The sequence below is a fragment of the Lemur catta genome, chromosome 16 (genome assembly GCF_020740605.2).
Source record: "Lemur catta isolate mLemCat1 chromosome 16, mLemCat1.pri, whole genome shotgun sequence".
Classification (NCBI taxonomy): domain Eukaryota; kingdom Metazoa; phylum Chordata; class Mammalia; order Primates; family Lemuridae; genus Lemur; species Lemur catta.
Genome location: NC_059143.1, coordinates 23,043,934 through 23,188,112, shown reverse-complemented (window position 1 = coordinate 23,188,112; position 144,179 = coordinate 23,043,934). Strand labels below are relative to the sequence as shown.

Sequence of the window (144,179 nt, the reverse complement as noted above, 5' to 3'; positions counted from 1 at the left end):
CATCTTGAGCAATCTTCCCACCTCGGCCTCCCAGGGTGCTAGGATTACAGGCATGAGCCACCAAACCTGGCCTACCAAAAATTTTTTAAATTAGCTGGGTGTGGTGGTGCCTGCCTGTAGTCCCAGCTGCTCCAGACACTGATGTGGGAGGATCTCTTGAATCCAGGAGTTCAAGGTTACGGTGAGCTATGATCACTTCACTCCACTCCACTCTGGGAAACAGAGAAATACAGAAACCCTATCTCTTTTTATTTTATTTTTTTCCTTTTCTTTTTCTTTTCTTTTCTTTTCTCTTTTTTTTGAGACAGAGTCTCACTCTGTTGCCCAGGCTAGAGTGCCATGGCATCAGCCTATCTTGCAAGAACCTCAAACTTCTGGGCTCAAGCAATCCTACTGCCTCAGCCTCCCAAGTAGCTGGGACTACAGGCATGTGCCACCATGCCTGGCTAATTTTTTCTATATATTTCAGTTGCCCAGCTAATTTTTTTCTATTTTTTTTTAACTATATAATTATTTTTATTTCTAATGTCCAGAGTGTGTAATATAAGGGCCAGAACTTCCTCCCAGACTCAATTTTATAAATTCTCGATTGGCTGGTGGGGCCAGTAGGGATACTTCTCCTTGTCTAATTTGGTTTCTGGGAAGGCTTCATTCAAGTCCTCAATGGTCATCTGATCAAATGGAATTATGCTCCTCATCTTCTCCAGCTGTTTCTCATATTCCTCAATCCTGGCCTTTGACAGGGACACAAACTCAGCACAAGTTTTCACATCCTCCTTTTCTTCAGCATCCACTTGGGCAGTGTATTTATCCTCTGGGACAGGAATCTTCAGGGCATTAAACTTCTTCTCAAAGTCATCCACCAAGCCTGCCTTGGCCACATTGGCCTTATAGTAAGCCCAGTCAATAGTTGGTGGATTCTCAGGTAGAACAGCCAACCTGGAAGTGAGGGTCTCATTCCAAGATTTCAGGGAATTAGCAATAGCCTTTTGGTTTCGAGGTATGATCTCTCCAAAAGCTACCCAGTCAATGGCTTTTAAAGCAAGTTTTCGCCCAGCCATCTTGGGATCCTTCACCGACCCCCAATTTTTTTCTATTTTTAGTAGAGACGTGTCTTGCTCTTGCTCAGGCTGGTCCCAAACTCCTGACTTCAAGCAATCCTCCCACCTTGGCCTCCCAGGGTGCTAGGATTACAGGCATGAGCTTTAAAAGAAACAATTTTTATGTTAGGGTAACATAAAATTAACTATGGATTAATTCCACCCTAAACATAAAACTTACAGGAATAAAGATCAAACAAAAATTTTAAACTGAGCCACAGGGCTCCTGGTACATAAAAGGCCCAACTCAGAAATAATGGCTTTTTTCTGAGGTGGGGAGGAGGAGGGGATGGGCGAAAACCTACCTAACAGGTACAATGAACACTGTCTGGGTGACTGGCACACTTAGAACCATGACTCAAGCTTTATAAAAGCGATCCATGTAACCAAAAATATTTGTATCCCTGTAATACTTTGAAATAAAAAAAAAAGAAAGAAGTAATGGCTTTTCATATGGCATAGCAGTGCGCTTTTTCTAGCTTTCTCTGTGTTATCAAAGTGAATATAAGAAAAATCAGGTGATTCTAAGTCAGCAGTTGCAGAGGTAAGAGAAGAATCATTGTTTCCTTCGCTTTACAGCTCTGAAGAGTCCTCCCTCAGGAAGTACAGTGGAAAAATCAATGCCAGATGGCTCTCAAGGAGATGCTGCTAATGGTTCTGCTATTGTTAAATCCCCTGTGGAGAAAATTCCTTCACAGTTAATCAATACAGCAGTGCAGCTCTGCAGACTTTCTATCTCAGCAGCCACTGACCTCCACCACGGGAAACCACCCGACCGGCTCACCCCAAGGCCCGGGCAAAGAACCATTTATGACTTGGTTCAGACATAGCAGCAGAAGTTTCCCCGCTTTTTCACTTTTTATTTGTTGTTAATGTGGCATTTTAAACAATTAAGGAAAATTCATAAATAATATCAGCTACTATTTATAAGGCCATTACTATGAACCAATACTGTACTAAGTGTATTCCATAGGTTAACTCGTTGCATCCTTAATTTCCAAACAGGTATTAATCATCCACATTTGAAGCTAAATAACTGGCACAAGACTATGTAGCTTGTAAACAGTGCCGCTGGGATGTGTGACACCAAAGTTTCAGTTTTTTGTTTTGTTTTTTTGTTTTTTTTTAGACAGAATCTTGCTCTGTTGCTCAGGCTAGAGTGCAGTGGCATCAGCCTAGCTCACAGCAACCTCAAACTCCTGGGCTCAAGCGATCCTCCTGCCTCAGCCTCCCCAGTAGTTGGGACTACAGGTGCGTACCACCATGCCTGGCTAATATTTTTTTCTATATTTAGTTGCCCAGCTAACTTTTTTCTATTTTTAGTATAGACAAGATCTCGCTCTTGCTCAGGCTGGTCTTGAACTCCTGACCTCAAGCAAATCCTCCCTCCCACCTTGGCCTCCCAGAGTGTTGGGATTGTAGACATGAGCCACTGTGCCCAGCCCAAAGTTTCAAGTTTTCACTGCTACATTATACTTTCTGTTCTAAAATACAAAATTTAGAAGAATAATGTCATAAATGATCCCATAACTTTAATAAGTGCTTTCATTTTCTCATATTCCCTTTATTGTTGTTCATCTGAATGTTGCTAGGAACTTCTTTTCTGTTTATTGTTCTCCTAACCCACTCTATTCTTTCCATTCAGGAGTAGTAACTGCTTTGCTAGAAGTGGCCTTGAACCCAACACCCCTCCCCCAGCCACCAGCCACTGTTTATTAAAGAGTGGCTACAATTAGGTCCGGGGGAGACACATGAAGCCTCATGTGTAGCAAAATGCTGTTTATTTGAGCATCTGGGTGCAGATGGGTGGAGGCAAAAAAGAGCATCCACCCTGAGGGAGAGGAGAGCCTTGGGTTTTATAGAGGGTTTTTCTTGCGCGGAGTGAGCAACTGGGTCAGAACAGCCACTATAATAAATTTTTTTTTTTTTTTTTTTTTTCAAAAAAAAAGGGATAAGCCTGGTCCTTATCAGGAGGGAGAAGGAAAGTAAGTTACTCTCTTGCATTCCATTTCTTTATCTCCCTAGGGGTCTGGCAAAGGCTAGGTACCTAGCACACCCCTAGGAAGGGGAGAGCGGTGGGTTTTATAGGAGGTTTGGATGGAAGTTTGGGGACGGTGAATGCTTTAAGCCTAACAGCTACCTGATCCTAAGTGTCTTCTGTAGGAATTTTGAAATTCGGGCAGAGAGATTTCAAAAGATAGAGAAGGAAGGAGAGAAAATAAATCAATTTCTTTCTGCATTAGTTATAACATATAAAATTCAGAAGCTATGTGTAGTCTTGTTCCTCGTTGTAGACTAAAGAATAGAGAAAGCCTTTTTTGGCAGTGAGAAAAAGGCAGAAGCACCGGAGAAAGCTGGAGAAAGAGGACCCTTGAATTCCCTCCTTTCAGGCTTTGGCTTTTTCCTGAGGCCCAGCTGTGACTCTGTCCTTGGATTCTGTGAAATGTCCCAATTTTCCAAAAATTTCTTTCTTTTGCTTAAGATAGCTACATTTGGCTCTTGTTACTTACAACCACAAGATTAATACTTAAAAAATAAATGCCCTAAGCATTTCCCCAATTGTCTGTCTCTTAATATTGTTGATATGTCTGGAGGCGGAGAGGGTTTGAGTGAAGTCTGGAGTTGCTCCTGCTCTCAGCTGCAAGAGACAGTGATTATTCCTCGCTGGCTTAAATGGTAAGGAGGTTTACTGGCTCAGGAAGCCACTAGTCCAGAGGAAGTGCAGGCTGCTGTGCTGACTTAAGCCAGGGGCTCCGGCACCATTTCCCTGCTGTTCTTTTGACTTGCTTCCTCCTGAGGCAAGTGGTGAGATAACTACTGCCTATGAGTGCAAGAAAACTCTCCTAATGTTCCCCAATGCATTTTCACTGGACCTAATTCTTGTTACAATTCCTGTGGCCAGAGCACAGACATGTGCTGAGGTTAGGCCCGAGTTCCTGAACCAACATCTGGAAAGCAAGACAGAGATTCATCAGGGTCATGTTCCCAAAAAGCATGGCTGCTACTGTAGGGCAGGGACAGAATAGATGATGGAAATTCCACCAGAAGGTCCGCACCACACCAGGCTCACCCCTTAGGCTTGCTAGCATCCTTACACGTGCCCCTTCCTCTTCCTTTCTGAGAAGCAATACATACGGTATGAATAGCACTGGCTGCAGAGCCAGACCGCCTGAGATTTTTTAGATTCTTGGCTTTCCTCTGAGTCTTTTTCCTGTCCTCAGTGGCAGCTGCCCCGTCACATTCTTTGCTTACAGGAGGTACTGGAGTCTTTGGTCTGTGTTGAGCAGCCTTTGCTCCCCAGCGACCTCTTCATGGCCGATGACAGCACAGGAAGCTAGGGATGAGCCAGGGAGTTCCTAGAGTTGGTGATCCTCTTGGCCACATGCAAGCTGAGCCACTGCTATGCTGGATCTTGGCTGCACCTGCTTTTTGCTGCAACTTGGTATTTTTCGTGGCCCTGAATTTCTCAGCAGTGGCGCTGGATGTAGAGGTGGTTGGCATGTAGTAAGTACTATCTCACCGTCTGAGAGACGGTAAGGAACACAGGACTCTGCAAACAGAATGTCTTGCCTTGGATCCCAGCTTTGATGCTCATCAGCTGTGTGAGCTTGGACAGCTGACTTAACCTCTCTGTGCCTCATTCTCATCATCTGTAAAACAGGATTAGTTATGGTACCTACCACATAGGATTGGGAGAATTAAGTGAGCTAATACATGTAAAGCCCTTTGAAGAATGGCTGGCTCACAATAATCCCTAAGTGTTTCCTAATATTATTATTATTATTATTTATTGTCTTAGGTTGGATTCCCAGGAAATAGACTCTGAGAGGAATCTGGGTACAGGAAAGTTATTGGGTGGTACTTTTGGGATCCATCAATCACTTGAGTGAGAGAAGGAAGCAGGTTTTGGCAGAGGGAGAAGCTAAACTGTGATGCAGTTGTTACAGAGGACTCAGCCTATCCCATGGGGGAAAGTAGAGGCGGAGCAGGGATGACCCTATAGAGCTGTCTTTCATTGAGGCCTTGGTACCACTCCTCACTCCACACCCCTGCCCCCAATGTTGGATGCAGACTGCCCCTGAGGAAGGGGAAAGGGTAGGACAATTCCTAGAGTGGGATGTGGCTGTGGGCCATTAGTGGGCTTCACTCCTGGCAGCTGGCAAGAATGAGTGCCTTGGTCATGACCCCACTCATATGAGATGCATTCACCTAGGAGTCAACCCAAAGACTCATCCCACTGTGGTATCAACATCAAGTTCAGCAATCTGGGCATTGTGTTGTCATGTTTTTATCAGTTCTGGCTATAGCTTCTCAGAATGATAAATCACCTCCCAACACCCCAGTATTCAAAGAGCAAGATATCTGATTAAAAAATTGGAAAATAGGAGACTGGGCAGCAACACACAGTGTTCACGGTTCCAAACCACATATCATATCCTGTTGGACAGGAAGAGCAAGAGCTCTCATGCAGAGGGGTGAGGCCCTTGGGTTACTACACTGCCACTGAGGATGTGCCCCTGAGAAGATTGCCCTTTCCATTCCCCTTATTGGGCCCTAGTTCTGTCTTCTGGGAAGATCTCCTTTATCCAATGTCCTCCCTGGCCATGTCTGGGGTGAGTGTCAGTTTTTAGTCCTCTTCTAAGGGCTACATCTATTAAGCAACCTATTTCCTGATGATAGACTTCCCAGGTCATGGGAATTGAATGGTACTAAGATATTCAAAGTGAGGACATTTTCAAAAAATCCTCAACAAACTTACTCATTCACAAAATAAGAATGGTCTAAATAACTTAGGCCTTGGGATCCTAAAGTAATAACTGGAGAATGGGATGGGTTTATCAGATTGGGTCATACCCCTACAGCTGGGACCAGTTTCTCAACCATGTGGCTAAACCGATAATAAATGGAGGAATGGATGTTTGGGAGTGACCTGTGCATTGCTCTGTTAGTAATTCAACTGGCTTGACTGGTTTTATGGGCAAGATACATAAAGCACTCATGAATTTGGAAAATTTTGTAGTATGATTTCCTCCGATCATACTCAAGAATCCCAAGTTATCCTTTTGACCTAAAGAATCACTTAAAAGAGATTGTCTATTCTAGAATATAGTTTAGAGGTGAAGGTTTAACAGAGATTTATGTCAGCAGCAAAGAAGAACAATTAGCAATTTAATTTATTTGGCCTTACTTATATTACTATTATAATGGTAGCTGATTGTTCATTTGCATTATATGCTCTGATTTTGAAATCATTAATGTCAAGGGTTAAATCACTGCACACTCCAACCCCCACCTCCATATACACACAAACAAATCCAAAGTTACTAAACCACTGACAATTTGCCAAGTGGTCTAACCTTTGACAGTATCTTTACCTTGGTAGGTGTAAAAGAACTTTCAGATGTGATGCAATTGCAGATTATTAGCACATTTTTTCCTTGGGGCCATGGTGTTTTATTATGAAAATAGAATAAAGACTTCAAAAACCTAATTTAATGAAAAATCTGTTATTTTTTTACTGTTTTCTGTGAGTGAGTTATATGCAACCTGAGAAATAGTTCACATGGGTCTCAAGGTAAAGAGACGCATGAACTACATAAGCTTCACGAGGCTCCAGGCTCAAAACTAGCATGAGTTAAATACAACTCACACGACAGTTAATGCATTAAGCAAAAATGCAATAAAAATGCATAATGACAAGGGTTAAGTAAAAATGGGGAGTTATGTCTGTCTCCCAGATTAGGGGCCTTATCTCATTCAACTTTACAAAGCTAAGATTCTAGCACAAGGTCTTAAACATGGTAAAAACATGGTAAAAGTTTGTTAAATGGTAAGTGGAAGTTCCTTGTAACTGATTACTCACAATTACTCCGCATTTACTATTATTTTTAAAATGAGCTCTGCTTGGAATGAAATTTTTACTTTGCTCATCTATCTATATACCTAGCATAAATGGCAGAATTCTAGTGAGTTCTTGAGCAATTGAAGTTTTAATATTAATGTCAACATCACCTTATAAGCAAATGAAGTCTTCTAAATTAGGTGAAAGTGGTTGAAAACAACTTGCTTTCCTAAGGTGTGAAAAAATATATCATCTGTATTTATGTAGTGAAAACTGTTCTTTATGGGAAAAGCAAAAATTAGCAAGTTTTCCAAGGCCTTATCCCTCTATAGAACACATGAACACATATTAATAATCACCATGCAAATTTCACTGATTCTCAGCCCCACAGTGACTGATACAGGATCTCTTCCACCCTCTTCCTGTTTACCCGTAAGTATTTCTGGCAGTTATCATGAGATATCCTACCTAAGCTTGCAAAAGAGTCTATTTGTATTGGGTACTATCATTGCGTCATAGTAACTCCTTTATCAGACTATCCCCCACCTTGCTGAGTGCTACTACATACCCTTGCAGGGCTGCCCCACGTCTCTAACACAGGGCTGTCTGCCTGGTAATTCTACAATTTTGATAGTCCCCACTGTCTCTGTTCGTTACTGATAAGAGTATCTTTCCACACTAGTAAATATGATTATATAAAATATTTTTATTGGCTCATAGCATTGTTTATTTGGAAATATCAGAATTTATAGAATTTTATCATATATTAATATTTTAGTGGCATTTTTTGCATATGTCATAATTGTTGTAACCAATCCCCCATTATTGGACATTTGGTTATTTTGTTTTTTGCTGTTATAAATAATGCTGTGATGAACATCCTTATAGTCAAACCTTACACATTTCCTTAATTTTTGCTTTAGGATCATAATTGCTAATATAATCTGTTTTACATGATTCTTAATAACAAGGAAATGATTTCATAAGCATTCAAGGCCTGAATAGTTTTCAGAATTTAGAAGAGCAATTTTCTATAAAAATAGAAAACACTAATGATCATACCATGTATACCAACTTAATTACCAGCTACAACAATTCAAGGAAGACCTGTCCAGTGGCCTGGACAACTATCTTCCTGGCTACATTGGTTTTGTTTAAAAACTGCTCACCATCAGGTAAACAATATGGTTTTGTAACTATTTTCAGATGTTCTTATTGCTTTGCCTTAAATATATAATTAACCATTTGAATCTTTTAAAAACACTGAATAAGAACTAAATGATCCTCGTTAGTATAGTGGCCATAGTTATCTCAAAAAAAATAGAAAAAAATTTTAAACAATAAATAAGAAAAAAGTTTTAAAAAGAACTAAATGAGCTCTTTTAATTTTACCATTTTTCACCTGTTTATATGATGCAAACATTTAAACAGCAGAAGTAAATTTTGTATAAGAGTACATTCTAGGGAAACTAATAATGGGAGCTCTAATGAGGGCAAAGAACGGACTTAAGGAAGTTTCTAAAGCAGAGCTGCTGTTTGATTTATTCGCTTCTAGCTGAAAACTGGAAATTAGGAAGGAGACTACAGTTCTCAACATTTATGTCAGTTCTGTTTTGTTTCTTCTACTGTTAACCAGAATCTAAATCTAGTCTGCTAGGGACAAATCTCAGGCCAATTCTCTACCTCTTATCCCAGCCTTCTTTCTTTTTCAGAGACAAGTGCTGTTCAACATAACCCTATTTATCAGATAGAAAATTTCTGGTAAATAGCTTTCCCAGTCATGATCACTACACTGAGTGACTTACAAATTAGCCACTTGCCTAAAATAATAATAGGTATAATTTATATGTACTATGCACTGGACTAAAGTCTTTAATTATTTGGATATAACGCTAGGTTGCTATCATCCGTAAACAACAGAAAACTGACTAAAGCTTGCTTAAGCAATAAGAAATTATACTGGCTCAAATAACAGCAAATGTAATAGTATTATTGGCTTCAGGCCTGGTTTGATCAGGGCGCTGTCTCCATTTCTTTGCAATTCTGTCCAGTTTTATATAGCATCTTTGCTCTGAAGCTGATTTCTTTGGTGGTGTGGAATGAGTGCTGGTGGCATTTGGGACTACTTATGTGTTTTTGATGTATGGAATGAGAAAGAGACGTTTTGTGATTGCCCTCAATAGAGTAAGGAAAAAATTTCCCAGAAGCCTCCATTAAGCAATTTGTATGGCTGGGCTGCCATAACAAAATACCATAGACTGGATGGTTTAAGCAACAGAAATCAATTTTCTCACCGTTCTGGAGGCTGGAAGTTTAAGAGCAGAGTGCCACCATGGTAGGGTGAGGTGAGGGCTCTCTTCCTGGCTTGCCAATGGCTGTCTTTTCACTCCGTCCTCACATGGCAGAGAGTGAGCAAGTTCTCTGGTATCGCTTCTTAGGAGGACACCAACCCCATTATGAGGGCCTCACCCTCATGACCTCATCCAAACCTAATTACCTCCCAAAGGCCCTATTTTCAAATACCATCAAACTGGGAGTTAGGGCTTCAACATATGAATTTTGGGAGGACACAACTCAGTCCACAGCATCCTTGTTCATATTTCACTGGCCATCTTTGGACTAATCATTAGCAAGGAAAATGGGATTATAATGACTGGTTTAGATGGATTGACTGAGGTGGAAGGATTTTGAGGCGTCAAGCACAAAGTCTAACACAAAGTAGGTATATTCCACAAATGAGGAAACTGGATCTGAGAGATGTTAAGAATCCAGTGGGATGTCATACACATATGTGGGAAAGCCAAGGGTTAAACTCAACTGACTCTAAACCTCTTGTGCTTTGTACACCAGCATTGCTTATTTTCTTTTCTACTTTGCAGTTTATCTGTACCTTCTAGTTTTAGGCTGTTTTCTCTTTTGTCAGTGGATGACCTTCCCCTTGCCCTTGCAACCTGAGTGGGTACAGCACACGGCCCTGAGCTTTCTGCCCCATCTTTGACACTAGGCGTGGAGGGCCAGGCCCAAATATAAACAACTCTGCTGTTCGCACTGCTGTTCAAGGCCTTTCACAGACTACTTCTCACTTAACTATTTCAGTGGAATGCTACCCTTTCACTCTCCTGAAATCTCTACTCTTGCCACATAGGGCTGCTTACTGAACTCCAAACACACTTTGCATTGTTAGGCTTTGCTAAACTTGTTCACACTCTTCAACCCGACTGGAGGCCTCTGATTGTTTTTGTTTTTCTTTTTGACCACCTTGGAAAAAATAGAAACTTTAAGATACATACGGGTCTGCTCTTTACTAGCTAGTGAGTTACAAAAAGTTGCTTAAATCCTCTGAGCCTCAGTTTCCTCCTTTGCAGACTATGGATACTAATACTTACTCCATAGGGTTGTTCTGAGAAACAAGAATCCAGGCCAAGTGTCGTGGCTCACACCTGTAATCCTAGCACTCTGGGAGGCTGGGGCGGGAGGATCACCCGAGGTCAGGAGTTCAAGACCAGCCTGAACAAAAGCGAGACCCCTTCTCTACTCAAAATAGAAAAATTATCCAGGCATGGTGGTACGCGTCTATAGTCCCAGCTTCTCGGGAGGCTGAGGCAGAAGGATTGCTTAAGTCCAGGAGTTTAAGGTTGCTGTGAGCTAGGCTGATGCCATGGAACTCTACTTAGGGCAACAGAGCAAGACTCTGTCTTAAAAAAAAAACAAAAAAAAAAACAAAAAAAGAAAGAAGGAAATAAGAATCCATATGTGAAAATTCCTAACAAGCAGTAAGTACTTAATAGATGAGAAATCCTTCAAGACCTAAAGTCCCACTTCCTTCATAAATTTTCTTTGATCTTCCTAACCTGAAGTGATTACTCTTTCTTTTTGAACTCTCATAAAAAATTACAGCTAACGCAATTGGTTTGACTATTAACTAGGCACTATTTTTTGATAACTCTTCTCTTGCTGTCTTGGACTACTATTTAAAACTTTTATAACTATTTAACTTTCCAATTAGATTATAAGCAACTTGTACCCTCTGCATTATGTAGCACAGTGTCTTGTCCAAATGTTTGGAAAGAATACCTTGGGTAAAACTTTCTCTTCTTCAGGGACAATTAACAGTATTTTCAATGTTAAGTAAATAGCAGTCATTGTCAACTATGAGGCTGAGAATAGAAACACTGATATGGGAAGACTATGTCCCCCTGCATTTTGGAGGATTGCAGGCATCACTGTGAATAAGCACAAAGAGCCTCAATGCTATTCTGCATGGGATGTGGCTAATACTGTCTCCGAGATTCTTACTAATTGCAAAGGCAGGCTGCTTACCCCACCCAGTGGTGTTGGGCCATAATTATCCCATATATATATGTATATGTATATATATATATATATATTTTTTTTTTGGAGACAGAGTCTTGCTCTGTTGCCCAGGCTAGAGTGCCATGGTGTCAGCCTAGCTCACAGCAACCTCAAACTCCTGAGCTCAAGCAATCCTCCTGCCTCAGTCTCCCGAGTACTTGGGACTACAGGCACGTGCCACCATGCCCGGCTAATTTTTCTTTTTTTTTTTTTTTTTGAGACAGAGTCTCACTTTGTTGCCCAGGTGCCGTGGCGTCAGCCTAGCTCACAGCAACCTCACACTCCTGGGCTTAAGCGATCCTACTGCCTCAGCCTCCCGAGTAGCTGGGACTACAGGCATGTGCCACCATGCCCGGCTAATTTTTTTTTTTGCTATATATATTTTTAGTTGGCCAGATAATTTCTTTCTATTTTTAGTAGAGACGGGGTCTCACTCAGGCTGGTCTCGAACTCCTGACCTCGAGTGATCCACCCGCCTCGGCCTCCCAGAGTGCTAGGATTACAGGCGTGAGCCACCGCGCCTGGCCAATTTTTCTAATTTTAGTAGAGACAGGGTCTCGCTTTTGTTCAGGCTGGTCTTGAACTCCTGACCTAAAGTGATCATCCGCCTCCGCCTCCCAGAATGCTAGGATTACAGGCGTGAGCCACCTCACCCAGCCAGTTATCCCACCTTCATCCCTTCTTGCCCCAGTTTATAAAGCTGGCCTTTGCCTTGCTTCCTGTTGCAAAAGTTATTTTTCTGGTATCCTTCCAAGTATTCCATGCCAAAACTGACATATAATTTATTATCCTAAGCAGGACCATGTTGAGGATAAGAAGGGATGTTATTTATAACTATATCAAGACAACAGCATATAGTAGTGTCTCAGGCCAACTATCCATACTTCTGGTACAAGAGCTTTGCCTTGCATTTGACTGTTCTTTCCTTGGGGACAAAGATCCTGTCCCCAAAACCCAGGCTGGTTAGTGAGCAGAGGTCACAACCAAGCAACAGACCTCCCAGACACTGATTGCCTCACTTGAGGACACTATTCTTTGCCCTCCTGGCTGGACTTCTGTTGTCAGCTGAGTCAAACTCTCCTGCCTCCTTTCTACGTGAGTCCAGGGCTAAGTCCCAAGATTAGCGCCTGTTTTATTCTAAGAAAACAGTTGTGCTTCCTGCAATAGGGCAAGTGCTGCTGTTAATCCAATCATCTGGTTAAAGTACAAGTAGTCCCCAAATAAGAGCACAGAGTCACAGGGTGCTTTGCACTTAGAGGGCTCTGCCAATTATACATCCCCAGTATAATCTACAGCACTCCCAGCCTTGCACGAAGTAGGTCATTGGGTCAGAATGCTTTAGTGAGTTCCAGCAAATTGCAGTGTTGTCTTGGCTGTCACTCCCAACAGCTTCCTTCCCACCCTGGCTTTTCTCCTGGGGACCTTTTGCTCTCTTGGCCAAGTTGTGAACTTGGGTTTCTCTGACTCTACTTTTAGACACTTGCCACCAAAATACTTTCCAAAGCATCTCTGCCTATCATTATAATGGCTCCTTTATTAAAAACACTTTCCCTAGAAGGCCATGTTTAAAATGCACATTAACTTGAAGCGAAAGGATGCCAATTATGACAGATAGGATGCCACTGCTTTCAGATTATAAGAATATTGATACTTTAAATGGCAGAGCTTTTAGGGTGGCGATTGGTGGGTGGGGGATCCCTAGACAGCATTTGCCAAAGGGTTATCAGTATAATTTCATCTCCTCGAGGGCATTTCTGGTAAGTAGGAGGACAAGATTAGAAAAGTTCAGTTAAAAATCTTCCTTACAGTAAATTTTGTAAACAAAAAGTTCTCTGAAAAGGAAGTTGGAGGAAAGAGACTTTATTCCAGTGAACATTTTGCAACCTGGGGAGACAGCCTTTGGCTTAAAAGGTACATTCCAGAGAACAAAGGGAAGCCTGGGGTTTTATGGTAAAAGTTCCTGCCCAAGATTTCCAATCAGGTCATTTTTTTTTGCAAATGAAGAATTGAAACTTAGTTCTGAGTTCGATTAGTTGATACCATGGATCCCTGACTGGTTAATACAGCTGAGCTATGATTGATTGATGCAGCTGAACCCTGATTGGTTGAGGCAGGTGAGCTCTGATTGTTTGGTTTAGGTGAATTTTGAAAGTCCCAAAGATGAAAAGGTGTGAGTTTGCAGGGAACTCAGAGTGTGTGTATGACTTCTAGTCAGCAAATAGCCCCTTGGCTCTATTTTGGATTCCGACCCAGTTAGCCACTCAGGATCCATCTTGAAGGATTGGCTTTAAGGTTCACATTTCTTCACAATTCAATCCCCTTTTCCCGGTATGTACCTTCCTCTGGTGATCTCTTCATTTGAAACTCAAATAAATTCACTTTAACAAGCATTTATTGGCTGGGAGTGGTGACTCACGCCTGTAATCCTAGCACTTTGGGAGGCCGAGGCGGGAGGATCACTCGAGGTCAGGAGTTCGAGACTCAGTCTCTACTAAAAATAGAAAGAAATCGTCTAGACAACTAAAAATATATAGAAAAAATTAGCCGGGCATGGTGGCGCATGCCTGTAGTCCCAGCTACTTAGGAGGCTGAGGCAGAAGGATCACTTAAGCCCAGGAGTTTGAGGTTGCCGTGAGCTAAGCTAACGCCACGGCACTCTAGCCTGGGCAACAGAGTGAGACTCTGTCTCCAAAAAAAAAAACCACAAGCGTTTATTGAGGCCAACTTTGTGCAAAGTATTATTCTAGGTGCTGATGATACCAAGAAGAATAAGACATAGTTCTGGCCTTCGAGCTACTCAAAACCTTGTGGGCCACTCAAGGAAGAATTATGCATTCCACAGAACATATTATCTGCCCCCACTCAGTCAAAATATCATTCCCCAGGGTGTTTTCAATTTATTTGAAATTACATACACACACAATTTTATTAGAAAAGCAAAAGAATCACAGTAAAAATGATCCACCATTCAAGTATATCTACTGAGAAAGAATAAATTATACATGGTTCTTTCAAGGAAAATTTCCCAGTAGGTTGTAAGTGTATTCTAATTCTCTGTCTTCTAGACACTTTTATGGTTGTTGAGTCTCTATATATGTGTACAGTAGCTTAAATACAATCACATTCACATTTATTGTAAATCCCGTGTCTAATTCACTCCCATCCCTGTGCATACTGTACATATACATAATTCCCTCCTATCTCTTTCAGGAGCCAGAGAAGAGAAGAGAGTAGGACTGGGTATCACAGCTGTCTTCATATAGCTGAAAGGTTGACACTTGCATGAAAGATGCATTCATTCTGCTTTTCTCCAAAAGCATGTGGATCTAGGTAAGCATTAATAAGCATATTTAGAAGAAACATAAGCAAAGCCGTCTAATTATTAAGATTTTCCTAAAAAGAGGATGGGATGTCTTGAAAGGTATTGAATTCTTCTTCATTAACTTTAAACAAAGCAAAGGCTAGACAACCTCTTGAAAGGGGTGCTATAAAGATGAAGATGCTTCTGTATTTTTACAACGCATCAATGGCCTGCACTTAGGAAAGGGTGGGACCCCAGAAAAAGGCTGAGCCAGTATGAACAGCACTGAACCTTTTCGAGCACCCCCCCTTTTTTTGCTGTTCCCTAAAACCCCAAATATGAAATATTTATTGAATAATCTTCCTTCTTTTGGGAGTGGAGGGAACTTGATAAAACACCATGTTATCAATGGGAGCGCCCAGGTTTGGAAATTCTCAAGGAGGTATTACCACTAGGATTGCTGATTGTGTGTGCAGCCTCTGCCAGCTTAGAAACTCACATCTGTTGGAGGAGTGACTCACTGTAGGCTAAAAGGCTAAAGTGTTGCTTTAAAAAAGAGACACAATCTGGGCCATTATTCAAGCATTTAGAACAAAGTTTAAACCCAAACTGGGATCAGTGCCTGGGTATTCATCAACTTTGCAAATGAAAACAAAATAAACTTGAAAACAATCTGTTGAGATACAGTAGAGAAAAGAGTCATAGGTAAATTCATATGTGTTTGTGAAGACGCATTTTGAGTAATGTCGTTCATCACGTGCTTAAGTTTTAAACAAATTGAACATTTTCTTCACAACTGTCTTAAACAGGACCGTATCATTAATTTCAAAAACTGTTTGGATACTGTCTGGCCTCTTAAGTGTTTACTTGGCTCATTGTCTGGAAAATTAGCGTTTTCAGATCTAGAACTCTAAGTTATAAAGAATTATTTCTCATAATGGGAGATCTCGCAATCTCTGCCATCCCTGCACTGTTGTTTTATGTATCCCGAAGAAAAAAAATCAAAGCTGGGTGCAGTGGCGCAGGTCTGTAATCCCAGCTACTCTGGAGGCTAAGGTGGGAGGACTGCTTGAGCCCAACAGTTCGAGACCAACCTGGGACACAGCGTGGCACTATGTCAAAAAAACAACAGCAACAAAACAATCTTTTGAAGGATAGCTTCACTGGAAAAATTGATTGAAAAAAATTAAAATAGGCTGGGTATAGTGGCTCATGCCTGTAATTCCAGAACTCTGGGAGGCCGAGGCAGGATTGCTTGAGGTCAGGAGTTCGAGACTAGCCTGAGCAAGAGCGAGACCCTGTCTCTACTAAAAATAGAAAAATTAGCCAGGGGTGGTGGTGCACACTTATAGTTCCAGCTACTAGGTAGGCTGAGACAGAAGGATCGCTTGAGCCCAGGAGTTTGAGGTTGCAGTGAGCTACAATGACACCACTGCACTGTAACCAGGGCAACAGGGAGACTCTCTCTCTGTTTAAAAAAAATTAAAATTAATTTAAAAAAATTTTCTTTAATTATAATAGCTTATACCTACTGAACCATCATTCTGCTTGGCATTATTCTTTATGTGTATTAACTCACTTAAGAAAATCTACTTTATTTCAGTGTACACATTAACATGTCAGGTGCAAAAAAAATTTAAAAAAGGAAAAAAAAGAATCTACTTTATAGGTTAAAATCTTAAGGAGAACAGACCTTTTTTCTATCAAAGCAGTCCTTGTGTCGGTGATCTGAATAGCAGAAATGAGCCTTGTTTTTGGTTTTTGTTTTGTCCTGGTTTTTTGTGTGTGTTTGTTCTTGTGAGGATTGCCACACTTCACGTATTTGAGTCTTCCTCCAGAAGCGTCAAAAAATAAAATTTATCTCCTCTAAGTCCACTAATAGCAAACCTCAGACCCACTGAATCAGAATCTCTAGGGGCAGGACCCAGGAAGCTAATTTTTAACAAGCACCCTCAGTGAATGTTACGAATATCAAAGTTTGAAAACTACTGCTGCTCTTCCTCTTGGCATAGTCAAAGTTCCCGCAGCTCCTGTTTTTGTTTCCCCTTTGGTAGCCCTCCCCCTGAGAGTGTTCCTCCTCTGCGATTTCCCCTTTTTTCTCTACTGCAGGTAAAATGGAAAACCTACATTATCCTAAAAAAACATATTTGGAGCTCTCTTTCTGAAATTTTTCATAAAATGCCATATATTGGAGGAGAAGTGGAACAGAGAATGCCTGTGCTAGACAGAGGTGGTTCTTGTTAATAAGGTGGAGAATCCAGTGAAAGACACCAAATGCTTAACAATCACATATCTACATCTTCAAGATTTGAACCCATAAATTTCTCTGTTATTTCCCATGTTATCACTTACAGTGGCTTACCAAACCAAGTGCTAGAAGTTTCTGTTTTTCAGGTTCTCCCATCTCTCACTATCTAGGCTTATTTAATCATCTATTGGCGTGTAATTATTTTTGAAAAGTAATACATGTCTATTATGAAAAATTAAAACAGTAGAAAAGGATACACAGTGAAAAGTAAGTGCCTGTTTCATAGTTGGTGAGATGGCTCTGGTGGCGAGTTCATGGGGTGTTCTCCAGAGATATTCTGTGCATATCAATAACCCTTCTTTTGGTATATATAACCAAATGTACACAAATGGGAGCTCACTGTATACAACATGCTACGTCTTGCTTTATTCATTGAACAATAAATCTTACTGATTGTAAATCAGTAACTCATTCTTGTTAAGAGTGTGTCGACTATGTTAGAATATTCTAATGTAGTTGTGGTCCCCCTTCTTTAACTTCATGGCTCCTAAAGTGTCTTGCCAACACACTGAAATCTCTTTAACTACTGTGCTCACTCTGTCTCCAGGCTCTCTTTACTGTGCTTCCTTATGGTTTGCTTCAATATAACCCTAATGAAGTAGCCAACGATTATGTAACCCCATTCTCTTATTCACACTTATCCTAGGTAGATCTTAGGTTCAGCCAATAACATTGTACAGCTCACAGGTAAAAGGAAGGTTAAAGGGATATAGAGGAGGAGAAGTCTCTGAATCATACACAAATATTTGCCGAAATAGTGTTTTTCAACTCCAGGTCATGACCCATTTATAGGTTGTGAAATCAACCTAGTGAGTTTACTAATTCAGCATATGTTAGAAAGAAAGATAAAGGAAAGTAAAACAGAAAAGTTGTGCAACACATATAGAAAAGGTAAGTATTGCTTATGAAACCTTTGTCTCTGTTGAAGTCACAGGAAAAAAAAATAAATTAATAAATAAAGGAAAAACCATTGTTCCAAGTATATCCCCTGTGAAAACATATTATTTGTATCAAAGTAAGGGGTTTATGGGCAAAATAAGTTTGGAAAGCCTGAGAACCAATTTGCTTTTGGACATTCAAAACTCATATTAGCATATTAAAAGCCCTGTATAGTCTTTCAGTGAAGAAATCTGTTTAACTACACATTTTCCAAAGATTGGCTACAGAACTTTTTCTATATTCTGGGGATAACATCTACTAACAACCCCAGTACTGACATGGAGGGAAGGCACTCATCTGTGCTGTCACAGCCTCTGAATTCTACTGGGAAATTAATCTCCGAGAATGCTAACTCTTGCTGTCCTTCAGATTTAGGGGATTTCTTTAATTTTTTTTTTTGTTGTTGTTAGAGACAGGGTCTTGCTATATTACCCAGGCTTATCTCAAATTCCTGGCCTCAAGCAATCCTCCCACCTTGGCCTTCCAAAGTGCTGGGATTACAGGCATGAGCCACCATGCCCAGCCTGTCCCTGAGTTTGATCTACTGCAGTCTAACCTGATTATTACTAGGAGGGCATGATGGCGTGTGTGTGTGTGTGTGTGTGTGTGTGTGTGTGTACATAGCCAAGTACAGGCCACTGATAGTAAGGAAATAGCAGCACATGTAAATTTGCTCAGTCTTAGTCTGATATTTAGGATTAACTGGCCTCACCATTTCTTGCTTTTGATCACTCATTTAAGTCCCAGGGCTTCTTCCAGGTCTGTAGCTAAGACCTCTTCTCAAGCCTCCTCCAATCTGGGCATGCTAAACTAATCTGATGCCAAAGTTTGAGATCCCAGGTCCTTCTACAGCTCCACTAGTGTTATATAAAGAGGACTGGAATCAAAGTCCTAACATCTAGGAATGATGCAGTAACTATCCAGACTGAGATGTTGTAACCCTGGAAATTTAATTTACTCCTCTGTGTCTCCAATTACCATATGTAAAATAAAGAAATTGGACATTGATCTTGGAGATCCCCTCCTGCACCAATATTTGGGTTTTTATCCAGTGTTCTTGAAACTTCTTCCCTCATTCTCTGCAGTCCTTCTTCTCTTCTTCCTTTCTTTATTTACTTTCGAAAGTTTTTTTGAGGATCTGCTCCTTGCCAAGCATTGTATCAACTGCTGGAGATCAGATGGTGAGCAATAATCTTTACATCCTGTTCCCAGTAATCACCTGCTTGGACAAAGTGGTGACTCCTAGCTCTGTCCAATGTCAGCCCAAGTACATTTAGATCAAGTCATTATTTTACAAGATCACTATTATTACCATGGACAACATTTCTTCATTTCACAGAAACATCTATTCTGTTAAAAAAATTATATATATTTATTCTTTACATTAGAAAACAGACCATGCCCGTTTCCTGTTTGGGATGCTTCCCCAGATAACAGCGCCATTGCTCCCTTGGAGAAAAACCTAATGTCATTAAGTGCTGCCAAGGTTCAACATTATATTCATACAACAGCTGGCCAAGGTTCACATTATATTCATACAACAGCTGGCCAAGGTTCACATTATATTCATGCTTGAGATAAGTCCCATCCAATAGAATTCTGTTTACGCAAGAACCACTTCTGAGCTCTAGCTAGAAGAAATTTAAAATTTTAAAAAATTAAAAAATTAAAAATTTTCTATTTGTTAAATGACATTAAAAGATGTATACTCTCCAGATGGTAGGAGATAATAGTTACAATGTACTTTGTACTGGTCACATCTAGAACACTATGTCCAAGTCTAAGCATTACATTTTTAGGGCAACAGAGGCAAATAAAAGAATTCTTAGAGAAGACAGGGAATTTAAAACTACATAGAAAGGGAACTGCTAAAGAAGGTGTGTATTTTTAGGCTAGAGAAGGGCAGATTATAAGGGCACACAATAACTGTCTAGCTCTCTTGAAATATATCCAAAGAGGCAGCATCCTTATTATATATTCCTATGGAAAGTAAAATCCAGATAAAAGTTGAAGCCATAAGGAGACATGAAGCTCAATCGAAGATCTAGATTAGGTCTTTGCTTACGTACTTAGTGACTTCATTTTTTTTTTTTTTGAGACCTTTTTTTTTTTTGAGTCTTGCTTTGTCTGGGCTGGAGTGCTGTGGCATCAGCCTAGCTCACATCAACCTCAAACTCCTGGGCTTCAGTGACTCTCTTGCCTCACTCTCCCGAGTAGCTGAGATTACAGGCACGTGCCACCATGCCTGGGTAATTTTTCTATTTTTAGTAGAAACAGGGTCTCGCTCTTGCTCAGGCTGGTCTCGAACTCCTGACCTCAAGTGATCCTCCAGCCTCGGCCTCCCAGAGTGCTAGGATTACAGGCGTGAGCCACTGCTCCCAGCCCTCAGTGACTTCTTGATCAGCAGAGGTAACCAAATTTAGGCTTTACTATCATTCTGCTGGAATATTGTAACTTTTAATTCTATTTTAGATATTAGATTTTATGTTCCTTCTTGATCTTTGGTCAATATGAAATGCAGACTCTCATGAAGGAATTAGCCCACATTTTACAATCTACAACAAATTTGAAAAGCTTTAGGTTATACAATTTGATATAGAACCTAGGTCTTTTTTTGAAACCCTGTTACAGCTCTAAACTAACTGCAAAGTTGTGCTTCATCTCATTCATATTTCTGGTGTATATTTCTAGGGATAAATAGTATAAAATATCTCATGACCTCAAGGACATAGTGTGAAGATATGGATTACTTGCAGAGCCAGAAATGTAGCTTTTCAGCTTTTTAAAAATTGAAACTTCAAGAGTATTTTCTTAAAATAGATTGAGTTCAACTTGCCCTGCAATTGTCTGGAAGAAAATCTGCTATCAATTTTCAGAGAATCATCCTGGGAAGTGCTGTCTGCCTTTTAGAAGTAGGATGAAATTGCCTCCCATGTCTGTCACATTCCGTGGGTGGGCAGAGTGCCTCTAAGAAGTATTACTAGGGATGCACTGGTGTGAGTGAGGGATGAGAGCGAAGGGAACAGGCCAGAAGCAACGAATGCATGGGGTGGGGTGGGGAGAAGTAGAAGGGTGGAGATCTGCAGATGGGGAGAGGGAGGACAGGCAGGTGCCACAGCAGGCAGTGGTTAGGCTAGTCAGCACAGCAGCTGAGTGTGTGCACAGACACATGCAAGGGGACCGTGGAAAGAGTAGGAGTCTCCTTCCCTTTCCAGAAGGGCATTTAGATGGATTATAGGAGAACTATATCCTCTCAGATTTCAATCCATTAGTGTTGAAAATAGAGAAGCTTATAGATTCTGATGCTGGTAATACTACTGCTTTATATTTCAGTGCTATCTTGTATTATTCAAAGTTCTTTCACATTTTATGGGACCAACTATAACATTTTAGAAACTTTAAAATTTTCTTGAAATTTTTGGAGCCGCAAACCTGTTTACTGACTGCTGAATTCAGAGTATCAAATGTCTTGGTAAGGTCAGTGAATTTAGCGGGTGGCTGTGATGATCTGTGCATTTGATTGTTGCAGTAACTAACACAAAGATCATGTCCCCAGCTTGACTTCACTTTCTGGCGCACTGTGTAGTTTGGAATGTTAGAGTTAGTTCTGTGGTGTAGAATATCGTCCAAAGGGTGTTTGGCCAGGACATTGACTCAAATGCTTATAAGTGTGAAAGGCAGATCCAGGATGCAGTTTATAAATTTATTCTAATAAACCTTATGTTCATATAGTTTTAGGGCTTGTGCCAGTGATTCCTTAAACTAAAGAATAAATGTTGAGTATTATTTTTCAGATTAACATTCTTTGTACCTTGCAGTCTTTCTCAGAAAATGCCAACCCTATTTTAATTTCTCAAATAACATTAAGAATTCTGTTCAGGTCCATTTAGCAAGTATTTATTAAGGATATAGTCAAAATACAAATTATGACATTTAGAAGCATCACGGCAACAGAAGGGAGATAGTATATAATGGATGCGAGTATGGGGTCACAGCTGCGGTGGTTCATACCTGTAATCCCAGTACATTGGGAGGCTGAGGAGGGAGGATCACCTGGAACCTAGGAGCTCAAGACCAGCCTGGGCAATGTAGTGAGACCCCGTTTCCACAAAAAAATAAAAATTAGCCAGGCGTGGTAGCATACACCTGTAGTCCCAGCTATTCGGAGGCTGAGGCAGGAGGACCACTTCAGCCAAGGAATTTGAGGTTGCAGTGAGCTGTGATGGCTCCACTGCACTGTAGCGGGGGGACAGAGTGAGACTCTGTCTCAAAATAAATAAATTTAAAAAATAAAAATGTCAAAATGCCATATTTGGGGGTAAAGTATTTCTAATTGCCTTCAGTATAAAGCTACGGTATTCACGTATCTGGGACTACAGGCACGCACTGCATGCCTGGCTAATTTTTCCATTTTTAATAGAGATGGAGTCTAGCTTTTGCTCAGGCTGGTCTGGAACTCCTGAGCTCAAGTGATCTTCCTGCCTTGGCCCCCTAGAGTGTTAGGATTACAGGCATGAGCCACCGCACCTGACTAAATAAACCTACATTGATGACATTTTTGCTGCAGTAATTTACTTGCATTGACATGTGTATACGTGGGGAGAATCACAGAGTGATTACTCACTGCTCACAGGTTATGGGAAGGGGGCAAAGAGAAATTCTACTGAGGGGCAATAATATATTACCAGGGAGAATGGATGGACTTGGAAACCGAGATTACCTTGTAAATAAATGTACATACATATTTTTAGAGACAAGTTCTCACTCTGTTGTCCAGGCCAAAACAGGTGCATGCCACCACACCCAGCTAATTTTTAAATTATTCTGTAGAGAAATGGTCTCCCTATGTTGCCAAGCTGTAACAGAGGGAATGGCCTGGAAAAAATGGCAAAAATATTTTCTGTCTCCTTAAAACATCCTCCTTTTTGAGAACTAAAGCCTGCATCCCTGCCTCAGGCCAGTGGTTGGGAGGACCAGGGTAAGTCTTTTGTTTCCTTATGCAGCAGGAGATGGCCCAGCCTGACCTGGTAAAGGGAGATCCTGGGCGGTGGTCACAAGAGAGATTGTCTTCACTGGAGATGGGATGATCAGAATCATCAACTGTAGTTGAACAGTAATTGCCTGAAGCTGAGAACCCAGCCTTTAAAAGCTCTAGATTTCTGCGAATGTTCCAGAAATTTGGATTTTTGAGATGAGGAGGTCTACCATTTTTCCTCTTTTGCCAGCAAAGTAAACTCTTTCCTTCCTCCTCAAACTGCTTGTCCTCGTTCTTCTGATTCGGCCTCCTGGACAAGTGGCTGAGTTTTCGGTAACAAGGCTAGCCGCAAGCAATCTTCCTGCCTCAGCCTCCCAAAGTTCTGGGATTACAGACCTGAACCACTGTGCCTGGCCTGCAAATAGTTTTCTTTGACAGTGAAAGCATAGTAGTCAGGTGTGGTTGCATTCTTGGTCTTACAGGAAGGGGAAGAAAAAACAACTCTTCTCCTTGGCAGGCCTGGATCTTAGGCAGATAAAGGCCTGTGCTTTGGCAGAGATGGTCGTGGAAGGTAAGGTTGGAGAGAACTTGAGGCTTCTTCAGTTCATTTCAAAGTGTCATATTGTTATAGAAACCACAGGAGGATTTCCACCTAGGTCTAGTTGCTTGCTGCACAAAGAGCCAATTATTAAAACAATGAGGATTGCCAAGGAAGAAAGCAATTTTTTTTTGAGACAGAGTTTCACTTTGCCACTCTGGCTAGAGTGCAGTGCGATGGCATCATCATAGCTCACTGCAACCTGAAACTCCTGGGCTCAAGCAATCCTCCTTCCTCAGTCTCCTAAGTAGCTGGGACAACAGGTACTGTACCCTGCCCAGAAGAAAGGAATTTTTACTAAGAAAGATGTTTGTAGTGAGAACAGGAAAATCAGTCTCAAACCTGTCTCCCAGGGCTTTTTAAGGAAGGGCTATGTGCATTGCAGCAGGTTGTGGGGGATGGTGAGTCTTGGCATCAGGAAGTCTGCACAGGGATCTTTGGAATCTCAATTCCATTGTCTTTCAGAAATTCTGCCATTTCTGGGAAACAACTCAGAAAGGTCAAGTATTTATTAATAGTTACAGGGTCCTGATATTGAGCTTTACTGGCCTGAGAATCTAAAACATAAGAGAGAGAAAGGATTATAAAAAAAAACCGATATAGGAGCCATTGAAATCTGCTCATAGAGCTGGTTACAATATTGGGGGGTATAGGTTTCTGGGCCCTGACAATGCCAAATAGGTCAATTTTGTTAATTATATTATTCAAATATTAAATATTCTTACTAAGTACTTTTTTGTTTTATCAATTAATAACAGGGTCTGTCCATTTTTTCTTTTAATTGTTCTGATTTTATCTTTATATATTTTGAGACCATCTATTAGGGAAAATAACTTTAGAATCATTATAGATTCCTGTTGAACTGATGATATCATTATTCTGAGATGTCCTTGTCCTGTTCTGCTTCTCTTACGAATGACACTCCCACACACTAGTGTTACCAAAAGTTTGGTACTTGACCGTGAGGCTGAATCAGTGAGAATGAATGAGGAGGACAAGTGGTTTGAGGACAAAGAAAGAGAAGTTTGTTAATTTGCTGGCAAATGAGGAGGACAGTAGACTAGCATCTCAAAAGTCCACCATCCTGTCTTTAAGCAGAAATAAAGGGCTTTTTAAAAGGGGGATTTTGGCTGGGTGAGATGGCTCATGCCTGTAATCCTAGCACTCTGGGAGGCCAAGGTGGAGGATTGCTTGAGGTCAGCATTTCAAGACCAGCCTGAGCAAGAGTGAGACCCTGTCTCTACTAAAAATAGAAAAATTAGCCGGGCGTGGTGGTGAGCACCTGTAATCCCAGTGACTCTGGTGGCTGAGGGAGGAGAATTGCTTGAGCCCAGGAGTTTGAGGTTGCTGTGAGCTAGGCTGACACCATGGCACTCTAGCCAAGGTGACAGAGTGAGACTCCATCTCAAAAAAATAATAATAAAATAAAATGAAAGGGGGGTTTTCAGAGGTTGGGCTCGAATCTAGGTGACCAGTGTCACATGTCCTGGCTTTGGGTTATCGTTGTTTTACTATAATTGGTGGCTTTCTTTCTTTTTTTTTTTTTTAATTTTTTTGCCCCACAACCTCCCCTATAATTGGTGGTTTTGATGGACCTTATCTCCAGTGACAACAATCTTGTGACCCTTTTCCAGACAATTCTGTTCTGCCATCTCCTGTAGTTTAAGACACTAGAAAACAAAGAATAAAGACTAGTTTTTGGCCCTTTGATTACTGTCCTCAGGAAGGAATGCAGATTTTAATTCCCCAAAAGGGTGGGGATTTTAAAGAGATAACTCAGAAAACATTTCATTTCATTTGAATTAAATCATCATGTTAATTGTCCACAAAATTTTACCATCAGTAATTTAGTATAACTCAACAGATGGCAGCACTTCAGTTAACACATTTCTGAATCTTCTAGTATTCATATGCCTGAACTTATTTATTCATTTTAAGTCTGGCACAGCTTTGCATTGCTTGCTCTGTAATTATTTTTCTTCAGTTGTTTCTTTTGTGTGTTATGTATGGGCTGGTTGTCGTATCTTTGCTACTAGCTAGAACTATATGAAAATAATCTCAAAATAAATCTCATTTTTCTACCTGAGTCTTTATATGGCTATGCCTTTGTCATGATCTCTCTTCTTCTGTCTTCTCCATTTCTTTCCTATTGCCCTCTCTTCCCTACTCTGCTTCACAACTCTGGGGAAAGATTACACAGAAGACAATGAACTAGGCTGTGTCTTAATGGCACGTATGGTTCAGAACCATGGAGAGCAGCCCATATAATTCAATCTAACGACAGTCATGCTATGAATACGCCAGTTCTCAGTTGACCTTGTTCTAAACTTTAGGGTTTAGAGCAGTGCCTGACATATAACAAGTGTTCAGTAAATATTTGTTAAATGAAATGAACTCTCCATATTGGAATCAATTCAAGCAAGATTGTGAACACTTTTGTAGCTCTTGATACATGCCACAAATTGCTTTTCAAAAGTAGGGCATTCATTTAAAGATCCACCATCTAAAACTCCTGTAATTTTTCTCTGTATTTACTTTACCCATTTGATTTGTGTGGGTGATGAAATGAGTGCCTACTGTGTACTTGCCCCCAAAAGACTCAAAATTCAGATGAGGGAACAGATAAGAAAACAAATAATTGCATTACAGTGAGATCGATTCTATATTAGTATATGCAATGACATGTAGAGGGACACCTTACCTCTAGACATGAAAGCCAGGGAAGTCGATCTCATGGGAAGGTGACAATGAGCTGAATATTGAAAGAATAAGAATTACAGGTGAAAAGAGTACGATGAAGAAGTGGTAGTGAAATTAAAGGAAGATTGTATGTGTGGTTCATTGCTTACCCCTCCCATAACCCTTGCAATAGTACCTGACTATTTATCACTAGCCAAGGCTAACTGAGGCAAGAATGGACACTGAAAAACAGCAATCCATTTATTTGTCTTAATAAATTGAACCAGAAGAACAAAGGGAATAGTTTATTACACCATATAGAGTTAGGGTTTGGACAGCCAGAGTAAGGATGGCGCAAAATGAGTAAAGACAGAAAGTCAGGTGTGTGTGTGTGTGTGTGTGTGTGTGTGTGTATAAAAGGAGGAGGAAGGAAGGAAAGAAGAAAACAGATGGAAGAAAGGGAAAGAGAGAGAGACAGACAGACAGACAGAAAAAAGCACTGACTCTGTAAGAGAAAAGAGACTGAGATAAAATGGACAATAAGACAACAAGAACCCTGATTGAGGAAGTAACTTTGGCTCCAGCACTTCTATTTTTGTTTGTATGTTTCAATTCCTGTTCTTGAATTCTATGAAATGTCTATACTGTGAGAATTTACTTTCCCCTGCATTCTACTAGAGTTATTTTAAGCGAGTCTCAATTTTTCTGTAACTAAAGCCTTAAGGAAAATGTATTCTAATTAAAGGGAGCTGATAAAAAGATAGAGAAAGAGATCCAAGAGAATCCAAGTGTTTCAAATATGGTTAAACCTTTGCATTTACAGGGGCAAAAGAGTGTTCAGGAAAACAAAGGCCAGGTCAAAATATACCCTAATATGTCATGCCAGGAATCTGGGCTATAGACAGTCGGTGAAAATTTTTATGGAAGGGAGTAACATGTCTAGATATGCATTTGGAAGAGGTTGGAAGAGTAGTTAATTGGCCATTGAAAAATTGAAGTGAGGGATCTTTCTAGAAACCTCCGTGCCATGAGAGCCCAGTGGAGGAAGAAACGAATGTGTGGGCTGAAGCACAAAAGAAGAAAGATGAGGCAGAGGTCCAAGTAAACCACTTGCTTGTGCACACGTGAAGGCTGCAATATCAGAAACACGGAAGGCCAAAGTCTGGGGACGCTGGTACAAGTTGCTGGACTGCATGCTACTGTCTAGAACTTGCCTCTCAGTGGAACCAGAACTTCATCTCCATCAGATCCCCACGGCCACCTCTGAGAGACCATCTTGCCCATACAAAAGCAGTCCCTATTGGTCCTTTGCCCTAGACCTGACATTTTGGACTAGTTCTGTTCTCAGTTATGGCCAAGTGTAACAAGTACACAATAAATCACCTTCTGCTGTTTCAGCTGAAGAATAAAAAAAAAAATTGTGAGGATGGAAAGAAGAAATGGAAATGATTTGAGAGGTATGTAAGTAGGAAGGCTTTATAAGAACTCTCTATATGAAGAACATGCTGACTTTTTGTTATATTTATGACACATCTTTTTCCCTGTTTTTGTCTTAAAATTTTTATTACTTTTTTTTGCCAAATTATTGATTTAAATTTTGAAGTAGGCTGGGCATGGTGGCTCAGGCCTGTAATCCTAGCACTCTGGGAGGCCGAGGCTATAGAAAAATTATATACAACAACAGAAAAAGAGTTCTACAAGTTTACTAGATAAAAGACCAATACACAAAAAAATCAACTGTGCTATTATAGTGGTAACAGATAATTAGAAAATAGACATTTTAAGAGATACATCTTTCAATAGCAATAACATATTTGAGATTACTGGAATATATATAACATAAAGTATATTATATACATAATTTTTTAATAATGGAAGTCCTCTGGGGAGAAAATTATAAAACTTCACTGGAATTTGAAAAAACAAATAAATGGAAAAATATACCTTGTTTATGGACTCAGCACTGTAAATATGGCAGTTCTTTCCAAATTAACCTATAAATTCAATGTTAAGTTTAAGACTATAAGCCTGGTATGGTGGCTTATGTCTATAATCCCAGTGAATCAGGAGGCTGAGACGAGAGGATCACTTGAGCTCAGGAGTTCGAGACCAGCCTGAGCAAGAGTGAGACTCTGTCTCTACTAAAAATAGTAAAAATTAGCTGGTTGTGGTGGTGCATGCCTATAGTCCCAGCTACTCGGGAGGCTGAGGCAGGAGGATCACTTGAGCCCAGGAGTTTGAGGTTGCTGTGAGTTAGGCTGATGCCACAGCACTCTAACCTGGGCAACAGAGTAAGACTCCATCTCAAAAAATAAAACAAAATTAAATTAAATTAAATAAATAAATTTCAGCCGGGCGGGATGGCTCACGCCTGCAATCCTAGCACTCTGGGAGGCCGAGGCAGGCGGATCGTCTGAGCTCAGGAGTTCGAAACCAGCTTGAGCAAGAGCAAGACCCTATCTCTACTAAAAATAGAAAGAAATTAGATGGACAGCTAAAAATATATATATAGAAAAATTTAGCCAGCATGGTGGCACAGGCCTGTAGTCTCAGCTACTCGGGAGGCTGAGGCAGGAGGATTGCTCAAGCCCAGGAGTTTGAGGTTGCTGTGAGCTAGGCTGATGCCACAGCACTCTAGCCAGAGTGACAGAGTGGAACTTTGCCTCAAAAAAAAAAAAAAAAAAAAAAAAGTTAAAATAAATAAATAAATTTTGAAGTAGTTAAATCTGCCCGTTTTTTCTTTTGTGATTCTTCATATTCTTAATCTTAACCTTTTTTTTTCCCCCCACAGACAGGGCCTTGCTCTGTTGCCTAGGCTGGAATACAGTGGCCCCATCATAGATCACTGCAACCTTGAGCTCTTGGGCTCAAGTGATCCTCTCGTCTCAGCCTCCTGATTCACTGGGATTATAGACATAAGCCACCATACCGGGCTTATAGTCTTAAACTTAACATTGAATTTATAGGTTAATTTGGAAAGAACTGCCATATTTACAGTGCTGAGTCCATAAACAAGGTATATTTTTCCATTTATTTGTTTTTTCAAATTCCAGTGAAGTTTTATAATTTTCTCCCCAGAGGACTTCCATTATTAAAAAATTATGTATATAATATACTTTATGTTATATATATTCCAGTAATCTCAAATATGTTATTGCTATTGAAAGATGTATCTCTTAAAATGTCTATTTTCTAATTATCTGTTACCACTATAATAGCACAGTTGATTTTTTTGTGTATTGGTCTTTTATCTAGTAAACTTGTAGAACTCTTTTTCTGTTGTTGTATATAATTTTTCTATGATAAAATTACATTTTCTATGTAGGACATATGACTGCCATGACATATCTGTTTTTCTTTATGATCTTATACCGTTTATTACTTTTTCTGGCCTTAATTGTGGTAGCTAGGACCTCCAGAATTATGCTGAATAGGAACAGTGACAGTGCACATACTTAAGTAAAGGAGTCAATTAACCAAAAGACTTAGCAATACCGAATATTAATGTAGCTAATAAAGAGCTTCAGGCGCTGGGATCGCTGCGCGGTTCTCGGGAGGCAGGCTGAGTTGGAGGGTGACTTACACTAGCTGAGAAGGTATCTCAGGGACCATGGTGGAGGGAGATAGTGGGAGCACCAACTTGCTGGCTGCAGAGACTGCAATCTGGAAGAGCAGTCGCAAGGATGGGGAGAACTGATGCTGATGACGGATAAAGACCTCGGATGGGAAAGAGCCTGGTTTCCACCTGCCATTATGGGTGTGGTTTCTTTGGTGTGTCTGATGATCTACTATCCGATGTTTCCTGTTTTGTTATGTTTTTGTGTTTGGCTGACTACATTGTTCCTATTCTAGCACCTAGAATTTTTGGCTTCAATAAATGGACCACTGAAGAACAGCAAAGATTCCACGAAATCTGCAGCAATCTAGTAAAAATTCGATGCAGAGCTGTGGGCTGGTGGAAACACCTCTTTGCACAAAAAGAAGAAAAACCTAAAATGTACTTCATGACCATGATCTTGCTGCGGTTGCTTAGGTGGGCCAATAAGTCCACAACCTGCTTCTCACCTACTTAATAGTGACTTTCGTAGTGTTGCTTCCTGGACTTAACCAACATGGAATCATTTTGAAGTACATTGGAATGGCCAAAAGGGACATAAACAAGCTTCTCAAACAAAAAGAAAAGAAAAATGAATAATTCACTGCTTTATTCAATGTGATTAATGGAGTGTATACATTGTCCCTGGGGATGGTTTCTACTATACTCTCTGGATACTAAAATGTTAAAGAAGTATGTTCTCCCTCACTCTCCCCACAGTTAATAGAAATTCAGACTCACCAAATATGGCTTTGTGCATAGTGTCTTCTTGTCAAGTGTAGTTGGGTACATTCTCATCAGTTGGCCTTATATGGAAAACTCTTTAATGAGTATGACTTATTTTGATTTTTCTCACCCAGCGTTAATTGAATTCTTACTTTTAGGCAACTTCCTTTAAAATAATATAGTGATGGACTTTACCCTTTAGTACAGTAAAGTGACTTTGGGTAATTGTTGGAGTTGATCTTTGCTTTAGCTAGGTACAAGGTAGTGGTCTGTGGCTACAAGAAGCTGGTTCTACTGTCTGCTTTCACAGTCTGCTTAAAAAACTGTCTGATTTCAGGGATATAGAGACCAAATTTACCACTTCTGATGAAGAAACCAATTAAGAATCATTCCTGGCTGGGTGTGGTGGCTCACGCCTGTAATCCTAGCACTCTGGGAGGCCGAGGCGGGTGGCTTGTTTGAGCTCAGGAGTTCCAGACCAGCCTGAGCAAGAGCAAGACCTTGTCTGTACTAAAAATAGAAAGAAATTAGCTGGACAACTAAAAATATATATAGAAAAAATTAGCCAGGCATGGTGGTGCATGCCTGTAATCCCAGCTACTCGGGACGCTGAGGCAGGAGGCTTGAGCCCAGAAGGTTTGAGGTTGCTGTGGGCTAGGCTGATGCCATGGAACTCTAGCCCGAGCAACAGGCTGAGAAACTATCTAAAAAAAGAAAAAAAGAAGAAGAATCATTCCTCATTCTGTTTCTTTGCCCTGGGAGAAGAATCCCCATGGAGTAAGTTGAAACTAATTCTATGCCCTAGTGTGTGTAGGTTTCTCCCTTGTGCAAAACTTAGCAGTTTGTAGGAAACCTTGGTCCTTTCTCCCAAATGAGAAAAATCTGAGAGCCTTAGAGCTCTTGTCCCCTTGCACTGAGACTTCAAGTTAGTAAATCGGTAAAGGCTTTTTCTTTCTTTCTTTATTTTTTGAGACACAGTCTTACTCTGTTGCCTGGGCTAGAGTGCCATGTCATCAGCCTAGCTCACAGTAACCTCAAACTCCTGGGCTCAAGCAATCCTCCTGCCTCAGCCTCCCAAATAGCTAGGACTACAGGCATGCACCACCATGCCTGGCTAATTTTTTCTATATATATATTTTTAGCTGTCCATATAATTTCTTTCTATTTTTTTAGTAGAGACAGGGTCTCACTCTTGCTCAGGCTGGTCTCGAACTCCTGAGCTCAAACGATCCGCCTGGCTTGGCCTCCTAGAGTGTGGTAAAGGCTTTTTAATAGCAGACTTCCAAAAGATTATATTTAGGATTTTTTAGCATGCTTTTAATTTCACGTTTTCAGCTGACTTTAGCTATAATATACAGTAGGTTAAGACTTTTGTCTATGACCTTCACTCAAAAAACCAGCCAGTAAAGTCCAAAAGTCTTCTCTGTTTCGTCAAGATTCATTTCAATAGGAAATAATCTTACCTGACTAATTTTTGACCAGAATAAGCCTTTAAAGGTAATCCTCAAAATTCTCATTTTATGGTAATTACCTGTCCATTTCAGTCCCCATAGATTTGGCATAGGAGATAGTGATTACACTGATGTCTGACTTTTTTCCTAAATAGTTCTCTGAAAAATGCAAGGACTGTTGGTGAGAGCAGACGTGAGGTGATGACAGTTGGCCTCTGGTCTACTTAGATTTTGTAACTCCTTAGAAAGTTTCTTATAATCATTCTTTCCTTCCCAGTAGCTAGAAATTTAGAGTAGTTGAAATCTATAGGAATGAACCTCTGAGGGCCAAAAATGTGACATATTTGGGAACAATTCTTAAACTGATTAGCTATAATATAGTTTGTGAATTTATTGCACTGATGCTGTAAAACCTGTGCCTTGTGGTATGTCTGTCCCTATTAAGTGTTAAATTCTGCCCCCCTTTAATATTGCTGTAAATGGTGGTACCCATTGTAGCATATGCTTGATTTTTTTTAATCTTTCATGTGAAAACTACCTTAATTTTACCTTTGTTTCTTTATTGTAAATAAGCCCATCTTCCTACCCAGATTTTTTGTGTGTATACATGTTCTACTGAATTCTGCTTTTGCAGTTTTAATTCTGTGTTATTTCTTCTACTTTGTTTTGTATAAAAGGGGAAAATTTAAAAAGCTGGGGAAAAAAGAGCTTCAAATTTCATGCAGCAAAAGTTGATAGAAGTGAAATGAGAAATAGACAAATCTGCAATTATAGTCACATATTTCTATACTCCTCTCTTAATAACTAATAGAACAAGTACACCAAAAATTCACTTTTAATCTAAGAATATAGGAGGACATATCATTCTAGGCCAGGCACAGTGGCTCGTGCCAATAATCCTAGCACTTTGGGAGGTTGAGACAGGAGGAGGATTGCTGGAGTCTAGGAGTTTGAGACTAGCCTGAGCAACATAGAGAGTCCCTGAATCTACAAAAAAATAGAAAAAATTAGCCAAGTTGCACAGGCACGCACCCGTAGTTCCCACTTCTTGGGAAACTGAGGCAAGAGGATTGCCTGAGCACAGGAATTTGAGGTTGCAGTGAGCTATGATGAGGTCACTGCACTATAGTCCAGGCAACAGAGTGAGACCCTGTCGCAAAAAAAAAGAAAGGACATATTATTCTATAAGGCTATCAGATGTCGGGGCTTTGAAACGAATACCCAAAAATGTGGTGCTTTGTACATACCTAACTGAAAAGGTCTCTCTGACCTCTCCCCTCCCCCACCACCTGTTCTCACTACCCCTACTGTCTCTCCAAAGCGTAGGATTCTCTGAAGTTTCTTATCTGCCTAAAGTACAGAAGTCTACCAAAGTAGAAAACAATTACCTCCAGTCCCTTCCCTGAGTTTTCATTAACTAAAGTGATATTGTAGGAAGGAAGACTTAAATCTGTCAAGAAACATGGACAGAACTTTGTCATGAACCATGGTCTACTCTGCGGGCCCCATAGACCTTGTCCTAGACCACTGCATGTTCTTCAGGACATTGAATTCTCCCCATAATCATTTATTGGCCTTCAACAGAATTCCTTTTCTCCCCATAATCTGTCTTGCCAGGATCCAAGCCCTCATTCTTTCATAGTTAATGGTCAGAGTCCATCTAAGCACTCATTTAGATGTACTGAGATGGTATATAAGCTTCTGTACCCCTTTAGGGAATTGGGTCTTCATTCTGAAGGCTTCTTTGTATATACATTAAATAAATTTGTATTCCCTTTCCTCAATTAATCTGCCTTGTGTGAGTTGATTTTTCAGTGAACTTTCAGAGGACCAAGAGAGCCCCTTGGCTGCTACAAAGAATAGACATAAGGATATAAGAATAGATATAAAAATAGTGTTGTGAGTTGAATTGAGGTATGTTGAATTCCTAATCCCTGTAGCTGTGAATGTGACCTTATTTGGAAACAGGGTCTTTGCAAATGTAATCAAATTAAGATGAGGTCATATTGGATTAGGCTGGGCGTTAAATCCAATGACAGGTGTCCATATAAGGAAAGAAAAATATGAAGACACAGAGACATAGGGAGGAAGGCCACATGACAATGGAGGCAGAAATTGTAGTTATGCTGCCACAAACCAAAGAATGCTAAGAATTGCTGGCAACTACCACAAACTGGAAGAGGAAAGAAGATTCTTTCTTAGTGCTCGCTTCGGCAGCACATATACTAAAATTGGAATGATACAGAGAAGATTAGCATGGCCTCTGCGCAAGGATGACACGCATATTCGTGAAGTGTTCCATATAAAAAAATTAAAAAAAAAAAAAGATTCTTTCTTAGAGCCTTCCCAGGGAGCATGGCGCTGCTCATACCTTGATTCCAGACTTCTGTACTCCAGAACTGTGAACTAATAGATTTCTCTTGTTTTAAGTCACTCAGTTTGTGACAATTTTTACAGCAGGTTCAGGAAACTAATACAGACAGATATAAAGATACAAGGTAAGGATAAAGAAGACTTGAGCAACACCATCAATCAACATGACCTAATTGACATTTGCAGAACATTCATGCAACAATAGCAAAATACATCATTTTTACAAATGTGCATTTAACTTTTACCAAGATAGACCATATTCTGAAACTTAAACCAAATCTCAATGGATTTAAAATGATTCAATCAGGCTGGGCACGGTGGCTCATGCCTGTAATCCCAGCACTCTGGGAAGCCGAGGCGGGCAGATTGTTTGAGCTCAGGAGTTTGAGACCAGCCTGAGCAAGAGCGAGACCCCGTCTCTACTAAAAATTGAAAGAAATTATATGGAGAACTAAAAATATATACAGAAGAAATTAGCCGGGCATGGTGGCGCATGCCTGTAGTCTCAGCTACTTGGGAGGCTGAGGCAGGAGGATTGCTTGAGCCCAGGAGTTTGAGGTTGCTGTGAGCTAGGTTGACGCCACAGCACTCTAATCCAGGCAACAGAGTAAGACTCTGTCTCAAAAAAAGAAAAAGAAAAAAAAAGGTTGTTTCAGATATTCTGAGTTCCTTAAATTTTCATATATATTTTAGGGTCAGCCTGTCAATTTCTATAAAGAAATCATCTGGGATTTTGATAGAAATTTCAGTGCATCTGTAGATCAATTTGGGGAATATTGCCATTTAAACATTTAAGTCTTTCAATCCATAAACATGAGATATCTTTCCATGTGTTTGTCTTCTTTAATTTCTTTCAAACTACATATATTTTTAACTTGTGTAGCAAGTTAACAAAAAAGTGCACAGCTTTTGGGGACTGCTTAACATTTGTAACTATTCCTTTTATTTTTATGTAGGTAAAATCATTTTTGATGTGTCAGAAATCAAAGGCACTTATAAAAAGGGACTCATTAAAACAACATCTGTTGCCTCAAAAAGTTTTTGAAATAGAGGCAAAAAAATCACAACAAATTCTATGAATGTGTAAACTGAAAAAGTACAATGAAAAGTACTTGAGACTGGAAGTCAGGAAATTGAGAGGCTTTTTCTATCTGTGTGCCTAACTAGGCATAGAACCTTGGGAAAGTGGTTTTCTCTCTCTAGGACTATTTCTTCACATATAAAATGAGATTGTAATTTTTCCTAAATAGAAGATTGTCGATCAAGAGAACTATTGTACAACATGGGGATTACAGTTAATAAAACGTATTGTGTGGTTGAAAATTGCTGAAGGGGTTGCCGGACACAGGTTCGGCTGCCTGCCTCCCAAAAGAAAGATATGAGAGGCGAGTGTTGGTGAAGGAAAGGTGGTTTATTCCAGTGGCAGCATCCTGAGGAGATGGGGGACTCTTGTCTCAAAGACCGTTTCATCTCCTCTACTTACTGAACAACTTATAAAAGGAAGGGGTAAAGGGGGTTGGTGGCAGAAAGCAAGCTTTGTGCAAGTCAGCAAGGCATGCTTGGTGGTTATCAGCAAACAATAGGTCATCTGGCGGATCTTGTCATCCATCAGCAGTCTGCGGTTGGCTTATTCTGGACTCTTGATCTGTTTTTCCTCAAGGTCGTTTTCTAACCTTGTGTTGGACAGCAGTGTAAGCAAGAAGCAGATTAATTCTAAACTTAAGACAAAACAAACCAAAAGCACACTGGAAGCAAGATGGCTCCCCTTTAGCTAGCCCAGCACGATAGTCTGAATGGCCCTTGGGGTGAGCTTACAACAGTAGATTTTAAATGTTCTCACCACAAATAAATGACAAGTATGTGAGGTAATGTATATGTTAATTAGCTCATTTTGGCCAATCCACAATGTATATGTACTTCAAACTATCATGTTGTACACCACAAACATATATACTTTTTGTTTGGCAACTATAAAAAAAGACAGAAAATACGTCAACAAAAGAAAAAAAAAAGTAAAGAAAATAGGTCTATGCTACCAATCTACAATATGTCATATAACTGTATTTTTTAGCCTTTTTTTAATTTTTAGTTTTTTTTTGAGGCAGAGTCTCACTCTGTCACCTGTGCTAGAGTACAGTGCCATCATCATAACTCACTGCAACCCCAAACTCCTGGGCTCAAGTGATCCTCCTGCCTCAGTCTCCTGGGTAGGCCACCATGTCTGGCTAATTTTTCTATTTTTTGTAGAGTCAGGGTATTGTTGTTTTTCTGAGGCTGGTCTTGATCTCATGGCCTCAAGCGATCCTCCAACCTTGGCTTCTCAAAGTGCTAAGATTACAGACATGAGCCACAGTGCCTGGCATAGCCTTTTTTTTTTTTAGACTAAAGCTTGAAGATTAAAAAGCACATGATAAATGAGAATTCAACTGGGTTCAGGAGTTTATATGCCTTTTTGATAAAATGGGTTATGGGAGGGGGAAAAAGGGAATTCTGTTGAGGGACAATAAAGAACTAACCAGGGAGGATGAATGGATGGGGAATGATTGACTGGTAAATAGTTCCCATTTAGAATTTAAATGAGTCTGAGTAAATGAACATTATTTTCTTAGAGTCTGTTCAGATGTGGTCACATCCCTGGTCTTTCAGGAAGGGGAAGAAAAGGATAATTGTTCTCCTAGGTGGGTCCACATCTCAGGCAGATAAATAAACTTCAATGATTTAGGGGCAGTCCATGCTAGTGGTGGTGGGGAGGAGGTCAGAGAGAACTTGAGGCCTCTTTGGTCAGTCCAGAATGTCAAAATATAATATTTTGGGGTTAAAATATTTCTAATTTCCTTCAGCTATGATCACATCACTGTACTCTAGCCTGGGCAACAGGGCAAGACCCCATCTTTAAAAAATTAAATAAAGAAAGAAAACCAAGCACTGATATTATCCCCTATCTAAGAAGCATAAAGGCGAAAAATATTTATAAAAGATCTTTCCTTGCTGCAGATTAAATTAGAGGACATAAAAAGCATAAATATCTAAAAGTCTAAAATAAAGAGTCTTAAGGTACAAAATTGTGGTTATGATTCATCCTTATGAATCCATCTGTTTTAGTCAGCATTTTAATGTTAAAGCTTCTTATTTATTTATTTATTTATTTATTTTTGGGACAGAGTCTTATTCTTTTGCCCAGGCTAGAGTGCTGTGGCGTCAGCCTAGCTCACAGCAACCTCAAACTCCTGGGGTCAAGCGATCCTCCTGCCTCAGCCTACCAGGTAGCTGGGACTACAGGCACCAGGCACGCGCCACCGTGACCGACTAATTTTTTTTTTCTATTTTTTTTTTTTTAGTTTTTTGGCTAATTTCTTTCTACTTATAGTAGAGACGGGGTCTCACTCTTGCTCAGGCTGAGCTCAAGCGATCCTCCCACTTTGGCCTCCCAGAGTGCTAGGATTACAAGCATGAGCCACTGCGCCCGGCCATGTTAAAGCTTCTTAACACAATAAATAAAATAAAAAGTGTGGGTCAATATATGGGTTATATATTTAAACCTTTTTTCTTAGTATTTTAAAGTAGCATAACATAAAATCTTTGAGTTTAGTAAAGTTTTTTAACCAGTTTTATTGATATATATTAGTTACACATTAATACACTTTTAATCTACAAATATTTTCAGGACAACCCCTAACTTCCAATGCTCTGATATACAGGTAGGTATCATCTATGAGAAGAACTATGTGCTCCAGAATTAGAATTGTTTTATTTTTAAAGCCAATACTCAATAGCACCATCTGCTGTTGAAATAAGTGAAATTTAATAACAGCGGAAAGCATGATAGACTCCGATCTTCACATTGAAATGAATACGATAAATCTATTATAGTCCCAACTTTCTAAGCTTAAAGAATTCAAGTCTCAGGAAAGATAAATAGCTTGTCTAAAGTAACATATTTCTTGCTAAAATGTTATATACTATTGCAAACTAAAATTTTGTAGGTTCTTTCAAAACAAGGAAACTTACACGGAAAAGCAATTTATCCTAGTGATCAAGCCTCTAAGGGTTAAACTGAGTTTGTTCTGTTTCTGGTTTCAGTGCTTATTACTTTTGCTCTGTGCATCTGTATTTTTACATCTGAGAATTGGCAACATATATACTTCTTAGGGCTTGGGTGAGAAGCAGTAGTAGACAATGTAGGTAAAGCACCGTACTGGATACATAGTGATCAGCAATGGTGATATGATTTTTATTCACAAGTGGAAGAGCTGCTTTCGAATCCAGACTTCTCTGACTTCAGTATCTATATTCTTTAAACTTGACAGCACCAGCCATCAGGGAGACTGACAATATCATACATACAAAATAAAACAACCCCAAAACATTTGATAGCAGGATATCAAAGTATAAGACCATTGCATAGCATAAACTTGATGGGATTCTTCCATTTGGGGAGAGAAAGAAGCTGATCTCATCATCACTACTGGGAAAAGAGGTTCTTAATTGGTTGTGCTACTGTTATTATTTTGCCCAGCAAGCTTCCCCTTTCTTAGTGACAGACCCTGTCCTCTTGGCCTTGAGGGCTGGCAGATGACCCAGCCTGGGCAATCATAGCACCTCACTTTTACTGGACAGGATGAATTGTCCAAAGGGCATGTGATGCAAGTCAGAGAAACAGAGTAGTGTGATAGCCTAGACCCCATACAATACTGGGCACCTCATTCCTAATAAAATGTGGTGGAGACCTCTAGCTGTTATCCCATGTTCATTCTCCTCTTCATTTACCAACAGAACCCTTGAACCTATGTTTTACAGCCTATTTTACAGATAAGTATAATATGACCATGAGACTCATTGGGGCCAGTGGGATGTGAGTGAAGTTGTTCAATGGCATTTCTATGATTTGACTTTGAACCATTAGACTTGTGCTTTACCATTCTCTTTTCCCTATTTCTGCAGGCTAGTAAGCAGATGTGGCAGTGACTCAGCTTAAATCCTGCAGATGAGGACATTTTAGAAGACGGTAGACCAACAAACTGGAAAGAACGTGTCCCTTATTGATTTTGTGCCCACACATCCTAGAAAATCCTCTGAGATAATTCCCAAGTCCTTATAATTTTGTGAACAAAAACTGGGTGCATGCCTTAAGAGAACATTCTTCCTCTATTTTCTCTTCTCTCTTAGGAATGGCGTTGGAGGATATTGATTAAGAGACATCCTCTTAGCAGGCAGATCAGTTTGACTGAACATGAGATTCATTCCACTGTCTGGAGTATAAATTTTTGCTGTTCTTGTCCAGTGATCATTGTAAATAGTCTTTCCTTTTAAAAATGGGATGGAGATTTTACTATATTCTTCCACTGTTGACTGGGGTTGTTTTCATTTAAACTTTAGCCATGCGTAATAGGACCATGAAGACCTGACCAAGAAGAGCACACACATCATCCAGAGATCCTTGGGTTTGGAACTGGGTGTGGTGACTAGATGGGATTTTTGCTTGTTTTTGGGTACAAGGTGAGTCTATTTCAATTTTAAAGGGGATAATTACTGGGTAGTGGCATTCTTGGAATGTGAGAGGAAGAGTATGTGTGGGTGCTGAGAAGCTAATGGGTACTTTGTGGTATATGATGGGTATTATTTTTATTTATCCAATAAACTTTTCCATCCTAGTTTTTCTAGTCATAGATCCTATCTCCCTGACTACAGGAGTGGAAATATATGACCCATGTCTGGCCAGTAATATTATCCACTCCTCTGGAAATTGGTTGGCTCAGAGACAGTCATGTGATATAAGCAGGGTAAATCAGAGGCATTTATAGGAAAATCTCCATCCGATTTTTAAAAGGAATGACCTGGGATTGATATATTGATCTTTCCATTTCTGCTAGATTTGTTAAGCTGAGAGGATAATTGGGAATGTGTGCAGACCCTACCATGTGGAGAGAAGCTTCCTGAAGAATGAAGCCAACAGAGAATTAGAGATGAGAGACAGAAGGAAAAAGTCCTGCTAGTGATGAGTCCTGGATTTTGGTCCCTGAATCCCTTATGCTTGCAGCTGTTCCCTTTTTCCTGTGATTTTCATCCCACCTTTACCTGCAGTTAGATGAGTCATTAAAGTACCTTCTTTGCTGAAGTTAGTATAAGTTTAATTTGTTTTGTTTTAACATTGAAAGGATCCTGACTAAAAGGTCTGCTACTATGGCCACAGGTAATATCATCTTCTTTAAGGGATTTCTACAGTTCAAATAGTACCTTGTCAAAAGAAAGAAGAGACCACGATACACTGGGAAAGAAATAGATTTTTACCGTGAAGTTACTCACTAGAAACACTGTGTATGGATGTAGTGTTAGATTGCAGTGTCAATGCATAAAACAAAACCTATTTAGACTCTGCCATAAAAAGGAATGAAATACTGATTCACATTACAATATGGATGAAGCCTGAAAACATTTTGCTAAGTGAAAGAAGCCAGACACAAAAGCCATATATTGCATATTCCACTTATATAAAATGTCCAGAATAGGTAAGTCTATACAGACAGAAAGTAGATTAGTGATTTGCAGGGGTTGGGGGGGGATGTCAAATAACTGCAAATAGGTACCAGGCTTCTTTTTGCGGTGAAGAAAATGTTTTGGAATTAGATAACAGTAATGGTTGGATGACTTTCTGAATACACTAAAACCCACTGAATTGTACACTTATTTAAAGGGTGAATTTTATGGTATATGAATTAAATCTCAAAAATCCATTTAGGCTAAATTACTCTTGAAAGTCCTTCTCAAAGAGTCTAAACAGCTAGTTTTACTTTCAACAAAAATAAATTGCCTTTTTAACTTTTATTTTTAGTTGAGTACCAGATAAAGTAGTATGTTTGCATTTAGGAGTCCTGTTACAAAAGAAATAAATCTTATAACTTGAGTCACATTCAATTATGAGATTCTCACATTATAAAGGGTAAGGGATTAAGATCAGAAGCATTCAAAAGGGGACTATGTGTACCCCTGGGGATATAAGAATAATTTCCAAGAGGTGCTCAGGCATAGATAGCTTTAAGGAAATGAATTTCTGGATCCTTAACTTGCAGGTGCTATCTTTTCTAACTTATTCTGTGGCCAAGGCATCGTATCATTATGTCCTATTGTCATTTCCTACTTCCTATTTCTTAATTTACATTAGAGAGGCAAACCTCTCACCTGTCATAAATTCTTACCGTGACAAAAACCTCAGTGTGCCAAAAAATCATGCAATTTGAGACACTGTTAGGGGAAACCTCCTTTAATTTACACACCATAAAACCATGATAAGAGTAGTGCATTTTTCACCAGGCACAGTGGCTCACTTCTGTAATCTCAGCACTTTGGGAGGCCAATTAGGGAGGACTGCTTGAGGCTGGAAGTTCAAGACCAGCTTGAGCAACAATAGGGAGGTCCTGCCTCTAAAAAAAAAAAAAAAAGGAAATAGCAGCAGGTGCAGTGACTGTGTGACTGACACCTGTAATGCTAGCACTCTAGGCCAGGCGTGGTGGCTCATGCCTGTAATCCTAGCACTCTGCAGGAGGATCACTCAAGGTCAGGAATTTGAGACCAACCTGAGCAAGAGTGAGACCCATCTCTACTAAAAATAGAAAGAAATTATCTGGACAGCTAAAAATACATATAGAAAAAAATTAGCTGGGTATGGTGGCACATGCCTGTAGTTCCAGCTACTCCGGAGGCTGAGGCAGAAGGACTGCCTAAGCCCAGGAGTTTGAGGTTGCTGTGAGCTAGGCTGATGCCATGGCACTCTAGTCCGGGCAACAGAGTGAGACTATGTCTCAAAAAAAAAAAAAAAAATCCTAGCACTCTGGGAGGCTGAGCCAAGAGGATCGCTTGAGCTCAGGACCAGCTTGAGCAAGAGCGAGACCCCGTCTTTACCAAAAATAGAAAAAATTAGCTGGGTGTGGTGGCACGCACCTGTATTCCCAGCTACTCGGGAGGCTGAGGTAGGACGATCACTTGAGCCCAGGAGATGGAGGATGCAGTTAGCAACGATGACGTCACTGCACTTTATCCAGTGCAACAGTGAGACTCTGTCTCAAAACAAAAAAAAAAAGAAAGAAAGAAAAAAAGAAAAGGAAGAAAAGAAAAAAAAGTAAATAAGCAGATAAAGAAACTTAAAGTGCATTTTCCCCTGCCTTATCTTTTAAATTTCCAGTATATAACTCAGAAGGAATTCAAACAACTGAGTGACACAATAGTAAAATTCTTTTTATTCACTTCTACTTCTTTATAGGAACACTCTATAAAAATGAAAACTAGGATGGAAGCCAGTTCAGGACTCCACAAGGTACATAAATACTGGCTTTCCGTACCTCCACCCCTATGAAGTAAACACCCTAGCAGAGTGGAGAAAGGAAGAGGCTGCGGATGAACAACCGGGAGGTCTGCAGGCACACCCCTTCCTTGCTACTAACAAAAATGCAGCAGCGCAGGAGTTTCCCCCTACATTCGTGTTAGCTGCAGCACCCACAACAGCATATACATTCTGTTCACTGGTTGAGTCCGCATAAGTGGTAGTGCGTTTCTAAAAGCATGGTTTTGTTCAAAAGATACATGGACTGTTCATGTCAACCTCAGCGAAACCCCCAAGCACCTGGCAGGCAGCACACCTTCTTCCGTGGGCAGGTGTCCTCTGGGGCTCCATCAGCAGCGTGGGAAAAGCAGAACGAATGGGCAGGAAGCAGTGCGAACAGCCACATCAGTTGTCCACAGCAGCCAGGGAGCGTATTTGGGGCGCCTAATAGGCCTGGCCTACGTGGAAAGCGAGCGAGCACCTCTGTCACTATGACAGCACCTATCTCCAGTGCCCGTCTGCTCGCTTGCGGGTAGCACCTGGCTCTGCTTTGCCAAGTAGGAGCGTGAGAACCTGGCACAACCCGCAGTCGCTAGCCTCGCTCGCCTGGCTCCGCCCACAGCGCCGTAGCCCCTCCCCAGCCCCGCCCAGTTGGGGGGGGCATTCGCACAGCACTTCCGGCTACAGCCTCCAAACCGGCTTCCGTCGCTCTCCACTTCCCTTTCCTCAGCTCTCTTCCCTCGTCCCTACCGCCTCCTTTAACACAGTCACGTGAGGGGCGCGCGCGGGGGCTGCCGGGAGTAGTACTGCCGGTCGGTCAGAGTTCGGCTTCAACATGGCGGTTCCGGTCGGGCAGTGACCAAGGATTTGCCGTCCGAAGGGCTAAGTGGCGAGTGTCGCCGTCTCCACCTATCAGGGTGGAATGCGAGGACACGGGGGCGAGCGCTGAGGAGCGGCGGTGACAGGGAGGGGGGCTGTGCTGTGTGCTGTGGGAGCTGAGGCGGCGGCGTCTGTTCCTTCTACTCGTCTCTAGGCTCCAGTGCGGGGCCCCGCCCGGCCGGGCTAGGCCGGCGGGCGGCGGCGGTAGCTGCTGCAGCGGCAGGATCAACTCTGAGAGTGGGTCGGAGGGCGGGCGCCGCCGCTGCCTCTGCCGCGGCGATGGCCCAGTGTGTACAGTCAGTGCAGGAGCTAATCCCAGACTCCTTCGTCCCCTGTGTCGCCGCGCTGTGCAGCGACGAAGCCGAGCGGCTCACCCGTCTCAATCACCTCAGCTTCGCGGAGCTACTTAAGCCCTTCTCTCGTCTCACTTCCGAGGGTATGTGATGTCCTCTCTTTTCCACGGGGCTCCCGCAAAGCCGTGGCCGGGAGAAGGAAGTTGCGGGCGGGCAGGGGCGAGAAGGGCGGTGTTTACGTCCAGGAGCCGGTAGAGTGGCGTCTGGGATCGTGGGCACTCCGGTGGCGGCGGGAGGAGGGCCCTGACTGAGGCTGTCAAGATGGACCGGTCTTAACCTCTAGTTTCTCTAGGCACTTACTTTTTTCCTCGGACAAGCCAGGTCGTTAAGTAATCGGTATAAAGAAAAAAGCGAGTCCCGAAAAAGGGAGTTGAGACTGTTCTCAGTCGCCACAGGGAAGGAATTAGGAAGTTGCAAGGCTGGTTGGTGGGAAGATGCTGCCTCCTAGACTGACGAGGTCTAAGAGTAAGGAAGACCTGTCATCTTCCCGTAGGTGTTAAACTGAACTTTCAGAGTTGTCTTAAATATTACATTCTTCTGGCGTTGAGGCTTATCTCAGTCTAAATCACTGTTTCAGCTATTTTACTTAGGTATACAGTATTTTGCATAACCTAGATATTTGGAATTACCTAAATTTATAGGGATGGAAAAGTTTTAAAGTTTGGTTTCTCAGGGATTTAATCAGAGAAATGTGTCTTTTATTGAGGAATTACCTGTTTTCTCCAGCTTTGAATTTTTTATTAAGGAAAAATAAACGTAACAGAATTTCAAGTATGGTTTAGTCAATATCTTGCAAACGTAGCAAAGTACAAGTAAAGTTTTTTGTTAAGGTCTGTATAAAATGAGAGGTTCTATTATAAATCTGTGTGAAGCAAAACGACTGTGATGTTTATTTGGTTATGATGACTTATCCACAGAAAAATCAGTGCTGTACCATAAATTCATGTATTTACATGCCACAGGTGTTCTTAGGGAGATAGCTCCATTACAAATTTGCTTTTGTATTTAAAGAGGGAGCTGTCCAAAAAAACCCAAAATCTGGAAACTCTTGGTTTTCTTCAGCCTTTCCGCCTGTACTTTAGCCATCAGTGCTGTACTAAATCAACAAGAACGAAAAGTGCTCTACATTCTTTTTAGAGACAGGGTCTCCCTCTGTCACCCAGGGTGGAGTGCAGTGGCCTGATGATAGCTCACTGTAACCTTGAAAAGCCTTCTGAGTAACTGGGACTATAGGCATGCACCACCATGCCTGGCTAATTTTTAAATTTTTTGTAGAGTCTCAGTATGTTGTCCAGGCTGGTCTGGAACTCCTGGCCTTAGTCTCCCAAGTGCTGGGATTACAGGTGTGAGCCACCGTACCGGGCCTACATTCTTAAATTCTTAAAAAAAAAAACAAACCCAAACAACCAAACACTGAAGAGCTAGTTTGACCTTAATGTGTGTGCTCTTTTCTGCTTTGTTAATAGAATAATAGGCCAGGTGTAGTGGCCAAATTTGTAATGCTACCACCCTAGTCCATATCTTAATCATCTTAAACTTTAAAATTCACGTCAACTCCTGTTTATCCTTACCACACAACTCATGAATTTCCCAAAATTTCATACTGCTCAGGAATCTGTGACTACCTCACATTTACGATTAAGTATGAAATCCTAAATCTCCTTCATAGAATTCAGAATCCTCCCTTATCCAGGCATTACTGTTCCACACCCCATTAGGGAGAGTTTTCCTGACTGTCCCCCAACTACTGAATCATAATTTATACCTTTTGCCTATACAATTCTAACCGTATCCCTCTCTTTAATAGGGAATGATCACCCTCTTCCTTTCTACCAGCTATTTACCTATCCAGTAATGGCCAACTCATTATACTCCTTCCCTAAATGTTATCCAGTCTGCAGAGGAAAATTAGAAATGTACTGATAATGAACCTGCACTGTCCAGTGCAGTAAATACCAATTACACGTGGCTGTAGAGCAATTGAAATATTTCTAGTCCAAATTGAGGTGTCAGTGTAAAATGCACACAAATTTCAAAGACTTAGAAATAAAAAAGAATGTAAAATATATCATTAGTATTTTTATATTGATTACATATTGAAATGGTAACATTTTGGAAATATTGGCTTAAATAACAAACATTTCACTTGTTTCTTTTTACTTTTTTAATGTGGCTACTAAAAATTTTTAATTATACATGTGTTTTACATTATATTTCTTTTGGATATTATTGCTCTCTAGTATAAATAAGTAATTCTAAATATTGTCAGGAGATAGATGACTTAGTGATTAAGTATCTTAAGTCACTTTGCCTGTTTTTAAATCTTTCCCAGATAAAAGACTGTGGGCAAGTTAACATTTGCATGCCTCAATGTCCTCAATTTAAAATGACAATAACATAGGATTTAATAAGCACTGAAAGGGAAAAGCTAGGCTGGGCTATGCCTGTAATCCAAGCACTTTGGGAGGCCAGGGTGGGAGGATCATTTGAGTCCAGGAGTTCAAGACCAGCCTGAACAACGTAGCAAAACCCCCATCCCTACAAAACAGAAAAAATTAGCCCAGCATGGTAAAGTGTGCCTGTAGTCCCAGCTCTAAGAATAGGTGGGAGGATCGCCTAGGAGTTCCAGGCTGCAGTGAGCTGTGATTAGGCCACTGCACTCCAGTCTGGGCCACAGAGCCAGACCTTGTCTCCAAAAATAGATGAATGAATGAAAGCATGCTATGTAAAGTAGTTATTGGGTGTTAGCATTATTATTCTTTTTTGGGAGGAGCAGAGTCTTGCTCTGTTGCTCAGGGTGGAGTGCAGTGGCATCATCATAGCTCACTTGATTTCGTTTTTTTGCTGGTAAATACATTTTGGAGTTCTTTACAGAGATAGCTTTCTTCAGGCAGTGAGGCCTGAGCGTATCACTTCAGGGAATGTAATTTAAGAATATGATTAACTAAAACAAACTAAAAAATTTCCTTAGAAGGAAAAAGGAATGTTAGAAAATGACTAGACTCCATTTCTGGCCTGCAGGTATGCTGTTAGTTTAGGGTAAAAATTTACCTTGACTGTTGAGATACCAAGTAGTGTCAAGTATAGTACCAAGTATTTTCAGAAGACTTATTTGTAGGTTTCAGTAGAAAAACGCATGATTTAAACCTATACTGAAGAGAGGGGTGGGTGAAAGAACAAATTTAAGTACTATTCATGTGTAGGGCCTTGAAAATAGAGTTTAGACTTGACGTATGAATGTATTAGGCAGGCCAGGCGCAGTGGCTCATGCCTGTAATCCTAGCGCTCTGGGAGGCTGAGGCAGGAGGATCATTTGAGCTCAGGAGTTCGAAACCAGCCTGAGCAAGAGCGAGACCCCATCTCTACTAAAAAAAATAGAAAGAAATTAGCTGGACAACTAAAAATATATAGAAAAAAAATTAGCCGGGCATGGTGGCACATGCCTGTAGTCCTAGCTACTCAGGAGGCTGAGGCAGGAGGATCACTTGAGCCCAGGAGTTTGAGGTTGTAGTGAGCTATAATTATGCCACTACACTCTTCACAGGTGACAGAGCGAGACTGTCTAAAAAAAAAAAATTCACTTGCACACTAACTGTTGAAAGTATATGGCATATATATCATCATCATCTTGAAATTGATTAAGTTTATTTAAGGGATTAAAAAGATAAGAATAGAATGAGATTTTTATGTAAATCTTGCATGGTTTCTATTGAACTAGAAACACTGGCAAATTAGATTAGGAAATATCCTTTGAAGGACACTTAATGCCTTTAGTTTTCTTAAATTTCTTTTACCTAGAAATATTTCATCAATCTTAATTCCATGTTGGTGTAAGTATGTAATTAATCTCCAAGGTTTTCAAGTACTAAACTTTGAATAACATTCAAGTCTGTTTTTCAAAATTTAGATATACATGTTTGTGTCATTTTTATGCAAGTTATGATTTTTTTAGCAATTGAGGTTTTCTTTATATAGTAAAGTTTTGTATGCTAACTAAAAGCATAAAATATAATCATTATTTTCAAAATACATTTCATAGAGCACTAGACGTATTAGATACTCCCTGAAAAATATTCACACTCTGAGTGAATATTCACACTCAGGAGTGTGAATACCAGGAAATAGGAATTGTTGGGGACCATTTCAGAGGCTGGCTACCACACCTAATAACTCATTTCTGTATTTATAAAAAGGATATTCTAGTTTTGCCCAATATTCAGGATAAACTCACCCTGAATATTGGGCAAAACTAGAATATCATTTTGTATTAACACTTAAGAACACTCAAAGGTTATTAGCCAAAGGGAGGTTTAATACACAGACATCTACTTACATTATTTGACAGTTATGACCAACTTTAAGGAAAATACTTGTGCAGTCTGTTCCTAAAGATAACAGAAATGTACCATAGTATTGTCTTTTTTTTTTTGTTTGTTTCTCTGTTACATAATTAGACCAGCTGGGAAGTTTAACTATAGAGAGAGGCATGTGTGTGTTTATTTAAATTAGAAAACATAACAATTACAGAAGAATGCAGAGAATACAAGAAACATCCAGCTCGCCACTACCCAGAACTAACAAATATTAACCCTCTGTCTCATTTGTTTTTTACCTTTTTCTTTTAAAAGAAATCAAACACAGATGTGGTTGAAGTTCCTTTCCTTAGTCCCTTTTCCTTCCTTCCTTCCTGTAGGCAACCACTATGATGGAATTTACATGTTTACTTTCTGTACATAATTTATATTGACAAGTGCATATATTTATTTGTGCTATATACAGTATTTTTAAAATATTTCTGAGACTTAGGTTTTTTAATTAAAAATTTTAGAAGTCAGAGAGTACACATAAGAAATTTGGAAAGTCTTTTTGGATATGACTTTATTCAAAATATAGGCAGGTCTGAATTTTGCTATCAAACATTTTCCATTGAAAACAAAGTATCATTTTTTTGTGGGTAGATACCCAGAACCAGTTATCCAAAGTTGCCTCTTATTTATATATGATGACCCATGATGCAGTTGGAGTAGGTGATGTTGTACCAGCTGCTGCTAATAACCCTTCCATCATTTACTATCAAACGTGGTGCTCAGTGCTTTACACTTAAAAGTATCTCACTAAATCCTTAAAATAACCCTGTGAAGTAGGTATTAATCACATGTCACAGATGAGGAATTTAAAACACAGAAAAGTTAAAAAGTTGTTCAGGATAACCCAATTGATAAGGTTGGGATTTAAATTAAGGTTTGACTCCAGAAGCTAGGCCCTTCATTATAATGGACTGCTTTTAATGCTACTGTGGAAATTAATCATCTTGTCTGATTATATTTATATGAAAAAAATATATGCTCACATTTCCGATAGCAGACTGTAGGCGCTGTCTTCTTGCTACAATCACCTCAGAACCTATTCCCTGTCCTGAAGCTCTGAGCTACTGGTTATAAATCTCACATTGAAGCAAGGACTATAGCAGGGTAGAAAAAGGAGGTACTGGGGTAGGAGAAGCGATCTGGGCGTTGATTTTTTTTTTTTTAAGTAGACTATTTTTTTTGGAGACAGAGTCTCACTCTTTTGCCCAGGCTAAAGTGCTGTGGCGTCAGCCTACCTCATAGCAACCTCAAACTCCTGGGCTTAAGTGATCTTTCTGCCTCAGCCTCCCAAGTAACTGGAACTACAGGCATGCGCCACCATGGCTGGCTAATTTTTTTTTTCTATATATTTTCAGTTGTCCAGCTAATTTGTTTCTACTTTTAGTAGAGATGGGGCCTCGCTCTTGCTCAGGCTGGTCTTGAATTCCTGAACTCAAACGATCCTCCCATCTCTGCCTCCCAGAGTGCTAGGATTACAGGCATGACCTATCGCTCCTGGATTTAAGTAGACCATTTTTAAGACCAGTTTTAGGCTCACAGCAAAATTGAATAGAAAGTACAGAGAGTTCCCACATACCCCACACCCCCACAGATGCACAGCATCCCGCCTATCAATACCCCACACCAGAATGGGCATTGATTTTTATGATAGTGAAATAGAGGCTGAGAATGCGAGCAGAAGACTAGGGAAAGTAGAAGGAAGCCCACGTGCAGCATTTAATTCCCCTTTCTTTCCCTTTACTGTTTTTAGTATTGATACCACAGACCTTACGCTGTGGACCAGCCTTAGTGTGAGGTGAGAATTAGAGATTCGGTATGGATGCTGGTTGATTTCTGCAAACTCCAAACATAGTAGAAAGGAAAGGACTTCCAGTAGGGAAATTGTGAGCAGTAGCATTGTGTGAGAGGAAGGAATCTTATGGTTTGTAGATTGTCTAGCTAGCCCTTTTGGAATATGAGGGAATGTTGTAAACCAGTTATATTTCTGGAAGAATGTTCCATTTGGAATTTCTGGTTTCTGATGTGAGCATCCTTTTTGTGTGTAAACCATTAACCCAATTTGGGGTTATTGTGCATTGTATAGAATTAATATTAAGTTTTTTCTTTTCTTTTTTTTTTTTTTTAAAGTTCATATGAGAGATCCTAATAATCAACTTCACATAATTAAAAATTTGAAGATAGCAGTAAGCAACATTATCACACAGCCACCTCAGCCTGGAGCCATTCGGAAGCTTTTGAATGATGTTGTTTCTGGCAGTCAGCCTGCAGAAGGATTAGTAGCTAATGTGATTACGGCAGGAGATTATGACCTTAACATCAGTGGTATGTAACAAGGTTTATTTTTTTTTAATGAAAAATTTTTTTTTTGTTTGAGAAAGTAATTGTTTGACTTGGGAGATCATGCAACAAATATTTAAATGCTTACTGAATGCTACAGCATGGGAATGCAGTGTTGAAAAACAGTCCCAGGAACTTTGGCTTTTTATTTTATTCTGGTACCTAAAGTAATATGTAGAACATACACGTAATAAATATTTGTTGAATGAAAGAACAGCAGATAAAAAATGACATATTCTTTTGTGACATAAGCAATATAATTAATTAAAAAGCATTAAGTTTATGGTATTTTTATCTTGCTTGGTATTAAGTGGAGGAAATGTTTATAAAATATATATAAATATGTAATCTTTTATGAGTGCTTCTTAATCTGGTTTGAATGGTAAATGTTTTCATAACAAGACTGGTAGGTGAAATTATATATTAATATATAAAGGGAGTTAGCAGGCAGGGTGTGATGGCCCATGCCTGTAATCCCAGCACTTTGGGAACCTGAAGAGAGGGTTGCTTGAGGCCAGGAGTTTGAGACCAGCCTGGACAACAGGGTGACACCCTGTCTCTACAAAAAAAAAAAAATTTAGCTGGGCATGATGGTGCAGCTATTAGGGAGGCTAAAGTGGGAGGGTCGGCCAGGCGCGGTGGCTCACGCCTATAATCCTAGCACTCTGAGAGGCCGAGGTGGGTGGATTGTTTGAGCTCAGGAGTTCCAGACCAGCCTGAGCAAGAGCGAGACTCCGTCTCTACTAAAAATAGAAAGAAATTATATGGACAACTAAAAATATATATATATATGTAAAATGAGCCGGGCATGGTGGCGCATGTCTGTAGTCGCAGCTACTTGGGAGGCTGAGGCAGAAGGATTGCTTGAGCCCAGAACTTTGAGGTTGCTGTGAGCTAGGCTGACGCCATGGCACCTTAGCCCGGGCAACAGAGTGAGACTCTGTCTCAAAAAAAAAAAAAAAAAATTTAAAATAAATAAAGTGAGAGGGTCGCTTGAGCCCAGCAGTTGGAGGTTGTAGTCGGCTATGGTTGGGCCGCTGCATTCCAGCCTGGGTGACAGAGGGAGACTCTGTCTCTTAAAAAAAAAAAGTTAGAAATATTTGGTGTAACTCTTTGACAATATTCAAAAGTCTTAACTAATTGAAGGACATGGGATAGGTTTTTTAGAGGGAAAAGATTAAATGTACATCATCTGGGCCGGGCATGGTGGCTCATGCCTGTAATCCTAGCACTCTGGGAGGCCAAGGCAGGAGGGTCTCTTGAGGTCTGGAGTTTGAGACCAGTCTGAGCAAGAGCAAGACCCCATCTCTACTAAAATTAGAAAAAATTAGCCAGGCAACTAAGAAACAAAAAATTAGCTGGGCATGGGGGTGTATGCCTGTAGTCCCAGCTACTCAGGAGGCTGAGGCAGGAGGATTGCTTGAGCCCAGGAGTTTGAGGTTGCTGTGAGCTAAGCTGATGCCACAGTACTCTAGCCTGGGCAACAGAGCGAGACTCTGTCTCAAAAAAAAAAAAAAAAAGTACATCATCTAATTACTATGTTTTAGCAGCCTAATAAAATAATCTTTTTGGCCATATACTTTATGCTATACTACTTTAATACCTCCTAATTGCGTATTTAAAGATTTTGCTAAACATAAGGGGCATGTTTTAGGTCACAAACTTAGTTGTTTTTTTCTGAGTTGTATAGTTAGAAATATTTGCAGAATTATTTTGTTTAAATGTTCTATAATTTTTCTTCATTCCTTGCCATTAATTTTAATTCCAACAAGATAGGTTAAGTTGATAATTTTAAGTTTAGAACATTATGATTACCATTACCAATCAAAAGAATCTGAATTTCAGGATATAGTACATATTTGAGTAGTTCTGGCATATGTTTTCAATATGAGGCAAAAATTTGGATGTTTCTCTGAGAAAGTAATGGAATTTGAACTCTTATTTTCCTGTCATCAGTGTTGTAGTGTGAAGGGCAATGAATCAAATGACAAGAGTATCCAAGTTTTTAATACTTCCATAGCCATTAGTTAATCAGATAACTTAAATAAGTCACTTTGTGTTTCTGAGAATGTTTCTGTCTTGATAATAAGAAAATTTGATTAGATTCTTTCTTAAGGCTTTTCTCAGACCTTTAATCCTGTGATTCTGTTTTATAGGATCTTAACATTTTGGTTATTCGTGCAACAGATATTTATTTATCTGCTGTATGCTTTGCATTGAGATATAAAGATTAATAAGACATACTTTATGAGTTCAGTCTGGTAGGGAGACAAACGTGTTAGTCAGTACTTATGGTAGATTCTAATTATAATACATTATAATCATAGTACACTATAATAGACATATGGTGTATCTGGTACGCCAAAGTACCAAGAGGACCTAGAGAGGGGTTACCTATCGTATTAAAAAAAAAAGTATCTCTTTTTATAATGCAAGTGTTTTGTCAACCTCCAAAGCCCATATACCTTTTACTTTTAAAAAATTTAATTTATCAAAATGATATAAAATATGCACATAGACATAATACTGAAAAGACTTACAGGGAAAAAACAAGAGTGATCTGCTCCCTGCCCCCACCCTACCAATTATTTTAGTGTTTCCCTCTGGTATTTTTTATGTGTTTCTAAGTAATATTTTTATATGCTTCTCTATGGCTTAATAAGTTTTTCATTTTATTTATTGATGTCTCATTATATTTGATAAGGATTTAGCTTAATTACTCCCCTTCCTTTCCCTATCTCATAATTTCTGGTTAATATTCACTGTTACAGTGTTATGACTAGATATTCTTAACTTCTTCACTGCTGAACCATTTATTGGGCTTTCTTGTACAGTATGTTTTTATAGGAGTTAGTAATTATCTTTTAAAAAACATTTTGCTTGGAGTTCCTTGTATCTCTTGCTAGTCTCTCAAACTTCAATAGGATTTTCTACTTAACAGATTAATTTATCAAATAACTCACTTATCAAGATTTCTTTCCAGAAATCTTCTCTCTTTCTACTCCATGCATTCTCAGTGGGGATGATACCATTCCCCCAATGAGGTGAAAATTGGCCCTGGAGGGCAAAATATCTTAGATGTAATATATAATGGTTTGTGGCTCTCCAAAGGATCATGGTACATAAATAGATACACAATATACCTGTGGTATCATTTAAAAAGGTTTTTGGTGGTGGGAGAAAGTGATTAGGAAAAAAGTCTAAAAACACTCATTAGGGGGAAAATTATGAGTTGAGAAACACTATTTTATTCCATGATGAACTAGTTATTCTCCAGGGCCTGCTCCACAGCTGTCATCGTGGGCATTTCCTTCCTTTCTCTTTTCTGTAGTCTTTTATTCACATCTTTTTTGTATTTCCTTTGATTTGCTGAAGGACATCTCCAGTAGCTTCCTGAGAGAAGCTGCATGAAAAATAAAATTTTTGAGAAATTAATGTCTTAAAATGTTCTTGTTTTATATACTTGATTGATAGTTTGAGTATGTTATTAGTTAGAAATCATTTCCCTCTGAATTGATCCACTTTCTTCTTGCTTCAAGTATTTTCTTAAAAAGCTGAAAGCTATTATGATACATATCACCCCTGTCCCTCCAACTTTTAAAAGCTCTTTATCCCTGCTACTTTGAAATTTGATGTTGGACCTCTTATAACTCCATTTTCACTCATATTACTGAGTAGCTTCTTTTGACAGTCTGGTCATATATACTCTTTAGTCCTGCGAAGTTAATTTTCTTCTTTCTTTTAATTTCTTCCCCATCATTTTCCCTGTTCTTTCAGAAACTATTATTAGTTCAATGTAGAACTTCCTGAGTTGATCCTCTAATCTTATCTTTTTTTCTAATGTTGTCCATTTCTGTCTTTTTGTTTTACTTTCTGGGTATGACTGTCCTTGATTTCATCTTCTGACTCTGCTATTGAAATTTTAATGTTTATTCTCTTTTTTTGTTTTTTTGAGACAGGATCTTGCTCTGTTGCCCAGGCTGGAGTGCAGGGGTGTCATCATGGCTCACTGCAATCTCCAACTCCTGGGCTCAAGTGATTCTCCTGAGTAGCTGGGACTATAGGTGGGTGCCATCATACCTGACTGATTTTTCTGTTTTTTGTAGAAATGGGTTCTCACTTTGTTGCTCAGGCTTTTCTCGAACTACCTCAAGTGATCTTCCCACCTTGGCCTCCCAGAGTGCTGGGATTACAGACGTGAGCCACTGTGTCTGGCCTTCTTCTTCTTCTTTTTTTGTTTCTTGAGACTTTTTTTTTTTTTTTTTTGTGCCAGGGTTAGCATTGTGCACTGGCCCATATACTTTATTTATTTATTTATTTATTTTATTTCGGCTTATTATGGGGGTACAAAAGTTCAGGTTATATATATTGCCCATGGCCCCCCCTAAGACATTTTTTTGTTACCTGGATTTTCCTTTTTTTGCCATGCAGATCTTGTTTTATGTTGTAGTATCTTAACTCTGAGGATATTAATAAATTGTTGTTGGCTTCTTTTTGTTTTTAAATTTTCTTCTATCCTGTGCCTTTTCTTCCATTATATTATTTTTATTTTGTTTGTTTGGTCTTTTTTTCATGTTGGAATACTTTCCTCAAATGTTTGGTGAGCCTGTGGCATTATTTTCTATTTCAAATGGAGGCATTAAAACACTGACTGGACATGAAAGAAAAGCCTATCAGTGGACTTCTTTATTGGTTGGTAAGGCTATGACTAGGCTTGAGGGTTGCACAGTTTTTATTATTAATAGTTACACTTTTTTTCTTAGGGGCCATATAATTTCTTCAGAGAAGGATTCTCACCTATACTGTCTAGCTATCTGTATTCTAGGGGGCCTTATTTAATTTATATTTTTAATCAGTCTATTAAAGTGGTTTGGTATGTAGTCTGTAGGAACAATATAGTCATGATTTGGTTGTAAGAAATTATTTTCTCTAATTATATTACTTGTATTCTCAGGTCCCTGCTAGTATGTCCACGTAAGGGAGGATGCAGTGCTATTTGCCTTGAAAAGCAGGTGGAGGCATTACTATAGCTGAACTCTTTAGGCAGATTTTTAAAAGAATCCCAAGTGGTTAGGATAAACTACATACCAGAAGAAAACAATTTCTTCAGCTTCTTCCCCTACTACAATAAGGCACCTCTTTTAAGCTTTATTTTTATGTTGGCTTTGAAGTCTGGGAATGAGATACAAAGTACCGAATTTTTTTAGTAAAATTCTATTACAACAGAACAATACTCTTTGGAGACTATAAAAAAGTGATTTTATCCATTTTAATAAGGTATTAAGTCTCTAGATGTCCAGAAGTATGCTTCTGATTTTTACCATTAATGTGAGTCAGCATACTTTCATCTGTTCTGTTTAAGAAATAGATATTAAGATATCTACCTCATAAGCCCCCTGGCTTAACAGTGCCATGTTTTCTTCATCAGATCAGTCAAAGCTAGTATTCTTTGGTACAGTCATTGGAAAGACACATTGATGGAGTTGAAAGAATCTTCATCATACACAGGTGTTTCTTGTGGTGGTATCAGTTTTCCAGATTGTTCTCCCTCTACTCCTTGCCTGTTATCTTGTTAGCCAATCAGCTACTATTTTACATTTATCCCAATTAACATGTCTGTCTAATTTTTCTAAAATAAGGGAGTTCTTTTGATGCTTTTTCACCTTTTGTTATCTATTCTGTTTACTCTTGATTTACAACATTTGCTAAATCCAGGCATCGTCTTTGAATAGTATATAGTTTGGGCTGCATCTTATTTTAATAAGAAGGAAGAACATATTATCCTTCCTTACCAAGACAAAGTCCATTCTGCTTGGGGAAACTTTTAGTAGCATGCTTTAGTAGCATGGTTACTGTTTCAGTTCCAAACAAAGAACTTGTAGAAATGGAAAGGGGTATGAGCAAAATAGTGATTTTATCCCAAAATAAGTATTGGGTTATTAAGTATGAAATGTCCAATTTCCTTAAGTGCTAAGTTTGACAGTTGATATCTCTGACATTTCACTTTGACACCTCTTGTTTTATTTTTATTATGAAGGTACATACTCATTCTTTCAAATGTATGGTTTGGCTTGTGATTATCTTTCAACAATTTTTTTTACAGCACTTTTTATGAAACTGTGGATAAGTCAAAAATTAAAGTTATTTTAGAATATGAGTTCTGTTGTGGAACAAATGCAGCACAGACTGCTCAAAATATCAACAAAGTGTTTGGGAAGGATGTAGCTAATGAACACGATATGTTGATGGCTTGAGAAGTTCCATTCTTGTGATTTTAATATTGAAAATGAGCCATGGGGGTGACCTGAGACCAATGTGGATAATGATGAGCTGAAAGCTATAGTGAAAGCGAATCCGTCTCAACCTATGTGTGAGTTAGCAGCAAGGTTTGACATTGCTATTCCAGCAATATTGGACCATTTGAAACAAATCAGCAAGGTAAAGAAGCTTGACAGATGGGCTCTGGGTGAACTAAACTAGCATCAGAAGAGAAATTGTCTGGAAGCTTGCCTTTCTTTGCTGTCATGACATAAAGGCGAATCATTTCTATACTATATTGTTACATGTGATGAAAAATGGATTCTTTTTGATAATTGTAAGCATTTGGCACATGGTTGGATAAAGATGAAGTGCTGAAACACAGTTCAAAACCAAATATTCATCAGAAAAAGTTAATGGTGTCTGTTTGATGGTCTAGCGCTGGTATTATCTACTACAACTTCATGAAATCTGGTTAGTAAATTACAGTGGATGTCTACTCAACTAATTGGACGAAATGATGAGGATGCTTGCAATTAAGCAGCTGAGATTGGCCAATAGAGACAGGCCAATCCTCTTGCAAGACAGTGCTAGACCACATGTTGCACACACAACACTGCTCAAACTACAAAGCCTGGACTTGGAAACTCTCTGTCATCCACCGTATTCACCAGACCTTGCACCAATGGACCACCACTTCTTCCAGGCTTTGGACCACTTCTCTCAAGGAAAATATTCAATTCACAACAAGCTGTGGAAAATGCTTTTCTCGATTTCATTGCCACTCACTCTCCAGGCTTCTTCACTGCTGGCATAAACAAGCTACCATTAAGATGGCAAAACTGTATCACTAGTTTAGGTGCGTACTTTGATTAATTGTGCTGCTTCTTGTTTGAGAGGTAATAAACTAAACTTTATTATAATGTCAAAATTGGACATTTCATATTTAGTGACCTAATAAAAGAGAATTTTTAAGGAAAGAGTTTTAAAGTCTTCTATTACCACAAAAATTTTAAAAGTTACTGTTTTCCCACTACTTTCTGGAAAAAGAAAAAAATTGTAGGGTGTCCTTGATTTATTAGCATTTAACAAAATTGAAGGAGGACTTCCAATTTAGCCTTTCAAGTGAATACATCACTGAAGGGAAAACTTATCAACTTGAGTGTGACCTATGAGAAGGATAAAACCCACTTCTGTCGTATATATTTTAAAATTTTTCCTTTTTTCCTCATATCCTTAGCTAAGTATGCAGTGTCTTGCACCACCAGTATTTGGAAAGTTATTTCAATTTAATAACTTATGCGCTGGGTAAAGTGGCTTATACCTATAATCCCAGCACTTTGGGAGGCTGTTTGCCTCAAGACAAATATAAAACTAAAGCAGTTTGGACAACATAGCAAGACTCTGTCTCTACAGAAAATTTTTTACAAAAATTAGCTAGGTGTGTTTGCACATGCCTGTATCTAGCTACTTGGAAGGGTGATGTGAGAGGATCGCCAAACCCAGGAGTTAGAGGTTACAGTGGACGATGATCATAACCCTGCACTCCAGTGAGACCCTGTCTCAAAAAAAAGAAAAAAAAAAGAACTTGTATATGTCTCTATGTGTGTATATTTTGCTTTCTTTTTGATTTGATTTGATTTTTAATTTACACAGTTCCAACGGCAGAACTATAAAGCAAGATACAGAGATCTAGCCTGCATTCATGTCCCCTCCTCTCCTCTCTTCTTTCCCTTATAGATAATTAAATGTATTAGATTTATCCTTCTGTTATTTATCTTTGAAAATATAAACAAATATGTGTATGGGTCTTCATATTTTCTTTCTTACACAAGTTCATTTTTCTGCTTTTTTCTACTTTTCTGCTGTTGCTTTTTTACACCTAACAATGTATCTGAGAGAGCACTTCATAGTAATATATAGAGATTTTCCCATTTCTCTTGCAGTTGCATAGTGTATACATTTACTAGATGGGCCATAATTTATTTAACCACTTCCCTCCTGATTGACTTGTGCATTTTCTAGACTTTCTGTATTATTATAGGTAGTTTTGCAAAGAATTGCTAGTTTGAAGATCTACTTTATTTATTCAGAACTCCCAACCTCCACCATGAAACAAACCTTTTTTCATAATGTATTTATTTTCTTTTCTTATCATTGTTACCAAGTGAAAATATACATGAACTTTCCAGACAGAAACTAATTTTAACTGATTTGGGGGGTAGGGTTTTGTTATTGGTTGGTGAGAAAATTGGTTTCCTGTTGTAGTAGACATTAGTCTGTGTCATTTATTCTTCTATTTTTGCTATTTTTCATATAGATTTTAATATTTTCTGGGAATGCTTTTCTTCTTTTATAGCAATAAACATGAAACTGTTCCAGTAATAGCTCAGTAATATATGGGTCATTCTCATGAGATATTTGTTGGAATTAAATTTTTTGGATATTTGGCTAGATAGGTTAGATATGCTATTTGGTCAAGATGAATGAATGGCTTTTTTCTACCAACTTTCTAATTGTTTAATGTGGTATTATAACATAAGCAGAAAATATATTTGCTGTGTTTTAAGTGATTAAGGTGAAAGCAAAAAGGATGTAAGATTTGGAAATCAGCACAAACAGCTAAAAATAGAGTGTCCTTTTAGTAAAACTGTGATTTAGATAATCTGCTTCAAACCTAGTGAATGACTAGGTAAGTTCAAATGAAAAATAAAAGAATAATTGTGATATAAAATGCTTAGTATGGATCTAGAGAGAATTGACATTTTAAGAATCACATTATATACATTTATACAAAAAATGAAAATGTACTTCTTTGAATTTGATTATAAGGTTAAATTAGGTATGTTTTGAAATTCCATTTAAAGAGGCTTCAAGTAATCAAATTACAAAGTAAGATTTGTCAGCCATACCACTTTTGATATTTTGAGCCAGACAATTTTTTGTTGTGGGGAGGTGTCTTCTACTGTATATTGTGGGATGTTTTGCATTATTCCTGACTTCTTCCCTAGATGCCAGTAGCACACTCGCCCCTCCCCCAGTTCTGATAACCAAAAATATCTCCAGACATTGCCAGATGTTTCCTGGGGGTCAAAATCATACTTAGTTGAGAACCACTGTTTTGAAGTGTTATTTCTGAAAAGGATCTACTGTGACAGTATGACTAGTGGCAGGGGCACAAAACTTCAGTTCTAAAGAAGTAACCTTTATATTAGGTAATATTTAGAACATTAATGGGTAAGTAGGTTGTGGGAATACTGTGCAAGTTTGGGAATAACTCAGTTTTATTTTTGCAAATATATATACTTCCATGTATGAGTATATTCTTGTGAATGGCTTAAAAGATGTATGTGTGTGTATATATTGTATACGCCATATACACACACACACACACACACACATCTGAAAGCACAAGTGAAAAATGCTTGTTTACTATTAAAAATTAATCTTTCTTTTAGGAATATGGATTTGAAATTTTGTTTTTGTAAACTGATTCTGTTGAGGAATTTTAATATATTGTTTTATACATTGTTAATTTTAGCTACTACTCCATGGTTTGAGTCTTATAGAGAGACCTTTCTTCAGTCGATGCCAGCATCAGATCATGAATTTCTGAACCACTATTTAGCATGTATCCTTTGACCTTGATGTTCTCTTAAAATCAAATATTGTGAAAGTTATTAATCTCAGAAATAGTTAAATGAAGGCAAAATTGTTGAGGATATAGAGAAAGGAGAAATTAATTTTTATTGAGGATGCATCAAGCTTTTGTTGTTAAGTGTCATTCTAGATACAGGACTGCTGTAATAAATTAATTTTTGATTATAAAATAAGACAGCTCAGGGCTTGCTTATTATTTTCCTTAGCCCCCTCGCTTGAATATTTCCGCTTAATAAGTTTTAAACCTTTTTAAAGAGATAATGTGAATGGTCAATGTTAACTGCTTTCACTGATTACCTCAAAGTTAATTGCTTATCCTAAAGCTGATATTTAAAAACAATTTTCCGCATTTCTAGTAATCATTTTGTGGAAATTATCATCCTTTGATGATTGTGGCTTTTAAGCTTCCTTAATAAGGTTATGGAGAAAAGTTAAGAGGTGGGATAGATTGTGAAACTGCACTGAGATGGAATGGAAAGGAGCAAGATTCAGCAGAATTTCTCATTGTGTTGATAGTTGTACAACTTTGATATTATCCATTTTTATTTTCATGGATTTTTGGTCAAATAGGTAAATGATATAAAAACTCAACAAAAATTCTGTAAGATTTAGAACCTTGAATTACTTTGGACTGTTAGAGAAATTATTTTGTGCTTGCAGTGAAAACCTATGAATTTAGATTTTTTTTAGCTCAGAAAATATCTCTGTAAAGTTTATCTTAATAGGATAATATTTATCATTGAGTGATAAGTGATAATTACCTTAATAATATGGTTTACAAGGTATGTTGGTAGCGTCGTCTAGTGAAGCTGAACCTGTGGAACAGTTTTCAAAGTTGTCACAAGAGCAGCATCGAATTCAGCACAACAGTGATTATTCCTACCCTAAGTGGTTTATACCAAATACTCTTAAGTATTATGTACTTTTACATGATGTAAGTGCAGGAGATGAACAGAGGTAAGTTTTACTTTGTTAATTTAAAATTTTGTCCTGTTAAATGATTTAACATTAATTTGGATTTGGGTTGTTTGAATTTTGGATTTATTTTTTGTATGAGAAATTAAACAGTTTTATATATGCATTTATTAATAGAGCATTTAACTTCATCTGTTATTCTGGATTTATATTCAACAGCTAAGTCATTTTATGTTAGATTTCATATGCTTACTTCAACTTTGTTTTCAGTATATTTTTCTTATATGGTCATTGTACAAAAACGCTTCTCATTTTCCTCCTGTAGATGTTAGCAGTTGTTTCTTGTTTTATGTAAGGTTATTTCCCTCTTTTTTTTTCTTTTCTCCTTCCCAGTTTTCCTCTAACTTTCACTACCTAACTGTTGCTTAACAGGCGCTTCTTTTTTCACTGTTTATTCTCATCACATTATATTTCGGGTCTTGATATTTTTCACAGTCTTAATAACATACAGACATTTATGTTCCCTTTAATATTTGTTATTAGTGGTTTGCAGTACTTTTATCTTTGTGATATGTGAATAGTTTGCCTTTAAAAATAAATTCTTGGGGCCGGGCGAGGTGGCTCATGCCTGTAATCCTAGCACTCTGGGAGGCCAAGGCGGGTGGATCGCTCGAGGTCAGGAGTTCGAGACCAGCCTGATCAAGAGTGAGACCCCATCTCTACTAAAAAAATAGAAATAAATTATCTGGCCAACTAAAAATATATATACAAAAAAAAAATTAGCCGGGCATGGTGGCGCATGTCTGTAGTCCCAGCTACTCGGGAGGCTGAGGCAGTAGGATCGCTTAAGCCCAGGAGTTTGAGGTTGCTGTGAGCTAGGCTGATGCCACGGCACTCACTCTAGCCCAGGCAACAGAGTGAGACTCTGTCTCAAAAAAAAAAAAAAAAAAAAAATTCTTGAAAAATAAGATAAACATTAAGAAGCAATTCTACTTCTACAGCTTTTGGTTTAAGGTGTGAATCAAATTAATCTTTTGTTTCAGATTGTTATTCTGATATCTCAATGGCATTTAGGATATGTAATTTAATAATTATTTCCTACTCTTGTTCTGAGCACAAACTGTCATCTTTTTTATAAATTTTCCTATGTAGAACCCAAAAAATTATTCTGAGGATTACTAATCTTTAGGATTTTTTGAAATGTCTTTAGCCAGTTGGATAAAGTGTATTTTATAAATAGAAATAATTTGAACTGACTACTAAAATTAATATTTGTCAACTGAATGTGGAATATGTCTTCCATATTGAATAATTATAACTAGGATATTTAAATGATAATTCAAGTATTAGATTAATGGTTCTTATGTTTAGCATTAGCATTGGTAAAATGATCCATGAGTTTGGTTTATTGTCCTTGGGTATATGTACACACACACACGCATGTTTTGTATCTATATTTATACAAATTTTATATAACTATATAACCTTTACTTATTTGGCCTTAGGTGTAACATGATTTAGCTGTTTGATAGGCTTATTTGCATTGTATTAGCATTTTCATTTGAATGTGCTTTAAGACTTTCCAGGCAGTTTTTTGTTTGTTTGTACCAGGTTGCTGATTGGCTTGAAGAAAAATAAACATTTAAACTTAGGTTAGCTCTGTGAACCAAAATTTCATTTTCCATAGTTTGTACTGTTTACTTCCTAGGCTATCTTATTTAAATTATCTCCCACCAACTAACAAGTTTTATCTTTTTTTTTTTTTGAGACAGAGTCTCACTCCATTGCCCTGAGTAGAGTGCCGTGGCATCAGCATAGCTCACAGCAATCTCAAACTCCTGGGCTCAAGTGATCCTCCTGCCTCAGCCTCCTGAGTAGCTGGGACCGCAGGCCCATGCCACTACACCTGGCTAATTTTTTCAACATTTAATAGAGACAGGGTCTCACTCTTGCTCAGGCTGGTCTGAACTCCTGACTTTAAGCTATCCTCCAGCCTTGGCCTCCCAGAGTTCTAGGATTAAAGGCATGAGCCACTGCACCCGGCCCAAGTTTATTTATCTTCAAGTATGGAGCTTAGAATGTTTTTGTTGCTTCTGAGATCTGTTGCATCTGAGCTTATGGATCCAGCTGCTATGAATTTTGCAATAAAAAATGGTGGATTTTATGGAATAAATACCTTGGCTACTTTTGTTCTGTTTTCTCTTTTTTTTTCCCTTTTAACTGTGTTTTGTGAGTTTTTGGTGCTGTACTTTTCTGTTTTATCTCTTGTGTTTATTGATAAATGTTCTCTAAGACATAATTTCCCAAAGTCCTGTTTCCTGAAAGCAGTTAGTTTCCATCTTTGAGAGGAACAGTTCCTTATCTATAAGTTTGAGGCTGCTCCTTGGAAATTCACAATGCACATTAGCAAATGGAAAGCTTGGAGATAGTCTGCTGTAAAGAAACTGTATTTTTTTGGGGGGGGGAGACAGAGTCTTGCTCTGTTGCCCAGGGTAGAGTGCAGTGGTGTCATCATAGTTCACTGCAACCTCCAACTCCTGGGCTCAAGCGATCCTCACGCCTCAGCCTCCCCAGTAGAGGCGAGTGTTGTGATGCCTGGCTAATTTTTCTATTTTTAGTAGAGATGGGGTCTCACTCTTGGTCAGGCTGTTCTCCAATTCCTGAGCTCAAGTGATCCTCCTGCTTAGACCTCCCAGAGTGCTAGGATTACAGGCATGAGCCACTGCTTCTGGTCTTTCTTGACTGGTTTTGTTTACTGTGATTCCCCAAACTATTTTGACTACCACATCTCTCTCTTTGAATACAATATAGGAGTATGTTGCAGAATTTTACTCCATTGAACACATTTTGGTTAACTCTGCTTTCAGGTTATATCCAAGCTAGCTAAATTTGAATTGAGATCGTGATTTTTGTTCTAATTTTTAAAATTATTTTATCCTCTAATTTACTGTTACCTATTATCTATTACTGCTTAAGTTCTGCTCCCATTTACTGCAAACTTTTTTCCATTTTTTATTTTAGAGCTGAATCAATTTATGAAGAAATGAAACAGAAATATGGAACTCAGGGTTGCTATTTACTTAAAATTAATTCTCGAGCGTCTAATCGAGCATCAGATGAACAGATACCTGATCCTTGGAGTCAGTATCTCCAGAAAAATAGTATTCAAAACCAGGTATATGTAAAAAAAAAAAAAAAAAAAAAAAGAAGCAAACCACAAAAGGTGTTTTTCAGTTTTATAATAGTATCACTGTAGAATTTTTTATGTCTTGATTTAACTAGTATAATATTAATTTTGTGGAATCTGGCCAATTTTGATCCATCAACTGTAAGCTCTTTAATTGGTGGTTCAAAAGCTATTTTTATCTGACTAAAATGTCTTATGTATATTCCTTTCAGTTATATAATGTCAATGTTAATTGATCTTTTCTTAAAAGATGAAGTGAATTACACATTAAGAATTGAATTAGATTGGCTAGCCATGTAGAGAATAGAATTTCTGACTTGTCCATTTAATTTATTATGAATGCTTACAGTCAATTCTTTATTGCCCCATACTCTGGGGTTGCTTTCCTACATTTTCAACATACTCTTATACCTGCCTTTTGGAGCTCATACTTCTTAGATGGGCAGGGTTTTTTTCTGTACCTTTCCTTTGATTTATCTTCCTTGTGAACTTTGAGGAAGTGTTATTTCTTCCGTACTTAGTCCTTTCTTAACCTAGAGTACTAGACTATGTTAATTATTGTCTGTTGGCTGAAGCGGATGGGTGTAAGGTTTCATGTTCCATCAAATTTCTAAGGTACAGGTGAGCCACTTAGTAGTAATGAAATGCCAATTCCTTTGCCTAGTTCAGATAATCAAGAGTTAACTACTTTTTGTTTAGAAGGAGGAGTTTTTATATGGAAAACATACTTACATTTTGTACTGTTAAGGTATGTTATGTATTCTTTATATGATATTTTAAAAAATACCAATTATAATCAAGTTATAATTGTTGATCTGATATATTGTTTAATATGTTTATTTGCCTTCTTTTTCTTTTTTTTTTCCTTTCTTTTATTTTGGAGACAGAGTCTCGCTCTGTTACCCGGGCTAGAGTGCAGTGGCATCAGCCTAGCTCACAGCAACCTCAAACTCCTGGGCACAAGCTATCCTCTTGCCTCAGCCTCCCGAGTAGGTGGGACTATAGGTGTGCACCACCATGCCCGGCTAATTTTTCCTATTCTTTTTAGTAGAGGCTAATTTTTTCTATTTTTAGTAGAGACCAGGTCTTACTCTTGCTGGGGCTGGTCTCAAACTCCTGACCTCAAGTGATCCTCCCTCCTCGGCCTCCCAGAGTGGTAGTATTATAGGTGTGAGCCACTGAGCCCAGCCTGCCTTATTTTTCTGTCTTATATATGGAATTTTTAATCTAGATACAGTGCTATCCTGGTATTTTACTGACCTTAATATTGAGTTGACTGCTGACCTTCTTTAAAATAATGCTGAAGACCTGTCTCTGAGCAAACAAACAGTTGGCTGTGAAAGAGTTTTAATTTTTAAAATGGTCTTTCAGAGCCATACTAAGAATAGGAACAGTACTGAAAAGTTCAATTTAGAGTCCAGCCATCTAAGGTTGTGAAAGGGAACATAGATTGTACAGTTTGAGAAATTTTAACAGAAGAGAGAGAGATCAGAAAGTCTATAAGTTAGAATCCTAGAAGCCCAAGGTTGGAGGATAGTTTAAAGGTTATCTAATCCAACCCCTGTTTTTTGAACCTATGAATGACATCATCTAGTGACAGTACTTGCTGTCTCCTTAAGTGACCCATTCCATGTCTGATCAGTTTGAGGATCAACCAAAAGTTTTCTCTCTTTGCTTGTACGCATTGGTCCTTTGCGGGGGACCATGTAAGTTTGCCATTATAACAACTTAAAAAATATACAAGGTTAGTTCTCATGTCCCCTTTTATATTTTTCCAGGCTAAAAATACCTAGTTTTTTTTTTTTTGAACAAGGTTTCACTCTGTCATGCAGGCTGGAGTGCAGTAGTGTGATCCTCACTCATTGAAACCTGAAACTCCTGAGCTCAAGTAATCCTCCTGCCTCAGCCTCCCAATTACCTAAGATTACAGGCACATGCCACCATGCCTAGCTAATTTCTGTTAGTTTTTGTAGAGAAGGGGTCTCACTATTGCCTAGGCTGGTGTCCAACTCCTGGCTTCAAGCAATGCTCCCACCTCAGCTTCCCAAAGTGCTGGGATTACGGGCATGAGCCACTGCACCTGTCCTAAATATACCTAGTTTCTGCAACTTTTTCTCAAGGGGTGGTTTCACACTTCCCTGTACTGGTCATTTTCTTCTTAAGTTCTAGTTTTATGTATTTCCCTCAAAACATGATACTCAGAATAATACCTCGTATTTGCTGGTCTTGTGGAGTAGTCTCGGTATTTTTAGTTGGTTTTCCTTGTTAACTGAGAAAACAGTGCCTTTGCACAAATAAACGTTGCATTGGATATTTTTTCAAAACACTTCATTCAGCATATTCACAATTCACTCCAACCTGCTAATACTGTGTCTGTGACCCAGAAGATTTCATACCTGTCCCTCTTTTTCTTTCTACCTGAGCCGTCTCTTGTTTTGTTATTCCTTACTTAAGATACATAGGCATGTGCATGTGCTCACATGAATACCTATGTATATATGTGTATCATATATCACATATAAATAAACAGATACTTTGAATTCAGAAGAATTAGAGTAATAGATTGAGTGTGAAAAGGGATTTAAGAATATAGTAGGTGTGTATAATCATAACTGAAAGAGTGGAATTGGAATGTTCCTAAAGCAAACAATAAATGCCTGAGGTGATGGATACCTAAATTACCCTGATTTGATTAATTTACATTGTATGCCTGTATCAAAACATTACATGTGCCCTATAAAGATGTAAAGCTATTATGAACCCATAATAATAAAAAAGAGAAAAAAACTAAAGAGTTTAGGTTGAAAGTCTTCAAAAAAAAAAAAAGAAAAGAAAAGAAAGATTGTAGTAGGTAGAGTGATGGAATAAGGGCCATAGAAGAAATTAAGAATTTGAAGGACTAGAAGAATCTCACTATAGAAAATAAATGAGGCTAATAGTTAGCAGAGCATTCATAATTTTGATGGATTTGGTGGTTTCTTTAATATGATTAAATAACTGATAATGCTTTTTTATTTTATTTTGATAGGACTCATATGAAGATGGCCCTTGTACTATAACTTCAAATAAGAATTCTCATATTAACTTGCTTTCATTGGATGGATTAGATAACGAAGTCAAAGGTCTTGATATTTTCTCTAAATTTCTCTCTTGATTGAAAATATGCTCTCTTGTCAAAGCATGCTAACCTTTGTAGATAAAAGATGAGGGAAAATTTCATAATACAAACAGATAATGGGCAGGTTAGTTTTTCTTAAGATTTTACTGAGCTATTTGAGTTTGATTATTTTTGACATTTAAAAATTTGTTTTGTGAAAGTACTGTATCAGAGGGGATTGGATGGGAAGAAAGGGGGTAAGGGAAGAAAAACTACCTATTTATTGGGTACAATGTGCACTATTTGGGTGATGGGTACACTAAAAACTCAGACATCACCACTATATGATTCATCCGTGTAACCAAAAATCACTTGTATCCCTAAATCTAATGAAATAAAAAAAAATAAGAGTACCGTATCAGATTTCTTTTTAAAAATTTTTGTAGAAAGTAAGGGAAGATGTGATGCACTGCATTAATTGTTTCCAGAGTCACATGATTTTGAGAACTTTATGTCTGTATTTTAAATTACAGTTTTGGTAATGATAGCTCTAAAATTTTTTTGTTATAATTTTTCTTAGGGCTTAGTTGTGCTATTTAAAAGTAATTATATTATTTAAAAACTGTACTTTTCTTCATTTCCTGATTTACGTGATTTTTAAATTTCTGTTACATGTAACAAAATAAGTAAACCTTTTAATTTGTGGTAGAGAATGTTATTTTACCTTAGACTTTTAAGATATTCTAAGATATACAGAAAGATAAAGCGTTCTAGTATTCTTTTTTCCTTAGCAGTATGGTAGTATTATCACAGTTTTCTATTGCATTCTGTGAGTAAAAGAAAGATCTATTTCTCAGTAGATGGCTTACCAAATAACTTTAGAGCCCATCCACTTCAATTGGACCAATCAAGTGATCCTTCTAACAGTATTGATGGCCCAGATCACATAAAATCTGCTTCATCATTACACGAAACAAAGAAAGGAAATACTGGAATAATTCATGGTGCATGTTTAACACTTACTGATCATGATAGAATTCGACAGTTTATACAAGAGTTCACATTTCGGGGACTTTTGCCACATATAGAGAAAACGATTCGGCAATTAAATGATCAGGTAAGACTTACTTGTTTGGATTAATATTTTGAAAATTTAAGTAAATAGTAAATTTAAGACTATAGTAGTATAAGTTATTTAAAGTATGTGAAGTGTTTTTAAGATAGACCAATATTAGGACTTCCTAAAATTATCAGTGATGAAAAGTCTATTCAACTCTAGAAGAGGCTTATTTGTTTTCTCTAGGATTTTGCCTGCATATTAAAAATAGATAGTTTTCTTTCAGTTAGTGTTATTAAAATGCACATTTGCTCACTATTAAAGCTTTTCAGTTAAAAATTAGTTATTTAAAATTTTTTTCTTTTTTATGTAAAAGAAAAATATTAAATTCTTTATATTTGTCAACATATTTAATGTTTTTTCTTAGCTAATATCAAGAAAAGGGTTGAGTCGATCTCTGTTTTCTGCAACTAAAAAATGGTTTAGTGGCAGTAAAGTTCCAGAAAAGAGCATTAATGAGCTGAAAAATACATCTGGGTTGCTGTGAGTAAATTATTATAATTTTTTTTTTCTGTGTTTAACTCTGTCTGGTGCTTGACTATATGATATCCTGCCAAAAATAATTATCTCTTTAGTTTCTCAGTTTCATATTGATCAAAACTCAGGTAAATAAGAACGATGACTGTAAGTAAATTATATTAATGTTTAAAAAAACAGAGTAATTAGATTTCTAAAAATAAACAAGATAAATGGGAAAGTCACTTTACTTTGAGTCTGTGTCCCTATTTATAAAAAGATGGAGTTAGATTAGGTATTCAGTAATAACTCTTCTATATCTAAAATGTAATGGTTTAGTGATTCTAAGACATGTCATGTATCTAGCAAATTGTGTTTTATACAAAATCCTGTGTTAAGGGAAAATAGAATTAATCCATTTTGGATTTTAAATTTTTTTTCCTGGTTGTGTATAAAAGTGAGTCACCTAGAATTAACTCTTAACTTCATAATTTGGTCATGGAGAAAATGCTTGCCTGCTGTTGAGAAGTTCCCAGGGCTATAAATAAATAAAATCGCTTTATATTTCCAAATATTTTTATGAAATAGACACTCTTGTTAGAGGTAGAATTTATATAAAACAGGGTCAGTTTTCCTCTTGTTCTGGAAGAATGTGTCAGCTTGTTATAGATTTTATAATTTTAATGATTTGGGGGGGGTCATAAATTATAAATTGTTTTCTTTATTTTGTATTTGTAGGTATCCACCAGAAGCACCAGAGCTTCAAATCAGGAAAATGGCTGACTTATGTTTTTTGGTGCAACATTATGATTTGGCTTACAGTTGCTATCATACTGCAAAGAAAGATTTTCTTAACGATCAAGCAATGCTTTATGCAGCTGGTGCCTTGGTTGGTATTCTGTAGTATTATAATTCCTTGTTTCTATTACTGTAAATAATTTAGAAATTTCTCTTAATGGCAGACAATCTCTAGGGATAAAGTTGTACTCAAAGAGCATGCAGTGCTTTATAGATTTTGAATTCATTTATGCTGAATTAATGGATTTCCCTCAAACTAGTTCATTAAAAGATGATCATGTATCAGGGTTGATTTCTTAATTTTGATTAGTGCCTTCTAATTTTGCATGAGTTTTCAAACTTTAATTTGAATTTTATTTTTTATTGTAGTCTAAATATAATGTGGTTTTTAGAAGATGCTTTTAGAACTTGGAAATATATTGGAAATATGTTTTTAAGTTGCTTGATATAAGACTTTATATTGATGAAGAACATGTACTTTGGTGTGAGACAGTCTCTCATCTTAGGCAAGTTATTGAATATCTCTAAGCCTCAGTTTTCTCACTTGTAAAAGGTAAAAATGTTTTGTAGTAGAACGGACTGTACTGTGTACCTTTTTAGGTGAAAATTATAGAAGATATTTAGTTATATTAACTAAAAAGGTAAAATATATATGATAGCAAAACCAATAATAGGAATTATTTAAATTTTTTTGTATTTAATCTGTCATAATTAACTGAAGGTTGAATAGATTAGTCTTTGATGATAATCTTCATAAAATGTATATTAATCCATTATTATAGAAATAAGAAAAAACTGAATGGTTGATTATTGAAGATTGTGTAGTTACTTGGGGTGATCATTCTGAATGTTCTCACTGTGTCTATAGAAATTATGTTAGTTTTGTTTGTATATTGATTTAATATTTACTGCAATATTAATGTTTAATATTGATTTAATATTACTGCTAAATTGAAGAATCACTTAAAATTTGGGACATAGTTTTCTAGCAGGATTTTTTTCTCAGTACATTTTTTATTAATGTATTTATATGTAGTATATGTAGTACATAGATAGTAAACATGTATTTTTGTACAGTAATTATACCATATGTTCAGTATATTTTTGTACAACATAGAACTATATGTATATTCAGTATGTATAGTAGTTAAAATATAAGAGAGTTAAAACATGATGTTGCAGAGCTATACAGTATTTTGTCACATGTATATTATGTATTTTTATTCTACTCATTCAATAAATTTTGGAGCAGATACTGTGCTGGGTGCTGAGGATACAGACATATTCCGAAACAGATATGGTTCATATTATCATGAAACTTACAGTCTGTCAGGTTAAATTCTTTAATCACATTTCAGTTTTTAGATAATTAAATTACTTTTTCCCCTGTTTTGAAAAATGTTGCAAAGAAATACATTTATTTGTCCTAGAAGTAGGTATTGAGATTGTGACATTAATGGTTCCTGTCCTTCCCTTCCACCCAGTTTATGATGGTTTCCAGTTTATTTCTAGCTAAATTTTTATTAAATCTTGGTTTATATGAGAACACAAGTGTGGATATAGTAGGATATTTTGCTAAGAGAACCAAAAACTGCATTTTAATCTTCATTTCTAAACCCTTTAACGCCACTGTATATTATTTGAATTATTAACTAAGGTCCTGGGCATGGACAATAGAATGCATTTTCAAAATGAAATTTGACATAGAAAATTTATGGTAATAAGAGGTCTAAGAAATGGTCTTTTACCTTCTATGTGATATAGGCTATAAACTAGGTAATGAGCAGAATATATAGACAGTGCTGACTCTTGTGAGCTGTGTTTTCATATTGTTGATGCCAATAAGTTGGAAAGAGATGTACTTTATTTTGTTCTCTCCATATGATCTTGTCGTTGGTTTATTCTGTACTCACTGAAGGTTAGGAAAGACCAGGAGGAGGTAGTAAAAGAAATCTTAAGCCAGGTTCACTTGGTAGTATAATACATATATACCACAACCCAAAGTGTATACTAGGTTTTTTTTTGAAATCTCATTGAAGTACTGAATGGGAAGACTTTGGGATTCAACTAGAGTATTTTAAGATGAAAAGCATATAAATATATTTTTTAAGTCTGCATTAGGCCATGAAATTTATACATAAGTATCCAGTAAAAAAAAACAAAAAACAACAACAAATGTCATTCCAATTTTTAGGCTTCCTGAATGCTAAGTTATAAGAATATTCTTCCTTTTCAAATACTATAAATTACATCTTTTCCCTTAGGAAATGGCAGCAGTGTCAGCTTTTCTTCAACCAGGAGCACCTAGGCCATACCCTGCTCATTACATGGATACGGCAATTCAGACATATAGGGATATCTGCAAGTAGGTGACTATAATATTTATATTATACCCATTTAGAGGGTAATTTGACATTTATATTGTTAATAGATATAAATAGTTCTCTATTTTTCATGCCTAAATTCCCAAATCAAGTAAATATAGTCAGAGACCAGTTGAGGTGATTTTTTTTTTTTTTTTAGTAGTGTTTTATATTACATCCTCTTTTTCTTTTCTGTTTTGTTTGGATTAGTGGTTAGGAATTTGTTATATGTAATGTTGAAGTTATATGTTACATTGAGGGATATTTATATTATGGGGACATTTCTGACCATAACTACTGTCAAGTCAGGAATTAGCCATTTTGAATTTTACTTGTTAAATAGGCAAAACACAAAGACTTAAATAATAGTCCAGGGGAAAAATGGGAAGTGTTTAGTATTTATAGTGAGTTCTATTGGAACTCTATAGCATAGGAGTTAGAACTCACCACCTATAAGGAGACTATGAACAGGTCCCAAAGTGGTCAGGGGAAATTACATGGCATGTTTGATGAATAGGCCTTTAAAGAAAGGTGTTTGAGATTTGATATCCATGGAGGTGTTTCAGAAATAGTGATTGGCAGGAATAATGTTTCAGATGTAGCATTACTGGTCACGGGGAATAGAGCCCTGGCTAGGTTGGAGGGTTTGTGTATATGGAAAGTAGTGGGAGATATATATATTTGAGAAGGTTTGAGATACATTCTTGTGAAGAACGATAATTGTCATATTTTATTATTATTGTTAAGCTGTACTTAATATAAGCTGGTGAGGTGGTGTGTGCGTGTCATCCCAGGATGAGGCAGAAGGGTCCCTTGAGCCCAGGAGTTTCAATCCAGACTGGCTATGTCTCTTTAAAAAATAAAACAAAGAAGCTGTAGTTAAGATTTTTAAGTACTAGTAAATGGGAAATTACTCAGCCTTTAAATAGTGCCTTGACATAATAAAAGTTATTTTTCTCAAAGGTTAATCTGACTTTTCTATTGTAGAATAGGTACATTGGAAGACAAAAGTAGAGGCAATTTTGACCCCTATAATGTTGAATTAGAAGTTGTAGTCATAATAGCAATGTTTATAACAACATTATTAATAAAATACTAATTATTAATAACATTTATTGAGTGTTTAGTATTTGCCACTACACCTTAAGTAATTTACACACTCATTTAATCTTCACAACAAACCTGTGAAATGGTTTTACACATGAGGAAACTGAAGCTTAAAAAGTTTAACTTTCTCAAGGATATATAACTAATAAATGGTGGAGCTGGTATAAGATACTACTTCTTACACTTTTATCATCTATTCAAAAATGTATTTATAGAGATTCTTTTTAGGAGCTATAGCCTCCTATGAAAGAGGAACCATTGAAGGAGACTGAAAAGGATGTTCAGGCCGGGCACGGTGACAGCCGCCTGTAATCCTAGCACTTTGGGAGGGCCTAGGCAGGAGGATTGCTTGAGGCCAGGAGTTCGACACCAGCTTGAACAAGAGTGAGACCCTGTCTCTACAAAAAATAGAAAAATTAGCTGGGCACGGTGGCACATACCAGCTACTCAGGAAGCTAAAGCAGGAGGATCACTTGAGCCCAGGAGTTTGAGGTTGCTGTGAGCTGTGATGACCCCATTGCACTCTACCCAGGGTGACAGAGTAAGACTCTGTCTCAAAAACAAACAAAAAAAAAAAGCGAGAGATTCAAAAGGTAGAAGAACTAGGAGAGTGAAGTACCGAGGAAGCTAGAATACTAAAAGTTTCAAAAAGTTTGAATATTCTTTCTCTGAAAAGATCTTCCTTGTCCTTGTGAAGCTCAGAATTTTTGGAGAGAGGCACACAGAATGCTACAAAAGAACAGGGATAATACCTAATGACCCAGATAGCCAAACCAATTTTGGCAATCCAGTTTTGTCCTCCTGTCCACAACAGCATACCTCATTTGCTTTTTCTAAATACATAATTACTGTTAACACATTATTTACCATATAATCTTCACTGTAAGTTAGCGTAATTGATAAGATTATCAAGAATTTAATAGGTAATTTGGGATAAATCAGAAATACTGCATCAATTATAAATGTCAGTTTTAAAAAACTCTCCTCAAATGTAAGTAAATTTTCTTAAAATACAGAAACACAATATTTTACTTTTATAATGTCCTTTTTTTAGAATGCTATGCTCTACTTTTTAATCGATGAGATCCTGTTCATCTAAAAGGACTTTTTCTTAAACGTTTTTTCTTTTATGAAGTCATCCTTTCTCTCCCCAAATCATGATAAAAATCATTTGTTCTGTGTTCATTCTTTCTTGCATCTGTTTCTGCTTTTAAGGTACAGATTTTGTCCTAGGAATACCTCAATCCTTGGAATTTCTTGTGTGCCTGACGCAAATGATTTTTTAAAATATTTCTTGAATAAACAGATTAATAAATCCTGGACTTGTAGCCTATGACTTAGTAATTGACCATGTGGGAAAATAGGTTAGGAATCAAACACAAATAAGGAAAATGATAGTGTTAAGATTTAAGGGGAGTTTATAAAATTTGCTTAAGAAAAATGTTTAAGAACTGAACCTATTATATATGAGTAGGTGCTGGTAAATAGGAGTTAGTCTTTTGTGTTCATTAAAACAATCTTAGATATTAACAAATACTAAGAAAAACTATGATTTATAGAAAGTTTATAACGTGTCACTACAGTAATTTTTGAAAGTAGTAAATTGTATTTTTAAAATGTCATTATTGAGAATGGCCTTCCACAGTGAGTTCAAATTAGCAAGCTTAGGTTATAATTTGAAAAAGTGATGTTTTGATACTATAAGGATTAGAAAGTAAGAAGAAAAACTTTTGCTGCTGTTTCCCAGTAGAAGGATTCCATCTTGTAATTTCACAGTAAGAATGTTTTCATGTACTTTCATTATTTTCAAGAAGAATAATCTAATTCTAGATTGCCCATATAGAAGTCCGCAAAGAAAAATCAACTGATAGTGTGTTTTTACAAAGGAAATTTGTATCAGGAATAAGTCAGACAACACTGGCTCTATGCCACCTCCACTTGAAATATCTTAATAGTACTGATAGTACTGCCAGAGGGAAAATGCTTAAATATTCCTAAAAGTAGCCAGTAAAATGAAACATATACAACCAGAGTTTGCAGTGAAGTAGGAGAAAGAAGTATGGGTGAAATGTTTATATTTATTTCTGTTCAAAGCAATTTTTATTTGTTAATTAACTGCTGGAACTAGTTGAGTTCTAGCTTTTCTGTGTACAGGAAATACGACGTTTTTTTTTTTTTTGAGACAGAGTCTTGCTCTATTGCCTGGGATAGAGTGCCGTGGAGTCAGCCTAGCTCACAGCAACCTCAAACTCCTGGGCTCAAGCAATCTTTCTGTCTCAGCCTCCTGAGTAGCCGGGACTACAGGCATGTGCCACCATGCCCGGCTAATTTTTTCTATATCTTTTTAGTTGTCCGGATAATTTTCTGTTTTTTTTAGTAGAGACGGGGTCTCACTCTTGCTCAGGCTGGTCTCGACTCTGAGCTCAAACGATCCACCCGCCTTGGCCTGCCAGAGTGCTAGGATTACAGGCGTGAGCCACCGCGCCTGGCTAGGAAATAAGACTTTGTTGTGTTCTTACTACGAAATAATATGATGATAAAAAGCTGTGATGGATTATGAGAATTCTTTGAAAATTTCTTTTTAAACCATTTTGGTAGGTGGCAAACAAAGACATAGACTTCTTTGTTTCTTTATACAGTTGGTTCTCTGTATCCATGAGTTCTGCATCCGTGGATTTAACTAACTGCACATAAAAAATATTAAGGGAAGAAAACACAACAATCAATAATAACAATACAACAAAAAATATAAATGAATAAAATAAAACTATTTACATGGTATTTACATCATATTAGGTATTTTAAGTAATCTCGAGGTGATTTAAAGTATATAGGAGAATTGCGTAGGCTGTATGCAAATATCATGCCATTTTATATAAGGGACTTGAGCACCCTTGGATTTTAGTGTCCCAGGGGTTCTGGAATCAGGCCTCCATAATACCAAAGAACAACTGTACTTGAAAACTGTAATTGGAATGTTTTGCTGAATACATGTTAACTTTGATGTGCTAAGGTAGTGGTCCCCAACCTTTTTGACACCAGGGACTGGTTTCATGGAAGACAGCTTTTCCACAGATGAGTGGGTAGGGGATGGTTTCGGGACAATTCAAGCATCTTACATTTATTGATTTATTGTGCAGTCAGCAGTCAAACCTCTGCTAATGGTAATCTGTATTTGCAACTGTTCCCTAGTGCTAGCATCACCGCCTAAGCTCCACCTCAGATCATCAGGCATTAGATTCTCATAAGAAGCACACAACCTAGATCTCTTACACGCGCAGTTTATAGTAGGGTTTACACTCCTATGAGAATCTAATGCTGTCGCTGATCTGACAGAAGGCGGAGCTCAGGCAGTGACGTGAGCTATGGTGATCTTCACCCACCGCTTACCTCTTGTTGTGTGGCACAGTTCCTAAGAGGCCACAGACTGGTACCAGTCCACAGCCTGAGTGTTGGGGACCACAGTGCTAAGGTATTATTATAGTGCTCATTATATTTTCTTGTCTTTTTTTCTTTAGGAATATGGTATTGGCTGAAAGATGTGTATTGCTTAGTGCTGAAATTTTAAAAAGCCAAAGCAAATATTCTGAGGCTGCAGCTCTTCTAATACGGTTGACCAGTGAGGTACTGAAACTGTGTAGTATTTACTATAATTATTATTGTTCATTTTTTTTAAAAGGTGTTTCTTTTTTCTTGGGATGGTATACAAAACATAAAATTAGGGGGAAGTGTCTTTGGGAATTTATAAAATGGCTATTTTATTTTTTTGTTGAATTAATTTTAACTGTAATTTATAGATTAAATTGATTTTATTTACGTATTTTAAGTCTGTATTTATTTCATTTTTATTAACCACAAACATATATTTTGCGTCTTTTATGACTTAGGTTCTGTCTTGTGCATAACAATATTTTTAAAAACCGCTTGTCCGTTGTTCCTAATATAAAACTCATTCTTAAAAAGAATAATCACAGGGGAATTTTTAATCTCATTTTCAGCTAGTATGAACTTTTTAAGAAAATCTTAAGCATTTAAAAAAATTATGAATATTTCAAGAGGGAGAAAAAGTAATCCATTAATGGTTTCTGTTGAAGGCTTTACAACAGACATTATTGAGTTGCATTGACTATAGGCTTGTAAAGAATGGTAGTAATTCCAAAAAAAAAAGAATGGTAGTAATTCCTTTACAGGTGTGGTTAATGACACATTTTTTAGATGAATACTCAAGAACAAAATGAAACAGCTCTTTTGTTTGCCCCTTAGGTGTTAAATTACCCTAGGGTTTAAATCCCTGGATCACCGCAGTGTTTGCTGTACCCACCTTTGGGGTGATCTTGTTCACTATCATGATTCTCACTCTCAAATTTGTCTCTAACCCTGACCTTTCCTTGATCTTTTAGATTTATCTACTTCAGTGTTTGCAAGGCATCTTAAATTAACATTGATAGACTTGTAACATTTCTTACCTGATATATTTTGATCTTAAATTATGTTTTCACCAACTGGCTCTTCATTTGCTCAAGGCAGAAACTGCTTGAGATACTCCTATATTCTCCTATCCTATCAGTAACACAATTGTGGGGGTGGAGGTTTGATTTTTTTTTTTTTTCAATCTCTTAAATGTATTTTCTCTTTTTATCTCCAACTAGTTTACTTATCTCTCTTTATTTTGTTGTTTAAATTTTTTAACTCCTCCTCCTCTTCTAGTTCATGTCCTTAATATTTTTTCTCTTGGACTATGGCCATTTTCCTCTTGTTTCACTTTATTTGTTAGTCCTGATACCAGTTGTGTACTTCAGGTAGTTTTTCACAATACCCCTTATCGCTGTTCTTCCTCATATAATGTGGTAAAACCTGACTTGTCATATTATATTGCATTGGAAAATATGTTTAAGCCATTAGCTCCTTGAGGGCAGGAAACTAGCTTTCTGCATTTTTATCCCCAGTGCCTACCTAACACTGTGCATGGCACATGGTAGATGCTCTATAATAATGTTGGGTGAGCTGTGAACCATTCTTCTACAGTGGTTTCTGTAAGATCTAACTAGTTAGGCTCAGGGGTTATATTTAAAATGTTTAATAATTGTTATTGCATGGACACCGACCAATTAATACGAACAGATGCCAGATGTAAACTATATGTTAGACCTGGATATAGGTTCTTGAGTGTATTGCTCTTATCTTGTAATAGATAAGATAATAGAATAGATAATTGTAATATTGTATTACAATTATTTATTGTAATACAATAAATAATCTTAACTTGTGTTTGAATGTGTTGTGTGTTTTCAACCTAAGGATTATCAGTAAGTTTAAAAATATTTGTGGTTCAGGAGCTTGAATAAAATTTCTTTTTTTCCCCCTTGCTTAAATTATGCTTTTACTTGCCATTCTGTCCCCATACATGAATAAAATTTCCTCAGAGCAAAGTTTTCCGTCTGCATTATAACTTTGTTATATTTTTTAAATCATTCTTATTACATTCTTTCCAAATCTTTGTTTTTACTTATCTTTCTCAATTCTGAATAATTTGTCATGAAAGTCTAGACAATGTATCATTGTCATTTACTGCCTTGGGAGTGGGAGGTAGGAGCAGATGGTGGTGCATCTACCCAGAAATTGTGATTCTAAATTGCCTTTTCTGCTATCCTTTTCATAAATGTCTTCATGATAACTCAAAAGTAATGATTGCTAGGCATAATGTGTATAAAATTATGTTAAAACTTAACCAATAATTTGCATTTATTGTATGTATTTTGTTAAATGGAAAGGCATTATGATATCATGAAAAGCGCACTGGTCTTGAAGACAAAGAACTGTGTTACATACTCTTGACATTCATGAATTGTTTCCCAGATTTTTCCTTATACCATTATAGTCAAAAACAGTTATGAGGCCCAAGGTAAAAGAGTTGTGCTTTGATAGTATGGGGACTGTACATTTATGGTCAGATGGCTCTTAATCTTGTTTTAGGCCCTGGGATTCTCAGAATGACAGAGCAAACGCAGCTTAATGATAAAACATGCCATATTTATCACTACATAAGATATAACTGAATTTGGTACTTAACACATCTCCACTTGTGTCTGTTTCTATGTTGAACACTTATTTTGGTGTTACAACCTATTTTGTCTGTTACTGTATTTAAATATGTTAAGTCAGTTTCTAGGGCTACTAACAGTGATTTTTTTTTTATAAATTTCTTGAGCTTGGGAGCAACTGTTCCTATGGGGAAATTATCAGCTGATAGCACCTTTTGTATTAACTTCACAATCATGCAAGGAAGAAATCTTAAAATCTTAGAGCCCTTTTTTTTGTTTGAAATTTGATTCAGTTAAGTAGCTGCAACTGGTGCCTTTATCAGCTGTGTTTTTACTGAAGTATTTATTGAGGTCTCAGCCTCAGGTGATTTTTTTTTTTTCCTATATATGTCCTCATATTTTTAAGTTATTGTTGCCTTTTCAGCTTTTGTTAAAATTATCTCTTGGTTGTGAGCAAAATTTCTATAGCCTGGAGTTCTTGCTGAAGTGGTATCACAGATTTTTTTTTCTTAGTTCCTTATAGAACATATATAACAGACTTGTTATAGGTATGAACTACTAATATATTACAATTTTATTCTCTAGTTCATTGAAAGCCTCTCCTTTCTGGATAAAACCATCACTTTTTAAAATCCTTTTGTTTCTCTTCCAACAACACTGATTAACAGTTGTCACTCTTTTCAGGGCTATTTTTTTTTTTTTTACCACAAAGCAATGTTTTTCCACTTTGGGTGTCACAACAAAAGATAGAGTGTAATGAGTAAAGTTGCAGTGAGATATGAAAACGGTATTTACCTCTAGAAACTGATACTTAGTCAACAGTCTGTTGCATGCAAGAGTCAGAATTTTGTTTCAGCTAAATTAATACATGCCATGGATTCCCAGATCTATCCTGAATTGATTAGTCCTTGAGTGTTACCTTTAAGAATGCTGAGGGTTTATTGGGCTGGTTCTCAACTAGATTGTACATTAGAATCATTTACAAACCATCAAAAATACCCAGGGTATATTCATATCTCAATTAGAAAGAATGTCCAGGATTGCTGCCCACCCAAATTTTGCAGTTTAATGGAACTTAATAGGCAATTTAGAAATATATATATTTATGCTGTGTGTGTGCACACACATGCATGCTAAGAATAAACATAAAACGTTTATAGGACTTAAAGCAAAAAACTGAGACTGTTTTGAGAAGTCTAAGTGAAATTCTGAAATAGAAGAAATTGTTAGGGGGAATTACCGGTTCTAGATGTTAAAATACGGGGCTGCAGACATTAAAACTGTTTACAGTGGTAAGACTAGATGACTAATGGACTATAATGGGAATTTAAATACTGCATATGATTAAGGTATTTAAAATCAGTGGTGAGAGCTAGGTTATTCACTAAATGGTATCGTGACATCTAACCTGCTGTTGGGTTGAATTCCTACATTTTTCATGACATGATAGTATATTATACCTTGATTAATAATAAGAAAAACCAGTACGATGCAAATATGTATGTATACATGTACATACATATGTATACTACGTATGTATACCTAGAAGAAAATGGCTAAGAGAGCATTTTTTAAAATCTAGGAATAATATCCTTTCTAGTTTAATGCGGTATCTTGAAGCTGTAAAGTCAAAGACAGTATGCTTGACTACAAAAGAATAAACTCTTTCATGTCAAAACTGGGAAGCACTATTTGCAAAATGTATAACAAAGGACTAATATACAAAGGGCTCTTACAAACCAGAAAATCACAGAAAACCATTCACAAAAGAGGATAAACAGGCAATTCACAGGGAAAGTACAGAGGTCCCCTAAACCTATGAAAAGATTAACAGCCTTACTATTAAAGAAATATATGTGAAGGAGTAAGTTATCATTTTTATTTTATTAGGTAGAAATTGAAGAAAAGATTTTTTGGCTGAGTAGAGTGGAACACATGCACTCTCATTCTCTTTTGATGAGAATATAGGTACTACTTTTTTGGAGCAATTGAATTTGAAGTAGTATATACATAGCTTTTATTAACAGTTCTACTTCTAGAAATTCGTCTGATAAAAATGTTTGAATAATTATTCTAAAATGTTTTTAGAAAGATACTATCAAAGCATTTTATGTAGTAACAAAAATATGAAACAATATTTAATCAATTGGAAACCATGTGAATAAGTTATAGTAACTTTATATTAATATAATAGGATATAATATAGCTTTAAAAGAAATGAGAAATATAGATGTCTTAGGTATCTATGATATTAAGTGAAAAAAGCAAGGTAGTGTAATATCACTTATGTATAAAAAGTATGTGTATTTTTAAAAATTCATATGTATTAGGCATGTAAGCACATACATACATACATGTGTACATATTAGTGTGTGTGTGTGTGTGTGTGTGTGTGTGTGTGTGTGTGTATGTATAGAGGCAGGGGCAGAGAGAGGAGTAACCAACACACCAAGCTGGAAACAGTAGTTATGTTTGGCAAATGAAATCAAGCATGAGATGGGAAAGAAAGACGTTCACTTTTTTCTTCAAATTTTCTTTCTTTCTCTCTTTTTTCTTTTTTTTTTTCTTTCAGACAGAGTCTTGCTCTGTTGCCTGGGCTTTTGTGCAGTGGCGTGATCATAGCTCACTGCAGCCTCAAACTCCAGGGCTCAAGTGATCCTCCTGCCTTGGCCTCTGGACTAGCTGGGACTATAGGCGTGTGCCACCATGCCCCTTTTTTCTATTTGTAGAGATGGGGTCTCACTCTTGCTCAGGCTGGTCTCAAACACCTGGCCTCAAGCAGTTCTCCCACCTTGCCCTCCCACAGTGACAGGATTATAGGTGTGCGCCACAGTTCCTGGCTCTGTTTGTTTGGTTTTTAAAGAGTCTGTATTATTTAAATAATTTTTAAAAGAAACATTTTTCTAAAAAATAGAAAAGTAAGCTCCAACCTCTCCCAAATGATTCTGATGGAAACTCTTGGTTTAGAACCACTCATTACTGATCATTTAGTTTTTGTCATGAGGGGTTTGAAATAGTTAATATAGCTGCCATTTACTGAATGCTTTCTAGATGATTTCCTCAGATGTGTTTGAGCTCCAATATAATTTTGTGATTGCTGCAGAGATAGTTTATAATAATCAGTGGTCTATGAACACTTTTTGATATAACTATGATTTGTTGAAATTATTGCATTTAAAGTCAATGTTTTCTGTTTTCAACTTTCCCTGGGGAAAATAATGGCAGCAGAACACATGGAAGGGCATGGTAAGTTCAGCTTGAGAATAGTTGAAAACCTAGAGAAAGTTTTGGTGAAAATGTTGTTGATACTTAATCAGCAACCTTCAGTACTTTCTGTTATTTGAAAAGTGATGACTCTTTCAGTTGAAAGGTTATCCTTATGGATGATGATGTAAATGTAGTATGTGGTTTTTGTAGATGTTGTGTTCTGAGGGTCAGTTGAAGTAGAAACTAATTTGCATTGTACTATTTGCTAAAGTAATAACAGGTGAAAAGATTATCTTTGAAGGGAAAGCCTTCTGAAATTTTTAATGAAAAGTGGTTGATTTGGCCCTCTTGAATTACAGCAAAAATTGAGGATTCCTTTAAATACAGTAAAACTTTACAGAGAATATAATAGTAGATTAGATTATTTTATAATCTATGCACATTCTGTTTTATCTTTCTTTTTCTCTTTGATGGATGGAAACATGCTAACAGATCATTTTCCAGAAGAAATTACATTGGTGTAAATCTGGTTTTTTCTATCCCCTGTGTTTTCTGGTTTATCTTTAATTACCATGCCTGTATTAAATTAATAGTTTATATACCTTTTTGCCATTTGAGAAGGGATTGCAGTTCTTCAGAGATTTGTTACATGGTACATATCATAACCAGATACTTGGTTTTTTGAAAAGCAAAATATTTCATGGTAGAGGATTTTTAAGGCTTTTTAAAAAAAAATTGTTTCTTGAAAGAAAGAATCAAGATTGGTTTGCTCCTGATCTCTGCCCTCATATATTCTGAGTTAAACATTGGATATGCTATATATTAAGAAAGTAAATATTTTTTCACTTTTTTTTTTACTTTTAATTTTGTGAAACTAACTTTTTTTTCTTCTAAACATTGAATAGGATTCTGATCTTCGAAGTGCACTTCTTTTGGAACAGGCAGCACATTGCTTTATAAACATGAAGAGTCCTATGGTCAGAAAATACGCATTTCATATGATACTGGCAGGCCATCGGTTTAGTAAAGCAGGTCAGGTGAGTGCATTTTCTTTACAATGAAAAGTTGTTATTTATTAATTTGTTTTATAAATGCATGTCATTTGTTACTTTTTTATGATTTAAAATTAATCCTAAAAACTAAAATAAATTTTGTTCTGAGGTAGTGTGTTATATTGGTAAAGGCATGAAGTTTGGATTTAGATAACTCTGGGTTTAAATCTTGATCTTCTACTCAAAACTTGAGTTTGGTCAAGTTACTTCTTTGAGCCACAGTTTTTTTATTTATAAAATTTGTAATTTTATCCAGATTTTTGTGAGGTTAAACCAAATCATATATATGGAAGGGCCATATACACTGTATGCATTCAAGTAGGGATGAACTCTTCTGTACGTTAGCTCTGATCTTCTGTTGTTTCTCAGAGCGTTTTATAATGGTATTCACTAAATATTTAATGTATGGAAATCTTCTCTTTCTTGTCTCTGAAAGCAGTTGTGTTTCTGGGATCTTTATTGATTTAGAGAGATTTCTCCAGCCCCAGTTTTCCTTATACGCAGTAGTTGGAGAGAGCTTTGCTTTGCTGGAGGCTGTGAGTAGCAGCAGGGAGGTAGTGATTTACTATACATTTAAATAGAAATGTAGACTGAATAATCATCTCTGCATTTTGGGGACTATCCTAGCAGCTGAACATACACCCATAAAATTATTACGGTTTTAGGGAGCTTTTAATCTAGCAGGGGAGTATGAGGATTTTTTTTAAATGTAGTTAATATGAATTTATATGAATATACCTACATTTTATAAGTCTTTGCTAACAAAAACATGCCATTGTTTTGTACCTTCTTTGTACCTGAAATAGGTACAAAGAAGTAAAGATGTTCAAAAATTAGCCTCAATTTCATGTAAAAGTACCATAATTTTTTAAAAAACCAACATTACAAAATTGGGTTCCTCCCTCTATTTTTGGAACTTGTGGAAAGTTAGAAAATATGTGGAATTGCTTTACATTAAAGAAAACCTTTAAAATACTTTTATAAAGTTAAATGTCTTTTATAATAATTGATATACTCCATGAATTAGAATTTCTCAGGCTCTAAAGTTGAAAAAATGTTAAAAACCGTAACTATTATTTTTCACAGCTTTTTTTCCGTAGTAAGTGCAATTGCATCTGAAAACATGGTAGTCCGCTGTTTATCTCTGCTTAAAAGTTTTCTATTCAAAAAATGGCAAAATGTATTAAGCATGAGGTTTCTTCTGCTTGAAAGAAAGCAGAATGGTCCATTGTCTCTTATTAAGAATAAGTCATCTTTTTTTCACATCTTTGTCCACTTTTGTGCATGGTTTTATTTGTAAGAATGGGAATGTCATTGAAACTGGAAACAGCTGCGAGTGTTTACCTTCCCAAATTATAGGGCATATTGCTTCTAGGAAATGCCTAACAAGTTAAAAATGCTACATTTGTGGTATGTTGAGATACACTTGCTCTCTGGCTTCATAATCATCTCTAACTGTAGTTACCCTGTGGAGTTAATGATTCAGGGTAGCTGGGTTTGCTATTTCATGACCACTCTGTACATTTCCAAACTCAGGAAAGCTCTTTCAAAAACAGTACATTACGTGGAAACCTGAGAATATGGCTAGAAATGCAGATCTATTGGAAAAGTCAATACATTATACATACTGTTGAAATTGGTCAAGAACAGTATCTTCCTTAGAAGATAGGACATACAGAACACATAAAATTCTAAGGCTAAGTTGTTTCTGAAAAGCACCAACTTTTCATGACATTTCCATTAAAATCAGGGGTGTGTTGGTAGGAATGAGAGAGGAGATTATATAGTAATGCCGTTTCTCCTAGTTCTCTCTCTCATTGACGGTTCATGCTGAATTGCTTATTTTGCCCCAGAAATTTTTTATAGTTCAATTTTTTCCCATTAAGAATATCAGCAAGTAAAGGACATTTAAAAAGAGAACTGGCATGAAAGTTCAAAGTCAGTTTAAAAAAAAATTAGGGAAGTGCTCGGGAAGGGTAATGTGATTGGACAATCTTTCTTTTTGTTCTTTCTTTAAAGGGCAGACTTTATTTTTATTTTTTATTTTTTTACATCATGCAATGATTAGTTTTATGTGTCAAAAAGGCAGACTTTAAAACCTTGTTACCTCTTTAGCTATTTTTCCAAAAAGTCTTTAAAAATGCATTGAACTTGACAATTAGACACATTCAATTGTTCCTGTATATCTGTCAGTTTTTAAGACTGTCTGTATTCCTTTACGAAATGCTAAATAGAGATTAGGATTTTTTCCCCCAAGAAATATCACTTAAAAATTATTTTGAAATAATCTCAGACTTCTAGAAAAGTTGCAAGTACAGTTCAGAAATTTTTGTTTCTTTTTTTTAGCCAGTAAAATTTAGCTGTGGGGGGGGGTTGGATACCAACTTTAGTGACACTGATGTTAATAAGTTCTGATAACCCACTACCATTGGACCAGCCCAGAAATTATTGTTTACCCAAGACATTTGAGAGTTAAGTTGTTTTACTTGGTGCCCTCTTATTCCCCAATACTTTAGGATATGTTTCTTATTTCCTAGAAACAAGAACTTTCTCTTATATAACTTTAATACAGCTATCACAATCAAGAAATTGGCATTGATACAGTGCTACTGTGTAATCCTTGCACCCCATTCAGGTTTTGACAGTTGTCCCTTAAATGTTCTTTATCGAAGGACATAGGATCCTTTGTCATTTTTTAGTCAAAGGATCCTTTGACTTCATGACTTCTGCACTTTTGAGGATTACAGGCCAATTATTTTTGTAGAGTGTCCCTCAAATTAAGGTTCTCTGAAATTTTCCTCATGTTGAAATTCAAATTGTGTATCTTTGTAGGAATATCACAGTCTTTGTAGGAATATCACAGAAGAGATAATGTATACTCATTGCATGTTATCAAGTGGCAGAGATTATTTTGATTTGATTTCATTATCCCTTAATCAAGAAAACATTTCTTTAAAAAACAACCTACAGAGACAATTCTGACTATACCTAGTACAAAGTTTGTAGCCTCCCCTTTGGAGGACAATGAATATTTTGGTACCAAATCCCATTTTTTTAAGGTGGAAGTTGTCTGAGTTCATAGGGTGGCAATGATATGTAATTAACACTGAATATCTTCTTGTGGTTGTGATAGGATGAAGCAGTGGGCAAAAGAAAAGAATGCCAAAGTCCATCACTACCAAACAAACTAAACAGTTGTTTAAAAATGTGTATATATATAAGAGTATATATACACACTTATACCATATACTCACATATGCAGTTTTAGCACACACTGGGTATTTCCATTCAGCCCAAAGCAGTGGTTATAAAAAAGGATGACCATAAACAAATTAGATTTAATAAGACAGATCTCAGTTAAAAGCTAACAACCAAGCCTGTAACTCTAATCCATAACTCTGTATGCTGCTACTCTGGAAACTCCCAAATGGTTTTTCACAAAGTCATTATTTCTGATTTCTTGTGCTTCTTGCCTTTGGACAAAGCAGGTTCTGGCTTGTTTCAGGACCTCCTGATTTTTTTACTGCAATTGCCCTTTGCTTCTTTTGGGTTTTTCCTACCTGGTTGATTCTGGCTCTCATTTGAGATTCCTGGTATTGGAAATCAGCTTTCAATTTTGTAATCCTGTTTCATTTTTCTAAAATGATTTGATTGTTTTGATGGAGCATCTTCTTCAGAGTGTCCATGTCTTCCATTAGTTGAGTAGTGTTGGTGGAGTGGTCAGTACCTAGTGAGTCCAGAGCCAGACATGGAGAAGAGCTCTCTGTTAATTGTGATTGACTGAAACACGGACCTTTTTCTCTGGGTAGGATTTATTTATTTTTATACACACACACACACACACACATACATACATACATACATACATACATAGAAAGGGTTGCAGCCTGCAGGCTGGGAAGCAATAGCCTCAGGCAAAAGCTGAGAACACGTACTTCCTGGGATTTTATTTTAATGTAAAGATATGGGAAGTCTTTTCTGGCTGTTACAATGGCTGCTACCCACTCTGTTGTCTATCTTCTTGGTGACTGACATTCGATAACGGCTTTCGTGCATTTTCTGCTTTTTTGGTTTTCTATATAGGATGTACTTTTTTTAGTGTGTATGATCAGCATGACTTTCCTATTTCCCCCTTTTTGGTCATCTTTTCTGTCATACTACTGCTTGCACTGCTACAAGAGTATGGTGGTCTGTGTCTCTCTGTTTTTCTAATTGATATATAATAAATATACCTATTTTCAGGATATATGACATAATTTAATACATTCATATAGTTTGTAACGGTCAAGTCAGTGCACCTTAAATATTTGTCTTTATGCTAGAACCATTTGAATTCTTCTCTTCTAGCTATTTTGAAATATACGATGGATTATTGTAAACTACAGTCACCCTACTGATCTATCTAACACTAGGTCTTATTTCTATCAAACTGTATATTTGTGCCTATTAATCAACTTCTTTTCATTGCCCCCCCACCCCCAGCCTCTGGTAACCACGAGTCTACTCTTTATCTTCATGAGATTCACTTTTTTAGCTCCCAGATATAAGTGAGAACGTGTAATACTTGTCTTTTTATGTACCTCTTTTGTACACTGGTGACAATGCCATAAATGTTGCAGTCTTATTGCAGTCCTTATGAGGTTTTGGCATTACTTGTGATTTTCCATTCTGAATGTATTTCATATATATCATATTGGTTTTAATCTCTTACTGTTCTCAGTCCTGCAGTAGATGCACTGAACAATAGGAAGTGCATCCTGACACTTGCAGACAGCACCTTAAATAGAAAGCCATGATGACACCTGATGCTGGCAGGGAACTCTGCCATGTCATGCCTTGGCAGTGCTCACTGTGCTGCTGTCCTAGCCTACTTATTTATCTGAACGATATGAGACATAACCTGGTGGTCACAGCACTGGCCAGTGATTAGCAGTGGGCAGGCAGCTTGGGGTCAGCATGGCTGGACCAATATGTGAATTTTTGATATAGAAAAAGAGTTGACTTATATAATTTATCATGTAGTCTGTACTTTGTTACATACAACATACGGGGCCACATAAATTCAACACAAGTCTTTGTATCTGAGAGAAAAAAGTTGACAGAAGTGTTTATTGTTTTACTTGATAGGAAAAAATTCATTGAAAACATAGCATGCTTCTAGTTAAAGTGTGAGAACATTTTTTTCATAATATTAGTGAAATCTGCCCATTTTAGATGTTGAAAATTCTTTGTTTATATATACCCTGCCTTTTTCTAGAAAGAATTTGAGGTACATAAAGCCACATTGAGAGGTGAGCCTCTGAAGTGGATGTTTTTTAAGATGCTGTCAGAGAAATAGGGGGGAGATGTCCAGACAGTCTTGGCTCCCTTTCCCTTCCTTCTCCTTCTCTACTCCTCTCCACCGTAAAAACACACACGCACACAAACACAAACACACTTTGGATAGCTCAGAAAACTTAAATCTATAAGATATTCCATTTGTAATTCATAAATGTTAGTTTCACTTTCCTCATCGTCCAAGTCTCTGTTAGAGGAGGAACTGGCTACTTGATTTGTATATGTGTATATTTATTTTTTCTAGTCCAGGGAAAATTTGGATTATAATACTTTGTTTTATCTCTTTTCTTACAGAAAAAGCATGCTTTACGTTGCTATTGTCAAGCCATGCAAGTTTACAAAGGAAAAGGCTGGTCTCTTGCAGAAGATCACATTAACTTCACTATTGGGCGCCAGTCCTATACTCTTAGGCAACTGGACAATGCTGTTTCTGCTTTTAGGCATATTTTAATCAATGAAAGTAAACAATCTGCTGCTCAACAAGGGGCCTTCCTCAGAGAATATCTTTATGTTTACAAGGTGAACACTTATTTTCAGGGGAGAAATTAAAATTGTATTTCAGTGGAAAGCATATTCATTACCATCTTCTAGCAGCCTAATAAAATGGATTTATTAGAATATATGTAACTATCTGTCATAATAACGTTGTGGCAGGCTAGGCTTCTTGGTCATAGAATTTTGGCCAGGCATGGTGGCTAACTCCTGTAATCCCAGCACTTTAGGAGGCTGAGGCAGGAGGATCACTTGAGGCCGTGAGTTTGAGACCAGCCTGAGCAACATTGGGAGACCTCATTGCTACAAAAAATAAAAAAATTAGCCAGGCATGGTGGCATGTGGCTGTAGTACCAGCTACTCGGGAGGCTGCGGTGGGAAGATTACTTGAGCCCAGGAGTTTGAGGTTGCAGTGGGCTATGATGATGCCACTGCACTCCAGCCTGGGCAAAAGAGTGAGACTCTGTCTGTTAAATATTTCAATAAACATTTGATTTGTGGCTGTTCTTGGAATCTTAAAAAAAGAAAAAAAAATGCCGCAAGTTTTCTAGGCTGTTTCTTTATCATATTTTTACAGGAGCACAACCAATTTTATAATTTGTTTTAAGTGGGTCCTCTTACCATCCTTTGGTGACATACATTCTTTTCCTTATAAAAGATGAGGAAGTATGGTTCTATGGGAAGCATACAAGCTATTTTGGTGTAATTCAGAAAAATTAACAGAAAGAATATTCCACTGAGGTAGGAGGATAGAAGATATAAAGCTTTGTTTTATAGAAAATATGGGAAGTTGTAATTTTTTTTCCCAAGGCCTGTGAATAGTGAATATTGTATCCATCCATTAGACTTTATTAATTTAAAATTATATGAGTTAGAATTTTGGCAGATAGTATGCTGTAATGAGTCACAGCTTTACTCAGCTAATTAGTTCTCTGGATGTTAAACTTCTAAATGTTATTGTGGTAAGTACTTAGGAAGATTCTCTTGAGGTAGAATAAATGATATCTAAAGTTCTTCTCAGCCTTAAAATTTTATGACTCTGATGTATTAAATAAAACTAGTAATTATGTATCTTAATATTCTTACTTAACATGTTTTTAATACCATATGTTTTTAAAAATGAGGAAGCATGAATGAAGAAAATATGGTTTTCTAAAGAACTATTTTTTTTTCTTTTATATTTCCCCCAGAATGTAAGTCAGCTCTCACCAGATGGTCCTTTACCACAGCTTCCTTTACCGTATATTAACAGTTCAGCAACACGGGTTTTCTTTGGCCATGACAGACGACCAGCAGATGGTTAGTAAAAAGTTTTATTTGGCCTAGTTACCTAATGACTTTTTTTTTAGTTTTTTTTTTAGTTTTTTTTCTTTCTCCATTTAAAAAATGATGTGTAGTTGAATATTTGAAAATAAATAACTGTATACCACTTCACCTATTGTCCTGCCATCAATACTTTAGTGTTGTTCCTTTCAGTCTTAAAAGCTTAAAATAATAAAAACAAAACTATTGTAATTGCAGCAGCTGTTCTCACATAAAAAATGCTCATGGTATTATATAATCTTGATAAACATTTTTAATGTTTTAATGTTCCAATCAATGCATATAAAATACTTTAACATTTACTTATTATATAGCTAGATTGTTTCCATCTTTTTGTTTATATAAAATAATATTGTGATGGGCATCTTTGTGAATAAAACTTTTTTATTATGGAAATTTTCAAACATAGAAGCAGAGAATGGTTACTAATGTTCTGCTATTCTTGTTATAAGGCTTTTTAAAAATCTAGGATTATCTTTTTAGGTTTGAGCCCTACAATGGCAGCACTGGACCAAAAGTATAAATATATTAAGGTTCTTGATGCATGTTAAATTGTGTAATTGTAAACATTCTTATATTTGAGTTTAATCAGTACGTTTCAGATCTGATTTAGTGTTAAAAAATATTTACCGGCTGGGCGCGGTAGCTCAGGCCTGTAATCCTAGTGGCTGAGACAGGAGGATCGTTTGAGCTCAGGAGTTCGAGACCAGCCTGAGCAAGAGTGAGACCCTGTCTCTATCAAAAAAAAACATAGAAAGAAATTAGCTGGACAACTAAAAATATACAGAAAAAATTAGCCAGGCATGGTGGCGCATGCTTGTAGTCCCAGCTGCTGGGGAGGCTGAGGCAGAAGGATGGCAGAAGCATGGCTTGAGCCCAGGAGTTTGAGGTTGCTATGAGCGAGGCTGACGCTACGGCACTCTAGCCCCGGCAACAGAGTGAGACTCTGTCTCAAAAAAAAAAATTTACCATGTTTATAGCAGCATTCTTTTTAATAACAAAAAAATGAAACAACTAAAATTCCTAATAGAGAATGAATCAATATAATCACATAATTGGTATATTCACATAATGGATTCATGCTGCAGGACATGAGTGAATTGATTGTACATGTTCTGCAACATGATGTTGAGTGTGGAAAGTCAGTTACAGTATAAATTTCAAACACACAAACCATTCTATTCATTGTTTATATATATACTTGTGGTAAAATAAAAAGTATGGGTGAAAATGTTACACTTCAGCTTTGGAATAGCTCTGGGAAGAAGTGGTGCCAGTGGGCATGAAGGAAAGTAATAAGAGTAGGGAGGGTTACAGAGAGGACATCAACTCTCTCTGTAATGTTCATTTTACAAAAAATATTTAGGGTCATAGGATAAAAGTTGACATTTGTTAAATTTTAGTATACAAATATTTTTTATATTAGTTTCCCTGCCTTTTCTGTATGTTTGAAATATTTTATATAAAAATTTTATAATGTCTTCAATCTTGGGCTAAAAAAATAAAATAAAGATTGTGGAAGCTAAGGAGAATGCATTCTTTCAGAGTCGGGAGGGAAAGAACATCAGTATTAATAAGCAAAATTCCAGGTAGGCTAGGATATTTTTCACTCTGAGAATTGAAAGTAGGCAGGAGTGAATATGTGTACATTTGGATACCTTAGATCTTTATTTAAAATAAATTTATTTGAGGACAGGTATTCATAAACATGTATTTAATTGTGACCATTTTTCTTTAGGTGAAAAGCAAGCAGCTACTCATGTTAGTCTTGATCAAGAATATGATTCTGAATCATCTCAGCAGTGGCGAGAACTTGAGGAACAGGTTGTGGCCGTGGTTAACAAAGGAATAATTCCATCCAATTTTCATCCCACGCAATACTGTTTGAACAGTTATTCAGATAACTCAAGATTTCCACTTGCAGTTGTAGAAGGTGATGTACTTGAATTTTTATTTATGTTTTTTTGCTTACTTCTTTTACTTACAGCACATTCAAGATAACTTACTGTATGCCACACGTTACTGGAGGCTGCGTATACAAAGATAAATTAACTCAATATTTACTGAGCTACATTTATAAAACCAAACAATACAGACATATGCAGTGTAATGTTCGAATATAGAATAGGAAATAACATTCTCTAGTACAGAGAAATTGGGGAAGTCCTCTAGATGAGCTAATTTTTAAACAATTCTGAATAAGTGGACATTCATAGGGTGATAAAGGATAGTCTAGGCAGCAATATAGAGCTATGAAAGCAAGTCCTGTTTAGAAAATTGAAGCTTAGGATAAGGTGTGAGGTTTATTAAAGTTATTAATTTAGGCCTGTTTTTTATAGAACCAATTACAGTGGAAGTGGCTTTTAGAAACCCTCTGAAGGTTCCACTTTTGTTGACTGATTTGTCGTTGCTTTGGAAGTTTCAACCTAAAGATTTCAGTGGAAAGGATAATGAAGAAGTTAAAGAACTAGTAAGTTATTAAAAGGTATTTGTAATCATGTTTTAGTATAACAGATGTACTAATAAAATTTCAACTTCTGTGCAGTGAGCTATACTTAACTCTTTTTTGGCTTATTTTTTCTTATTTATAATAAAAATCATGATATGTGCTTATTAAGAATTGAAAATACAGAAAAACATAAGGAATAAGAGTAAAACCATCTGTCTTCTCATTATTTAGAAATAACCATTTAAACATTTTGCTGTGTACCTTTCTAATCATTTTCATTTGTTTTTCCCTCATACTATATGTTGCTTTTTCCATTCTTTGTTGTTTTATATGCATATTGTAATGTTAAAATGTCTTAGTTTTTATATTTAGATAATATTTCATCATGTGGTTGATTCATAAGCTATTCTATCATTGATAGTTGTTTTGAAGGTTTCCATTTGTTTACTATCACATTTATTTGTGGTGAATATTTTTGTGCAAACCTTTTTATCCTTCAGATTATTTCTGTAGGAAAGATTCCTAGGCATGAAGTGAGATGATTTTAGGAATAAGTATTTTGATGCCCTGTTAGTTTCACAAAAGGTTGTACCATCCAGCTCCTCATCTGCAGCATATGAGATTGGATATCTTATCTTTGCAAATTAAGAAATGTTATTTACAGAAAAGACTTTTGATTTGCTATGTAAAAAATGCCATCTTACTATTTAATTTTCCATTTCATCACTTGTTAGTGAAGTTGAAGCTGTTATTTGTATTTCCTCTTTTGAGAATTGTCTATTCACAACCTTCATATATATTTATCTTTTTGTTTCCTTATGTAAATAAGCCCTTTATTTATAATATTTAAGGTAGTTATTTTTGAAGCAGAAGTAATCTGAATAAATGGTTTTGTTACCCAGTTGAGTATAAGAGAAAAAACTTGGACAAACACATGTTTTTACCTTCTAATTTATTATTCACCGGTATCTATTATGTAACTTTCACTTTTTTTATACTATCTTGCTAAAAGCTTTAATAATGTGTTAAGAAATTACTTTGAAACGGAGAAATACCCCAACATTTTGTTGCTGATATCTTTGGATTTTTTAAAGATTGCCTTATTTAAAGTTTTGCTTATTACATTCATTGAAGACATTTTGTAATTATTTATATTTGTTAATAGTTTGGATGATTGAGATTTCCCAGGCTCTATTCTAACTTAAATTTTGGCAACCTCTGCAATTTTTCTAATATCTTTTAGATGCCTGGAATGCAGATTAGAAGAGTATGAACTGTTAAACTTGCAAAAGGTTTTTAAAAAGATTTTTTAGCCTTTTAAGTGTATTAGTGTGTTCAATATACTAGATTTTTAAGGAGGTTTAAAGTTAAGTGAAATATTTCCATTGTATGTAATGGGGTATTTTTTTAAATAGTTATACTTTTTCCTATAAATTTCAAACTCTAGATTTCTTAATGAGCTTCTACTGGTGATGGACTAAGATGCTGAACTGAAAATTAAGGGGATGTAATTTTTATTTTTGTGTCAAATAATTAATTTCATGGGCAAATGTAAAATAATGTTTACGAGGACCAGGTTTACCTCTTGAATGAGCCAGTTAGCCCTGTGTTGCTGTAGTCTCTTATCTTACAAATGTTATTGCTTTGGAGGAAGCAGGCCTTTTTTTCTCTCTCATCCTCTTATTGTCTACCTGTCTTTTCTGCATCACACCTCGGCCACCATTACCTTTTTTATGTGTAATTGGCCAGTTTGAAAAAGAGACTAGTTGGAGCAAAAAATGGAGAAATGTGCTCTTTCTTATTGCAAGATTAAATTAAAAGACCATTTTGGCCATTATTGACTATGAGCAGCTGAAGTTTTTCTTTTGGAGTTTTATCCTCTTGGCAGCTGCATCTTTGAATAGATCACTTATTTTCCTTAGTTGAGTTCTGCTGAACAAAATGAAAAAAATACAGTGTCTACCACAGCCTGGCTGTACTCCAGGTGTAGAAATAAAATACTTTGCATAATGTTTAGCACATCGTAAGAACCTTGTAAATGCTAACTTTAATTAGTGTTGTTTCTAAATATTGGTATAGAGAAATGTCAACAATTTATTTTATTCATTAGAATGTATATTTTATAAAATAATTTATTTTTAGGTTACAGGTGAACCTGAAATGATTGGAACTGAAGTTATTTCAGAATTCTTAATTAATAGTGAAGAATCAAAAGTGGTAATTGTTTATCATTTTTCTGTCTTATGCCTTTCTAACAGTAAACTGAAAACAAATTGAAAAAGCATCTTAATTTATCATTTGTTTTATATTCTGGTTTTCTTAAGAACTAAAATTTGAAAGGTTAGGAAACCAGTATTGCTCAGGATGAAATTGGTAGGGAAAGTAGGTTTGCATTGGTCTTTGATTTGTTAATTTCCTAAAAAAACTGGTGAAAAGTTTTTGCTTTCTTTTTGAAGTCAGTGTGTGATAATTTCACATGATATTTATTTGACCAAAATATTTTGATTTTTATTAAAAGTATTGTTGGCTAGGTGCAGTGGCTCATGCCTGCAGTCGTAGCACTTTGGGAGTCTGAGATGGGAGTATTGCGTGAGGCCAGGACTTTAAGACCAGCCTGGGCAATAGTGAGACCCCTGTCTCTACAGAAAAATTTTAAAAACTTAGCTGAGCATAGTGGCACATATCTGTAGTCCCAGTTACTCAAGAGGCTGAGGCAGGAGGATCACTTGTGCCCAGGAGTTTGAGGTTATAGTGAGCTATGATGATGTCAAAGTATTGTTGAGGGTCCAGGCTTGTAATTGTTAAACGTAGAGATTTTCTTTTGAAGAAGATGCTTTTCAATAAGAAAAAGTAGCTGGTTTAGGTCATGAGTTTATATTTCTGCAGGATTACAGAATTTAGGTATTGCACTATTGAAGATACTATGAAAACATAATAAGAGTAACTTAAATATCTCCACAGGCAAGACTAAAGCTCTTTCCCCATCACATAGGGGAGCTGCATATTCTGGGAGTTGTTTATAATCTTGGCACTATTCAGGGCTCCATGACAGTAGATGGCATTGGTGCTCTTCCTGGATGTCACACAGGTAAAGCTATAGCATTGCTAAATAATTAGAAAACTAATTCTTAAATCATTCCATAGAATAAAATGAACAAAAATGAAGTCTTTTCTAAATAGGTTGGGCATTTAGTTGTATGTAAGAATGACAATTTAGATTATTTTAACCTCTGCCAAAGCATCAAAAATAAACAACTTTATTCCCTTCCAATGTATTTTCTTTTGATAATTCTTAGACTCTACCTTATGTATTTTTCCAAATTTAGTAAATTCTAATGAAATAAATTCTATTGATTGAGATATCTTCTACCAATATAAAACCATCTTATTATATTCTGTTTTTTGAATATTTCTTTTTTATAAAACATAGAACAAATTAAAGACCAGTGTTTTCACACCATTGAATATTAAACACCTTAAATTCTGTCTTCTGGCCTGTAAAAAGAGTAGGGTTTTAGTGTTAAGCTGATATTCTTGATGCCATATATAGTATGTTCTATAATTTTTTGAAGAATAAAACTATAAGACATACGTATTTAACATAATTTACTTTAAAAAAAACTCAGGGAACCCATTAAGATTTAACATTTCCTTGTAATTGTTATGTGTAGTTATTTGAATTTAAGTTGACAAGATGCTAGGGAAGGAGTTTGCTATAACCACCCCCTACTTTTAATCCTTCCTTTTAATAGATATGTCTTATTTTCTGACAGATAATCTGAATACTCCTTGACAAACATGAATTTAGCATTTACAAAAGCTGATTAATACTATTGGGAAATCTGGGACCACTTGGAATATTTATTGGTTCTTTTAACCTTTAATTTAATATTTCTGTTTGCCTGGGTATCTAGGATAATTCAGTACAAAATATAAAAAATAAACAAGTAGAATGAATCCATAAGAATTAAAAGAATTATAAAAAAAAAGTTGCACTAAATTGAGTATGATATTCTGCATTTTAGTACTGTGTTTGTATTTCTTGGTTGACAAGTACAAGACAAGGTTTATTTATAAAGAATCCTGCTAATTTATTGCATTTTTTAAGCAAGATAACTGGATATTAAGAGCTTTTTGAAGCACCTTTCTTTTGCCACTTGTGCATAACTAGGATCTTAATCTAGTACCACAAAGTTATGATTGTCGATAAAATATAGCTAGTTTCATTTAAGGTACCAAATACATGCATTAATATAATAATTTATGTTGTATGATATTAGTGGTGAGAGGCTCTAAATTAACTATTAAAATATATCCCATCTTGTAAGCAGAGTTTTCATGATGTTCTTATGTAGTTCATGATTGTGTAAAATGCTAATAGGTTTTGGGTCAAATGAAGTGTGAGAAATGCTACATTATATATCTGGTCTGGGAGCATCACAGTGACTTTCAGCACATTAAAGGCTCTGAGTAGTCCTGCAGGAAAGAGAGTTGTATACCCTAGCTTTCTTTCACACATACATGCACTGCGTGGAAGCTTTGGGGAAAAATCTCACATGAATATTAAATAAATTTAATTTTAAGAAAACTACCTATAATGTATTTTATTTTCTTTGTACAGTCTCTTGAGAAGATGTAGTTATTTATATTCCATAAATAATTCAAATTAATGTATATATTTGAATATGAGTAAAAGTGAAAAGTTAACACATTTGTTGTTTTCAGTTGTTTTTTCCTTTGAAAATAGATATCTCTTCTCATGGCCCAAATCAAATTGTTGGGCCCAAGATAGCTATTCTGTCTGGCCTTTTTGGTTAATAGGCATATGGTTAAATACAGGTTTCAAAGGACTTTCCTATTCACTGAAGTCCTTTCTGCAAAGTAAGTAAATATAAAACAAAATGGGAAACTAAGCAGCATACCACAGGTGTTAATAAACATAGAATTAAAGTATATTTAATTCTTCAATTAACCATGTTAATCAAAAATTGTCTAGAATTTTTCTAGAAATAATCTGAAACAACAATATTCATACATTCACGGGGAGTGGATGTAGTTAACATACCAAATTATTTTAGGCATTGATTTTTTTTTTTTTTTTTTAATTTCAGGAAAATATTCCTTGAGTATGTCAGTCCGAGGGAAACAGGATTTAGAAATCCAAGGTCCTCGACTGAACAACACAAAAGAAGAGAAAACGTCTATTAAATATGGTCCTGATCGACGTTTAGATCCCATAATCACTGAAGAAATGCCACTGCTGGAGGTATTTCACTGTTTAAAATTTCATGGACTTAAATTTATCTACATGGCCAGATGATATTTTGAGTAAATTAATTTTAGACTTTGAGTTGTGCTACTACATTGAATTATACTTCTAAATTATTATTAAGCTAGTGTTAAATAGATCTAATTTATAAAAGTAAGACAATCATGAAAATTGGCATTAAGTCACAGCCAGGTTATGAAATATTAATAGAAATTGGGAAAATATTTCTAAAGAACACTTTGGTTATTATTAAAATCAATGACTCTTTTTGTAATTTGTAAAAATAATATGCGAATGCATGCTTGCAAAAATTTAAGTGATATAGAAGTATGTGAATAAAAAGCAGTAGTCCCCTTGCCCTCTTCTTATCCTACCCTATTCTAATCTCATACCATATGAGTTAAAGGTCTTTTAGTTGCAAAAGATAGAAACTGATACCACGTAGCATAACCAGAGAAAGAGAAAATGTATTATTTAGTTGAAGGACAATGGAATATCTCATGGAAACTCAAGTATTATAGAACAAGTCTCAAAGAAGAGGAAGCTCCAGGGAATTTAGGAACTTTACTTTTAGGCTGTCTAAACCTCATTCCTAATTATCTGGTCCTGGAAAGTTTTTTCACTTATAAAATGAGGAGAGTTGAACCACCACATGATATCTTTGATTTTTAAATCTGTTGAACTCAATAGTCTATTAAATTTACATTCATCTTGTTTTTTATATTGCTAGTGCTGTTATTTAATTTTATTCCTTGCATGTCATAGTTTTAGAAAAATTTTATTGTTATAAATGCAGTTCTTTTTATAGAGGGTATTTTAGAGCAGAGAGCCTCTTCTGTATAATAACAACTGATGTTTGGTTGATTAAACAAAAGAAGCTTGTAAAGTGAAGAACAAAAAAATCAGTAGGTCTATACCCTAAATATTTTACTTTAATTTAAAGCATACAGGGTTGGGCGTGGTGGCTTTAATCCTAGTACTCTGGGAGGTTGAGGCAGGAGCATCTCTTGAGCTCAGGAGTTCAAGACCAGCCTGAGCAAGAGTGATACCCCATCTCTACTAAAAATAGAAAAATTAGCCGGGCATGGTGGTACATCCCTGTAGTCCCCCCTACTCAGGAAGCTGAGGCAGGAGGATCACTTGAGCCCAGGAGTTCGAGGTTACAGTGAGCTATGATGCACTGCACTCTACCCAGGGGGGACAAAGTAAGACTCTTGTCTCAAACAAAAATAAAAAAATTAATACCTACAGATATACATTGATTCACCATGGGGGTAGATTTAGAACAGAGACCTTTTCTATGAGTGTTGATAGGGGTTTCTTAATATAAGTTTCATTTTGTCTTTTCATGCCTTAAACCACATCCGCATAAGTATATGCCTAGATTTTTATCTATAGATAAAAGCTATATTTTCAGGTGTAGGTGAAAGCAGTTTACATAATACTTAATTTGTATAAAGAAGTTTGGGAACAAATAGTGAGTCTTAAAAAGGAGAATAAGGTAGGCATTTTAGAAAGCCTAAAGCCACTAATGTTCATTTCTGTAAACATCAGTCAGTATTTTCTAGTAAGAGAATGGAGAGAAGTTGGTTAATTCAACAGGGTGGTATGATGGAAGTCAGTTAAAAGACCTTCTATTATAATATATTTGAACAAACAATGGTAGACATTAATATTAGTGAAAAAATTCATATTAATGGAATATTCCTATTCCTGATATCTTATGTCATAAATATTGCATGGAATTTGAGATGTTTAAGGGAATAGAGAAAGAATTTATCCATCTACAGTGTCTGCTGAAATAATTTATAATATGTATTTAGCAAAACAAGGGTGATAGTGAAAGTTACTGAAACTCATTGAGAGAAGATAATGTGAGTCATATGTATACTATGTGTATAGCATACTGAAAGCAAACAGTGAGCTATGAGCTGTATGTACTTATTAGAAATTGTGGATTAGAAATATTTTATTCTTCAGTTCTATTGGAGAAAATGATGTTACCCTAAAACTGTTTCTTCATTTGTTTTTGTTAGGAAAATTTTAACACGTAGAGAAGCAGAGAGAAGAGCAAACCCCTTCAGTTTCCCCTGCACAGGCACTGTGTTGTATATATGTGCCATAATTTATTCACCCAGACCATTTCATTTGTGTCCAGTCATTTTCTGTTACTATATATAAAGCCACAATGAATAACCTTATGCATGTCATTTTATACTCACACATGTATATTCTAGGATAAACTAGAAGTGAGTTTGCTGGGTTCTTAGTCTTGTTTTCCATTTAAATTTGAAGCCATAACAAATATCAGCTGTTTAAAATTACTCTCAGCAACTGTGCATTTGAAATAAAGGCCAAGTGTACTTGTTCTTCTCAAAGAGTCAACATGGTATATTTAATAAAACCTGTATTACATTACATGTGATCCCTACACATAGTGATTATCACTGGTGTTGTCTTGTCTTTTTTTTGTTTTACCTTTTTTTTTTGTTTTTTAGATAGGGTCTCCCTTTGTTTCCCAGGCTGGAGTGCAATAGCATGATTATAGCTCACTGTAACTTCAAACTCCTGGCCCTAAGTGATCTTCCCACCTCGGCCTCCATAAGGGCTGGGTTTACAGGCCTGAATTACCATGCCTGGCCTAATACGTGTAATATTTCTATCCTTTTCTTGTTTAAAATCTTAACATTCTAATGAAACGTGTAGATAATTTTCAATTTTTGTTTTATAAATAATGTTTTGAGCGTTCATGTATGTAAGTCTTTGGCACTTTTTTTCCTTATGGATTGTAACAGAGTAAAATGTTTGAAAATTTTCAGGCTAAATTTCTTTCCAGAAAATGTACACATTTACATCTCTTGCTTCTAGTTCATTTTGTACCATCCCCACGTTAAGGCAGTTGGATTTCTCTTCTAAGCCTCCATAAATTTTGCCTCAGAAAAGATTTCTCTTGTTTTGAAAGTAGAGAGATTAAAGCCTCCATTGAAGGAGTAAGTGAACTCCAGTTGTGCTAAAGGACTCTTCCCCATTACCCCATTCCTAAATCATGACTCAAACAAAACCCCTCACTTGTGCTTGGGAAAAGCTTGAAGACAGAAATAACATGGAGTGGAAAGAGGAGAGACAGCCTAGGGATGAGTGCCCCGTTTTACTACCAGCTGTATATATGACTATGGCAGTCTTAACATCTGTAAAACGATGTCATTGAACTAGACAATCTGATAGTTCTCTCCCACTTTCAAAAAATGTTTATGAATCACCTTGTAGAAGCCCTCTGTGATCACCTCAGTCAGAATTAAATTCTCCCTCTACTTATCTCCAGTGGTAACTTATTGTCCACATGCCTTGTGGCAGTGAGGGGAAATTTCTCCTTTACTCCGGAAGGTTTGTTGAAAGATTAGTTTATAATTAAGGCAGATTAATAAGAGAAGGAGGTTTATTTACCATGTGCACAGGGAGAATTACAGAGTGATTACCCTATCACTGGTCTTTTCCTTATTCTATCAGACCTCTCATCTTACCAGTGCTGTAGCTTTCTTGATGGTATGCGGGTGTCTCTGTGTATATTAGTGTGTCTTTACGTACTAAACACTTCATATCACTTGTTACTAATACAGATGTTTTGGATGTAGCATCTCAAAATTAATATTCCTCCACAAGTTTTAGCTTATTTGAGTAGGCTTATTTGACAAGAGTCAGTATCTTCAATATAACGCTATGCCTAGTTTATTTTTTTGTCGTCTTAAATCTGTGTTTTGGATTTCTATTAATACGCTAATCCCTTGTTTTCTCATATTCATTTTTAAAGCTTCTGATGTCCCCATATTTTATCTGATTCCTTAAGAATGTGGCCATGAGGAAGTCCAACTCACATTTAGATTCAAAAATACAGATATTTTTACTATAGTTTCATAAACCTTCTGCAACCATCAGCTGTAACTTTATTAGAACATTTTCCTCATATTGTTATGTTTATATTCCTCCTTCCTTAGATGTCAGTGTAGTCATGGCATTTATACTTAAGGATCTTTTAAATGTAAATAATGTACTGTATGTTTTCATTAGCCGAAATTTCTACCTTTTTAATACAGGTCCACATCCCTTATCTGAAATCTGAGGCCAGATGTGTGTTGGAAGTCAGTTTTAAACAAAATTTTTTTAGGAATGTGTATGAAGTATTATGTAATTCCTGTTGGTTTGTGTCAGCACCTGGTAATCAAACACATTAATATCTTCTGAATGAACTGTATGAATATAGCACACTAAATGGAAAAGGCTATAAAATGCCTCCATTATTCATGTTAGGTTTTGCCCTCACATGAGTTACTAAAAGCCTGAGGTTGTTTGGAGCTTTTTAGATTTTAAAATTATGCACATTAACAATGATAATGGTTATAAGACTGATAATTCATATAGCCATGTTAAATTATATGTAACTTTTCTTGGTCATAATCTACAAAGTTATAAAAGTTTTGACATGTTATTCCTCTTGTTATTGATAGTTTACCTTTAATTTTTAACCCCAGAATCTCCTACTGAGTGGCAGAGTCACACTGGTCTCTGTCTTGTCATATTTTCCAAATGGAGTTGTTAATTGTGACATACTCAAGAAGGTAGCAAAGAGAATTAATGAAATAATTATAAAACTTTAGTAAAGAAATACAGCATCTTAAAGTGTTACTCATTAGAGGTTCAGAATTTTTTAACAGATAATATAATAATATTTTTTCCCTCCAATGCAGGTGTTCTTTATACATTTTCCTACAGGGCTCCTCTGTGGAGAAATCCGAAAAGCATATGTAGAATTTGTCAATGTCAGCAAATGTCCTCTTACTGGATTGAAGGTTGTTTCTAAACGTCCAGAGTTCTTTACTTTCGGTGGCAATACTGCTGTTCTAACACCACTAAGTCCCTCAGCTTCTGAGAACTGTAGTGCTTACAAGACTGTTGTGACAGATTCTACCTCTGTGTGTACAGCACTCATATCATCAGCTTCTTCTGTAGACTTTGGCATTGGCATAGGAAGTCAACCAGAGGTGATTCCTGTTCCCCTTCCTGACACTGTTCTTCTGCCTGGAGCTTCAGTGCAGCTACCAATGTGGTTACGTGGGCCAGACGAAGAAGGTGTCCACGAAATTAACTTTTTGTTTTACTATGAAAGTGTCAAAAAGCAGCCTAAAATACGGTGGGTATTATCAAAACCTTTTTGATTTAACCTCTGTTTAATATATGTGTAACATTCAGATAAACATTTTGACATTTGCTAGTATATATCATTAAGAAAGTACCCCTTTCCAGATTATGCATGATATTTATATCTGAGGTTGTCCCGAATAGAACTTTAAGGTCTAGGTAGCCAAAAGTGGAAAAAATTTAACTACACATTTTTTTAGTTGCTTCTGTATATAAACTTCATGATTCTTTGATACAACTAAGTACTATGGCCAAAGTTATCACAAATTGAAATTAACAGGTACCACTTATTAAAACAGGGTATCATTTTTACATGAAGACAACCTGCCTACTATCATCCCAGTCATCCTTTTTTAAGAACATTTTTTTTTTTATTTTACCTTCTCTTTTCCCTGGCATCTTTCCTTGCCCCCAAGAATATATGCAAAAAATTCATATATTTGCAGAATAGATGATTTAGGTTGGTGTTATAATAGGTGATCACTGAAGAAATCAAACCTAACTGGCTCATACCAGGATCTGTGACCCATATATTGCACAGCAGAATATTTTATTTGTAGTAGCTCCATTGTCATTTTTCTAAAATTAACTAGGAATAATTGTGCTACATTTATTTTACTTACTGGAATATTTAAAATATCTTGTAAAACTGTGAGGACAAAATGAGATATTTGTTAGTATGGCTACCTTTTAGGTCCTCAGTAAATGTTAATTCTCCTTAAAAGGATGATAGGGAGAGTCCAAGGCAATCAGGGAAGGCTTTGTGGAGTGTGATAGTGGTGAAATGAATTTCCAAGAGGGTAAAGATTTCAGGATTTGGAACTAATATCTGCCTCTTGGGCTCATTAGAATTCCAAAAGGAGGCCGGGTACAATGGCTCATACTTGTAATCCTGGCACTTTGGGAGGCCGAGGCTTGAGGCCAGGAGTTTCAGACCAGCCTGAACAAGAGCAAGATCCTGTCTCTATAAAAAATAGGTAAATTAGCCAGGTAAATTAGCCTGGCACAAGCCTGCCTGTAGTCCCAGGTACTCGGGAGGCTGAGGCAGGAAGATCGATTGAGCCCAGGAATTTGAGGTTGCAGTGAGCTATGATGATGCCACTGCACCACTCTAGCCCAGGAGACAGAGCAAGACCCTGTCTCAAAAAAAAAGAAGAAGAAGAAGACAAAGAAGTAAAGGCAAAGAAATCTTTGAAATCCAAAACTATATGGGAAGAGCTTTGAATGACAGGTTGAAGTTTGAATTTTTTTTCTAGGCTTCAGTTTTGGGATAAAGTTTAAATTTTGTTTGATAGTCATTCAGGAACTTCAAAACCACTATCAGAAAAGAGGCATAATTGGAACTTTACTATATGAAAATTATTTGTATATGTTATATAGATGAATTTGATGAGTAGAGAAAAAGTTTAGTCAGCGAGACTTATAATTCCCTTCTAAATTGAGGAGAAATAATTGAATTGAAGTTAGGCTAACTACATTAATTTTACTTAATATATTTTTTGGTTTTTGGTCCCGAGAGTGATCAGTTTTTAAAATCTTTATTTGGAAACAGAGAATCATAACATAGGGAGAAGCTCTTAGATTAAATTTGCTTTTTTTTTGCTTCTTCAGTCACAGAATATTAAGACACACTGCAGTTATTTGTACCAGCCGGTCTTTGAATGCACGAGCCACTGTCTGCAGAAGTAATTCTATTGAAGATGAAGAAGGCAGAGGAGGCAATATGCTAGTCTTTGTGGATGTGGAAAATACCAATACTGTAAGTTGGTTTAAAATTGAATTTTGTTTTTAATTACATTTGAAGCGTGTCTTTTGTTTTAAGTAATGGGTTGTTTTTCCCTCCACAAAACAGCATAAGTTAAGAATTTTAGGAATGTTCTTAATCCTCCTTTAGCTTTGTAATCGTGTCCCTCAGTCTCTCCAAATAAAAGGATCTGCTGATATTAATATGTTAGACATTTATGTGATATATAGTCCTGTATACCAGTAATTCAATTTAAAAGAGATCTCATAAAGTGGTTTCTAGAAGTCTCACCATTGAAAATAATCTATTGATGTAATTAAATTTAAGAGGTTCTGTTAGGATCTCACATTCAGTATCAACTTGGTAACCCCTCACTTAGACATTTCTGATAATACTATTTTCTTTATATAAGGAATTTCCAAAATATTGCCATTTCTGGGTTTTTTTTGGTTTTGTTTTTTTTTTTTTTTTTTGAGACAAGAGTCTCACTCTATTGCCCGGGCTAGAGTGCCATGGCATCAGCCTAACTCACAGCGATCTCAAATGCCTGGGCTCAAGCAATCCTACTGCCTCAGTCTCCCGAGTAGTTGGGACTACAGGCATGCGCCACCATGCCCGGCTAATTTTTTTCTATATATTTTTAGTTGTCCAGCTAATTTCCTTCTATTTTTAGTAGAGACGGGGTCTCGCTCTTGCTCAGGCTGGTCTTGAGCTCCTGAGCTCAAACGATCCTCCCACCTCGGCCTCACAGAGTTCTAGGATTATAGGCGTGAGCCACCGCGCCCAGCCTGCCATTTCTGTTTTTTACTCCAATATAAAAATGAATATTCTTGAAGAAGGTAATGTGATTTCATGGTTAAAATAGGACCTTAGTCTCAAAATGACTCAGATACTTAATTGAAATGTTACTTATTAATCCACTTTTAACTTGTAGGATATTTAGGGTTAATGTGCCGATACTTTGGTGATCTTTTAAAAGAAAATTTTAATGATATCAAGTTTTTTTATTTCAAAATATTAAGGGGGTACAAATGTTTTTGTTACATGGATACCTTTTATAACACTTAAATCGAGCCTTTCAGTATGCCCATCACCCGAATAGTGTTCATTGTACCTGATAGGTAGGGTTTTACCCCTCCACCCGTTCTCTCCTCCCCTCTTCTTGATTTCCAGTGTCCTTTATTTACATCTCTTGTGCCTGTGTATGCCTATAGATTAGCTCCCATAATTTCAAATTTTAAATTAGCACTTATTCAGGAGAATAAAAAAGTAAGTTATATGCTATTTAAATAACTTCGTGGGCATTGACCATATATTGGGATTCTAGTTTGTGAGTTTTTTTGTTGCTTGTTTTTTGCCTTAATGGGAATGAGATATCTCAGAAAGACGAGAAGAAACAAAAGGAAAATGCCATAGTTTTGATTAAAAATTGACAATAAGTAATTTTTGATCTATAACTCATTGTGATAGAATTTAATAACTGAATGCCTTTTAGTATTTTAAAATTTACTACTGGCTGTGCATTATAGTCAAAAATACTTGTTGGGAAAAATGTTGACTTCTCTGTTTAAGAATGTTTAGAAAGGGGTTTAAGTAACTTAAACTTTTTGAAATGTATTATTGTTACTTTATGTCAAAATAAAAATTTGTCTTATGTTAATTTACATTGACTTTCATAGTAGTATCTCAATTTTGTTCTCATTGAAGTATTCTAATTTACTGTTTCTAATTTCTGAAAGACTGTCATATCTTTTTTTGACAGAGTGAAGCGGGTGTTAAGGAATTCCATATAGTACAAGTATCAAGTAGTAGCAAACACTGGAAGTTACAGAAATCTGTAAATCTCTCTGAAAACAAAGGTTCGTGCCTTTTCCCTTCATTATAAATTCTGATGTCTTCATTGCTTGATTTTCTTAAGAATAGTGCCAGAATATAAAATTATTATTTCCTTTCTTAGAATTGACTTTTTAAGCATTAAATTGTGCTTTCATTAGTTCACGATTATATATCAAACTACCTGTTGTGATCCAGCTGAATTTCGCATTGTTTTGTTCCCTTCCACATCTTTTCTACTTGTATTTTTTTTCTTTTTCATTTGTAAAATCAGTGCCTGAGTACATGATTACTGTCAAATTCAAACAGTACAGAAATATACAGACTAGAATATAGAAATATCTCTTTGTTTCTTTCACCACTGGTTGGTGGATTTTCTGTGTATCCATACCTATATACTAACTGGCTTTCCTGTAAATTTTCATGTTTATGTAACATTCAAATAAAAGAATATGTGCACTTGTGATACATATTGAGAAATTATTTTCCTGAATATTTCTATCAATTTATTATGCTGCCAGTAATATGACAGTGCCTAGTGGTTGTGATACTGGGATGCAGCCAGCAAAAGTATACTCTCTGGAAAATAATTGTGCAACATATTTCAAAACACCTAAAAAATGTTTATAGCCTGAGCAAGAGCGAGACCCCATTATCTACAAAAAGTAGAAAAATTAGCTGGGTATGCTAGCACATGCCTGTAGTCACAGCTACTTGGGAAGCTGAGGCAGGAGGATAGCTTGAGCCTGGGAGTTTGAGGTTGCAGTGTGCTATGATGATGCCACTGTATTCTGTCCTGGGTGACAGAGTGAGACCTTTTCTCAAAAGAAAAAAAAAAAGTTTAAACTCTTACCTTCACATTAATCTTTATTTTGGGAATTTATGCAAAGGAATTAATTTGAAATATGGAAAATCCACATATTCAGAGAAGCTTTTTGCAAGCTTATGTTTAGTAAGGAAAAATTCAATGTAGCTTTAATGTAAATTATGCCACAACTCCGGTAGACTTTTTTGTGGTCCAGAAAACATACTTTAAGTAGCATTTTAAAAGTGCCTCCAATATTGGGAAAATGTACCATAGCAGAGTATGTCTATGTAATAATACTGTTATAAATCATACATAGGAAAAAGTACTGGAAGGAAATGAAGAAATGATAGAGTGGTGGGATTGTGGGCTCCCCAGCCTTCAAGTTCTGATCTTTCAAACTTTCTGTTTATCTGAAATGTCATATATGTGAATACATACATATGCACATATAGATATGTATTTTGAGAAAGTTGAATTTTTTCTTTTTAAGAGGTTAGTGAAGAGTCACAAAATTAAGATGAATGCAAAGATGTTTTTAATTAAACATTATTTATAATTCTGAATTCTTTTACAGTTTGACTAAGGAAATCTAAATAATGAATTAGGTTTTATCATGTCATCACTGAGAAACATTTTTGAAATTTTCCCTTTTCTTTTTAGATGCCAAACTTGCCAGTAGGGAGAAGGGAAAGTTTTGCTTCAAAGCAGTAAGATGTAAGGAAAAAGAAGGTAACCTCATTTTACTTTCATACTTGATTAAATGGTCATTTTGTATTTTATGTCAATGATATGATTAGTTTGTTTTCCCCTGTTTTTTAGCTGCTACACAGTCCTCAGAAAAATACACCTTTGCAGATATCATCTTTGGAAATGAACAGGTATGCAAGTAAGCACAGTAGTGCTTGATTTTAAAAGTCATAGTTCTTGAATTTGTGGCTATTTTGGCAAAAGTCTTACTTCAGTAATCCCCAAGCTCCTTGGAGGATGAACATCTCAAGTTTGTTAGATTTTGCCACCTGCCTTCACTACTGCAAACAAACCAAAAATGTTTACGGACTATGCCATTTTAATTAGTTATTTAAAATTACCTTTCTTGGCCGGGCGCGGTGGCTCACGCCTGTAATCCTAGCTCTGGGAGGCCGAGGCGGGTGGATCGCTCGAGGTCAGGAGTTCGAGACCAGCCTGAGCAAGAGTGAGACCCCGTCTCTACTAAAAATAGAAAGAAATTATCTGGCCAACTAAAAATATATATACAAAAAAATTAGCCGGGCATGGTGGCTCATGCCTGTAGTCCCAGCTACTCGGGAGGCTGAGGCAGTAGGATCGCTTAAGCCCAGGAGTCTGAGGTTTCTGTGAGCTAGGCTGATGCCACGGCACTCACTCTAGCCCGGGCAACAAAGTGAGACTCTGTCTCAAGAAAAAAATAAAAAAATAAAAAATAAAATTACCTTTCTTTTGAGAATATCACATGAAATAAATATAGTCCTTGGGATTACAAAAAAAGCATGATTCTATGAGGGAAACCTCTTAGGGAAAGTCGTCACAGTGGAACATATTGATGATAACCTCCTGGATTTTGGCATATCATATTATGGTTCTGAGACCCAAATAATAAGCTAGATACATAATTTTAATTTTAAAGGTATTGTCTAGGGCGGTGATAACCTAGTCTTAATTAATAAGAATCACCTAGAACAGTGGTTTCTAAACTTTCAAAAAATGTACATACATGTCACTGGTGATCTTGTTAAAATGCAAATTCTGATTGAATAGGACTAGGGTGGAACTGGAGGTTCTAAAATGTTATAAGCTCCTAGGTGAGGCTGAGGTTATTAGTCTGCAGACCATAATTTTGAATATCAAGGAACTAGAGGATTTTGTAAAAATACAGACTTTACCTCTCCACTCCTCAAGCTCTGGGTGTAGTTTGGGAATATGCATTTTAAACTAGTTCTGCAGATAATCTGAATCTAAAGAGGTGATCTGGGGCCGGGCGCGGTGGCTCACGCCTGTAATCCTAGCTCTGGGAGGCCGAGGCGGGTGGATCGCTCGAGGTCAGGAGTTCGAGACCAGCCTGAGCAAGAGTGAGACCCCGTCTCTACTAAAAATAGAAAGAAATTATCTGGCCAACTAAAAATATATATACAAAAAAATTAGCCGGGCATGGTGGCTCATGCCTGTAGTCCCAGCTACTAGGGAGGCTGAGGCAGTAGGATCGCTTAAGCCCAGGAGTCTGAGGTTGCTGTGAGCTAGGCTGATGCCACGGCACTCACTCTAGCCCGGGCAACAAAGTGACACTCTGTCTCAAAAAAAAAAAAAAAAAAAAAAAAAAAGAGGTGATCTGGGGACCTACTTTGAAAAATACTGAACATAGGGTGTAAAATTTCATGTAATTGTGTGCTTTTAGTGAGATGATTTCTTTTTTCTTTTCTTTTCTTTTTCTTTTTTTAAGACTGAGTCTCGCTATGTTGCCCAGGCTGGATTCAAACTCCTGGGCTTAAGAGATCCTCCTGCCTCGGCCTCCCGAGTAGCTGAGATTACAGGCGTGCACTACTTGCCTGGCTGGATGATTTCTTCTTTATACTCTTCTCCTTGATAATTCCAAACATTTTCGTACTTCTCTTATCATTTGCTTTTATCTGACTCATTCTTTGTGACTATCTTTTTACCATTCGAGTAAACAGTTATTTAGGAATATCTCGGGGCTCCAAAAGCCCACTAATTCCAAAACATGCATTACTTTTAGAGGTGAACTATGCTTCCTGAATGGATGAATTTAGTTTTCAAGATTCAGTGTTGTTTTTTTTTTTTCATTTCTTTTAAAAAATTTAAAATCTTAGAAACACCAGCAGGACCCCTAAATTACATTAATGTTGTAATTTTTATTGTATTTTATTGTTGAATAATTTTGTATAAGAGCACCGAAGAAGGCAGAAACAAAGACATTTTCCATCTGTGAATCTGGTTGAGTAAATAGAACTTACCAAGCACTACAGATTAATGAAAAAAACTATGGGGATGTTTTACTAGAAAAAGTTTGCTCAGAATGGGAAAATATATATATTTATTAATATTTAATATTTATTTAATAACTTGAAGCTTAACATTTACATAATAGTATATAGCCTTTAGTGCAGGAAACCATAAATGTGGAGCTTTTACTATGAAGCATAATATTCCATTAAGAGAAATCCTATAGTTCTTAGTCCATTTAAAATTTTTTTGTTACGCTCCCTCCCTCAAGTATAAAAGCCAAGTTAATAATGCCAGTAATTCCATTTGCATTGTTTCATTGAATATTGCCAAGTGTTCTAAATATTTGAATGAGAAATGCTTCTGTTATTTTAATAGTAAAATATTTCAACATTTTATTTTTTATTTGTTTTCTTTGAGATACCTATTCATCCTCCCTGGGTACTTGGAAGGTCAAAGTAATGTCATAGGAGTATAGATTAATTATTTTTGGGGTGACAGCTTTAAGAATTGGGGTAATTTATATGAAATCTTTTAGATGCCCAAGTGGCCTCGTATATAACTGCATTTATAAGAAATTACTGAATAAGTCTTTTGGGTATATATAATTTATAGAAATGTAAATTTTGGCAGGATATAGTTAATTGGAACTATAAATGAGTGATACAAAATAAGTTTTAACAGAACATAATTAAAAACATTTATGTAGACAAGTGATTTTCTTTTAACAGATAATAAGTTCAGCAAGCCCATGTGCAGACTTCTTTTATCGAAGTTTATCTTCTGAGTTGAAAAAACCACAAGCTCAGTTGTCTGTACATGCAGAAAAACAGTCAATAGAAGATGCTGTGAGATTGATTCAAAAGTGCAGTGAGGTGGATTTGAATATCATCATATTATGGAAGGTATGTATCACTAAATTATTTCAGTTAGTGTTACAGATATTTTATTCTTAAGCTGAAGAGCAAATGTATATTACTGTTTACTTTTTTTTGCTTAACTTTTCCAGTTTTGATATAGAGGTTGTTTTATAACTTTTTAAAAACTCTTCCATGATGAGGTTGTTTTTTTGTTTTTTTGCCTAGTAGAAGAATTCAAATTAGATAAGTTTCTTTTGTGTGTAACTCTTATTTGTATGTGTTAATGAGAATATTGTGGACATAGTAAGGTCCGTGAAAGGTGGTATTAAACTATTATGGGCATTTCCAAATACTCTAAAGAAGGAGTAGTAGCACCATGAAGCTCTAGGTGCCCATTACTCAGGCTCCAACAGCCATTAATCTCTGGTTATTCATATTTTTATATAATCCATTTACCTTTCCTCCCTTTGTTTTCTTTTAAATTTTTATCTTCATTTTTTTGCCTTAGTATTTTTTAAATGACATATTTCATCTATAAATGCTTCCGTGTGAGCTTCCAGCAGATGAGGACTTTTTTGTTTAATAAAATCCCACGGTGTTATGTCTCCCAACCAAATTAATAATAATTCTTTAATGATTATCTAATTGTTGGTCTGTGTTCAGCTTTTCCAGATTATTTAAACACACTGTTTTACCTTGTTTTTAAAAATCAAATCCAAATAAAGTTTATACGTGACAGACCAGAATGAGATGGTTTAGGCATTAGTCTTCCCTAAAGTTAACTGAACTATGTAATACAGAGTATTCTTATTATTTACAGTACAGTCTTTTGTATCATATGCATGTATTACCTATTTTTTAAAAAGTATATTCACTTGAACTACGTGACAAGGTTTTGATTTTGTGAGTTTTAGATGAAATTGTGCTTTAAGTAAATTGATACATTTGTTAATTATAGAAGGTGTTTTATGTTAAAAAGATCAGTTATACATTATTAGCTTGAAATCAAATGCTCTTAAAGCTTAGAATCAAGAGGATCGTATTTTCAGGCTCAACAGCATTGCCTGTTAATATAAACCACCATCCATTAAATAAGTGTAAAATATACCCTTGGCATTTGTGCCTGTCACTCCTCAGGTTCATGCACTGTGACAATCCAAAATATTCTGAGACAAGATTATGAGTAAAGTATCCTGCATTCTATACTCATAATGTTAAGTACACAGTAACCTTTGTTAAAGGGAAAATTGCTACCTTTTAAAAAATGGTTTGAACAAAAGCCCACTACTAGTATCATTAAACGTACAAAGAGGAAAACTATCTAAGATTGTGGTGCTTCTTGGCTGGAAAATGGAAGTTTAAGTAGATTAAAGAATGAGATATTAAGTTTGGTGGTGTCTAGTACCATGATAAATTTATAATTTACTTAAAAGGGAAAAATGACCAGTAGATTTTCTTCAGTGAGAGTTAATGATCCATTGAATTAAAGAAAACTTGAAAAGTAATTTAAGTTGTAAAGTAGAAGCACAAGAAGCATCAGACTCTTAGGAATAAAATATGATTCAGGAGAAAACTAAGAGCTTGTACAACATTTTTGTGAAAAAATAGTTGAGAAAGGAGCATAGTACAACTCCTAACCAATCTTAACCAAAAATAAAGTTTGTATTTTTATAACCTAAGCTTTATTGCCTGAGCCCAGGAGTTTGAAATTATAGCAACATGTAATTGCGCCACTGTCCTCAAGCCTGGGTGACATAGCGAGACTTCGTCTATAAAAAGTAAATAAATAAGCAAATCTAAGCCTTTGTGCAGGGAGGAGGATGCCTCATAGAATTACCCATGGCTATGGGTGACTGTTGCTCAATCCCATGGGATCGTCGGAAAAGACATCTGACATGTCTCAGGACCTCATCTGTCAGCTCTCATCCTGTCTTGATTAAAGATCAATCCATCAGGTGTTTAACTCAACCTCCTTTTCTGGGTTCTGCAAATACGGATGCTGAGCAGGTCCTCTACTGTCCTATGCCTTAGTGCAGCACTGCTCAAAGTGTGATCCATGGATGGAAAAATGTCACTGGTCCATGATAAGTACAGAAATTGAGCCGGGCGCGGTGGCTCACGCCTGTAATCCTAGCCCTCTGAGAGGCCGAGGCGGGTGGATCGCTCGAGGTCAGGAATTCGAGACTAGCCTGAGCGAGACCCCTTCTCTACTAAAAATAGAAATAAAAATTATCTGGACAACTAAAAATATATATAGAAAAAAATTAGCCAGGCATGGTGGCGCATGCCTGTAGTCCCAGCTACTCGGGAGGCTGAGGCAGTAGGATCGCTTAAGGCCAGGAGTTTGAGGTTGCTGTGTGCTAGGCTGATGCCACGGCACTCACTCTAGCCCAGGCAACAGAGTGAGACTCTGTCTCAAAAAAAAAAAAAAAGAAAGAAAGAAATTGAAAGTAAGGATTTAGAAACTTTTATCGCACTTTAACTGAGTAATTTTATGTCTTTTGAATCTAATAATAAAAATATTGGACATGTCAAAAAAATTAAGCCTTTTATATGCATAATGTTATAATAACAGTAAATCAGAGCCATTTATAGTTTATATTTTTTCTAGGACAGAAGCAATTCAAGAGAAAGAAGAGTTATTGTAAAGTGAAACAAGTGTTTCAATATAGATGAAATCAGCTTACTGTATTGGAAGAAAAAGCCTTTTTAAAAGCATATGTATTTATATTTAAGGTCTCCAAGGACATAACATTTCCACTTTCAGGATTATGATTGTACTCACTGATTTTGCTCTGCTATGTGATAAATCCTAGGGAATTTCAGAAGCAAAAATTTTGTTTGTATATTGGTGGTTCAGTAAAGAGAAAAGCTTGTATTATGGCACAGTTGTTTTGAAGTATTTTCTTAAGAATTAGAGAAAATTGGAAAAGATTTCAAGGTATGTCTCAAATATGCAGGCAAACCCCATTTTTTTTGGACAGATACTTTATTGATTGAATGAATTAATAAAAACAAATGCTGTCATGGCCAGGAGTGTTGATAATTGATAGATATTTGCCATAATAGTTCTATCTTCCATCAAATATTAGGTTGGTTGCTTTTGAGGTTACTGCCAAACAGGGTAACATTTTTGTGTTTTGTATTTTTTAGGCATATGTTGTGGAAGACAGTAAACAGCTTATTTTGGAAGGTCAGCATCATGTTATTCTTCGCACTATAGGAAAAGAAGCCTTTTCATATCCTCAGAAACAGGTAATAACATAGTTTGCTTTGGAGCTTTCTTGTGAACTTGTGGGGTTTTTTTGTTTGATTTTGTGTTTTTGAAGGGGGCTGGTTTGTTCATGCTTTTATATTGGTGTTTGGGTCAGGGGTTGGTGACAAAAGACTGATCAGAATTAGAAATAGACATAAATTGGCCGGGCTCAGTGGCTCATGCCTGTAATCCTAACACTCTGGGAGGCTGAGGCGGGGTGGATCGTCTGAGCTCAGGAGTTCGAGACCAGCCTGAGCAAGAGCGAGACCCTGTCTCTACTAAAAATAGAAAGACATTAGCTGCACAACTAAAAATATATATATAGAAAAAATGAGCTGGGCATGGTGGCGCATGCCTGTAGTCCCAGCTACTTGGGAGGCTGAGGCAGGAGGATTGCTTGAGCCCAGAAGTTTGAGGTTGCTGTGAGTTGGGCTGATGCCACGGCACTCTAGCCTGGGCAACAGAGTGAGACTCTGTCTCAAAAAAAAAAAAAAAAAAAGAAAGAAAGAAAAAGACATAAATTGATTTTAAAATTCATTAGCACCTTTAGAAGAGTATTAAGATGCATTTATGATCTTGGAGTTTCCTAAGATATATTCTGCATTTAATCTAGAATTCAGAGTTGTGAAAAGAATTGATTTGATTGAGAGCAAGGAATCCATATCACTGTATTTTTCTATTTGTTATAACAGGACATCATTGCAGAACTCCAGGAGCCATATCATAGAATGCCAAAGATGGCTCTGGAGTTGTGCAGCAGCTGCTAATAGTATTTAATATGCTTTCTTATTTTTCCTAAAATACTATTTAATCTTACCAAAAAATTATGATAGCATATATCAATAAAATTTAAGCAAAATTTAGTCCAATAATTCAAACAGTGACCCTGTATTGTGTTTATAACAGTTATCACTTTCAGGAAGTTTAACATTGATAGAATACTCTTATATACAGTCCATATTCAGATGCCATCAAAGGTTTAAATTATATCCTTATAACTGTTTTTTATTTTCTGTCAAGGATCCAGTTCAGGGTCATGCACTGCATTTAATTGTCATATCTCTTTAGTCTCTGTTCGTCTGGAACAGTTTCTTAGCCTCTTTTGTGTGTCAATTATGACATTTACATTTTTAAGAACGTGGGCCAGTTATTTTGTAGAATAATACGTCTGGGCTTTTCTCATGCCTCATTATGATTAGATTAAGGTTATACATTTTGGCGGCAATACTACATAGGTGGTATTATATCTTCACTGTGTTATATCAGAAGGCACATGGTATTAATTTGTCCAATTGTTAGTCATGGATCATTTGACTAAGGTGGTACCGTGTTTCTCCATAGTAAAGTTACAGTTTTTCCTTTCAAAATAATAAGTAATTTGGGGAGAGATAATTTTATACTATGTGAATGGTTTCTTATCAAACTTAAGTATACTAGTTTTAGCATCCGTTGGTGATTGTGTAACTTGAATCAGTTTTTAATTTGATGCTTACGTAATAATGATAATTTTCCATTAGGTTTAATGAAAATATCAAATTTAACCCCAAATCTATGCTTAATTTTAAGAAAATTATTTTTCTCCTTATAATTAATATAAAAATCTTGAGTTTTAGTCTTAAATCTCATAAGCTTTTGATAATCTGGAACATCTCAAACAATGGCAAGACAGCATTTAGAAACTGAAACAGCCGGGCACAGTGGCTCACACCTGTAATCCTTGTGATCTGGGAGGCCAAGGCAGGAGGATTGCTTGAGGTTGGGAATTCAAGACCAGCCTGAGCAAGAGCAAAACCCTGTCTCTATAAAAAGTAGAAAAATTGGCTGGGCGTGGTGGCATTCACCTGTAGTCCTAGCTACTTGGGAGGCTGAGGCAAGAGGATCACTTGAGCCCAGGAGTTTGAGGTTGCAGTGAGCTATGATGATGCCACTGCACTCTTCCCAGGGCGATGGAGTGAGACTCTGTCTCAAAAAAAAAAAAAAAAAAATGGAAAGAAAGAAAAAATGAAACAGAGGATTTTTCTATAAAATTTACTCTTGTTTTTTTTTTTTTCCAGCTTATCCTGGGGGTACAAAAGTTCAGGTTATATATATTGCCCATGTCCTGCCCATCCCCCCCATGATGAGTGCGATGCGCACTGTCTGGGGAATGGACATGCTAAAATTTACTCTTGTTATATTCCCATTTTATATACTTACTATATATATGGCACATCCCTTGTATTTCTCTGTATGTCACTTTTGAAATGTATTCTCTTTATATGATTAGCTAAGTTTGGGAAATCAGGCAGTTTCATTATACTGTTAATAATAGATTTGGAGCCCAATAAAACTTTCTTTACAAAAACAGGAGTCAGGCTGTATTTGGCCTAGGAGCCATAGTTTGCCAATGTCTGGTATAGGTCAAAATTAGACTTCTCCTGGGTGGTGAGGGAAAATGGAGAAAAAAATAGCTAAGAAAGAAAATAATAGTAGAAATGGGATGTTTCTCCATTTTCATTTAGATGGTAAGATTAGTATTTACTGAAATATTTACAATATGTCTGACACTGGCTATATTAAGATTTTATGTGAATCTAATCTTTAGCTAATATAGCTGAGGCACTATAATCTATAAAACCCAGTCCTATATTTTTAAAATAAAACCTTAAGGCAATTTTAGATATTTAACTATTAAAACATGCTATACGGTTGAATGTCTGCAGCCCTAAGTCCTAAGCAATATTACCAGATGAGAATCACAACAACCTTTGAAATTATTGCTGTTACAAACCCCCTTTTATGTAAAAGAAAATGAAGTCTTAAAGTATTAAGTAACTTATTCGAGACCACAGAGCTAATATGTTAAGTTGCTGGAAATCAAGTCGAACTCCAACACATAGTAACTAGGGAATGAATAAATGATTCTAGATCCTGATTTCTTTATCCTATATTATATTGCAAGTAATAGCAGTTATTAACAGCAGAAAAAGTACTGTTCGTGCCCTATATTATCTTTACTGGTTTTAACTTTTGTTTGTATACACTATACTTTTTAAATAAGGGAATGATTTTTTATTGTCACATATTTTTTCCTTTTCTTTTCTCAGGAGCCACCAGAAATGGAACTATTAAAATTTTTCAGGCCAGAAAACACTACAGTTTCCTCAAGACCATCAGTAGAGCAGCTTTCTAATCTCATTAAAACGAGTCTTCACTACCCAGAATCATTTAATCATCCATTTCATCAGAAAAGGTTTGAGCTTCATTTTTTTAAATTTTTCTATAACACACTCACAGACATACATTTATTTATTTATGTAGGCAGTGGCATTAACCCAAATATTGAAGGAGAAATTTAGATTATATTGAGTCTATAGAAATTACTCTAAGTAATTTAACCTTTATTATGATTACTATATATTTTGCAGCTGTGGTTAAAAATGAATATTGCCTTAAGCCACCTCTGAGTAGCCAAGTTTCTTTTTGATGAACAGGTTTATTGTTAAGTCAAAAACAAGGAAAAAAAACATTTTGTTTTTGCTTTAAACACAGAAATTAAACCTAAGATATGACTACGATATGGACTCATTTAATAGTTCAAGTTTAGACTGCATCATGTACTTGAGATTTACTAAGTGCTAAACTTTATGGGGAATGATGTATTTGTAATTTTGGTAAATAACTTGAATATATAAAGTTCTAAAAGTAAGAAGTTCTAAATCAGGTGAAACTTCAAAATGTTGCCAGTTTGCAGTCTCCATGTAAGAAAAGATGGTGAAAAATCTATTAGAACCAGTCTGTAAATGATACTTGAAGGTATGAATTTTTGTGAAATCACCCTGGGTGTAGGGGTGGGGATGGGATGGAATAGAATAAAAGGGAGAATGGTGACCTGCAGAACAGTGATCTCTGAGAGATAAGCTCAGGAAAAAGGAGCCCATGAAGAATACTGATGGAAAAGGAGCAATTAAAGAATTAGTATGAAAAGACCAATGAGAAGAAAGTAGTATCTCAAAGGTTGAGTGAGAACAGTTCAAGAAAAGTGGTTAACAGTTTAAAATGCTGCAGAAAGCTCAGATAATAAATGGACCAAAAGCTCATCAGATCTGACAACAAGGAGGCCATTCATGATTTTTGAGAAGAATGTCACAATGTGGGTGGTAGAATCATGACATAGGTTGAGGGGAGAATAGGAGATGAGGAAGTAAAGATACTGTGTTGACCACCCTTTCCAGAAGCTGGGCTAAGAACAGGGATCAGGAAGTGTCTGTTCATTATTGTTTTCTCACTAGCTAAGATATGTTTGTGGTCTTTAGGGAAATGATGGGAGAGTAACTGAATCCTTAATAGATGGGAAAGTACAGTAAAGCGTGACACTATTAGGTTTGAACTAAAGAAGGTACTTTCTTACTATTGAAACAGGGAAAGAAGAAAGTAGGGAGAAATTTTAGCAAGTTTATACTTGTTAAAGTGCCTCCATTTTACTAGGTGTTTATAGAAGCAAGGTTAACTAACTACTCAAAAGTAATCTAGGAGATATGGTAGTAAAGGGTAGAGAATTTGAAAAAAGTTAAATTTTAGAATAACTACTGTGAAGAATGAGAAGATGCTGGCTGAGGATGCCCAAGATTGCTGGGCAAAATTAAGACCTTAACAGGGGCTGGGCATGGTAGCTTGCGCCTGTAATCCTAGCACTCTGGGAGGCCAAGGTGAGAGGATTGCTTGAGCTCAGGAGTTTGAGACCAGCCTCAGCAAGAGCAAGAGACCCGTCTCTACTGAAAAAATAGAAAGAAATTAGCCAGGCAACTGAAAAAAAAAAAAAAAAAAAAGCCAGGCGTGGTGACGCACACCTGTAGTCCAAGCTACTCAGGAGGCTGAGACAGGAGGATTACTTGAGCCCAGGAGTTTGAGGTTTCTGTGAGCTAGGCTGATACCACGGCACTCTAGCCCTGGCAATAGAGTGAGACTGTCTCAAAAAAAAAAAAAAAAAAGATCTTAACAGAGACTTAAGATCATAGTGCTTCTTCATTGGACTGAAGATTAATTTTGGACCAGGAGACACCCAAATGTTCATATTTTTTCCTCTACTAGAGGCGTTTAGATAAGGCATGGGGAATTTGATATTTGAGCATCAATCGGAAACAGAAATAGCCTAAGCTCCTGAGTTTAACTTTGAGCTACAAATTATGCTATTGGAATTTAACTTGAGATACTTTAAACTGGAAACCTACCCAGTAGTCTTTTTTGCCCTTCTTGCCATGTGATAAGTTTGTCGGGGAGGTTAGGATACAGCAGCAGCACAACCCTAAATATGTTTTTGAATTCATCTTGGTTTTTGTTTAGTGAAATCTGTGTTATATGCAGCATTGTTTAGAAAGTATTTCTCAGTAAGAGGATATAAACTTTCTGAAAGCATAAAATATGTTATTTGAGCAGAATTTAAAATTTATTTTGTGTGAGCTTATAAGATTACAGTTTTTCTTTTTTACTGTCTTTGTTCTTTTGGTTTATAGAGTAAAATATAAATAATAGTATGTAACCAGGCTTCATTTGTACATGGGTTATGTTTATTTCTTGTATTCTTGATTTGAAATCCATACCACCTTGTTCACATGTTCTCTCATTGTCTGTCCTTTTTCCTATACATAAAGTGATATCAGAATCTAGGGTACTCAAGCATGTGTCCACTTGAAAGGGCTTTCCTTATAACTTGGTGTATAGAAATAATTCCCATGTTCTCCAACATATGACTTTATGCAAATTCAGTAGAGAAACAAATGTCAATCTTGGCCAAGTTCTCAAAATTGAGTAATTTTTATAAACATAAAGACAATATGATAAGTTAGCATTTTCATGATTTACTTTTTCTTCATTGACCTAAGTTGAGATTATTTTGTTTTTGATTTTGGGAAATAAGGATCTAGCAACACTTTAGTTTTTTTAAAGATTTATCATAATAAATGGAAATAAAATTGATTTGTGTATTATATATATTCTGATATTTAGTACTGAGTTATTGTATTAATATAGTTTATTTTTTATTTATAAAATAATTTGTCTTGAGTGATTTTGGAACTTGATTTTTTTTCCTTCTTGAATTTGATTGCTTTTCAGGAGCTTGTGCTCTCTGTTAGATGGTCTTAAGTGTTATTTTCAAGAAAATTGTTTTTAAGGAGAAAAAAACCAACACAGTTAACTGTTTTTATTTTTCTTCCATAGCCTTTGTTTAGTACCAGTCACCCTTTTACTTTCCAATTGTTCTAAGGCTGATGTAGACGTAATAGTTGATCTTCGGCATAAAACAACAAGGTAAAGATTGATTGAGTGCAAGGTTATTTTGTAGTTTAAGGTTTAAAGTGATTTGAGAGCAATTTAATAAAGTTTTGAAATTATGCAAATAATTACCTAACATGGATAAGAAAGTTTACTCAAGCATGCCCTGATTTTTTTGTTTTGTGTTTAAAACGTCTTATAGAAGGATTGTAGAGGTATTAAATATTAAAAGGTTTTTTCCAGATTATAGAATGATACTTAACAAAAAGAAGAAATCCAGGTTCGTACTCCTACATCTGATAGTCAGATGCTTTCTGGAATTCAGAAATTTTAAAATTTTTAGAAAAATAGTATAAAGCATCTAGTGAGTATTATTGTATGACAGCCCAAACAGGAATATGGGACAGCTCTCTGAAATTCAAACACATTATATATATGATTGTGTGTATCATAAACTAATTAACTAATGCCTTATTGGAGGGTATGTACTGGGTTGTTTTCCATTTTTCAATATTATAAGCATTTTTGTACACAGATTTTTTTTATATATGGATAATCAAGGGGTTAAAAAGCTCAGGTTTGAAATCAGGTTCTGTCATTTACTAACTGTTGTTAGTGGGCATTAAATGAGATTATACATTCTTAGCATTGTGCCTAGGAAATAGTAACTGTTAATAAATGTTAGCTGTTATAGGAATGGTAATAATGTTGTTATTAAACAGTTGGTTTCATAAAATAATTCCTAGAAATAGATTTGCTGGATGAAAGGGAAATGCTAATGGGACTGTAGAAAAAAATTTCTGCAACTTACCATTTTCCTCTTCCCTTAGTCCAGAAGCATTGGAAATCCATGGATCATTCACATGGCTTGGACAAACGCAATATAGACTTCAGCTGAAAAGCCAGGAGATTCAGAGTTTGCAACTGAAAGCATGCTTTGTTCATACAGGTGTTTATAACCTTGGAACTCCTAGGGTATTTGCCAAGTTATCAGACCAAGTTACAGTGTTTGAAACAAGTCAGCAGAACTCCATGCCTGCCCTGATCATCATCAATAATGTGTGACAACTTGCAAGTTTGTACTGAAATCACAAGAATCAGTTTAATTTTGCTGAATGGGTTTTACATCAGTATTTGAAATACCTAACTTGCTACTGGAGGTTGGTATCTGATCACTGCAAAATACTTTGACTTGTCGTTTTGTTGATGATGCAAAGCACGTTGGACTGAGAATACTTACATTCTTTTTTTTTTTATTATTTCTTTAAACTCTGGTAATAATTTACATGCTCATAATACAGAATTTCAACATACCCATGCACCTTATTAAGCCCCGTCTTAAAAAACAATGTCTAAGTCTGCTGTTACAATTTGTCAATGGTATATGAATATTAGGAGATGATTTTGAGGAAGGAAAGGCCTTTTTGGCGATACTCCTGTTAAGCCATTAGTCTATAAATTCCAGCTTTACTGTGAAGTTCTATAGAGTGTTAAATACAAATTCTCCTGTCCGGTTTCACACAATTCTCTAAAATCAGTTTTGAACTTTGGTTATAGAGTCTTCATATTTCAGTATCTGGTGGCCCCTATGGCTTATACATAACTTTGTAAAAAGAAAAAATTTTTTTCTGATGCTTTGAATATAGTTTTGAAAGGAGTTTGACTTTTTTTTTCCTCATTCATCTCAGTATAGAGTGCACTATTTCACAATTAAGATTTTTGTCATTAAAATTATCATATTCTTTATTATATAACTTTAACAATTGAGTTGACCTGTTTAAAATATAAATCTACTCAAGTTAATTAAAAATAAGCTTTTCAAAAATGTATTATATTTATAACAAATGTACTGTAAATAGAATAAAGACATGCTATTCACTGTATAGATTTATTAGGTGCCTTTTTTATAACCTGGTTTTCTGAGGACTTCATATATTCTTTATTTAAAATGAATGCTAACCATATTATTATAACGAATACTAGCCCAATTGCCTGAAAAAGGTTTATTGTCATTGTTTCCAAAAGTGAAGTACAGTTTTTATTCTTGAAGTTTTTTGTTGGCCTTGTTATACATGAGCAAATGAATTTTGTCTTTAAATATGTCATGTCTGATGCCTGGCCGCAAAACTGGATAACCCATTTATATCTTAGTAGAAGGGAAGATGAAAGCTTATTGAACCAGTTGTAAATAACTATGTTGCAGATTCTGATGCTGCTTATGGCAGATGAGGCAATTTAGCCTTTCTGCTGAAGAAAAGTAAAAAGTCTGAACAAAATACAAGAAAATGTTTTCCTAAAAACCAAGTGTTACCAATATAGTTAGCCATTAGTGGACCAAAATGCAAGAGAAAGAGTCCAGAGAGGGGAGGCCAGCATTGTTTGGGACTACTTTGCCTTGGGAGGGTTTCGTTTGCTCACTTAGGAAGAAGCAGCTGAGTGACAGAGCCTAACATTTGACATACTTTCAACACAAGAAATATAGGTCAGGAGAAATAATCTAAATGGAAGCAAAGAGAGAAAAAGGGTGGAAAATAGACATAAGGTGAGGGAATTACTGGATTCAGTAAGAAAGTCTTACGTTTGAGTCCTAGAAAAAGAGGAGGTGAACATTAAGTTACAGGTTCAATAAGTTCAGTAAATGCCAAGCAATAGAAATAAAAAGAAACATATCCACATGCATCATAATGAAACTGCTGAAAATTCGAGACAAAGGGGGAAACAGACTTGAATCCAGAAGACTAACTTTAACAGTAGCAATAATTAACTGGTAGCTGACTTCTTCACAAAAATAATGGGAGCCAGAACATAGTGGAATATCTTCAAAAGCTTGTAAGAAAACAGCTGAGTCAGAGTTCCAAATTCAGTGAGACTACCCTTCAGGAATGGAAGCAAAACAAAGGTATTTTCAAATAAAACTCGAGAGTTCACTTCCAGGTGGCCCTAGGATAATGGCAGTTACCTAAATCTAAATCTTTCCATTCATTCTCCAAAAAAGTATACAAATTAACAATAAGAGCAAATGACACTACACCTAACTCATACTTTTAGCATAACTAGAAAGAGAACACTGCTAACTACAAATTTTCTGTAAATGGAAAATTCACTCAATTGTGACAGGCTATCTCAAGCTTCTACCACTGCAAGTGTTTGTAGAGAGTGGCAGCAGAAAAGACAGGAATCCGGAAAGACTGGAAAAGAGATAAGAGAGCAGAAGGCTGAAGGGTGAGCTGAAATCCCCTCTAGAGAAAGAGACTGTCTACTGTAAATATAAAAGTGCTTAATCAAGGCATCTGGTAGATCTGAGCACTGGTGGCAGGCAAGGCATTTGAGGCTTTGCAGGGGGCCTTGTGGGAGTAGCAAGGAACAGGGTCCATTCCTCCTGCAGCTAAGAAAATGTCTCTGAACAGAAATTACCTTATAGATTGGCTATGTAGTGCAGTATTAAATATTTGGAGGCTTTTCATCTGGACCTGGAATTTTTCTGTTTAAAATTCATACCCTTGGGCCTGATTTTCAGAAGACAATTAAAATGCAAATGCCTATAGTACCCTAATTGCACCCTGATCAATCTTTTAAATGTAAGATTTGCGAGGCAGCTTGTAAGAAGGCTTTAAATGAGTAGAACACAAAAACAGTGCTTACAAGGGCAGCAAGGAGTGCTGGCGGGAGGAGCAGGAGTGGGGACAGGGATCTGCAGGAGGAAGTGACAGGATGCTAAAGAAAAACTTGGCCCATGTCATAATTTTGCTTAAGGTCAACACTATTTTCATAATTTTCCATCGTTTGTTCCCAGGATTACCGGGCTATAGATTTTCACCTCAGGAAAGGTTTGCATGCCAGCCCCTCTCCCCCCATATGTTTCTGTTTTGCCTTTTAAGTTGTGATAGATACCAGCTCCAGCTTCAACAGTTTTCCTCAGTTCCTTACCTACTTCAGTTAATTATGCTGGAGTATAAGTGTACAATTAATTAATACTTGGGTAGCAGGAAGGGACACATCTGAGAGTTGAGTATTCAGGACAGTGTTAAAAATGAGTGGTTTTTTTTGCATATGAGTGGTATGTCAATTCAATAAACATTCCACCAGGATATATTTAAAAATCTGAAATCCTTTGAAGAATGTTAGTATCTGTTGATTAGAAAGTCTGGTTTCAAAATTCCTTTTTACCCAGAGAGTGGACACTTGGCTTCGAGAAAGAACTGTAAGGAATTTTAACTCAGCCCTGCTGCACATAGAGTGAGGGTGTTTCAAAGGCAAGCGTCTCAGAAATTGGAGGAGGACAGGGTGTGGCAGTGGGTGGCAGGGGCTGCGGGAGCCCCGCTCAGCCAAGGCTGGAGCAGGTGGGGCCCCGTGCCATTGGCTCACAGGGTTCCAGTCTGAATCCCAGCAGCCTGGGGGTAGGGGGAGACTGCACCAAAGTGAGGAGAGATCAAAAGGCCTTGTTTTCCAGGTTCAAGAAGACTGAAGATTCCACACCTGTACACAAAACAGCCCTTCCTGAGAGGGGGGTTGCCAGTCTGTGCAGCTCTGCAACTGCTGCTCGTGCGTCTGGATCTTCCGTGGGTCTGAGGCTTCTCAACTCTTCTGCCCTGCATCTCAGGGTGTGTGGGCCGTATTCCTTCTTGAAAGTTTAGGACCGAGGGTTTATAAAAAAGTCTGGAGAAGAGAAATTAGGAGAAATTATAATCACAGTGGTATCCTGGAGCATGTGTACATCACTCAGCTTATTATTAAATTTTCAGGAATTCTTTGAGCCAGTTGTTAAACACAGACACTAATAAATTAAACTCTATAAATTTACAACTGAACATATTATAAGCAAAGGTAATAAATACTCAAAATTCATCACTTCATAAATATTTTACTATTACCTATAGGTACTCTTGAGGTTATGTATGTCTGTTGTTTCTGTATGGTGGAAATACTACATATGGTGTGGTATTGCTTATCTCTGCCCGACTCTGCATTCAATGACATCTTGCTGGTAGCTTGAATTTACTATAGTGGGAATATTTGCCTCAGGGAATCAGTAAATGCTACACACCAGGGCTTTATTGATTTTTGTTGTTTATGCCTAAGAAAGTGATGGAGAAAATGTTAATGCATATTAAGCCAGCATGAGGGTGGCTGACTCCTAGGGGGCCAATGCGGGAGGATCCCTTGAGGCCAGGAGTTCAAGACCAACCTGAGCAACATAGCAAGACCCTGTCACTACAAAACAGAAAAATTAGCTGGGCATGGTGGTGCATGCCTATAGGAGTTTGAGGTTGCAGTGAGCTACGATGACACCACTGCACTCCAGCCCAGGCAACAGAGCGAGACTCTGTCTCCACTGCTCCCCCCCCAAAAAAGTATATTAAACTTAAGTTTCATGTTTGTTGTTTGTATTAATAGCGATTACATTGTGATTAGTACAAACAGTTGAGAAGATATTCCTCTGGTAGCTGGAAACTGCTATCCAAATCAGCAAAGAAGTTGCCCATGTCATTGATGAACTAGTGAAGATCTGCCATGTGTCTTCTCACTTTCCTCTTCCTCCTTGGTGTAAACAAAAATGTCAGCCAACATTTATACTGGAGTTATTCTCACTTCAGTGACAACTTAGGTTGATTATCTATATAAGAACTCAGCAAAAACAAAGAAAGCACTCTGAGAATTGGCTACATGTAATTTATAATAAAGAGTACTTGTAAAGTGTGTGCTATACAGACTTTATCAGTTTAAAAGCTTTTTTTCCCCCTGGAGAATAATTTGATTAACATTCATCAGCACACCTCTGAGCATAGATCATGAAAAAGTGTTCTGACATCTACATTGCAGTTAGCCAAGAGCTAAGGTGTCTTATGGAGTCTTTTAGAACCTTGTAGGGCAGTGATTCTTAAAAGGTATGAGCATAATCATTAGGGTAATTATTAAAAATGTGATTCCAGAGGTTCTACCTCATTAAAAAAACCAATTTTGTCAGTCTGGTGTGGGGGAGAAATCTTGATTTTGTTGTTAATTTCTTGTTATTTTTAAATCTTGGGATTTTAATAAGCCCCGATTCTTTTTTTTTTTTTTTTTTTTTTTTGAGACAGAGTCTCGCTCTGTTGCCCGGGCTAGAGTGAGTGCCGTGGCGTCAGCCTAGCTCACAGCAACCTCAAACTCCTGGGCTCAAGCAATCCTACTGCCTCAGCCTCCTGAGTAGCTGGGACCACAGGCATGCGCCACCATGCCCGGCTAATTTTTTTCTATATATATTTTTAGCTGTCCAGATCATTTCTTTCTATTTTTTTTCAGTAGAGACGGGGTCTCGATCTTGCTCAGGCTGTTCTCAAACTCCTGACCTCCAGCCATCCACCCACCTCGACCTCCCAGAGTGCTAGGATTACAGGTGTGAGCCACCGCGCCCGGCCGATAAGCCCCACTTCTAAAGAGAGGAGCTACACACCACACTTTGAGAAACATTGCTCCAGAAAGCCTGAGAAACACTTTGTGTCTAGCTAGCTGCAGATTTTTGTAAGGTTTCTTTTTATTAACTTGTCAGGCATATCACAGAAATGTTATTCTTTAAAAGTTCTGGGTAGCGAGGCCAGTGCTTTAAGCACATGCCCCTAAGATGCTGCAGTCTGTTCAAAGATTAATTTTCTACTTAAAGGACTTTGAAATAAAAATTGAGTTTCTAGTAGCTCCTTTGCTCAATTAGTTAAGGTAAACACTTAAGGCTGGAGTTGACAGTCAATCCCAGCTTGCCTGTCACCACCCAGGAACTAACTGAGCACAAGAGGACAATTTCTACTTCCCGACCCTAGGAGTTCATCCTCAGCCAATTAGCAGATACAACTGCCTTAGCCCTTCATCCATCAAACTATCTTTAAAAATCCTTTCTTTAGCCCTTTGTCCATCAAACTATCTTTAAAAATCCTTTCTACCAAATTCTCAGGGAGATGATTTGAGACTTTCTTCCTGTCTCCTCATATGGTGCCTGTGATAGTAAACTCTTTCTCTGCTGTAACACCTGCTGCCTCAGTATATTGGCTTCCTCTCGAGGAGTGGGCAATGAACTTGGTTGGCTATAACAATAGTTCCAAAGAATAAGATTGTTTTGAAATTTTCTTTGGATTCTAAGATATGTTCCTAGACTAGAGGCTGGCAAACATTTTCCATAAAATGTCAGATAAATATTTTAGGCCTTGTGGGTGATACAGTCTCTGTTGCAAATACTCAAGTCTTGTTGCAGCACAAAACCCACCACATGTAAATGATAAGGTGGCTTTTTTTCTAAATGAATACCTGTTTTTGTAAATAGAGTTGTATTAGCATTAACACTGAGTGACATTGTCAGTGTATCTTGGGAACATGGACAAGACCAAAAAATAAAGGAGGTGAAAGGAGAGGACAGAATATAGTGACAGAGCGTTGCTTTCTAGGGAAGGTTTTGCTAAAACCTAGCAAGAGAGTCCTGAAACCAACTATATCCACTAGAGGGCAGTGGAGGTGCACTTTTGCATCAGTGCTGTGGGTACCACTGGCCTTTAAGATGTTGCAATAAGCATCATGTGAGGTAACACTTGGTGGAGGTGGGGGAAGTTCACCAATGAAAGTGTGGCTCAAGGAGGTGGCTTATGTATCATCATAGGCTAAACATAAGAAAAGGGATTTGGACTAGGAGTGGGGGTAGTTCTGGGAAGGAGCGGAGGAAATGACAAATAGGCTTGTCTTGTTATGCATATAAGAGTCTCCAGGGTGGTAAGAGTTGTCTCCAGGAGTAGCTCTCTTCCTGGTATGGAGACACCTTTGGAATGGAAACTTCCTTTATTAAATATAAATGTCCTCTGCAAAAGGGAAATTTTATGCTTTATTTTTAGGCAGTTGGGGAGGGATAAAGAGCTTTTTTTTGCATCTGCTGGTTCTCCGTTGCCTTTAACTTAAAATAATCCTTATGCCAAAATGGCATATTTTGGAGTGGCATATTCTGGTACCTTTAAATTTCAAAATCAATACCAGGATTAATGTATCAAGTGTATTTAAAGTATTTATTTTAACTATTTAAAGACAGGTTATAATATTTTCTAAGCAATAAAATAAGGGTATATGTTTTGGGACTTAAGAGTTTCCTTGTGGATAATAGGCCATCGTCTCAGCAAAGAAGACTGCCTTGGAAGATCGAGTATGAATGGCTCCTAAATCACACTGTCTGGGCTTGAATCCGTGGCTTTACTTCTCTCCAAATATAAGATGTTGGGACAGTTAACTTAACCAGCCACCTGAATTTTTTTATCTGTAGAGCAGTAGTTCCCATCTCACTGGGTCATTGTAGGATCAAATGACTTAATTCTATAAATTCCTTTGCTCTATGACATGTAGTAAGTACTCAATAAATTTATCATATTTAACATAAATTTTGGTTTTTTGGTTTTTTTTTTTGAGACAGGGTCTTGCTCTGTTGCCCATGCTAGAGTGCAGTGGCATTCACCATAGCTCACTACAGCCTCAAACTCCTGGGCACAAGTGATCCTCTTGCCCCAGCCTCTGGAGTAGCAGGGACTACAAGAATGCACCACCATGCCCATTTAATTTTTCTATTTTTTTGTTTTTTTTGTAGAGTTGGAGTCTTGCTATGTTGCTCACATTTGTCTTGAACACCTGGCCTCAAGGGATCCTCCACCATGGCTTCCCATGGAGATTACAGTTGAATATGATTTACTGAAATTCCATTTGAGCATTCCCTTTGTAAATCCCTCTAATAGACGCGTTTTCAAATGGCTGTATGAAACATAAGCCCGTATCAATTCTCTCTTGTAAAAATAAATAATTGAAACTTAATCATAATTTTTGAAACCCTAAAAATTATGTTGAGCCTTGAAGGAAATGTGGCTGTGTTGTCTGAGACCTGCAACTTGTAGCTGCAACTTCTGCTTCTCAGATTGTAGATTAACTCTCTTTCTCCTTGTTTTTGTTCTGTAAATTGATTAAGAAAGACTAAATGGTGCCAGAGATAAGACATCCTCCCCTCCTGATTGCTGACGTTTCCTCCTGTATTATCTTGCACATAACTCAGACCAGATGGCACAAAAGACCCCATAACTGTTACATCCTCAGTATTGAATGTTAAATATACCTTTCCCTGGAAAGAACACCACCTCGACTAATCAGATTCCTATAACTATGTGCTAGCCTTGTGTGGAAAGTGCTGAGACCCTGTCATGCCTCCAAATCTTACCTGTAGAAACGACCTCCAGACCTTCTTCACTTTGGAGCACTGACTTCTATTCGTTGGCATCTGTGTTCCTGGGTGGCTGTCCTCAAACTTTGTGCTCGAATAAACTCTATATTTAACCATATTTTCTAACTCCCTTAAGGCTGACAGTCTATAGCAATCACTGCACTATTTTAAGTTTCCAATTTTGCTCACGATTCTAGGCTTTGATTGTGAACTTGGGCCTTGTTCTTATTAACCATGAGATTCACTTCCTTCATATTATCCCTTAATACTTAGAGCAATGCAGGACACACACTAGAAATTCTTCTTGAGTTGAATAGAATAATTGAATTGATTGAATTACTTTTTGTATGTGACAAGCTGAATTAATTTTGTGATTAACAGTTCTTCAATGGCTTGAATGTAACATTTGTTTAATGCTTTATAAATCATAAATATTTATAATCCTTATATATATTTTAAAGAAAGTGAGCTTTTAAAACTGAATTCACATTTTTATTTGCATGTGAATTTATTTTCCTGTAATCCTAGCACTTTGGGAGGCCAAGGTGGGAGGATCACTTGAGGTCAGGAGTTCGAGACCAGTCTGAGCAAGAGCAAGACCCCCGTCTCTACTAAAAATAGAAAGAAATGATCTGGACAGCTAAAAATATATATAGAAAAAAATTAGTCGGGCATGGTGGCACATGACTGTAGTCCCAGCTACTCGGGAGGCTGAGGCAGAAGGATTGCTTAAACCCAGGAGTTTGAGGTTGCTGTGAGCTTGACGCCACAGCACTCTAGCCTGGGCAACAGAGCGAGACTCTGTCTCAAAAAAAAAAGAAAGTGTCTTCTGAAATTTCTTCTGAATTTTTGGGGTGCATAATTAAGCATTTAAAAATGAACTGTGCTCAAGGATTAGATAAATTAATAAAGAAGACAGCAAAGATACAGCAGTATAATAGAAAAAAGATTCTGGTATAACAAGATAAAAGGAATTTTTTAAATATTCTTGTATAATAAATGAAAGCTAAGCCTAATGCTATTCTTTAGAAAGCTATTCCTCTATTATGAAAAACAGAATTGCAGACTCAAGGAAAGTTAATTAAAATCTAAGAAATGTCTCTTAGTCTAAAATGAATTGCAGCTTGGGGAGATTCAAAACTCTTCGTTAAGTATAATATTTTAAAAATTGGGACTATCTGCCTGGCAGTTAAATTTTTATGCTGCATATTTCATATTAATGTACTGAGTCACCCAGAAGATGGATAACTGCAACTCAGGTACAATTTGTAAAATAAATTACTATTGTTACCACTATAATCAATAATGTAATAATGGCTATGCTCTTGTACACAGGAACTTGGAAGTGGGTACTTTACGCAAACACTCACCTACCTATTATAATTATTTTAAAAAGTTAAGCTTAGATCTACCATATAGGAACTTGGAATTGGGTACTTTTTGCAAACACACATTTAGCAGTTATAATTATTTTTAACACATTAACTGCCATGTGAGTTGTATTTAACTCAAGCTAGTTTTGAGCCTAGGGCCTTGGGAAGCATATGTAACTCACATACCTCTTCACTTTGGGAGCCACGTGAACTATTTTTCAAGTTGCATATAACTCACACACAGAAAACAATAAAAAATGAGAACTTTTTCATTAAATTGGAAAGGATTGTTTTGTTTTTGAAATTCTTATTCTATTTTTGTAATAAAATACCGTGGCTCCAAGGAAAAATTTTTTTTCCCTAGTTTGGCAGTCAATGTGTTAAATTCAAGCTTAGATCTGCCATTTTGAACATGACAATCCATCACAAATTGATAACTCCAACCACAATCTCTCTCTGAGCTTTAGCCCCAGATATGACTTATATGTTCTACAGATATTTGGACTTGACTTGTTCTCCGCTGCCTCATTCTCCCCAACTCTGATATTCCTACTGACTTTCTTATCTCAGGACTCGGCACTACCATTCAGCCGAGCACCAAAGCCAGGATACGGAAGCGTGTCCTTGACGCTGTCCCCTCTTCACTCTCCACAGCCAGCTAACTACACATTCTGTCGCTAGAATCTCCTGTCACGTGAATGCGTCTCCTTTTCTCCTTTTCCATTGCTACTACCAGAGTTCGGGGTTCTGTGGTTATTAGTTTTGGTTTACTGCAAAAGTTCCCTAAAGGGTCTAACCTTCAAGCTACTCCACCTCCAATTTAGTTTCCAAATGACAGCCAGAGTATCCTTCCAAACTACAAACATGGTCAAGTTATTCCCTTGTTTGAATCCTATTTTCCTTAAAAGAAAATCCAAATTCCTGATAGACAAGCTCTTCATTCTCAGGCTTATTTTATTTTATTTTATTTTTATCTTTTTGAGACAGGTTCTTACTCTGTCGCCCAGGCTGGAGTGCACTGGCATCATCATAGCTCACAGCAACCTCAGACTCCTGAACTCCAGCCATCCTCCTGCCCCAGCCTCCTGAGTAGCTGGGACTACAGGTGCACACCACGACATCGGCTAATTTTTTCTATTTTTACTAAAGATGGGGTCTCGCTCTTGCTCAGGCTGCTCTCGAACTCCTGACCTCAAGCGATCCACCCACTTCAGCCTCCCAGAATGCTAGGATTACAAGTGTGAGTCACTGTGCCCAGCCCAGAGTCATTTTTTTAAAAGTTTAGTCTCTGACCAGCCTTTAGCCCCAGGATGCTTGCCCTACTTTAAGTCCATCCCGGTTGTTCTTGCCTTCTAGGGTCATCTCTCATCATTGGCAAGGGAACAGGCTTCTCTATGACCGCAGCTTCTCCCATGCTGCTTTGCACCACCTGTGGGCCAACCCAGGCCCTTCCTGGAGGCCCCAAAGCACGGCTAATACTACAAGGTGCAGCATGGAACAGGGATTAAGTGAAGGCTTGGCCTTAACAAGAACACCAACGAGAGTCTGTTTTCAAAACAAAGAGAAATTTAACAGAAGTTTAAATTTCAGTCTTCATCAACGCATGTGTCTCAATGGGCTTTCACTGGTTGATTGTGCAGCAACACAGATTCAAACTGTGATTTGTAAAATATTTATAAAATATTTTTTATAATGGGCTGCAAGCAAACCTGCTCCACCTTCATTGCGGAGGGAAACATTACACTAGACGGGAAGTAACCAGCTCTCAGCTCAGAGGGAGACAGATCTCTATTTCCCAAGGCTGTTTACTATACAAACATCCAGAAAATCATAGTTTAAAACAAAAGGGAAGTTAATGCTGCAGCTCACAATACATGCAGAAATGCAAGAGACTCATGGAGAATCTTCTTCCAACAGAAAGCAACCAGATGTCCCTTGAGGATACCTTTGAACATTTGAGAAGCTTTCTTGAGTCATGTCAAGAGTAGCAAAACACTTTCAGAAAGAATGCAAGTAACTTGGAAAATTATCCTTAGAGTATAATCTTAAAGGAAAAAGACGTGTTACATCACGAAATTGGTAGGATTGCTAACCAAGAACCAAGGACTATGAATAGCCTTAGAAACCATATTTATACCCTCTAGTGTAACATTATATACAGAAAGTCTGTGCTAGACATTTCTTTCTCGATTTTATGCCACAATTGTCTGATGCTAAGCAGAAATTCTTTGCAGATAAAGACGATTGTTCTGCATTCTGTATGTCCTCAAATGACTGATAAACCAATTCCAGGGTTCCAATAGTCACACAAACTTTTCTATCTGGGGAGGCTGACACCTGTTCACAGCATGTTATTTCCTTTTTCTTACTCACCGTTTTGGCTTTGCATGCATTCAAAATGTTCTAAATTTAGTGGAACTCTTTGCCCATGTAAGATGGTGTGATATTATAGAGGATTTTTACCTCTTGCCAGGGAACATAGCTTTACTTTTGGTCTCTTATTTATGACAGAAATATCACAACTCTCCCATTTTGTATTATTTTTAATTCTTTCATTTTTTTTTTCTGGGATGGAATGACATAAGATAGGAAAGATATGATTCAAAAAAGAAAGAAAAGTTGACCTTAATTGAAAAAAATTAAATTCTGAATTTTATGTCAACTTTTTCTTTTTTGAGACAGGGTCTCACTCTGTCACCCAGGTTGGAGTGCAGTGGTGTGATTATAGCTCACTGCAGTCTGGAACTCCTAGCTCAAGGGATCCTCCTGCCCCAGCTTCCTGAGTAGCTGAGACTACAGTGCTTGCCACCACCCTTGGCTAATATTTAAAATTTTTTATAGAGATGGGGGGGCGGGAGGACGGTGGGGGGTGGGTGGGGGGGGTCTCACTATGTTGCCTAGGCTGGTCTTGAAGTCTGGCCTCAAGTGATCCTCCTGTCAACCTACCAAAGTGCTGGGATTACAGGTGTGATCCACCGTGCCTGGCTGGGCAAAATATTTCTAATTTCCTTCAGTAGCATTAGGAATTAAAATATTTCCTCCATTTGTGAATTAGAAAATATGTGTGATATACACTTTCTAGTTTGTAGCATTAAAATATACATATGTGTTTATTTAGTGATTCAGAGAAATAGCTATTTTGAAAATTAAAATTATTTGCAATGATCAAAACAACATACCTATTTGGATGGAACGGATGATAAAGTTTTGTACAACAGGGAGCTCTCTGATTTGTTGATTTAAATTCAAATTTTCACCTGGTAAATTTTCTTAAAGTACATGGTTTTATACTGTTGCCATTTTGAATGTTAAGATTTAAGCCCAGGTGTTGCCAGACCACACCTGGCTGCCACTCCCAAGAGTCTTCATAAAGTGGTATTTACCTTGGCTGGTTCACTGCTTTCAAGGGACTGTTCTAAAGCTTTGAATTCTCAGAAATCTGGCTTTGACAGAAAACGAGGAAGAGATTTATTACTTGCATAGACAGAGGTATGTGCACGTGCCCACACACATTTATCAGCGAGATTGCTTTCTGTAAATTCATAAATAACTATACATTATACATTCCCCTCTGTTTGTGTTGACTGCACTCATGTTCAGAAGCCTTGGCTATGGTCCTTGAAAGGACATGCACCTCTAAAAATCCTTTTTTCTTTTTCTTTTCAAAGAAATAAAACCAGTGAGTGCATTAGGTCTATCAGGGTATCTCACGTGATGGGGGTTTATTGCAGGGAACACAGGAATGTCAAGAGGGTGAAGAAACAAACCTTCCAGCTCCTGAACGCCCAGCACCAGGGCCGGCCTGGCATTGTGTCGGGGTGTGGCCGCAGCAGCTGTCCTCTGGGAGCCCCACCATTGCTTCCGGTTCTGATGATGCTTCCATTTTAGTGCTCAGTCTCTGCTTCCATTACTTCCAAAGACCCTAGCTGCTTCTGCCTTCGCTTAAACGTCTTCCTCCCGTGGTTTCTACCCATGAGATTTTTAATTTTTTTTTTTTTGAGGCAGAGTCTCGCTCTGCTGCCCGGGCTAGAGTGCTGTGGCGTCAGCCTAGCTCACAGCAACCTCAAACTCCTGGGCTCAAGCAATCCTACTGCCTCGGCCTCCCAGAGGGCTACGATTACAGGCGTGAGCCACCGCACCTGGCCTCCACCCCGTGAGTTTACAGCTGTCTGAGAGTCTCTCAGGTTTTGCTGCCAAAGACTCCCTTTTCTCTCCATGTGTGTCAAACACCCCACGGGGAAAATTTGATTGTCTTCCTCGCTGCCCTCTTGGGAAGAAATCTCAGTCTAGGCCACCTCCTATGTCAGTTCCTTTATCTTCTGATTATGGGTCAGCAATTTCCAAACTGTTAATCATCAGAATCACCTGGTGGGTATTTAACAACACAGATGCTATGCTCTCTCCTCGGGGAACTTGATTCAGTTGGTCTGGGCTGGTTCCCACAGACTTGTTCATAAGAAATTCTCTAGATGATTCCGAAATACTGCTTTAGATGGCTGTCTTTGTGTTAGGCATGCATTTCGGGTTTAATTGGTTATGTTTGGGATTGCAGAGACAACTCCCCACAGAATGAGGGAAGCTTATTTAGCTGCTGTTCCAGGAAGAAGGCAGCGTGACTGGGAGCCCCTTGGGGCCTCACCTTGTTGAGTGCCACGTCAGAAAGAAGTACGTGCTACGTCGGAAGCGGAGTAAAGGCCCATTGCAGGAGTTGAATGTCAAGTTGACTTTTGGTGCATGAAATTTTACCTTAATTGTCTACTGATGCTTTGATAAATGAGCCTTGTTCTCTGGAACTCATTGCCTATTTGTTGCAGCTTCTGTCTGGCAGCCTGAACGTCTATGACTTTTAAGTGCAGGGCAAGCTCCACCGTATGATCACAGAAATAAGACCTATAATGCATGGTCATGGGAAATGAAAGCATGGAGGTTAACAAAATTAAGGATGTTGTTTAAAAAATCTTGAAAATAATATAGTCACCAACTCGGTGGGATTCTCTTGAAAGACAAAACGATTGCATTCACTTTTAGGTGGCATTTTCTCTCCTGTATGATTTACGCAGATTACGTTAAACAAAGTGAAATATCTATCACTTCCATGTAGAAGGTTCTGTTTAAGAGGAACATGTGTTAACTGACCAGACATGTTAGTTAGCATTGGCCTGTTGAAAGGAAGTGGGAAATTTTAGTCTGTTTTATATTTATGGGCAAATGAATCCTTGAAGGAAAATGTGATCTGGGTGGTATATATTGACGCTGTGTTTAGGTGCTGGCATGAGGAATGCATTTGTTAGAACCCTCTTGGTTGCAACTAAAAAACCAAATCAAGTCTAATAGGGGGTAATTGGAAACATGGCTGCCAACAGCTCCAAACCCCTTACATTTTATAGTTTCTATAAGATTCTATATATCTATATGATTCTTTCTTTCTTTCCTTTTTGAAATGGGATCTCACTCCAAGTTGGAGTGCAGTGGCACAATGGTAACTCACCCCAACCTTGAACTTCTGAGCTCAAGCAATCCTCCTGCCTCAGCCTCCTCAGTAGCTGGGACTACAGGTGTGAACCACCATGCCCAGCTAATTTTTAAATTTTTTGTAGAGACAGGACCTTGCTATGTTGCCCAGGCTGGTCTTGAACTCCCAGGAATGGAGCCCATTGGCCTCACCTGAGGCAGGTCTGCACCCCTGGCCCATGGACTGTGGGCAAGGAGCAGAAGCTGAAAGTGTGAATGATTCTTTGAAAAAGGAAGGCGGAGGGAGGTCTTTCTGACCTTCTCTTGCCCTCCTGTCTCCTGATTTTTCTCCCCCAAAGCAAGTCATGGAAACCAGAATTCCTCTCCCCCAAGGTGGGTCATGGAAACTAGAACTCTTCTTCCCCAAAGAAAGCCAGAAAACCTAGAAAGGTCACTGTCTCCCTTCTCCCTTGAAGCTCTTCGTGTAACAAGTGTCCTGTCCTATGCCCAGAGAAAAGGAATGCCACACAGAGAGGCCAAAAAGGTCTGAACGGACAGGCCTTGCTGGATTTCCCCCTCAGCCTATCACCATGAGCTCACACCCTTTGTCCAATCACATTTCTACACTGCTGTCCATTCTTCATCAACTCTAAGCACAGAAATAGACAGTTTTCCCTGGGTCTTTGGGTCTTCAATTCTGAAGGCTCCTGTGTCACATAAACTTCGATTAAATAAATTTGTTATGTTTTTTTTCTTGTTAACCTGTTTTTTGTTTATAGGAACATTGGCTGTGACCCTTATGATGAGTGAGGAAAAGAGATCACCCCCTTTCCACCCCAACATCCTTACTCACTCATTTAAAAAAAATCTTTTTGTAGCTTAGTCACTTATCTCAGCAGTCTGGACTTATATATTGTGATGGATTTTAACAGTTTGATTTTCAAAGGTTAACGTTATTTTCCCATCCCAGGGAACTCGAACAACATTGATTTGCTGACAAAATGGAAAAAAAATCACACAATTTTAGAGATAATGTTTTGCTATCCCTTGACTGGAGCTTGGTACAGTTCTGATTGTTCCACTATGTTTTCGAATTAATTTTTCTTTTTTAGTGAAGTAAACCTGAACTATATTTTGTCATAGATCAAACCTTATTCTGACTTTTTAAGATGTCCTCTTATTGTATTTACTGCAATTTATCTGCATTAATAAGTGAGCCATTGATTTATTTGAGGAAATCTTTGCTATTTGGAGAATTTTCCAGTAATGACATTAATTAAGTTTTTATATTCCATGGCCTCAAATGAAATACTTAAAGATTTTAGGTTTCTCCAAGTATTCTTGTAGACCAACCAGATAGAACTAAATGTACTCATTTGTTCTAGCAAAAAAATGCTGTGAGAATAAAAATTGATGCATTAGACTTCATTAGGGTTGTTATAAGAATTATTTATTTTATTTCATATATTTTATTATTTTATATATATATAAATTAAAATATGTGAGGTATTTAATACAGGTCTTGGCACATATTAAGTTCTTAATATCTGATAGCTATATGAAATGACCCCTAGAACTAAATGTCCAAGATCATACAAGCTGTCGGTAGCCAGCCAAGTTTGGAATTCAGATCTACTGATTCCAGTCCTTGTGTTTTCCCTTCACCAGGAGGACTTTATGGGCTGCTGGGACAAGCCCCAGCTCCACCTACTAAGAAAATGAAGTCGTGAAGTGGACAAAACCAACCCAGCCTGAGTGGGGACTCAGGGCTCCTGGCCCACTCTTCCACAAAGCAAATTGGCAAGTGGAAAAGACCAAGATTAGTCGGAATTTGAATTTTGTTGCTGTGGGTACGAGGACCTTCTCTCCCAACAGTCTGGGGCAGCTCTCAGGGTACGTGCGGGGTTTGAGAACTGTCTCACTCACAGCACGGAGAGAGGGACGGCTTTGTTCAGAGCTCATCCCTGTGACTTACAGAGGACACAGAACCAGGATTTTTATCGATGACTGGGTGTTCTGTCTGGGTATTTCCTTCTTTCTGACAGAATATCTCCCCAGGTGAATCATATGAATTCTGGTTCCTATAACCCCATGTTCCAAAATTTCGTAGAAGTGGTATGGGGCTGGGCTGGGATTGAGGATTTTGATTTGACTAGAAAGTGGTAAAACCCAACAGATGTAGGGGAAGTATTCTAATTAGCTGAGACAGCAAATGCTACAAAAGGAAAGTCATTGTGCAAATACAGGGCTGTTAAATGCCAGTCTTCCTAGCATAGAGAATGTCAGAACCTGCTTTAGACCCAAGGAAAGGAGGATGGATGCATGTTTTCTTTGGCCACATTGCATCTGTTCTGACTAGCTGTCCCCATTAAACCAGGCTAATGGATTTTTCTTAAAAACAAAGACTAGCAGATGATTTGTGATGTAAGTGATGTAAATGATGCCCGTCTCTTCTGGTTTGGTTTCCTTTCAGTATCTCCCTTCTTAACTTGAAAGGGTTTTTTCCTAAGTTTTCAGGGTCCAGGAGACTCAAGAAAATAAGCAAGAAAAACAGCGTTGGAAAAGTGTCATCCATTTCCTACCTATTTTACGTCTCATTAGCCGTTATGTGTGTTTGTAGAAACAAAGTGTATTCATTTGGCTTCACCAGCTAGCAATCCAGATTGTGATAAATGGTGGTTATTCCTCCTTCTCCTCACAATCTTCTCTTCCCAGAACGCGTCCAGGTTGTTGTTACCTTGCCTGAGGACTCCTTGCTGAAAGAAGGAAGAAGTAGGTAATGTAATTCTTTGGTCTAGTTGTTACCTAAATGAAAAATCCCAAGGTAAATAGAGTGCTCGCATCACAAAGGGCGAAAGGACTGAACAATGCTGTTGTGCAGGTTCTATATATGTTTCTGTAACAATCTAAGCACACGCTGTGCAGAGCAGCCCCAGATGGGGAGGAACGCAGAGGGACGGCTTTCGAAGAAAGTAGGAAAGAGAAATGACAAGAGGAGGCTTGACGACAAAGGGCAGATCCGGGTGAGACAAACATCTTGTTTGGATCCACAATCCTAGAAGGAAAACGTCTTTGACTTGTAACCTGGAGATCTGTCTGGGTGCTGGATCAGTCCTGCCACTTGCTAGCCCTGTGATCTTGCCTCAGTTTCCTCTCAGCAACGTGAGTGTAACAACACTGTCTTTGCTTCCTCGCTGGCGATTGAAGCAAATGAGAGGCAGCTGGAACCCTTTGCAAACTAGAAAAAGCAGAATCCAAATAAATACAAGGTCTCAGCGCCAAGGCGGGAGCTCCCTGTGGAATTAGGAAGGAGCTTTCCTCCGTTCTCTCCTCTGGCTTTTGTAGTCTGCACCCCTGCTTTTCCATACACTGCGGCTTCTCAGAAAAGTACTCCCTGGTGACATTCTCAGATTCAATGTTTCTTCATCCTGGGCCCCAGTGAATCTCTTCTCATCATCCAGTTCCCATTTATCACCTTCATGTAGATAACATCCTCTGCTCACCTGCTCCGCCTCCAGACGTGTTCCTAGCAATGATAAAGTTAGTTTGCTTTTGCATCCAATCAAGCATCTTCTGCTTTGTTCCTATTTATGGCCTGGGAGAAAGTCTAACCTCTAAGGTAACCTTCAAATAGGGTGAATCACAAATCGCATCTGTTGTGTTGCAATTTATTGGTTTAACACTCAGGGGGAAATATTATATCTCCTTCTTAAAATTTATTTGGGGACATTTCACAGTCACATCTATATACCTGGCATCTTTAGAAGATAGAACTGTAAAGAAAGGAGGGTTTTTCTTTTTTTGAGACAGAGTCTCACTCTGTCACCAGGGCCAGAGTGCCGTGGCGTCAGCCTAGCTCACAGCAACCTCAAACTCCTGGGCTCAAGCAATCCTGCTGCCTCAGCCTCCCGAGTAGCTGGGACTACTGACGTGTGCCACCATGTGCCTGGCTAATTTTCTCTATTTTTAGTTGTCCATTTAATTTCTTTCTATTTTTAGTAGACACAGGGTCTCACTCTTGCTCAGGGTGGTCTCAAACTCCTGACCTCAAGTGATCCTCCTGCCTTGGCCTCCCAGAGTGCTAGGATTACAGGTGTGAGCCACCGCGCCCGGCCCAGCTGGGAGGGGTTTTAAGACTGAGGTTACTGTTGACTCTTGCTGTTGTCCTACCTGAGCCGCAGAGCCACAACGCATTGTGAGTGTGAGGGCTCCCTCCCCTGAGGGGAGCGCATGTTTCCACTGTCAGTCATCCTGGGGCAGGATGGGGTGGGGGAGGACATCCTCTGGGGTACAGTTGGGTCTGGAATCAATGTTTGGGGACACCTAGAGACCTAGAGATGCCAGGAAAGTCAAGCCTGCCCCTGACATGTGGAGGTCCATTGCTGCTGGCCAGGAACTCTCAAGGTTAGGTTTAGCAGCAGTTATGAGACAGTCACTGCATCATTTTCTGTATTCCTACTTTATTATAAATTTTTTTTTTTTTTTTGAGACAGAGTCTCACTCTCTTGCCTGGGCTAGAGTGTCGTGACATCAGCCTAGCTCACAGCAACTTCAAACTCCTGGGCTCAAGCAATCCTCCCACCTCATCCTCCCGGGTAGCTGGGACTACAGGCATGCGCTGCCATGCCCGGCTAATTTTTTCTATATATTTTTAGTTGTCTGGCTAATTTCTTTCTCTTTTTTAGTAGAGATGGGGTCTCGCTCTTGCTCAGGCTGGTCTCAAACTCCTGAGCTCAAGCAATCCTCCCGCCTCGGCCTCCCAGAGTGCTAGGATTACGGGCATGATCTATTATAAATTATTAAAAGCCACTGTCTGGTCTCAACCGTCTTGTGGAAAATTATTAGCAATAGGATCCCCAAACTGAGGACAGAGTAGAAGCAACAGGAGGTCACCACGAGGGACAGCTGTCCCTACCAGGGGGCTATTTCACAAAGATCATCAGAGTTGTGGGTTAAGAAGAAAGTGAGGGGCCTGCGGGACAGTTCCCTCAAGGCAGGAGCTGGGGAAACTTCCACAGATCACTGCCTGGCGCTTGGAAGGATGTAGGCCAGTAGGTGTTGGAGTAACAATGAGTTGAGTGAACAAAGAGGATATAAGCCTATTTTGTAGTCACAGGCCCATGTCACTGGCAGCACTGAGTTACAGCAATGTCTTTCAATACTCTCTACTTCTCTTTCTTCTAAACCCAGGCTCACCAAGTGACCTTTAAATAATAATTTAGCTTCCCAAACTTTTGCCAACGGGGAAGAGGATGCACCGGTAGCGACGGCATGCATTCCGGTTGTTAATCAATATTACTGTTCTGGTCTATACAGCAACCTGGTATGAATTTGGTAAATACGAGTCAGTCCTTATATGATTATCTATTGTATAAACAAACAAAATCAGATTTTCAGTCCTGCAAAGTTGAGGGGGAGATCCTGGGCCATCCTCTGTGTTAGTTGGCTAGGGCTGCCATTACAAAATCCCACAGACTGAATGCTTAAAAAGCAGACGTTAATTTTCTCCCAGTTACGGACACCAGAAGCCCAAGACCAAGGTGCTGGCATGGTTGGATTCTCCCGAGGCCTCTCTCCTTGGCTTGCAGCTGATGTGAATCAACACGAAAAGGTGAAATGGGGTCCAGCCCGGGGCAGAAGCAGAGTGTCAAGGAATGCAGTGGCATTTTAAACAGGCTATTGCCTGTGATTATTTTAGTCAAGCTCCAAAGACGCAGAGCACACAGTCCCTCCATTTCTTAGTTTGAGGACTGCTTGTTCCCTTCAATACCACTAACCAGCATGGGAGAGTTTGTTGTACATAATAAAGTGAGGGAGTTGAGTTTCCGTGAAAGGGTCTCTCCGACAAGACAATGGTGTGGGAGGAATGAGGGCCGCTGAACTTGGCAAGTAGCCAATGGAAATTTAAGAGCAGACTTCATCTAATTTTTACGTTTTCAGAAATGCTGCCTCATGAATGCCTCTGTTGACCCCAAATGTCAATAAACTTCGATATACAACTAATGCCTTGCATGAGTCTGTGTATATGTGTGTGTGTAAAGCAAGGACAAGGAGCTGAATTTGACTTCTAGGCTGGTACACAAGCGGTGACATCTCACCGAGATTCATGAGTCCTGCTGGAGCAGGAACGATAAACCAGAATTGCTCATGAGAAGGGAAACCCTGGGAAAGCGGCAGAAACCTTTAGAGAGCATTAGACCTCCTACCTGTTGTGGGTAAGGAGGCTTCAGATAATTTTGTTTAAATCTTCAAAGACAGAGTGACATTTGCTGACATTTGGATTTTATGATTGTTGTGCCGTCACTGATTTATGTCGGTGTCAATTTTTAATGTAACAAGTATTTTAGAAGACAACGTTAAGAAGCATATTAGTGAAGACATACTCTTTTTGACTTTTGAAAGTGCTACTACAACAGTAATAGTCATTAGTCAGTCCCTGATTTACACAGACTCCTGAACTAGAGAGGATATTCTCAGCGTGGGAGTCACATTTTGCCTGGCATCAAGGAAGAAAATCCATTTCTTTTCCTCCTCTTCCCCTCCCAGAGCATCAGAAGACCTAAGCTTCTGTTTGTCCACTTTGGCTGTCACTGGTCTATTTGGCTGGCAGGCT

The 144,179-nt window shown here is 37.2% G+C and overlaps 2 protein-coding genes, 1 non-coding gene and 1 pseudogene across 3 annotated transcripts; 3 read left to right on the top strand and 1 right to left on the bottom strand.

The window, feature by feature from the left end:
- Nucleotides 1-503: 503 nt before the first annotated feature.
- On the bottom strand, nucleotides 504-1,082 carry LOC123621470 (ATP synthase subunit d, mitochondrial). Its single transcript, XM_045527185.1, has one exon. The coding sequence runs from the start codon at nucleotides 1,059-1,061 to the stop codon at nucleotides 576-578; it is 486 nt and encodes a 161-aa protein (XP_045383141.1). The 5' UTR covers nucleotides 1,062-1,082; the 3' UTR covers nucleotides 504-575.
- A 28,623-nt stretch (nucleotides 1,083-29,705) lies between these two features.
- Nucleotides 29,706-30,290, top strand: LOC123621665 (annotated as a pseudogene).
- Nucleotides 30,291-34,068: 3,778 nt separating this feature from the next.
- On the top strand, nucleotides 34,069-34,175 carry LOC123622020. The gene has a single exon (XR_006729384.1). It is a non-coding gene; the product is annotated as a U6 spliceosomal RNA (small nuclear RNA).
- A 9,098-nt stretch (nucleotides 34,176-43,273) lies between these two features.
- On the top strand, nucleotides 43,274-123,420 carry TRAPPC8 (trafficking protein particle complex subunit 8). The gene is made up of 29 exons (XM_045527192.1): nucleotides 43,274-43,869; nucleotides 50,281-50,475; nucleotides 60,290-60,379; nucleotides 61,191-61,365; nucleotides 64,345-64,498; nucleotides 67,539-67,632; nucleotides 68,468-68,724; nucleotides 69,092-69,207; nucleotides 69,919-70,069; nucleotides 72,243-72,343; nucleotides 76,967-77,072; nucleotides 83,602-83,733; nucleotides 89,380-89,604; nucleotides 90,768-90,876; nucleotides 92,639-92,833; nucleotides 93,240-93,370; nucleotides 95,492-95,566; nucleotides 96,311-96,437; nucleotides 98,461-98,615; nucleotides 103,361-103,803; nucleotides 105,423-105,570; nucleotides 107,318-107,414; nucleotides 108,857-108,925; nucleotides 109,016-109,074; nucleotides 111,901-112,074; nucleotides 115,183-115,284; nucleotides 118,372-118,517; nucleotides 121,484-121,573; nucleotides 122,368-123,420. Exons 1-29 carry the CDS (start codon nucleotides 43,713-43,715, stop codon nucleotides 122,600-122,602), a joined length of 4,308 nt encoding a protein of 1,435 aa, XP_045383148.1. The 5' UTR covers nucleotides 43,274-43,712; the 3' UTR covers nucleotides 122,603-123,420.
- The last annotated feature ends 20,759 nt before the right edge of the window (nucleotides 123,421-144,179 follow it).

Bases quoted from the DNA above. Each gene is read 5' to 3' on its own strand.
- LOC123621470 (XM_045527185.1), bottom strand. From the start codon at position 1,061: ATGGCTGGGCGAAAACTTGCTTTAAAAGCCATTGACTGGGTAGCTTTT.
- TRAPPC8 (XM_045527192.1), top strand. From the start codon at position 43,713: ATGGCCCAGTGTGTACAGTCAGTGCAGGAGCTAATCCCAGACTCCTTC. The intron at 50,476-60,289 runs GTATGTAACAAG...TGTTAATTTTAG, and splicing joins TTATGACCTTAACATCAGTG to CTACTACTCCATGGTTTGAG. The intron at 72,344-76,966 runs GTAGGTGACTAT...TTTTTTCTTTAG, and splicing joins ACATATAGGGATATCTGCAA to GAATATGGTATTGGCTGAAA.